This window comes from Sardina pilchardus, chromosome 11 (genome assembly GCF_963854185.1).
Source record: "Sardina pilchardus chromosome 11, fSarPil1.1, whole genome shotgun sequence".
In the NCBI taxonomy this organism is placed as follows: domain Eukaryota; kingdom Metazoa; phylum Chordata; class Actinopteri; order Clupeiformes; family Clupeidae; genus Sardina; species Sardina pilchardus.
Window position 1 is genome coordinate 28826378 of NC_085004.1, and position 144179 is coordinate 28970556.

Below are 144179 nucleotides of genomic sequence, written 5' to 3' on the forward strand. Positions count from 1 at the left end.
ATTTGCATGTTGCCGCAGAACGAGGACATCTCAGTATTTTCCGCCGGTGGATTATTTTTGTGGAGACATTCCAGTTTCTTGTTATGTAACATACAATGAATTGTTAATGTTGTGAGGCTTGAAGATTTTTCCCTTTTAATCTCAGATGGAGAACCCAGATGTAAGGTCTGAATTAACTGCCTGGAAAGAAGTGGATGAATCCCTTTCCCCCAACGTTATGGATCATTACAGCCAAAAGTGCATACTTACAAAAGAAGAGAAATGTGGTTGGCATTCTGCGTGTGTGAGAGTGTGAGTGTTAATGTTAGTGTGTGTGTGTGTGTGTGTGTGTGTGTGTGTGTGTGTGTGTGTGTGTGTGTGTGTGTGTGTGTGTGTATGTACGTGTGTGTGTGTGTGTGTGTGTGTGTGTGTGTGTGTGTACGTGTGTGTGTCCAAAGTTAGTCGTGTCCAAAAAGTGCATGAACTACATTGACGTAAAGAGGACCATCAACGGCTGCGTCAAGACAAAAGGCTCCTATGTTTCCATTTCTCTCTCCGTCAGCTCTTTTTGCACCATAAATTCTGACTGCAATAGTTCTCCTAAAAAGCGAACAATAGACACACTTGTGGTATTGTACAAGTGCCCTAAAATGTTATTGAGCACTAAATCTCAAATTACCTCTCGATCAGCTTTCATCACCGTGGTTGCACCGGCCTGTGTACTGACAAACATTATTGTGAAAGCATGGGAACACAGCCTGTTCAATTAGGAGTCATCCAGTGCGATTAGTGCAAATTAACCAACTGTGTTTGCATTAGTTAAGAGGACAAGCACCAATTTGCCAGGAATAGAGAGACAGGGAAAGGAGGAGGGGGGGGGGGGGGTGGGGATAATAATGATTAAATAAATAAAATAAAAAACCCGGCAAAGCCGCAGAAATGAAAAGAAACAAACAATGAAAGGAGAGATGAGAGGATAGAGAGGGAGAGGCGAAGGAGCGGAGACAAAAGACAAAACACAAAACAGGCTGTTTGCAACGGTTGGGCTCACTGAGGAGGGCCGTGCTGGTGCTCACTGGCGTCTATGGAGGTACGCTTGACCAATCTGACATGTCCTCCACTGAGGCCCGATCCACTCCCATTGGTCTCAGTGTTTGGCCCATGCACGTTTTAATAGAGGGATGCTGTGGCTCTTGATGAGGCATTATCATGCAAAAGAGGGCAAATTGCCTCCATTCACACGACTGGACCTGGCTACCCTTCATTACGCGCTCATCAACGGTCCCTCGAAGACCCCCGTCCATTTTACCCCTTTTTTCTTCCCTTTGGCCCAAAGCAGCTCCTTCTCTCCAGACGCCCTCTGTCCTTTCTATCGTTTGGAGTGCCTTTATCAGCGCGCTTGACCCCGGCCCTCTGCTGGTGAGCTTTAATTAGACAAACTCATCAGTATTCTCCTGCGCCCAAACCCACGGCTGTTTGCGAATGCATCTAGTTAGTGCTTGTGTTTGACAGATGCAGCCCTTTGGCTGGAACTTTTGGTTCACTTGTCTGACAAACAATCCTCCAAACAAGTACCCTCTGCTGTGTAGACATTGGGCGTCTATTTGACCTGTCTGTGTTGCCCTATCCAGAGTTTTGTCTATAGTTGTTGAAGACCATGTGGCCAAAAAAAAAAAGCTTTGTGTGCTTTAGTGTGGACAGAACTGTTCTTTGTTTCTTGCATTAGACACCAATAAATCCAAAATAGAGTGTGTGATTCAGGTGAAACACAGATAGATAATTTAGCTCAACAGTTAATCAGGTTACACATCACAAGGAATTTGCTGATTATAACAAACAATTAGCTGAATGTAGCAAACAGCTTAGTGAATTAGAATGCTGAACTCAATTGATAGGATAGAATAGGATTTCAGATCACTGACACTGCCTTGTAGTCTCTCATAGTTTTCCTTTCCATTGTCAGCACCACCATATAGAATGTGCTTACATTCCAGGACGGATACTGTCAAACCATGTAGACAGCAGAAAATGTAACCCAGTGCTGACTTCTAAGGGTGCACACATCTAGGACACTTCCAAGGGTGCATACTTCTAGCACACTTCTAAGGGTGTTGATACCCGCATGCGGAAAGTTGCCACCTGTCAGAGCATGGCACCGAGAGGGATCATCTCTGTGAGGACAACAGACTGTCAGGCTGTCAAGGGCAGGCACCGGGTCATTCTGCCCCTGGCGAGGGCAGTCAGTCCACTCCATATGCTCCCCAGCGGGGTAGAGGCGTCGGGGAACGCGGCACTCCGGCTCGCTGGACAGGATGTCCACCATGAGAGAGAGAGGTGAGAGCGGCCGGCAGCGATAATGAGCGAGGCAGCGAGACTTCCTCCACATCAGGAGCTGACCTCTGCTCTCACAGCTCAGCATGGAGTCTCATATTAGCCAGCCAACCGTCAACACATGACACGGCTCAGTGACTTCAGGTCTGATACTGGAGACAGGTGTTTGGAAAGCTTTCAGTGGGGGACTGGATCTGTAAGTCAGCGAAAATAACGTTGAAAGCAAATCCTACTGTTACAGCAGAACTACTGCTACAGGTAATGTACGATAAAGACATAAAACAAACTTCCATGGCTATGATATAAAATCACCACATGGTGTCTTTGTCACTAGACCTGCCTCCTTCTCGTAAACACACAAGCCCACAAGCTTGCTCGCATTTCCACCAACACACAGACACAGACGAACAGATCCGTCAACAAAAGCCCTCACAGTTCCCCAGAATACAGCAAACACACACATCAAAGCCGCCTCTCCTGAATGTTGATGTGATGCATGTTTTGATGTGATGCATCCTCTTGTTTACGTGCTGGCAGTCTGTTCCCTGGCGTCTGATGTGTGTTTGATGACGAGGCACAGACACATGTGGTGTCTCTCTGACTTCCAGCCCAGCAGAAAAAAGTGTGAGCGGGTGTCCCTTTCGCTCCGTGCTATGCTTCCTGGCCAATTAGGAGACCCCCTGCCTGGGAAACTACAAGGGCTTGGGTGCAATGTGTCCTTGGTATTCAAATGAGAACTCAGAGATGTGTAGTCATTATTCGGATTTGGATTTTGAGGTCATAGGATGGAGGGCTTATTGTACTTTTATTTTGTTGTTCCAGTTTTTACTTTCCCAGCAACTTTGTTTTAAAAATAGAGCACAACAATGACTTTTTTCGTTCTTTATTTTGGAGTACATGATGCATGTGCATCCATCGCTGTCAGCCATGGCCTCTCACGGCAAGCTACATGAGAAAAAAAAACGTCTCTCTGCTCGAATCAAGAACATGAACACATACTTCCTCTCATCTTCTGTTCTCATGCAGACTTTCAGTTCGACTTTTTCTCACTGGCGCCTGCGTTATGAGGTTCACTTCTTTATCGCTGGTCGTATACCTGTGCCACTGTCCAGGGTCCACGCAACCTGCGGTGTGAAGTGGCTTTCCCACGAGCACAGTTGGCTAAAACAAAAGCAGACAGGAAGTCACACTTCCCGTTAGCACTATCCAACTATTAATTGTCCATTAAAAAAGGAGAAATGGAAATGTTCATCACTCACACTCTCTCTCTCTCTCTCTCTCTCTCTCTCTCTCTCTCTCTCACACACACACACACACACACACACACAAACTAATTGCAATGTCTAAATATTTAATATAGACAAGATATATTGGCACATAGTAAATTCACCACTAATCACAAACTGTAATCCACTTAGCGGTTTAAATCAAGTCCTTGCCAAAGCCTTCGCCATGCATTTGAAAGCCATAAATAAAAAGGTAAACAGAAGATTTCAAATGAAATGGGCTCCTAGCTCTACTCACAACATTAGTAATGTCTTACATAGCACATTTCTACACATGTTTTGGGAATGTTCCACAACTGCAGAACTATAGACAGTTGTAGTGGAGGAATTGTCAGAGCTTCTCAAAAGAAAATGTAGATGGTAGGTTTCATCTAAAGTTGTTTTACAGTTATGGATCAACCCTTGTATACCATTCAAACGTTTTTGGACAGAGGTGGAACTACTTCAGTGAGTAAAGATCATGTTGGTTCTACCTGTGCACTTACAGTAGCACAGAAGATCTCATCATTTAGCTGCTCTACATAGCTGAAGAGTTGTGCTAATTAGAATCAGATGGTTTAAATCAATGGTTGGCACAGATGTGTGATAGGACTTTTACTCGTCTTTCCCGTGGCCAGGCATTCTCTCTAGATTTATGTTCAGCAATATGCTATTGCATCATGAGTCATGACCCTGGCATTTAAATCATGGAGGTAGGCTATTATAAGAACTGGAAAAAGTGAACAAGTCCCGCCCCCATTCATTTGTGGGATGCTAGGTTAGTGAAAAATGCCAAAATTGAACGTTTTTTTTTCAGGCTTCAACATGGCGTTTTAAGGGGCTTGTTTCCGGTGCCATTTTACTTAGCCAATTAAGTGCCAGATTACTGATTGACGTAAGGTAGGCCTACACATGAGGTATTATAAGAACTGGAGAAAGTGAACAAGTCCAGCCCCCATTCTTTTCAATAGGAATGCTAGGCTAGTGAAAATTGCCAAAATTGAACGATTTTTTCAGGCTTCAACATGGCGTTTCAAGGGGCTTGTTTCCGGTGCCGTTTTACTTAGCCAATTAAGTGGCAGGTTACTGATTGATGTAAGGTACAGAAGGAGAGCACGTGCCCACACTAAGCTTGTGCATGAGCTGACAGTGGAACAACCACCAATCAGCATGAGGAGAAATGGCACCGGACATGATGCATTTCTGGAAAATGGCGACGAGGAAGTGCCTTGCTAATTGGCGAAGCTAATCAGTCAAATCCTGACCCCCTGATTTAAATGCTACCGCCACATGGACGCACAAAAGAAACGTCATCGACATCCACACGCCCTCTCTCGAGGTGTGACTTTTAACCGGAGGAATCTTCGCTTAGTTCACACATAGCTCATTAACATCATAACCGGAGAGCCGGGTAAGTTCGGGGTTCCGGTTAAGCAATACACATATGCGGGCCATCCGTGTAACCTCCGGCTTTACACGTGTGTGAAAGCGCTTTCACTCTCTCTCTCTCTCTTTTCTGTAAATATCTTACATCTTTTCTTTTTTTTAGCATTTCTATATTTTGGTTTCCACTCTTTTACATGATCATATGCTTTTATAACTCACTTCATGTAACGGTGTTGCATAATTGCTTAAGCTGAAAATGAATATCTAACTAGTCCAAGAGAAGGATTGTAGCAGATATCTGAAGCCTCAAACATAGTACTGAGTGAGTCCATCCATGGTGACTTTTACATAAAAGCTTACAAAACAAAATCCCAGATGCAAACCACAACACGAAACAGAAGTACCAACACAGTGTGCTTTATTCGTACCGAAAGAAATGTGTAGTGCAGACATCAGGACATTGTTCATCTTAGTGTTGGACACAGTCTGTCAGTTTTTGATGTTTTTTTCCCCCCGAGTCAGATGGGATTCCCCCACATTTTGGGAGCGCTAATCCCCATGGGCTATTTAATAAAAATCACTTGACACGGATGATGTGGTGATCCTGCAATGATCCTGCATCTCTCCAAACGCTTGGTGATAGTATGGCCCTGAAGGTATCTGTTCAAGTACTCGCAACATTCAATGGCTCAACAAACATTTGGAGGAGCTACATTCATGCTGGGGATTTTCTATTAGCTTAATCCCATCAAGCCATTTTATTTGTGGGGGATGTTTATAAACGACAACTGAAATCACAAGACATCAAAAGCAACTGTTTATCCTCTGTTAAAACATTCCCTTCTCCATGCTGTAGGCCATATTTGTAAGCTCTGAGGGGCCAAACAAAGCAGAGTTATCTGAATGAAGGACGAAATGCAGAAACAGCAGTTCTTTATATCTGATGTCTATGCGCCACATCTGTGTTGTTTCTTGGATTTACATAACACAGTCATCTGGAGAACTGGTGAATCTTCCTTTTGTGAAATATACCCCCTTGTGTTTGTGGACGCTTGCCCCTCTGCGTGTACACACACACTGTCTAGCACATTACCCCCACATTGCGTGCAGACCAGGGGACTTTCTTTGTCTACAATAACACAAACTCTCTCTCACACACACACACACCCACACACACACACACACACACACACACACACAGACGCGCACACAAACACACACAAACTCACTCACCCACAAGCCTTGGCACCTGCAGAGCCTCCCAGCTCAGCTCAAAGAAGGGGTAGAGAAAAAACAGAACCGTTGAGAAAGAGAAACAGAGGTAGAGATCTAAAGAAAGCCATGGCAGGATGCAACACGCTCTAGAGCGAAGCAGCGCAGCACAGCACACAATCAAACACCTTGCTCTGCGCTTCGCCCGCTCACACACACACACACACACACACACACACACACACACACACACACACACACAGACACACACACACACACACACACACACACACACACACACACACACACACACACACACACACACACACACACACACACACACACACACACACACACACACGCACGCACGCACCTACCTCCCCGCACTGCGGGGCCTCTGGGAACGGCACAGCCCCAGCTTGCTGTGGGAGGAGGGGGGCATTGTTTTCCCTTTCTGAAGGATGGGGGAGGTAAGGGAAGGATTGCACCTACTCTACACAGCAGGGGTGCGCTGGGGTGGTAAGGAGACATCCATAATTTAACACACATTTGGGGTTAGCATGAGGATCCATACTGACTACCTCATTTTATTTTCCTGGAGTTAGAGCTCGCCCTGGTGTTCATTCAAGCTCTGTGTGATTTTTTTCTCACTCTCTTTCTCTCTCTTTCTCTTTGTCTCTCTGTCCCTCCTTCTCTTGCGTTCTCTTTTTCTCTCGCTCGCTCTCTCTCTCTCTCTCTCTCTCTCTCTATCTGACTGCCTCGCCCTCTCTCATGTCCACAGAGTTTCTCACTTTCTACAGCTGCTTGATGATTTATAGAAACACAACGGAAGGCTGGAAAGCTTTTACAGAAAAGTTGAAATTACCTGGAGAAAGCCTATCTGTCAGAATATCCCCATACAAATACATACAACTTCAACAAAACGTCAGTCATGAAAGACAGCCTGAGTCTGTTCAATCTCCACAAACATTAAAAATGATGAGAGAGAATGGACCTGGATTGTAGAAGCTGTACACAGTGGGAAGGCCCACAATAAACACACCTGCTCAACTATTCTGCTCTCTAGCCTGCAGTCCTGGGAGACAGACAGCCAAAAGCAAGCTTTCACACACAAGGCTTTGATGTTTCCACAATCTCTCTCTCTCTCTCTCTCTCTCTCTCTCTCTCTCTCTCTCTCTCTCTCCCACACACACACACTCATACTCACACACACTCACACTCACACATATACACAGACACACACACACACACACACAGACACATGCGCGCACGCACGCGCACACACACACACACACACACACACACACATTCACATTCACATTCTCTCTTCTCTTTCACACCCCACCCCTCTCTCTTTCTCTCTCCTCTGCTGAAGGGGTGTTTGGTATTTTATGAGAAGGCTTTAAACCTTTCTGCTCATAAACCTGTGCAGTGTGACAGTGGTCTGGCCGACTGCCAGACAGACACAGTGGGCAGGTCTCTCTCTGTGAATCAGATCCTGCTCTCGGGCACAATAGGCTTTTGTCGAGCCTTCAGTCAGGAATTCACCAAGAGCTGGATGAGACACTGAAATATTTTAGCATGTCAGTGTGTCACTCTCGCAGTGTGTCTCCTTACATCCATTCTCTGGGACTTACCACAAAAAAACTTGGAAAGGCTACCAGGACAGTTTCGACTGAAATGTACCAAATGAAACCCATACATAAATGTGTACAATCATCCCCCTGGCAGGAAAGGATTTTTTTTAATGGAGGATGTCATGCGTTACTCACTGTGATTCAGTGCTATTATCTTTGCTTTGATTGGCTGAGACATCACCAGCAAGTCAGAGGACTCTCTTTGTGAATAATTGTCAAGTAATTTGAAATCTGCCGGGGCAGAATAATGAGAAGGTACTACTGCTGACAGCTTATACAAACAGTCTGCGTATGTGCTTGGCAGGTTTTTCCCTGAGAGAAGCCATTTGTGTTTACTTTACATTGTTTTGGGATTCAGAGGAATTATTTCTTTTTGGAAGGATTTTTTTTGTGTGTGTTTCAGAGATATTTTCACCTTCTGGAAGAAAGCGATTTCTGCACAAGTGCATACGCACATGGCACTGAGTCAGTGTGCTTTGGCAGAGGGGTAGAAAACCATCTGTGGTTCCATGTCATATCGGTTCTTCACACGTCTACAGGAAATAAATAAATCAAAATGGGAATGTCTCAGTCCGACAGTGCAGCGCGTCTGTCACAGGAGGCCTGTACAAGAGCGTGTCTCTCCTCGCTTGAGGTTTTGTGCTGTCAGCTTTTCCCAATCCACACTGCCCTCCAGGGCCAGCTGATGTATTTATGGAATGATAATCTTGTGGAGACTGGAATGTGATATGTCACTCAGAACTATGAAACATTCGAAAGAGGAAACTGATTGTGTTTGTTTTGGCTTGTACACAACATACAGTATAGACTAAACACATGTAAAGTCATATAATGTATGTTTTGCACACAGAGATGTATATGTAAATACACGTGTGAGTCTTTCTATGTGTGTGTGTGTGTGTGTGTGTGTGTGTGTGTGTGTGTGTGTGTGTCTCATTGGAGCTCTCTTGGTTACAGTAAGAAGAAGTCTGCCATAGAGATGATACTTTTTTGCTTTTTTGTACTGGTGATTGACACACTGCATCAAGAGCAGCAGCCCCACATACACCATTAGAAGCCTCCTTTTTACACCTTCTCAGTCTCAATGTGTGTGTGTGTATGTGTGTGTGTGTGTGTGTGTGTGTTTGTCTGTGTCTGTGTCTGTGTGTGTGTGTGTCTGTGTCTGTGTCTGTGTGTGTGTGTGTGTGTGTGTGTGTGCGCGTACGGCCGTACGCACATGCATATAGGAGCACTTGCAAACAGACAATGGTAGAAAGATGTTGAGAATTCAGAAATTCCTGGGCAAGCATGTGTGGTTGAAAACAAAGACTAAAGGCTCTGTGAATGAATGAATGAATGAATGAATGAATGAATGAATGAATGAATGAATGTGGCCTATAAGACAGAGAGCTAACCCGTGAGACCAGCCCACTGAACGTCCTCCAGCAGCTCAGGGAAGGGTCACTGGTGGGTGGCTATAGTGTTGGTCTAATCTGAGGGCTCCTTGACCCCTCATCCCTCTAATTCTAACAAGACCCAAATCATTTCCTGCCTTCACTCCCCGTTTCCTTTGCAGCACAGTGGCTTGTGAATGTCTTGATTACACGGCCTATAAGAAAGGATTAAGCCCCCTATTAGTGAAATGGAGATCGCCCGAGTGCAGTGAATGTGCATTTATTGATATCATTTAAGATGTTTTACATTTTTAAACATAATCATTTTGTATTGGTAACAGGGTTGCATACATTCATACTGTACACAGCACATATTACATAAAACATATGAGGGGAAATAAGTACTTTTGATGCCTGAGCTGGGCAAATAATGTAATAAAATAATGTAATAATGTAATAAAATAATGTAATAATTTGTTATCTATGATAATTCAAAAGAAAATGTGTCTGCCTAAAAGAAGTGTGTCTACCTAAAATGTCCCCTGATCCTGGGATGTCACTGATCAATCAGTATTTTGAGCTACAATTCCACCATGAAGACAAAATAATGTTCCAAACAAGGTTATTGAGGCCTCCGGCCTCATGGCTACGGCCGAACAACACCCGTGGGTGGGAATATCCATTAACAACCCACTCTCGTGCTACAGTATATTGCTTAAGTATTAAGTGAGGGGATGAATACAAAAGAAAAATACACTTCCTGGAGTTAAGTGAAACCCATAATTAAGGAATGTAAGGTATTTTGACAAATGTGTAAATCTTCCTAAAGCAGGCGGTCACTAAAAACTGAGTGACTGTTCAAGAAGAATAGTGATGGGGAGGCCACCCAGGCACATATGGCAACTGCTGAGCTATTAAATCTAAACTAAACATTTGTAAAGGTAAAATTAAAATGATTTCAGTAAAATATATGAAAATCCTGGAGGACAAACTGATCCAGTCTGCAAGAGAACTACGACTTAGGAGAAGATTTACTCTCCAGCAAGACAATGGCCAAATTGTACAGCGAAAACTACACAGAAATAGTTTAAACACAACAAGATGAATATTCTGGAGTGGCAGTCAAAGCCTAAACCTTAATCCTATAGAAAATCTGTGGCTGGACTTGAAAAGGGCTGTTCACACCCAATCCCCTTCCAACCTGACAGAGCTTGAGCAGTTTTGCAAAGAAAATGGAGTAAAATTGCAATATGCAGATGTGTAAGCCTAATTGAGACTTCCCTGCTGAAAAAAACAGCAAGACACCAGCTTAGGCTGGTAGCTAGTTTTAGCTGGTTTTAGCTGGTCTTTGCCCAAAACACAGTTATTATTGCTGGTCTTTGCTGGTGTAGCTGGTTAGGCCACCAGCTAGACATGCTGGCGTGACCATCTGAGGAAGCTGGTCGTGCTGGTGTGACCAGCCTGTCGTTTGGGATACAGCTGGTTTAAGATGGTCATGCTGGTGACCAGCCTGTCAAGCTTGACAAAGATGGTCAAGCTGGTTTTCTAGAATAACCAACATAAGCTGGCGTGGCCAGTAAAAACCAGCAATGTAGACCAGCAACACCAACTAAAATGACCAGCTTAAGGTGGTACGACAATCAAAACCAGCTGAATTACCATCATAAGCTGGGTAAACCAGCTGAAGGTGTGTTTTCGCGAGAGTTTTGCTGGTCTAGCTGGTTAACCATCAAAGGGTGGTCAAACAAGCTGGTTAACAAGCTGGTCAACCAGCAAACCACCTTTAGCTGGTCAGGCTGTTTTTTTCAGCAGGGTTATCCAGCAGGCTCCATGCTGACTTGAAGGGGGTGAATATTTATGCAATTGCTTGTTTTGCAGTGTACATTTTGAATTAATTAACATTACTTTGTTGAAATTTGCTTTCACTTTGACATTAAAGAGGGTTGTCTGTAAATTGTTGAAAAGGGCTAAATTAGGAGTTAATACTTTTTAAATATATACTATACTGTAAATAAAGGAAATAAAATAATTCTGTGAGCTCGGCAGCTCGCTGTTGAAATAGTTTGAGCTGTGGTGGTGAATAACAATGGTTGTTTTTGTTATGAATTTATGTCAAACTGTAAATAACTTTCAGTGTGTTCAACAAACTTGTGTGATTTCCCGGCCAACAGAAGCATTCAACACAATGTCCAAATTGATTTAGCTTGACAAATTATGTGTCTGGAAAAGATTGTGGGAAAAAAAATAAACCACTGTCTCTTTCTCAATTTGGGACTTGTTCACTCCCGTTGTGTAAAATGTCTGTGCTAAATTTCATTATAGACAACTTGGCATCTGTCCACAGTCACAGTAATAGCCGTCTGCCACTAGAGGGAGGTGTTCACTAGTGTTTGTAAAGACACAAAGCTCTGTCCTCATATTAGTACCCTTATGTGTGCCAGAGGATGGAACTGTTAATTCAAATCATAATCATAAATTCTGTTCTGTGTGGGCCTAATCAGAGCCAGAGTCAGGGCCCTGGGCCTAATACCACATCAGACATTTGAACTGTTTTGCTCTGTTGATAGAAACTTTAGAATTCACAGTAATTATGACATGGCCATTCTGATGGCAGCTGTGGACATTCTGATGTAAGACCATGAAAGAGCTCCTTCAGTGAAACAACTCCATGACCGCTCCTCTGAAGAGCACAATTTCTTATAAAGGCAATCTTCCCTCCATCTCACTGTGAACCATGCAGTTATCCCATTCAAGTGGGGTGATACTAGTTTTCTCCATTTTGTTTACAGCAACTTTAGGAGCTCCTCTAGCTAATAGGTAAGATTGTTACATTTGCTAAATAGAATATCTAAATATTAATTGAATTTATTATGATAGTTTACTCCTGAAAATAATGTCACTAATTAAAATCTCATTTCAAAATATTCTGGTCTGGCAGAGGGGAAAAGGATGACTATCCACTGGAGTTACTATTCGACCCAGAACCATTCAAGAAGCATATCACCTTAGTGGATGGTACAGTATTGCTCCATTTCTTGACATGAGATATCTGCACAGCATATGCAGCACCCAGATCAGTTTTCTGTATTTATAAACTCTGGTAGAATGGATTGATTTTAATATTGCCCAAGGGCCAGGGTTATGTGCATATATAAGTAAGAGACCCTGTCTTTTCTGCTCTGTCACAGATTATGGAGTGAAACCAGTACCACCTAAAGTGCCGTCCTGCCTGCGATCTCAGAGGGAGGGAACCTATCGGCTGATGGAGGAGGAGGACTGGTAGTTGTCAGCAATGCTGCCTCTTCACTTCCAGGCAATGATAAATAAACTCACCATGAGTTAGAACTGTACAGGCAATGATAAACAAACTAAAATGAAATCATGAGTTAGTGCATTCATCTGTAAGTGTGTTTATGCACATCTCGCAGAAACATGATATACAGTACAGTGGCGCTTTGGGTTGCACTCAGTGCACGTGAAATGCGCTATATAAATAAAAGTACCTACCTACCAGTACAGTAGTTTTTCCATTAATTTCCATCAAATACTGTATATTGATAGATTAGGCCCAGATAGAGTGCTAACAGCTGATTCTTACCATCAGCAATGTTGATGAGTACAGATAGATGAAAAGAGCTGGGGGCATGGAAATAATGACAGGACACAGCGCACACTGCTCATTTCTTTTTAAATAAAGATTAATTCCACACTCCAAAACAAGGAAAAATGAAATAAAACGATTTCCACTACAGCTTGAATCTATACAGTATTCAGTTGTAGTTCACTTCTACAATATGTGTTGATATAGGGCATATTGTTACATCGTCTCCTGTTCCTCGCGGGTCATCTGAGGGAAAACATACCGAGGAGGAGGATGGTACGTAGGTCACAAAATAGAAAAACAAAGTACGTGTTCAGATATGGCCACTTGTTCTCTTCAAAGTTCTTTTTGGAACATCAAATGGAATAATAAAAAAAACAAACTGTATCACGTCATCTTTCTTGGATTCCAATATTTATTTTCAGTTGAGGGACTAGGCAGTTTGATGGGAACAGCAAATACTACAGTGTAGAGATATGCTCTTACAGCTCTGGTTCTGCACAAAACATGTTTTTTAATCTGATATTGCATTACAGTAACCCTGATGGGCCAGTGTCCAGACAGCCGCACGAATGGGTTCATTGGTTTGTCTGGTAGTAGCCACCGGTCATTTCATGGATGAGAACATTACAGGTGTACCCACAAAAGCCACTTCCTCATGGTCATTTGTGGTCGAGTATGAGTTGTGGGTGAGTGATGTTCCTTCATTCAGTTCGTTCACTCTTCGGCTCACTATATGTCTTCTGTACATTGGTATTCACATTAGAGTGTTAGTTAAAATGAAAATAAACATTTGAATCCAATGAAAATAGAAGTTCTGCACAAAATAAATAAAATCCTTTGAAAAAATCTTAATATTCTCATGAAATAAACAAGTCTTAAAAATATTAGCCTTTCATTGCATCCTTTAAAAAATCTCGGAACACTGAGGAAGATGGGCAATTGTATTTATAGCCAGAGATATCATTCCCATGGGGTGGGGGAAGATGCTATTTTAGAACAGATTCTTTTTCCATCGATAGCACAGACATCTGCTTAACTGACTCCCTGTCCTATCTCCCCCTGCTGAATAATGATGCTCTTTCACATGGAAAACTCATGAATGCCTGTTAAGATACTCGGTCGTGAATTCTTGAGAGGATTTTGTAAAAATGTATGCATGTATGTACGCAAAAAAATCTAATTCAAATTGAAATGCTGGACAGATGTTTCAGATGAACACTAATAATAGGGACCCTGGAAGGAAGCTCGCTCCCTTACTCTGATTTAGTGGATCAGAGAGAGAGATAGAGATAGATCCTGACCACCCATACTGAAACACTGTTCGTGAACGTGTTCATTCATCAACATGTTCACTCATTGAATTTATCGATAACAGCAGAACAATACTTTTTTTTGCCCCTGGAATGTGTTTGGTGGGACAAAATTAATGTAACATGAGGTGAGGTCGATCATTTCATGCTATGTGTCATTAATCAAGAAATGTATTTAACAAGGCCAAAAAGTAATAGTGTAGGTGTAGAAACTTAATTCACTTTTGCACTTTACCCTTCAAAGTATACTCAAGAGAGAAATCCAGAGATAACTTTCAAACAGTCACTCTGCGCTCGTAAAATTAGTGAACACACTGAATATTAAAAACAGAATGTAGCTGGAAAGGCTCTTTCTACAGCCTGCACTCCCTCCCTATCGCCACTGTTAGCTTTCCAGAAGCTGGTTAAGGATCCCCTCGCGTCCAAAAACATCTCAGTAGTAAAGCCAGCACCCAGTAAACAAAAGGGCTCTGTTAGGGCTTTTACTCTGCCGCTGTTAGCACATTTACAGTTCATAGAACAATACATTGTGTTACAGGTAAGATGTTACATTAACCATGTAATTCCTATGATAGAGGTCAAATAGGTCAATGGCACAGCATCGTCTAGCTGTCGACAACTCATTCACATACTCATGTGAGCCCCGCACTCGAGGAAGCTTGTGTAACTCCTGTAACCCCCCCCCCCCCCCCACCTCCACACACACTTCCACATGTCTCAGCACATCTAACGGAGTACTACACACCATGACTGAAATCATAACAGCGGCTGCATGAGTAATGGTAAAAAGAGGCACTACTTGTGATTCTTCTGAAAGACACGGAGGAGTCTGCGTTGTGCTTCCCAGGCAAGAGTGAGGCACCCCACTAGGGTTGCCGTCAGTCAGTATGCTAGCAGGGCAGATGCACACTTACCGCGTGTAAGAGGAGTTAGAGTTATCGCTATGGCTAATGCCACTCCACGACTGTGACAGCTGACAGTTGGCATTGTCACAACTGACAGTGACAGTTTGATATTTATATCTAGAGCAAAGTCACTGCAAAAGTCAAATAAGGAGTGACCAGACAGTGAGCTTTCTGGGGTGATGCAGCAAGGCAGAACTGGGATTACAACGCAGGTTGGCAAAATTATCCCTTTATACATGGTGTACAGTGAGCTAAGGCTTTCTTTCAGAGTTCTAATCTACTGTAGCTTGAGTTAACCCACTGATGTTTTGCAGAGGAGGATCAAATTAAATCCAAACCATTCTGACCAGCCCTGAAGCTGTAGGCCAGCCCTGCATCATCCCCATCAGTGTGGGTCCTCTACTCTGCCTGGAGGAGAGAGAGAGATAGAGAGAGAGAGAGAGAGAGAGAAAGAGAGAGAGAGAGAGAGAGAGAGAGAGAGAGCCCATCACTCTTCTCCATCCATTGCGCAAACACACGCATGTGCCACTCTCGTGCTTGCCTAATCAGAGCCTCTCTCTCCCCAGGTCGTCTCACACAAACCCAGACAAAAAGAATAAAAAAATAAACAACGACAACTCAAATAAATAAATAAATGTGTGGTCAACTTCTGGTCTCCATCACATCGTGACTGCACGCTCTAGCTCCACTTGCCGTTACAATCTACATCGAAGGTGTAGGTGCGTCCACCTACACACACACGCATGCCCCCTGGATGGTGTTGGCTGCCTTGTGCTTGCTTGAGGTGGATGGAGCGATGGTGAGGCCCCATACAGTACGGGTGGTGTGATGACTGCACAAAGACACCTGATAGCCTATGAGACTGTGCTAGGTAGAGGGCAAGTCCCTTTTTCGTTTTGTTTTTGTTTTTTTCTCGTTGTTGTCGTTCTTCTTCTGTTCATGTCTGTGTCCATCCGTCCTGCCTTGTCAAGTGTGTTAGTTCTTGCTTTTTGTCTTTGTTATTCTTTGTCCATCATGCAACTTGTTATAATACACATTGCTGTACAGGGCTGCTGGAGAAAGGTAGGCTGGGACTATTCTAGGTAGATATCTTCTGTGGGACACGTGAACTCCACAAACTCCTTATAATACAACTGGAAGGCTTTCCTGTAGGATAGAGAAGACACACAGGAATGTTATAAAGAGATGAGTACTGTTCAAAACATGAGGTGAGACTGAAGGCACCATTTATTATGGTGAAAAATCTATGTACGGTATGTAAAAATGACTTTACACAATATACTGTAAGTGATTTAATCATTAATCAGTGCAAATAAGGACTAACAAAAATGATTCATCTAATCTCAATTATGCATAAAGATGGAAAAGATAAGCATTTCTACAAACTCACCCCACTGACTCTGCCAGAGGCTTGGTGGAGTGTTCTGACACAAATACATGACAAGCAAATCTTTGATCTGCTGGGTGCTTGGTGATGAACCCAAAATATCTAGAGCAGGAAGAAACATACCCTCATTAACACAACACAAAACAAGAAAAACTCATTTCTACAAAGTTCCTTTCCTTTTTTCCCTCTTTTTCTCTCTTTTTACAATAACAAGCTGAAAGCGATTTCACCTACTTGTTGTTCTTGGGATGGTAACCGCAGAAGGAAATGTTCTTCAGATGGAAGAAGTGACTGCATTGACCATCCTGTAGGAGCACAAGCAAGCAACCACAATGTAAGAACCATTTGCACTGCCTGGCCCTTGCTGAGGTATACATCCTCTGACCTATGAGACCAAACATTATGTGGCCCCCCACACATCTGGTCACCAAACTAAACAGAATCTTTCATTTGTGACCACATAGTTTACATCACCACTCTGATCCGCTATGATGCTGACCTCTCTCTTCCACCCAGGAGAGTAAACAACAGCCCACATATGGATAGGCAAATCCAACAAGGCTGATGTGTATGACCTGCATATGATCCTCATTTACATGAAAGCAGTAGTTCTGAAGGATGAAGCAGCAGTAATTGTTTGTCATTATGCTATGGCACCCTAGAGCCACAAGGGGGACACGTAGATCAGTGGATGATTGTGCACATGCAATTTCTGTGCGAATGCAAATGACAGTTTCTTAAATTCAGCTCAATCAATCAAATATCCCAGTGAAACTCCTTAATTGTAGGATTTTACCGAATGTATCAGCTTGATTCTGATTTCATAAAATCAATCGATGTGGACTTTGGTAGTTTCATCCTTGTTCAATTAATACCATACATATAGCCTTCATTTGCCTAATAGGAATGTGGAATGAGATTCAATAGGCTAACTGACTGAGACGCCTCTGAGAAAATGTTTATGTAATGAACAGGCTATACTACAAATGGGCTTAATTTCTGTCATTACATTCCTGAGTGAGAAATCAATATGATGAGGGAGTGGAAAACACATGGGATAGTTGGACAAATGCACAAACACATTTACATTTGAGACAAATTCTCAAATTTTGGTTGCATCAGTTAGTCAGAGACAGATATTTTATGTTATCTTACACTATATGCTATAGTGCACTATATCCACATGGGGGAGACAGACTCATAAGAATAGTCATCCATTTATGATAGTCTTGCATAGACAGAATTGGTGTGATTGTATCACCATAACATTGCATTATTTTGCATGAACATCTATAACTAAACAGCTATGTTTCTTTACAGTAATCATACAATGTTTATTTATAAACATGGATTGCTTTACTGTAATGACGTCTGCGAGACGGAATTGACTAGATGCTTTACACTGTGTCCTGTAATCCATGCACCATTCTATGAAGTGCAAAAGGAATCCAATCACAACTCAGCTGACATTGTGTAGTTGTGACAGGGAACAAAGACACAAGGAAGATATCAAGGACCTGCTATTAATTAGTTATTTGATTGATTATACCCTAGGGTCACAGGATTACTCCTGTTAGAGCCTAACATAACAGCCCTACACCATAAATCTACTAACTTATACATTACATACATGTTGCTCTTCAGTATTGCTTTCCTGATTTTTCTACATATGTCTGTGTGTGTGTGTGCACCTGATATTTACATATAGTGTTGATTTATTATTGAGTGTGTGTATTATTGTATGCGTGTGTGTATTATGGAGTGTGTTTTTGCCTGTGGATGTGACAATTGTATTGTCATACTCACACTCTCATAGGCTCCGTAGTCTTCTTGTACCACAAGCTTTACTCCCTTCACATTGATCTCCAGGATGCAGGAGGAGGGTGGGTTATACTGCACTGTCATTCTCCTATTGGTGGCGATCTGGAGCCAATCAGAGAATCACACATCTGAGCTGGCTCACATGATTCGCTGACACTCGAGTGTACAATGTACATCAAGAATATACTGTATCCGTACGACTTTCCTTCAAAGCAGTAACAGCTTTTAACAAAAGCTGCCAACAGCAAAAACAAAATGGTATATACTGTAAATGAAGTTCAATTCTAAACTCTACATTCTAAAATGCAGTGGAATTTATGATGTTATGATATTATTGAATATATCGGCTAGATCTGTATGGGTACTATGGACTGGTCATGTCTCAGTGGCCCGAGACAGCTTTGAGAGAGAATGTGAGCGTGATGTCTGTGCTATACCTTCTGCATAGCTGCACACAGCACATCGTTGCCTTTATGATAGGGCACTTGGACTGAGCCCAGGAATTTCAGCCTGTGTCTCTCCACCCAATCACTGGTTTTCACTGAGAACACAGAGAGAGACAGAGAGAGAGAGAGAGAGAGAGAGAGAGAGAGAGAGAGAGAGAGAGAGAGAGAGAGAGAGAGAGAGAGAGAGAGAGGGAGGGAGGAAGAGACCCGGGTGTGGGATGGGGGAAAGAGTGATACAGAGAGGAGGAGAGAGGACAGAGAGCAAACACAAGCTTATTGAAAGAGCTCCTGAGTAAACTCAAATCCCGTCAAACACCTGCGTTGCTCTGCTCCTGCCGACGGGAAGAAACACAGAGCACAGCTGGACGCGAGAGCTAAAAATAACATCCCAGAGACGCGGAAATATGTGTCCTCAGCAAGTCCATTACTTTAAAGACAACCCTTCACAGCTGTGTTTGAGAGCCAAGTAAACGATAAATCGCTGAAAAAACCAGCACGCCCACAGTCCCCACTGGCTAACCCTGCGGCAGGCCATTTTTAATAAATAAATAACTAACTAAATAACTGGAGGAGGAAGGATCCTGTGTGCTGTAGCCTATACTGTACCTTTTATGTGCTCTTGTGAGTCTTTGGTGATCTCCGTGGCGTAGAAGGCGGGGAAGATGCCGCTGGCTCCCGAGCGCATGTTGTAGCCCTCGTACCAGTAGTCCTCTCCCTGCACCAGCACCAGCAGTGGGTCGTCCACCTCCAGCTCCAGCTCGTCGTCGTGGCGAGGGACGAACCTAGAGCGGCAACACATGATGAATGACCTCTGGTGAACCTGGCCAGGGCTTACTGTGCAGTGGGTAGCCATTTCCTGTCACCCTTACACCTCAACATGTCAATCTCTACAGTACATTAGAGCCAAAATACACAATACACAGCAATGTTGTGAGACTGACTGCTAGCTTTGTAACTCACAGGATGATATCACTGTAGCCACATGACTGAGTAATTCACAGACAAACCGTTGCAATCAACAGAGCTTTCTACAGGAATGTTGATTTGGCCATTGCATGGATGGTAGATTTGCCACATGTTATTATGGCTGCCAATACGTTGAGGGTGGTGCCCCTCTCCCAAAGTGCTGGGGCCAGTGCACATGGATAAAGGGGCTTTTGTACTGCTGTGAAGCCCCCATCCTCCCCCTAACCCTTCCCTCCCCATCCTCCCGTCCTCTCTCCTCCACATCTCCCTCTCCTCCCTCCTCAGATGCAGTGTAAACATCCTGGTAGTGGGGGAGAGGAGGCCCTGCTACATGGGACCTGTCCTCTGGAATTGTGCTCACTGAGGCTGAGTGGACATGTGGTAAATAACGGCCATGGAGATCTGAGTGTACGTTTATATAAAGGGGGGATTGCGGAGCATCAAAAATGGATTATGTTCCATTACATTTAAAAATAAACTCTCCAAAAGCAATAAGTCAAATGGAAGATAATTGTGTCACTATTATTATTTTTTTCCTGGGGAAGGACACCATGTCCCTCTCTAATCATGCCCACCCAACGCCCCGGGACAAATCTTTATCCATCCTCAAAATCACTGGCCAATTTCTCACCCCCTCCTCCTTTATCCGTAGGGCTGCTCATTTCAGTCACTCTCTCTCTCTCTCTCTAATCTCTCTTTCTGCCTGTCCTTCTCTGTCCCCCCCCCCCCCCCCCCATGTCTCCCCTGTCTCCCTGGCCTGAGGTGCAGTGCAATGTTCCAGCCGCTGCGCTGATGCTCAGCCAAGTCAAGTGGAGCGCTCAGGTGTTACTCCTTGTTCAGATTGAGGTCAGCTCAGCAAATAGGAGCGGAATGCCGAAAGGCTGCAGGCAGTGCGGAAATGTGTTTATTACCAGATCCTGGAGTAGGTTGTGAGACACGCGCGTGTGTGCATGTGTGCGTGTGTGCGTGTGTGCGTGTGTGTTTAGGCGTGCGTGCGTGCCCGTGCGCACACGTGTGTGTGTGTATTTTTACCTGTATACTGCTCTGTGAGTCTGGTCTTTTTCCTCTCCATTAATGATACACGAGTAGAGGCCAAAGGATTCTGCACCTACAAAGAAACACAGAAACACAAGATTAGGTGGTTTTATATGTGTGTGTGTGTGTGTGTGTGCGTGTGCGTGTGCGTGTGCGTGTGCGTGTGCGTGTGCGTGTGCGTGTGCGTGTGCGTGTGTGTGTGCGCGTGTGTGCACGCGCGTGTGTGTGTGAGTGTGTGTGTGTGACACAAGGGCTCCTACTACAGACTAGTGTGAATATCATTTGACATCAGCCAAGGACATGTCTAAATTCACCATAAGCATCTTGGTCAAAATGGCGATTCACAGGGCTCATTCCTGGCACCATCTAGAGTTAAATGATTAGGTGCCATCTTACAGATGGAGACAGCGTAGATTACAACAGCATGGCGTTGATGTGGATTGGTGGTTGAGCCTGCTGGGAGGATCAATCAATCCACACGGATGACATCATTTGTCGCCATCGGAAATGTGGGATCTGATTGGCTTGTCTGTGAAAATGGTGCCAGGAGTGAGCACATGTCGGACGCTATTTTAATAGATGGTGGCAACCAGCTGGGAAGCTGCCCCCCCCCCCCCCAAACCCTGACGCCCCTGGTCAGAGGGGATGCCAGCTGTTGGCCAAACTGCCTACGCATCTCTTCTCACAGGCTGCTCAAACGAGTGCCTACTCCTTGGACAGAGATCAGAGTGGAAGTGGCATGGGTAATTAACCATTCTGATGAAGAGTATAGATGACTGTTGTTTTAAGTGTGCAGTTAGCTTAGCAGTTGCGGCTTATTATCAGGTGACTTATTATATTGGTGGCCTGAGGAGGTAGCTGACAGATAATCAGTCTTGTTAAGCACTAAGGGAGAGCGTTCCTGAATCAATGCCATTGCCAACAATCATCCACTACATATTTTGGATTCAACTACTGACAAATGTTACTCCGTGTGCACATACGCAAAACCAAGCCAGCAATATGACGCATAGCTGTTTTGAATGAGGATGAAAAGGGCCTGGATTTACATGCGCAAAGGCTACATTTCCATTCTGCTCCAGAAACCTCAGGCTACAGATGATTGGTGTGACCAACGCAGCATAGGCAAATCACAAGACCTGATGTTAATGGAGCGACTCGGACAGAAAGGACAAGTTCTAATGAAGGGTGAAGTGAAATCACAGTCGTGTTTAAAGCCAAGATGTGTCCTCACAAACCAAGAGGAGGACATCTCATTTATCAGGGTCCATACTAGGGCTGGAGTTCTTTTCAAAACAACCACAAGAGTCACTTCAGATTTCAACATGACTTCCGAGAGCACGCTCCAGTTCCTAGGCTCCCAGTCTCCTTATAACTCGTCTGGGCACCCGTGTCTCTTACTGTGTGTTTGAAGACCACACTAGCACTAAGCAGCCCTGCTAATACTAGCACGCAGAGCAAGGGAATGATGGAGGGGGGCAGGGCTTTATTGAGGGGCGATTGCTGCTTTCTGGTGTGGTAAAGCAATCAGCACCCATGGGTGTAATCTGAGCTAAAATTACACCCGCTTGATCTTCACACAGAATGAGTGCAAATGAAAGCGTGAGGAAAAACAAGCAGGCCCCCCTCCCCACACACACACACACATATATACTGTACACACACACACACACACACACACACACACATGCACTAGGGAAATTGTGCATTCTATTGTGTGTGAACTTGACCAACACATTAAAAACTATTTTTTTTGCCATAGATGCTTCTAGAAGCTCTATGCTATACTCTCCTAGTTCAGACAGAGCAGAGCCATGACTCACTGGAAGAGCGTGATCGGCCATTCATGAAGACGTTGAGGAACTTCTTGGTGAAGGGCAGGTCAGCCTCGGGGGTGGAGTCTTCTGACAGGCGTGCGGTGGCCTCTCGTCGGACTCCTCCCACCCGCGCCCCCTCCTCCTCCTCCTCCTCCTCCTCGTCCTCCTCGTCCTCCTCCTCGTACTCCCCGAGAGCCGACTCGTAGGGCGAGGAGACGCAGTTGTCGTAGACGGTGGCCGAGTCGCTGTCGTCGCTGTAGCCGTGGTAGCACTGGCGCAGGCTGACCAGCTCCAGCTGCGCGTGCTCGTCCACCACCAACGTGTACTTGACCGAGTCGTACGACAGGCCGCTCGCCTCCGAGCTGCTCATGGAAGTCCGGGCGGCAGCGGCAGCGGTGACGACGGCGGGATTGTTCCGGAACGCCGCGGACAGACCGTCGTCCCGCGCCCGGGCCTCGCCGGCCCCGTCCACGCCGTCGTCGTCGTCGTCGTCGTCGTCCCCGTCGTCCACGTCCACGTAGCTGAGCTCGGCGGCCAGCCGCGCGTCCCTGGTGCTGAGGTCCAGCGCGGCGGTGGAGGCGATGCAGGACGTGTAGGAGGGCGGGAAGAGGTCCTCGTCCTGCTCGCAGATGGCCGGGTTGGGCTGCTCGTACAGCGGCGGCTGGTAGGGCGGCGGGCCCTCGTTGTCCGAGCTGATGGACATGCGGCCGTGCTCGGCCGTCTGGGACAGCATGGGCGCCCGCTGCTGCTGCTGCTGGGTGCCCTGCGGCGGGTCGGTCTCGGCGTCCGGCTCGGGCTGCTCCTGGTCCTGCTCCTGGTCCTGGTCCAGGGCCTCCAGGCTGCGCTGCACGGGCGTCAGGTAGATCTCCTCGGTGGGCTCCAGGCGCACGTCCGTGTGGTAGCGGATGCGCTCGCGGTGCGACTCGCCCGCCGCGGAGGCCTTGGCAGGGGGCGCGGGTGGAGCGGTCGGTGGAGGGGGCGCCGGAGCGTGGCTCTGCTTGGACGAGATGGCCTTCTTGTGCGGAGCGTCGGTCGAGGTGCCGCGGTCCTTCGTCTGTGTCCCTCCTCCTCCTCCTCCTCCTCCTCCTCCTCCTCGTCCTCCGTACTGCTGGACCTTGTCCTGGTCAGTCAGGCAGATGTGCTCGCGATGGGGAGATAGCTCGCCTGGGACAAACAAACAAACAAACAAACAAACAAACAAACAAACAAACACGTAAACAAAGCAGTCAGAGAGTGAAGTAACGCGTGTTAATCCGCTACATTTGCCATGCCCTTCGCTCGGCTTCTCAACTCCACACACAGTGTTACATCATAATCCAAAATTAAGAGCTGACCATGGTGACAGTGTCCGAGCACTTAGTGACCCCCTACCAGATGCTGACGGTCATCTGCTTGTACCTTTCTAACGAGCGAAGAGAGAGGTTGGGTAACACACACACAGCACAGCTAACTGGATTATAAATACCACTATGAAATGTAACTTTGTTTTTATTTAGAGCAAACGTTATTTAGCTGTCCTACCTCTGCCCGCTGTTATGGAATCATTAAAGGCAGCATCACAAAAGCACGGTGTAAAGCCCCTTTGAGCTGTGTTCTTCATGCGGGATTACTGGAGTATTTGTGCTCGCCCCCAAAAAAACATGTGGCGGTGCCAATTATGTCTCTGGGGCTGGCACTTTCTGACATGTTGGCTTTGGCGTTGGTGCACATGTGCCCAGTCGCTCTCTCAGATGGCCCCGTGCTGACTCATCCGGCTGCTGGCGGACCAACATGGCCGGCTGGCCATTGTCACTAAATCTACAGGCACGAACGCGGGCAGCGTAAAACTCTCTCAACAGCTTCTGTCTGTGTGCGCTGAATCTGATATTTACATTCACATCACAAGACTGTTGACACGTCTGAGCTCTAAAACAACAAACCAGCAGATGACACAGCGGGCACTGGAAAACCAAACAATTCTTTTGTAGTTCAAGAGTGAAGAGTGGTTCTCAAAACACTACCACGAAATGTGTATTTTACAAAAAAAACAAAAAGGTTGTTTAGTGTGAAGTCCTGTGGGGGAAGCGTGAACCCAACTCACCAGTTTTGAGAGGGGACGATGAGCGAGAGACCAGCTCCTGCCAACTGTATTTCTTCCCAAAGGAGTTGTTGTTGAGCGTGTCCTGTGTGTCAGATCCCAGAGACAGGGAGAGAGGAAGAGAGGAGAGAGAAGAGACACGGTTTGAGTAAGGGATCGGGGGATTCAAGGGAGTGTGGGAATGAGTGAGGGAGGGAGGGAGGGAGGGAGGGAGAGAGTGAATGAGAGTGAGAATTTGGTAGAGTGAGCCAATGAGAGGGAGAGCATAGGGGACAGTGAGAGAGTGGTGAAACAAGACTGAGAGAGAGATTAGGAGAGAGGGACACAGAGAGAGAGAGAGAGAGAGAGAGAGAGAGAGAGAGAGAAAGAGAGAGAGAGGAACTTTGCAAAAGATTTTGGCTGTCAACTCCACACACTCTCACACACTCACACGGAATACAGAAGCATACACCAAACCAGGCTTTTGTCTTGTTAAATGGGCAGCATTCCTTGGGAAGGGTCCATGTGTAGAATTTAAAGGGAACAGGGGTCTTTTCTCACATCAGATCAGATTACCCCCCCTCCCCCCTTTCCCAAAGCCATCACACATATGCACAAACACACATACACACAGACAGACACACACACATACAACCAAAGGCGGTACATACATATTCAAACACTAACGTGGATATACAAATGCATAAATTATCTCCGCAACAGTAGTCTCTCAGTCTCTAATTGTGTTTAATTTCAACAAGATCAATTTAAATCTCACAGTAACAAGAACAACCGAGTCCCTTACACCAAACTTCTGCTTTTATGAGTGTCACCCATGACATGGTAACAGGACATCTTCCAGAGGGTCAGGACATCACATGAGGGTCAATTTTACTAATTGAGTTGATTAACTGAGACTAACACAAATCCTCGCATGTGTCATTTCAGTACACATAGCAGTTACATGAGCAACGATTACGTATTCACAAGCTGTTTCCTGGAAATGGCGTCAGTCATCATAGAGATAATGGGAGGATTTTTACCATTTTAATCCTTAACATTCCCTTTGCTGGGGAAAAAAAATAATCCTGCCATTTGCGTTCTTTTTGTATTGGGATTGTAAATTCCCTTCACATTCTTTTCTTTGGAGATATTTTTCCAAAAGGACATTCATGAAATGAACAGACGTCTTGGCGTTACACACTAGCACATGTGTATGGTGTCTGTGTATTTGTGGCATTATTGATAGGCTGGGTGCCAGTCTCTGTTACACCTCACTGCACTGGCATTTGACTCACAAAAGAGGAAGGGAAGTTTGGCTCCTCGGCAGCAGCTGTGTGTGTGTGTGTGTGTGTGTGTGTGTGTGTGTGTGTGTGTGTGTGAATGTGTGTGTGTGTGTGTGTGTGTGTGTGTGTGACGTGGTTTCTATAGCCCAAACATGCCCCCCCCCCACCCATTCTGCCACCTCACCATCCTCATTTGTACCGTCCTCCGGGTTCCGAGTGACTCATTCTCATTGATGCTACCGCCTAAGACTGTGGTCCGTTTCCATGGCAACCGTGATGTGGTGAGGGGGATGATGGTGTGAATGGGGCGTGCGTCACGAGCTCCGGTGCGGAGCGCATCAGATGGGCCCGGATACAGAGACACACGACCCGTTGGGCTACTGGCCAACAATGTGCAACTAGAACCTCAGCCCGTTCAATTAGGGGGCCATGCTACTTCTGCTAGTTATGTAATGTAACGTTAATGAACAAATGAGGTTTGGCAAATAAGCAACCATGGTGCATTGAATGCCAATGTCTATCTCACTCTCTGTGTGTGTGTGTGTGCAATGTGCATGTGCGCCAACGCACGCGTGCGTGTGTGTGTGTGTGTGTGTGTGTGTGTGTGTGTGTGTGTGTGTGTGTGTGTGTGTGTGTGTGTGTGTGTGTGTGTGTGTGTGTGCGCGTGCGTGTGCGTGCGTGTGCGTGTGCGTGTGCGTGTGTGTGTGTGTGTGCGGTGTGTACTGTATGTGTGTGTAAGTGCGTGTGTGTGTGTGTGTGTGTGTGTCCGTATATATGTCCAGGAGTGTTGTGACACTGAGACGGGTGTCTTTGTCCTGCCCTCCTCTTTGTCTTGAGCGTGTGCCTGCACGTTCACCTCTCCCATTCCTGCACAGACCTTTGGCTTTAAATGGCTGCCCAGCTCCTTGGCCATGTGTCTGCTGACAGCGCTGATGAATGGTGATGATGATGGAGGTGACGGAGGAGGTGCTCTGTCCTTCCTCATACGGAGGTGCCACTCGGGGGGAGTTGCTGGGCAAAACTCCCGTTTACAGGAGCAGCTGAACACCAGCGGGAACTCGTGTGTGTGTCCTGCGCACTGACGGAGAGTGGAGTGAGGAGCGTGCCAGCTGTCTGCTCACCGTCGGCGTCAAGTGAGGCGCTGTGGAAAGTTCACCCAGGTGGCACTACGCTCTCCCCCGGGCCCGGGCCGAGGCCGAGGCGCACGTGTCCAGATTAGGGATTAAACTATCAGAGAGAGAATCCCAGGACAGGGGCAGCTGTTCAGCCGGACTGCACCTACTGACTCCGACTGCAACCTGCACCCCGATAAGGCCAGGCACATTGAACGGCCGGCGTGTATAGTGAAATTTAGGATTAAATAGGATTATTAAAGCGTTGTGTAGTAACATTCGTTAGCACCCTACTTATAGTGCTTCTTTATTATTATAATTTGTATTATCCTTTATGGTATTCATTTGCATTCTTATGGCCATGGAAAAAGCAAGAGTGTTAGACTAGCACTAGCAGTGCTCTGTGTCTGGTGGGGCTCCAGACCCACATTCTTCAGCCAGGACCAGTAGTCCCTGTGTAGTAAATCCACCTAGTCAAATCCACCTCAACACAAATACCACACTGTCACAACATGGAGTCTGACAGGGAATGGTCCAAGTAGGGTGTGGAGGCTTCAATTACTGTAAATACAACCATTTGGAAAACAAGTTCTCCATTAGAATAATCTGATTTCAAAATGTACTTTTTTAATTAGCTGGGAATTTAATGTTAACATAATTTACCTTGGCTGGGTTACACAACTTTCTATTTCTCAGGAAAGTGGCCTTTTATTAAACTAAACCACGTGCCGTCGGACATACATTTCCCCTTCTACCTTCTCATTAGGCAAGACTCCATCCATCTCAAAGCCAATCTGGACTTGTGTCTCACAAACACTCTTAAAATGTCAACACTCATTGCTCCCATGGAACAGAGAGGGGCAGATTACAGGACTGGTGATTCTATTGCCACCTTAAGAGAACTGAGGTTATCACAGCAGCTATTGAGTAAAGTCCACAATTCTTTCATTCAGATATTTAACCACTTTAATATTTTTAAAACGTAAAAAAAAAGTTTTCTTAAATTATAATTTGCTTTGTGATTTTAACTGGTTTCTGTGACCATCGTTACATAGTCAAGATCCAAACTGATCAGTGTTCTACCTCTGAGTTTGAATAGTATTTCTCTGATCTACCAACCTTCTGAACTAGAAGTACCAGCATGGGGGTCTAATCCCGTTAGTGCTCTGAAGCATTCCACAGAGAGACAGAATTATATAACCCATACAGTCAAACTTAATAGTACATCAAAACACGTCAGCGCCAGGGGTTGTCAAGTGACTTTGCATTCCCTGTCCCACACCATAACCGCCAACAATGAAATCGATTATGGGTGGTCGGAGAACGATGATCTCACTGAATATTTTTAAAGTTTAGTATTCATATGACTGCCCGTTCTTACAGTAGATCACAACATCATCACAAGGATGGAAAGGGAGGGATGTCTTGCTCATCAAGGAGCAGATGGACGCTTCATCGCTGGCCATTGCACAACCTCAAACCCCTGAGGACGGCCAGCCAGGCAATTATTCCAATGATGCGGCTGCAGATTCCTTCACATGACAGTCACTCACCAACACACAGTGGGACGCACACAGAGACACACACAGAGACACACACAGAGACACACACACACAGAGACACACAGAAAGACAGGAGCACACAACAAACAATCATGCACACACACAAACACACACACACTGACAAATCAAAGAAGGCACTGTCCAACTACTTTGAAAGACAAGATCACATAGTGCCAAATATAGCTCCTCTCTGACTGGTGCGATGACAGCTGAGGTGTGAGTCAAACAGGGTGTGTGTGCACATCTTCCTACAATGAGCTTTTAATACTGTCTGTTTGATCACTTGCCTTTAAAACGTAGTCATACAGCCACACACACACAGCCACACACAGGCATACAAAGACACACACACACACACACACAAAGACACATACACAAACAGACAAGCACAAACACACACACGCATGGAGACAGTTACACACACACACACACACACACACACACACACACGATAAGGACTGCTCAGACCCATGTCCAGCCCTATGGATAATCTACATGGCCGTGGCCATCCAAGTTCATTAAGCCAGGAGGTCAGTCAGCTCAGTGAGTCAGAAAAGCGGGGGAGACACACACACACACACACACACACACACACACACACACACACACACACACACACACACACACACACACACACACACACACACACACACACACACACACACACACACACACACACACACACACACACACACACACACACACACACACACACACACACACACACACACACACACACACACACACACACACACACACACAGCCCTGCCCGGTAGCGGGCACATATGCCCAAGTCCCCTACAGCCTCAGACCCTTAAACACAGTCACACGCGAGGCTGAATGCACAACACGACTCGCGAGGATACATCTCCAAAAGGCTTCACACAACCACAATCGCCTCCCTCAAAACAACGGATGAATACGCAGACACATACACACACATACACATTCAAACATATCCTTTTTCTTCCTCTGTATCTCCCAACCATCCACACAGAAACACACACACACACACACACACACACACACACACACACACACTTATTTATATGTAGTTATTACTTACATCTTAATGAAACATGTAAAACATTGAGCACAATGCATGCATAGCCGCAATAACAAGTGCACATATGGTCTGTACACACACATAGATACAGTACGCAAACACACACACACACTATTTTTAGCTCTGCATTTTGAACAACGTTGACAACAGCACCAGGGGCCGTACCTGTGTGCGAGGCACCTGTGGAAACAGGTTGAGTGTGGTGGGTCTCTTGGGCCGGTAGGTATCCATGGCAGCGGGAGCGGGGTTCTTGGCGGGCGCTTTGGTGGCGGCTGGACAGACTTCCTGCTCGCAGTTGCCGTCGGCAGCATCTATCAGGTCCAAGTGAAGGATCTCCGACTGGATGTGTCCCACTGCACCCGCCTCCACCATCCCCAGGCCGCTATTGGCTCCCCGCATCACGTGAGCCTGCGAACGATTGGCCGGAGCAGGCGTCAGTCACGCAGAGAGAGAGAGAGAGAGAGAGAGAGAGAGAGAGAGAGAGAGAGAGAGAGAGAGAGAGCGGGGAAAAGAGCAGGGAGCAAAGTCAGGGAGATGGAGAAGCAAGGAGAAGCAGAAGAGCATAGAGGGAGGGAGAGAGAGAGAGGGAGGGAGGGAGAGAGAGAGAGGGAGGGAGAGAGGGAGGGATGGAGGGATGAACGAGCCAATTAGAGAGAGCTCTGACATCAGGCGCTAACACTCTCACTACTGGCTAATCCAGACTCCTTACTCTAAACATGGCCGCGGCTGAACCAGACACACAGAGTGGGGAGAAACAGGGAGGGGGGTTAAGAGGAGGGGGGAGGAGGAGGAGGAGGAGGAGGAGGAGGAGGAGGAGGGAGGGGGGACACACTCCACACAAGATCTATTCACACAGGCTGTTTACCAACTCCACTGATTTGAGTGACGCGCTCATCACCATCCTCATCAACACTTTAAAATGGCCACTTCTACGCACAGAACCTCTACAAGCCTCGACAAGACAGGCAGTAGGAGTGAGCGAGTCAGAGCACTTCATGACGAGGAGAGGTAGAGACGAGAGGCTGCCTACATGACATCTAGAAGGCAGGCAGTATCTATAGCAACCAGTCAGCCTCGCTCTGTTTTAATGACAAGGGTAACCATGTGTTCATCAGCACACAGTATGTTTGAAGTCATCCGTGGCTAATTAGAATTCACGTTCAATCATGTTTTGAAGCATGCAGATTGCTGTGATATGGAATGTAAACATCTACTGAAACACTCATTTCATGGGTTGATTTCAGTACGGTGAACCAAACTGCAGGGTTTCGAAGGGCACTAGGTCACTGTGTATGTGTGCACTCGCCTAATTTGGAATGGATTTCCCCAAGCTATTCTCAGACGCAACAAGCTCTGACTCAAGCACACACACACACACACACACACACATATTCACACAAACACCTATTAGCTACGAGTATGCTTCTCCTCATTCAGAAAACTAAGACTGTGTTTCCCATGGAAAGTGTAGATGAGGCTTTAGGCATGAGGGAATACTATAATGAGGTGTGACACATGTCAGCTCTTATTGGCTAAGGAGCGGATCAGCTGACTTCAGGTCAGTGTCCATGTTAAGCTGTTAAGAGTCTTTCAAACACACAGATCATGCTTTTTCACTTCAGCCATGTGCTAGCCACTCAAACTGAACCTGGTGTACACAAACAAAAACAAACATGAACTGTCAACAACATGCATCACAGAGCCATCCATAGCAATGGCATAATGCAGGCCTAATGTACACACAAATCATTATCCAGAATAGCCAGACTTCAATTTGTACATTCTTGGCACTCGTTATGGATATACTGTCATCTAAAACGGCCATTAAAAACCTCCTGAAACCTCCTGAAAACGGATGTACAACAATACAAAAAAGTCTATACAATAAATATACAAAAAAACCAAACACATGGCTTACTTCAATTCATGGCTTCTTTAACGAAACAAATCTATTTGCAAACCAATTAAGATAAAGCTGTGTTTGAATCTAGGTGAATTTCCCACATTGTAGCCAGCTGCGATTACGCTGGCTAACGCATATCCTCTGAATGTGATGATGGTTAATCCGATTCTATGGTGCGATTGTGTCTGGAGTCCTACATTTGTATGCAGTTCACAACAATCACACAGAGAACTGCAAACACTACAGCCAAGGCTTTCCCCTCAAGCTAGACCAAATACCTAAGATATTATGAGCCCACTACAAATCTGCACTTGATATCATTCCAGATTACAACTAGATTAACGACACGCAAACAACAAACAAACTACAGCCACACTCATTTCCATCACACAAGCCTAAAAATAGCCCTGTTACTGCCTGGTCAGATAGGTAGAGGCTTTTTGAAACATGACAGGAGCAGAGACAAGGGAGACATGTCCTGCACTGGGCCATTTCATTGCTTTCATCGCCCTCCTCGACCCCATAAACCTCCACTGACTGCATCTTCATCATGGGAGGGTGCTAGACTGGATCAGCTGAGCACGAGGGGGGTTAATCGATGGAGTTGTCCCGGTCTGTGGCAGTGGGGGGTGGACTAGAGCCTTCCTCTGCTTTTTATGGGTGTTTTCATGCGTGGTCCCTTTAAGAGCCCTGGCCTGTTGCTAGGCAACAAGCTGGAGACAGGGCAGGGAGACACAGCACTGCCTGAGGATTCTGATACTTGTCCAAGCCCCCCCCCCCCCCCCCCCCCACACACACACACACACACACACACACACCATACCCCCCAATCATCTCCATTATGCTGCATACTACATACCCCTGGGGAGGTGGAGGGAGAGGGAGGGGACAACAGGTCCCTGTAGCCTTACAACTCAAACCACCCACCATTCACTGTATTTTTCAGTACTGGGCAGCTCTATAGAGCCACTGTGTCTGGAACAATACAGGAAACCAGATCACGTGCAGTTGAGTAGCAGTGTGTGTGTGTGTGCGTGTGTGTGTGTGTGCTAGAGGCACTGAGAGCTGTTCCAGCACATGGTGTGAGCAAGAGTCACTGTCAACAACACCAGGAGATCCAGAGAGGATGAGCCTGGAGGAGTGAGTTTACAGGTGTAAACATATGCATCATGTGACCCAACTAACAAACACATCAAGACCAAAACAATGAGACAGAGAGAGAGAGACAGAGAGAGAGAGAGAGAGAGAAAGAGAGAGAGAAAGAGAGAGAGGGAGAGAAAGAAAGAAAGAGAGAGTGCTACACAGAGTCTGAACATTCTCTAACAACAAGTCACTCTTTCCTCCACCAGTCACACATATTGAAAGGGTTTTCTTCCCCACAAGGCCATCTTGAATATGGCATCATTTATCCAATGCAGAAAACGGATAAATCAATGATAAAACTGCCTCCACTCAAGCCTACGTTCTTAATTTTCAGTTGTCATCATGCAAGGCAAGCAAATGGATGCAACAGGATATTATGGATGAATAGACAACAGTATACAGTATGTCAATAAACATCCACTGAGGCTGATCAAGCTGCACTCCAGATGCATGGCAGGATATGCTTTGTCTTTGGCAGTGATATATTTCTGACCCACTGACCCGGAGCACTCCCAATAACAGCATTACAAATGGCCTTCACACCTGCTGTCACATGACCAGCTGACCCCAGTGAGCATTACAGTCACTAATGCATCCCAACGTCTCCTGGGACGCCATTCATTCATTCATTCATTCATTCATTCAACCTCTCCTCTCCTCTACTCTCTTTTCTTCTCCTCTCCTCTCCTCTCCTCTCCTCTCCCCTCCCCTCCTCTCCCCTCCGCTCCCCTCCTCTCCTCTCCCCTCCTCTCCTTTCCTCCCCTCTCCTCTCAACCAAGATAGCTCTCCCTGGAGCACGCCACCTGTGTCTGCTAAAGTCTGTCCCAAACACACACACATACACACACACACACACACACACACACACACACACAAACACACACACTGCCCACGCCCACACAGAGGAAGATGACCTCATTTCTGAGCTCATCATCCTAGGGGAGACACAGAAGAGGGTAGGTAAGAGGAAGAGGGAGAGGAGAGGGAGGGGAGGGGAGGGGGGGTGGGCTTTCCTCATCAATTATACAGGAACACACATTGGGACACAGTGGTAGAGGACACACACCACACCAGCACACGGTACAGAAGCGCTGTCTGCTACCCCAAGGGGGGGCAAAGAGCCCTCGGGTGGGGTAATAATGGGGTTGCGGTGGAAGCAGCCATCCTGGGGGTAACTATCACTAATTCACTAATGACCCAGCAGCAGCGGCGGCCCTCACTGAGATGGGTCTGAAGAACACACGCTACACTGGGCCCCATAGCGTGCCTGCGTGGGTGCAGGAGAGAGACACAGCAGCAGCACAGGGTGTGTGTGTGTGGGGGACGGACGGAGGAGACGTATTGTATTGATCAGAGGTGAGTGTGGGGGGTTGATATGCAGGGCAGAAGACCTGCTGATCAGCATTAACATGCCTCTGCATGCGTGACCTGCATGTGCCAGAGGAGCAGGAAACAGAAGAGGGGGGAGGGGGGGGGGGGATTCAGATGAGGAGTGAAGGCGTTCTTCTCCAAGCGGACCAGAACACTATGAATACACACTTGGACGTTTGGACACTTAGACGTGCGGCACATTTCAGCTGCACTGTTACTGTCGCTGCTCTCTTCATGTCAGGGCGTAATGAAATGCTAGAAATGGTTTCATGTATAATGGTGTGCGCTGTCACCGTGTCTCCTCATCACACACACACACACACACACACACACACACACACACACACACACACACACACACACACACAGAGACACACACAGACACACACACACACACACACACACACGCACACAACTAGCGAGCTCCCTGCCTCTACGTGATCACAATCAGCCACATTGTTATCTCTCAAATACAATCCTCTTTGTCTGCCATCAGGGACCGAGAGATGAGAAGCAGAGGGAAGAGGAGAGGAGAGGAGGAAGAGGAGGAGGAGGATAAAAGGAGGGGGTGGGCATGAGTCAACCAAAACATGGACGGAGGAAGAGGATATTTCCATGGCAACTGCAATGGGGTTTTTTTCTCTCCTCTTTTCACACCTGCAGTGTACGTCACAATTGAAAACACACACAGGGCATCACCAGAACTGGTCAGAAGGAGGATGGAGAACACACACACACGCTCTATTCTTAACATGGTGGCAGACAGCACTGCATCCAATCCCTCACAACCTTATCCTGCAGCAGTATCGAATATTCATTCATCAGAGAAGGTTGAAATACAGACTTATTGTCTCTGATTAAAAACAGTAATAAAAGATTACCGTTTACCATAGAGATCAGAGTTTTGCCTTAAGTAGCCATGAGGAGCCCTCTACAGCACACACATAACACATCTCTACCGTGGAGAACAGAGTGCAGCTTAGTGTGTACAGAAACACAGAGTAAAACCATAGAGTATGTGTGATTGCCCGTATTAGATATACTGTAGTGTAAGCAGCATCAGCCTTCCTCTCTCCCGGTCCCTTAGCTATCCAAATGGCCTATTCCACTCCTTACAGCACATGCACATCTGAATCCGATACTCTACTGGGAAGCTTTCTGATTGGCTCACACAGTTTAGTTAGGTTCTGAATGCAGAGCCCTAGAGACACCTACAGACAGAAGAATGCTTATTGTCAAAGGCCTGAACATCCCAAATATAAGACATACCTTTAACATTTGGTGATTTCACACTGCAAAACCTTATTTATTAACATTCCTCAATGGAAAAGACAGTATTTTCCATGGCTGCTAATCAGAGCCGAATATAAAAGCAGAGTAGCCACTCTGATCTCCGACACGTCTGTCATTAATAAATATATCAAGAGATCAAAGTGTGTGGCTCTGCTTTGAAACTGATAACCTCCTGGCCAGCACCTCTATTTGGGTGTGCAATCCTTTCCCACACTTTTTAAATGAGAGCCGGATAGCCACTATATAACTGGAGCACACACTGTCCTGAGGCTCTTTACCACTAATAAGATATGCACAAACTTTTATTTGATTTCTCTCCCTCTTCCACACATAAAACGGGGAACAGTAGATGTTTTTAGTGCAACATCCATTATAACCACTCTTGTTATGAACAACATTTTCCGTCTGTGTGCCTTCAACACATAGTGAGAGACACAAAAAGTCCATAATGAGATCCTTGTAGCCTCCTGGAGGCTTCAAATGGAATCGCATTATGAGGAGCACAAAGACCTGTCGGCCCTGAAGCCACCGCACCCTCAATGTGCTCTCCCTCAGAAAATAAGCAAGCGACCTTTTACTTTTACTCACCAAGGTGATTGGCCTGTAGTGAATGGTGGGGCGATAAGCCATGAATCATCGCACAGGGCCAGGCTTAGAATAGAGGAAATATATCACCTTTCCCTGTCTTAAAGACAGGGCGGCGTATTTTATTCACACAGAATATTAATAGCCTTCCACTTGCCCCTCTATGAGCAAGGGCTCTTTGGTTTTCGCTTTTGGTTCTTCACTCATGCAACACATTGAAATATGGACTAAAATATGCTGTACTTCATCTGTCCAACAGAGAAAAAATAATTAACCTAAAAAATAGTCATAATGTTAGCTTGTTCACTGGGGGGGAAAAAAACAAGACTACCGATGACTCTTTGATAACTTTGAATGCAGTTATATCTATTGTGACAAACCACATTACATTCGGAATCATGACAAGAATGAATAGACTATACAATATTGTCTATGTGTAAAAAAGATAGAAAATCATCAAACCAATGAGAGCAATTAACAATCCTCATGTGATTTGCAGAATATTTTCTCATTTATTATTGAATGCTGCACCTCTTGGGGCTATCTACCTCCACAATATGGTACTGTAGATACCATTATGCATATTATATGAAAGATGCGAAAATAAGACACTGAGCAAAACACTCTGGGATGGAAGGACTTCTGGCAAAAAGTGCTTCATTCAGAATATCCTGATTTTAATACTGTTTACCTCAAATATTCTTTGATGTTCTGACAGACTTTGAAACTTTGAAATAAGCCAGCATTCTCCCCTCCATCTTAAAAAGGGACATCAAACACTCACCAGTTGGCAAATGCACTCAAATTCAAAGGGAACATTTAAATAAAAACGACATAAATGAGCTTTCTACAGCTAATTAAATCTTCATGTGTTCTATTAATCAATAATGTCTGCTATTAATATTTTCCAACTGTATTTTCTGAAAATTGCACAGTCATGCAGACCAGATGCAGCAGCAGCAGCAGACGCAGAAGTGTTAGGGTCACTTCAGGCCTCTCCTCACCTTGATGTCCAGTTGGCTATTGCAGTTGAGGCTCATGCCTCTCTCGTCGGTGATCTCCGTGATCTCGGAGAGGTCCTCGTCCTCAAACTCATCCAGACTGATGTCGTGGGTCAGCCTGAGGAAAAAGACCACATGGACGGACCACTAATTAGTCTGTGCGCAGTCAGCGCACTACAAATCCCCCCCTGATCCATATTCTTAATACTGCTGAATTTCAGCTCTATATCTGGAACATTATGCTCCTTCAAAAATCCTTTGTTATGCTCCTTCTGCTTCTTGAAAAAAAGCACTCTAAGCCAAATCTCACAAATTCTGAAGATTGCTACTAACAGTTTAGTAAAGCAAGGTGTTTATAACAGCTGTTACCAATTAAGTCACACAAAACAGAAATGTAGCTTTAGTAGTCTCCTCTGAGCAAATCTCCGTTCAATGCAATGTCCATTTGGTTGGACAGTCTCACACTACCTATGCTAAGCTGATCTACAGAAGGGAGAGATAGCATTCATGTGGGGGCCCGGGGGACAGTCAGAGGTAGTCAAGCTTAAATAACACTGACAGACCGTGGGGAGGGGAGCAGCCAGCTGAGTGGGCGGCAGGTTCCTCCGGACACGACTGACCCAGACCAACCCAACTGAGATCCTGCTCCAGACTGCTAGAGGCCCGGAAGAGACTGACAGACTGGTGGAGAACCGCAGTCTGAGACCTCAGCCAGACAAATGAATATAACCACTGCAGGCTAACACCACTTCATACAGTAGGCATATGATAATGCATGCCTATGGTTAGGGGACTGTGCAGTCTGTAGCGTTAGCATAGCAACGTATAAGGGCTGTATAGGATATCAGTTGTCTAATGCACAATTTTGTTCACGACAGTACAGAGCTGATACAGCAACAGAGTATGGTTTGAACAGAGTCTAAAGTTAGCTATTTAGCATGACATCTTGGATATTTAGGCAACAAAGATCATAGGTGTTTTGATTTCAACAAAATGGTTTCTACACGTTCTGTTGCTATTTCTGGGCGATTCTTGAATGAAAAACTACACATACTGTAGCCCCATTCATGGGCCGTGGTTTACAGTTGGTGCTCTTGTGTTATTTGTTTCCTTCTGTACTAGAACAGCACAGCACGTGGCCTATAAAAAAAAGCCAGAGGAAACTGTTGCGTTCTGTAATGTCTAACAGGTGTAAGACTCAGACGGCCTTCGGAGAGATTGTGCAGCAATAGCTCACTGTCCTCATTGGATTAGATCAGGCTGCCAGGAACAAAGCCTTCATTTCCCAAATTTAATTAAGTCCATGTTATCAAGTAATGGCACCCTTGGAAATGTCAGTGTTCCAGAGAGAGAAAGCAGAGCACGGGCTGAAGCAGCCAACACAGTATCCATAGCAGCTGTCATAACTCCTTGGAGACATCTAGTCCAACAAAAGACTGACCACTGCTACAGAAAAAGACTGACCACTGTTTGTCTTCCCAGCTGGGGACTGTGTGAGTGAGTGTGTGTATGTGTGTGTGTGTGTGTGTGTGTGTGTGTGTGTGTGTGTGTGTGTGTGTGTGTGTGTGTGTGTGTGTGTGTGTGTGTGTGTGTGTGTGTGTGTGTGTGTCTGTGTCTGTGTCTGTGTCTGTGTCTCTCTGTATGTGTGTGTCTCAATTCAGGGGTATCTTAAGTTCAATCCCTGACCTTCAGGCCTGAGTGCACACACACACACACACACACACACACACAACCTCTTCAGCCACTCTGACTCTGCAGATATATTCTGTAGCAAGTCAGGGCTGAGGAAGGGCAGTGTGTAAAACGCATGCGACTGATTGGCTCATAAGACCCCTAATCTGGCCCGTTCAGTATCGTGCACTGTGACTGGGCAAAAGAGCAGCATTAGACACAGCAGTGAAGGGTAATAACATGGACATAAAGACACTGTCTATGGCATTCAGATGTGCAATTAAAGCTTGCAAGGACAAGTCCCAGGATGGCATATCGTCACACCACATAAAACATGCAGGGGTGACCCCCCTCAACAGCAGAGGATTCTGGGAAGTGGTCAGAGAATGAGAAAAGGTCCAGACAATAAATCTGGTCATATAAAACATTGGACGCTAATGGTCAAGGTCAATATGGCTTCTGTGTTGTTTATGCATACATGTATATATTTTTATCTCTAACTTGATTCGGTGCTGTTTTGATTCTAGCTGTTTGATTAGCAGTGCTTCTGGTAGCATCAAACGCACAATGCAGGCACACGCCAGACAGCTGCCAATTACTGCTCCTGACTCAGCAACTAAGTGTTTGGGTGCCCGCCAAGACCCAGGTCACTCTAGAAAATAAATGAAAACTTCTCACACAAACAGTGGGTGTTACTTTGTGTGTTTTGATAGGAGAGAACAGCTCTTCACAACTTGTTTGTGTGAACAGCAAAATGACCCCATTAAAATGACCTTCATTTATTTCAGCATTGCTCCACTTGTATCTGGTATCACTGACTCTCTAGAAAGGCAGTGCCTTTCAATGTATTTCATCAACAATCAGATCATGATTAGACTTTGTAACTGATCTGTCTTTGGTACAGAAATGAATGGAAACATTATTTGCAATCAGCTTCATATGTTTACCAATTTATGCATTTTCCTGAGGGTAACATTAAAGTAGGTTAATCACACACCAGCACACATTAATTAGCTTGCCAACATTTTCGTAAGTAACGTCAGCAATTTCTATACACTTCCTAATAAAAAATGCATTGCATTTCCCTATTTAAAATGAAGCACCCATATTCTCCCTTGACTGTAACATGCTCCTTCCCTGTATCCTAGTATCAGACTTATCCTGCCAGTTCTTGTCCCATCTCCAATACCTGTCCTTCCCCATTCCCCGCTCTCTCTATCCCAAACACAGACACACACACACACACAACCCCCCGCCCCCCCCCCCCACACACAAACACACACACACACACACACACACACACACACACACAACCACCCCATTTCAAGGACATCCCGGCAATTCTGCAACACCGAAAGAGAAGAGGCACGGAACAAGCACCGGTGCTCACCGGAGAGCTGCAGATAGTCGAGCATATAGCACACACATGCGCACTAACCGGCACAAGGTCAAACAGCCCTATTCCCCACTTCACACTGTAAACACACGGAGCGACGGACTGGGACCAGTTACCCCCCCCCCCCCCCCCGGCCCCCCCGTCCCTACCATTTCTCCCACTGGTCCTCCATCCAGCCCTCTCCTCCATCCCTGTTGGGCTCCATGCTGTGGCTACGCGCGCGGAGCGGAGGCAGCGTGGGATTTGTTTGGTGGCGGTTGATCAGAGCACCGTCGGAGTTCTGTGCGATGCCATCCGTACTCCACCGCACCGTACGCTCCTCTGCCGGCAGGAAGGCGAGTGGGATTTAAAAAAAAATAAAAAAAGGTGATAAAGAGCCGTCCGTGTCTTATGAATTAATCTCTCAGCTCTCCTCCTCTCCTCTCCGCTACGCTCCTGCTTCACCAGCTCCCCGTCCTTGTCTCCTCCTCCTCCTCCTCCTCCTCTGTTTCCTTCCTTCCCTCCTCTTCTCTTTACATTCACTTCCTGGGCGGGTGCGAGCGGTGCACCCCTGGTCGGTGAGCGAGCGCTTAAAGTGCTGTCCTGGACACAAAACAGCAGAAGCGTTCGGGAGTAAAAGGGCTCAGCTGGAGCCCACCGCTGAAGAGGCTGCTGCTGCTGATGCTGAGGCTGCTGCTCTCCTCTCCTCTCTTACGGACCCCCTCCTCCTCCTCCTCCTCCTCCTCCTCCTCTATAATTAATGACGTGGATCAATCCAACTCAGGTTGCCCCCTCTGCTGCCACCCGCTTGCTCCTGCTCCTGCTGCTCCTGCCTGCGTGGGATGCTCTGCTCTGCAGCAGGATGAGTGGAGACGAGAGCTGTTGCTGAGACTGGGGAATCTTGCTCGTCTCCTGAAGGAGAGATGGGGGGGGGGGGGAGGTCACAGTCACACCAGCCGTCGTGGGTGTAACGTCAGAAGTGTGTGTGTGTGTGTGTGTGTCAGTGCGAGTGCAAGTAGCCTGCTTTAGACACCATCAAACACACACACACACACACACACACACGTACAGACCCAAAACCCTGTAATGACCTATACAGATTTTCCTCAAGGACATGCACAGAATGGGTGACACAGTGTGAGGGAGTGAGTGAGTGAGTGTGTGTGTGTGTGTGTGCATGAGCATGAGCATGAGCGTGCGTGTGTGTGTGTGTGTGTGTGTGTGTGTGTGTGTGTGCGTGCGTGCGTGCGCACGTACGGGTGATTGTACCAGTGTGTGTGTGAGGAGGTGCAGTAATAGAGAAGTCTCTCCCTATTTATAGCTCTCTGCTGCCTCAAAGGGGAAGCAGCATGGAGAGGAGAGGAGAGGGGCTCTCTGCGTTTGTGTGTGTGCACGCAGCCGAGGACGCTTTTCAGCCCAGATAAGATGCACACTGACAGCAGCGTGGACGGCCACAGAGAGGACAGAGGGGACGTCTCACAAAAGAGAAGGACTTCGCCAGGAGGAGGTGTAGACTAGAGAGCTTAACACACAGGCAATTAAGAACATGGAATATCACATTAGACTGGGAACAGGACTTCCTGCTTGCACAATCATGTGACACTGATGAGATTAAATAAAGATTTGGTCATTTAGAGTCAACAAGCATCAAACAAGGGTTAATGAAGCCAGAGCTATCTTTATCTCCTGTTTGACACAATAATACAGTTATAACCGCAGTGCGTATTCATCAAGCCAGAATTGAACGGGACAGTTACACATTCTGGTGTAATGATGTTATTCATAGTCAGATAAGGTTTTTGTCACATAGAATACTTTCTAAATTTTAAATACTATTAGGTTCACTCTCTTCATGTGTATGAAGGAACCCTTTATTTTGATACGGAGTACATTTGTTGGCCAATACAGTGAATTCACACACAGTGCACCATTGACATAAAAGCTTTTTTTTTCTTGTCCCCTCCCTTTCTGTTCTACAGTATGAATTCCACTACAGTATAAATGCCTGGCTCGTTTGAGGTGGCCATGTTTCACTCCACAGAACCCCCTGTTGACCGGCCCTCTGGTCAGGCCCTGGGATGGCAGCTCCGACTGGACTAGGAAGACGTGTGCCTCTCTTGCAACCTCAGCGGGCATATGGCTCCCATCCAGCACCATATGTCCCCCAGTGGCTCTGAGCCAATCGCTAGTGCCGCTACGCTACATACACAACGTAGCCTGTCGTATCAGTCAAAGTGGCAGATTTAGCATCGGAGAAGGCGCGACCCTGGCAGCCTCGTAACACTGTGTCTGTCATTAGAACGGGTTCAAAGCTGAAGAGTGAGAGACATTTATTACTGGACTGACTGGATCTTTTCGGCAGCAACTTGTCAGATCCGTTCAGGAGCTGGAATAAGGGGGGGGGAAGCTGTGCATCCAAGCGGAATGTCACTCCAGCATTGGAGGGGCTTTCATCTTCAAACAGCCCTGCAACACACACTCCGTTCCCAAAGCCTTTTAAAATACACTACTCCTACAACAGAGACCATGAGAGCTGTAGAAAGCATAAATAGTAATAGAGAAAATATAAAAAATGATTTAAACGCTTTACCAATACAATATCTTGAAAGGAAAGGCAATGAAGGAGTTAGGCATAAGTGTATTAACTGTAAAATCATCTTTGCCCTTATCTACCCTACATATTATCCTAATCCTTAAAAGATTAGTATGCCTTTTAGGGACAATGGAAATGTGACATCACTGTGACATCACATAGACATGGATTTCCTTGAGAAAACTGTTTCGTATCGGTGTGTGCGTGTATGGAGAGAGAGGGAGAGAGAGAAAGAGAGAGAGAAAGAGAGAGGAGAGAGAGAGTCCTAGAGAGAGGGAGAGGAGAGAGAGAGGGATGCTGGAACGAGTGGGGGAGGCTGGCGTTTGGATCAGCTGACAGTGCAGCTCTGCTCTGACAGGGCGGGCTGGGCAGGCACAGGCGCAGGCAAAGGGGAGAAGCGAGAATATCTAATAAGCTCTCAGCACAAGCCCTGCAGAGCACTCCCACCACCACACACCACCACACATCAGCACACATCCTCATTCTACTGACATGTTGCAGGCACTTCAAACCACTCCGCACTACCAAACATACCAAAACACAGCCCACACACACACACACACACACACACACACACACCAAACACCATACCCAACATAACAAAACACAGTACACACACACACCAAACACCATACACCATACCAAACACAACAAAACAGTGCACCCACTCACAAATGCACAAGCCTTTGATCCATTCTTTCCCACATTATTATTATATATTCTGTATAGGTGGAAGTACATGGCAAATCCTACATTGTGGGACAATAAAGTGTATCTTGATTCTTGAATTATACTATTAACAAATTAAGAGTTCAGATTTAAAACTCTCTAAATCTGACTGGCCACCTTTCTTTTAAATGAGCATTTCTATACAGTTTTGCCTAAAAATCTATATTTCAGACCAGGAAGAGAAATAGGTAAAAGGTATTTAGCAGGTTCCGAAATAAAATCATTTGACTGATGTATACTATGAGTAGAGAGCATTCACTTACCATCATTATCTAATTTTTGACAGAAGTGGTGTTTAGAGTCTTTTGCATCTGAACTCTTCAAATGCTGTATTACTCAACACACATTCTTTTTTTCTTTTGTGATCACATTTTTTACTCAACATACATTTATGGTTATTTTGAGATCAATGGTTATGGTTTGTTATCAATGAAATAATGAAACCTGCTAACGATGGGGGACTACGGTAGTGTAGCCTTCAAGAGTCTGAGGGGGCGAAGATGCGGGAGTCGGGGACCCAGTTAAAAGGTGGCGTTGTTGAGGTTGCAGGTGGCAGTAAATCGTCAGAGTGCTATTCCTGTCTGGCAGCCCACTCTGATGAATGTCTTCAATACGCCTGGCTCTCCTCAACAGAGTTTATCAACCTGACAGTGAGTATCTCAGGCCCCCCTCTCCATCACAAGCCAATAGCGTTTCCCCACATCATCACATCAGAGGCCAGTAAATAGGAAAGGTGGAGGGAGCTACTGTAGGTTTGGGCTTGCTGACTTGAGAGATTAAGGCACACCACCAAGCCCCCCCTTTGGAAGGCATTCTCTTAACCCACTATATCATTCTCTCCCTCCCTCTCATTCTTGCTTCTTTCCCTTCCTCTCCCCACCTCTCTTCTCTCTTGCTCTCCTGAATTCTCACCCTCACTTTTCCTCCTCTCTCTCTATCCCCCTCTCTCCCATGGTGCATCCATATGGTGAAAATGGAACATGTCAAGTTGACTGGCTGCTGACTGATGTAATGTAAAAACACTGTTAAAAGCAATGGTGGGGGCCATAGCAAGAGGAGTCCCTTGGGGGTTCTGTGCAAGTGGAGCTTGCACATTTAAGGAAGGTGTTTCATTTACAGTGTAACCCTATATCTGCCTGTGCTATCTGTTTCACCACACTATCACAGATGGGTCTTTGTAATGTGCTCTGTACATCTGCTTACTAAGTACATCGTCTTGTTAAGAAGCCACAGTTAAAAAAAATTGACTTTACTCTTTTCTTTTCAAACACAAATACTCCCATAAATACTCAATGATAGCTGTATGTGTAACTTTAGACACATTAGGAAGGAAAGAGATTTAGTACGTTGACTAGCACTCTTACAGCACAAACCCTAGGCATCTGGCACTGATGCTGCTTAGGGTAACAGGTGAATAACAATGAAGGAATTCCCAGTGCTCACAATATGAATGGCTAATGAATGTAGCTTCAGTCATTCAGTCTGGTACCCTTCTAAGCTCCGCCTGGGACTGTCAATAAGGCGAGACCATGTGAACACAGACTCTTACATCTATCACAGCGCTGAAAACAGACGCTTTGTGTGCACAAACAAACAGCACTCCAGCACCTATGGGTCTCAACACAGCAGATAAATACAGGGAATGTGTCAGCGGACTAGAAAAAGTGAAAAGCTACTTTCAATCTTACATTCTGCTCTGTCTGTGTGCTGCTAAAAGATAAACAAAACAAAACAGGACATAAACATAAACATAAACAAAAACATAAACAAAAACATGTATCTTTGCTTCAGCAGCGTTCCCTCCTAAATGGCTGGTTTATCCTCCTGGGGATGGATGACTCTGAGAGAGTTCAATGAGATATCCAAACAGACAGAGCGTCACACCTGAACTGCCATGATAGGAGGCAGCTCAGACGAGACAGACTGGAATTTACATTTCCACAGCACAGCACAGCAACATCCATCGCCACACGCACGCACAGTCGCACACAGACACAGACAATAATCCTGCACACATAGACACAGGAACAACACACACACAGACACACAGGGCTCACACAAAAGAAGACAGTAGCACCAGAAGAAAAATGTATCTACAGTATATACAGAGAGAGTCTCTCAACGAATCATATCATTCATTGTATGCAGCTAAAACAGAGTGACCTATGCTAGATATACTGTAAGGCCACAAGAGGCAACTTAATCGTTAATGCTTTATCTTAAGACCAGGAGAAAATCTTCTTATGAGACCATATAAGATATACCACTATTTTTATACCTTTAATATCAGGCCACGCTGCGGTAGCTCTATGATTCACAGATGTGCACGATTGTCTCAGCTCAGATATAAAAGCCTCACATGTTCTCTCTGCTGGTGGCTTTCTGCAAATAATGGCTCCAGGGATTTGGACCTCCAAACACAAACAATACACGCCATCTCATCTGGGGCACCAGCACCATTCATGCCATTGGTTACTAAAATCCCTGGCTTCTGACACATCAACAACACCCACAGTAAATGTTTGTCCAGTCTCTTTATCAGAGGTACATGAGGCATTCATTATCATGTGATGAGTGATTCATTCTGGTCAATACTAGTCACACTGATGTCAAACTAATATTGGATGCACAGAGTTAAGTGTACTGATGATGTATCCTTAAAGGTTAACCTCCATATATGGATTCTCTTTACTTACTGCTTTTTATGTCTACAGTCTCTGTCTGAAGTCGCAATCTCATTAGGCTATAGCGAGCTCCATCCCAAAATCAACTCCACTTTAGGGGTCGATGTTACCGATCGTTAAAACTATTTAAAAGTGATTTGACCCACCAGTTTTAAAGCACTGGCTGAAATTGAAAAGAAAATGGCTATAACAAAGAAGAGCAAGGAACTTATAAAGTAAATGTGGAAAATGGGAGCTCGCAGGGTTGGAGAGCAAGATTACAAAAATAATATGTTTTGGATATAGCAGATACATTCATCATCTATCATCAAATCCATCACTACAGCTTCAAACTGCTCTCAATCAATAGTTTAAACCTTAAAACAACATCCCATGTGCTTTTCAAAATGTTTTTACAGAACTATGATTTATGAAATAAATATGAGAAAACCCACACATAAAAACACTTCAGCGAGTTCATTCAAATATAGACCATGGCCTTCAGCAAGTACTACAAAAGAGGTCAACTTTAAAACACTTTGGAAAGTGACTGGTGGTAACCCAGTGGCATGATACAATTCTAATCCTGCAGGATGTTTAGCATGCAATAGCTTCATCTGGAGCCGTATGTGATTACAGCAGCTCCTCACACAACATGGGACAGAGCTCCGCACAGCAGAGGCCTTTAGATCTATCAGAGATCCAGAAAAGCAGACAGATGTGGGGACTGTGGCTGAGAGATATGTTTTAAGCCTTGAAGATATCTGCACGGCTCAGAGTAAGAGTGATTCCAAATTTGTTATCATTGGCCGTGTCAGAGAACCTGAACTTTAGCTTATATGATTACAAGTAAAATGCAGAGAGAATTAATCAATATAGTACATTTTAAAGTGTATATTCAATTATTTTGACATACGACATATGTGCTGATCAAATTGACAACAGAGACACTATTCTGCTCGGTTGTATAAGAGTTTGTGGGGAATGCCAGTTAAAATTCTCCACCACTGACACTCTAAAACAAGCCTATAGGCCTGTAGGGCTCAGTGGCTTCAAAGGAATATAATGAGGAAGTTCAAAGTGCCTAGTTCTCAATGGGATAACCTCCTCTCAAGACATATTCAGGATAGATCTTCAATCTGGAAAGTAACCTTTAAGGCATCTCCAGGATAGATCTCCAATCTGGATAATAACCTCTCTCTCGCAGGCCAATCCCTGGAGACTGAGGAGAGCATCAACCGAGACAAATCTCTTTTGGAGGGTAAATAACACAACACCGCCCTTAACTGAAAGACCAACAAACAACATTCTATGTGTTCACTTTGTGTGGTTGTTGGGTGTCAAATGACACCTGGCACAAAAAAATGAAAATAAATTCAGTCATCAGTAATGATGGTGTCAAATCCACAGAGAGGTGCGGATGTATTGTGACTGCAACACCACCGTTATGCTATAGAACAAAAGTGCACATGCAGCTCTCGTGTGGACACAGCAGGTAGGCTATATAGGAGGTCAAAAACAACACAGCACTTTGCCATATAACCATGCAGATTTGGGAAAATCAGGACAGATGCTGACACAGAAAGGGCTCTGCAAAACCCAGAAATCGGGCTCAAATCATGCTGTGTATTACCCATCATACACAAACTAAACGAACACACTCTGCCATCCATGAGTGCATCCCAATCTACATCGCCCTTTTCTGGTGCTGCTCCACAGAGCATTTGGGCATTTCTGAAGACAGCAGTCGCCATGAAAAGCAAAGACAGACGTTCCGACTCTGAGATGATCAAAGCACTCAGGGTGGAGTGGTGACAAGCTTGCTCTTGATTGCCTCTGAAAAGAAACAGAGTGAGCGAGTCAGTTGAGGATTTCAGCATGGCTGACCCTGCAGAAGGTTATAAATAAAAGGACCTCAACAGATGCACTACTCTGGGAGACAGCCAAACCCTGGAGTGCAGAGAGGGAGCTTTATTACAGAGGGGCTGGAGGGCATCGCGTATGGGGGATGACAATTAGAATCTGATAGCAGCAGCAAACATTACGGTTGGGAGGGGGTGTTTTCTGAAGAAATTAGATTTTAAAATTCAATTTACTATGTTGTTGGTTGTCTTCACTGGTGGCAAGTGACAGTCTGTTGTTTTTACAGGGACAATGCACAGCTACAAAGGCTTTGTTACTGTGGTCTCCAAAAGCTGCCAGATGAAATGTAGCTTTTCTGTGAAGTCCTCTGGGACTGGGGAACAGATACTGTACCACGGCTTCTTTATCTGGTCTGCTGTGCCCCATGAAATAATATCCCCTATGCACCAAAGAAACTGACCAAGACCATCTTGAAGGTCAGCATGCTGTCAAGTCTGTTTTAGTCCTATAATTTCAGTTTTCAAAGAAAAGAAAGTGGTTTTCATTTACTGCAAAGGGTAAATTGTAGTTTAATATAATTGTAAAGTATTTACGAGTTAATAAACATGCCTTCATGCTTTTCCACTCAATGTAAACAAAACAATATGACCAGACGAACATACAAAATCAGAGAGCAACGACTTGGCCCGTCTGCAACAAATAAGTTGTTGTCACTCAGGTCTGATATCAAGAGAGGAGACAACGCCCTATCTATCCGAATAACGCAAATAGTCTAACAAACCAGATACACTGTAGCCTAACAGCGAGGAACACACATGAATTCAATGACACCAAAACAGCTCATGCTGCTGCTAGCAACAAGCATCAGCCTCCTCTGCAGTGCAAAGCCAGCGGTGTAGGCAGCTTTTAGCTGACTGAAGCCCCCAGTCCACTCCACACTGAGTGGTGCAAGGCAAGCCCCACATGAACTAATAAAAAAGTATCGCAGACATTCGGCGCAATGGCTTACCTGAAATTGGCGGGAGATTCTACCTGTAAACCACGGGAAGCAGGATCAGGTGGCGATGGTTTTCTTTTCTGTCGGTCCGACATACCGATCCCCTATTCATTCATTCGCTACGGCACCTCCGGGTGAAAAGTGCTACACCGATACTGCGATATGAAATCCAAACAAGGGGAGGGACCGGCAAGGGAGGAGGGAGCTGTTCAAGGTAAAGCTCAAATCTCAGCTCAAAAACCCTGTCATCCCACATCACCCAGCCCATGTCAGAATGCAAAATGAAATGCACTTTAAAATTCTGCTAGAAGAGAAAAAAAACAACTGCTACCCCCAACCTCCCCTGTATGATCACTTCCCTGAAAAGATGTAGGCTACTTTTGCGCGCTCCGTTATGTACTTCACCTTACTGTATATTCAAAAATAAAATAAAATGCAGTTGAAATCCGAGAGATATGTCAATAGCCTATTAACTAGGAAAATTGATAGAAACTGGATATCCTATTAAATATCAGATATCAGACTTTTCTGTTTAGGTGTGACAAAAAGTGGGAACAAAGATAGTCCACATTAACCCACTAAGCATTGCATTAGTTGTTAGGCTAGAAAGAAATTGACATTACACTATAGATATTTCTTTTGCCATATTAGTTACCTCTATCTATCTATCTATCTATCTAACTATCTATCTTTGAGGTTGTGTAGCTGAGAGTAAGCCAATGATTGATCCACTTCCTTTAGAGAACTTAAATTAAGCACACATCCATACACCCCAAACATTTTGTCAAATGCTTTCATACAACCATATATCCTGATTCAAGATCTGGGAAATACATTGTGGGATGTACCATTGGCCTATAACTATGGCCATGTAATATTGTACTGATTTGTTAATTAGTTGTGTTGATAAGCCAAACTATCAGGTAAGTAATATGGCAAAAATAATTATTGCAGGTAATGCATGTGTTTCTGATGAGATTGACATTTTAAAATCACAAGTAGGCAACTGAGATGTATGATATGTATAAGTGTGTGCAGGTGTGTGTACCATCTTCTTACATCCTGTTAAGAAAACACTCACATCGCAGCCATAATTGATTTCCCCTGATTATGATGAGGTAATGAAAAGACTTTGTTGACTGAACACCCATTAGTGCATGTGACCACACCCAGTCACTGTACTGTATGAGCAGCTGGGGTGAGTCAGTGCACCTGTCCTGCAGACAGTGATGACTACTGTACTTGGCAAGCATGGCTGCCTTCAAACGCACCGCACGCCTCTCAGAGCTGTTTTATGGTAGGCGATGATTTGGCAGAAATGGTCTTGACTTGACCATCCGATCCGTTCAAATGCACTGCTGTTAGAAATGTCTTGCAGTGAGAGTTTATGCGGCCTGCTGTGTGCATGCCAGTATTCTGATGGGCTCCATTAGCCCTCTGTGGCCTTTTTTCAGATCATGTGTCCAAAACATTTTCATTATATCACCCAGTGTTTCCCCTACAATGCATTCAGCAGTGGCGCAGCACCACGGCTGGATTTTCAGCACCACTGCAACATCTTCACTTGATCAGTAATGTCCCCACAATTAGGCCTACTTCCACATTCTAAAAGCACAACATTCAACATCAACGTTGAAATTGGGGTACTTGACAGACCCTGGCACCACTGCTGGAAAAAATTCTAAGGGAAACACTGTATCACCATTTCACTTATTTCACCCAAATAGACTTAATGGGGCGGGGAAACTTTGTTCCGTTATGAGTGTCTGTGCATTAAAGGGGAAAATGCACATCTCACTTTAAATGTCTCATTTCCCGATATGTGGGTCAGTTTGAAGGTTTTCAAGGTGTGCAGCAACTTGATGACATTGTAATATGATAACAAATGCATTTCAAAAAAATTGAGTGGACTGATATATTTAATTGTAATATTATAATTATTAATGATCAATATTATACTTTATATTGTATAGTTCGGAAGCATGGTCAAACTTTACAGAGTTGTGTGTTCATATGCCTGTAATGAAATGCATCTTCTGAAATGAGCTCAATAATCAGCTTAATCTGTATTTCTAAAAAAGTGCTGTAATGAGTAATGTATTAGGTAGGCCAACTGATCTATAATTTAAAATGTGCCTTAGAATTCATTTTAGGAGTCACAAGAGACTACAATATTAGAAAGCCATTTCCTAATAACTAGGCAGGTGGGCATTATTAATGACTAGCTGCATGGGAGGCAAATGTAACATGATTTGTGTTAATGTTAGAGGTCTCCATGGAAATTATTCTACTTACAGTAACTGATTTCATAATAAAAGGCAAACTCAGGCCACTAGTGCCCTCTTGTGGCCAACCCCAATCAAAACAATTTTGTGTGGATGTGCATTTGAGACCATTGATTTTCTGTCTGGTTGAACCCAAATAAACCTGTTAACAAAATTGACATTTCTCTGCAGGTTTGTCTGGGATAACCCAGACTACATTTTCTTCAAAATAACCTACAAGGTTTACAGTAAAAGATAGAACACATATAACAACAGGTGGCTTTGGAGGAAATTTAATTAGAGAGGAAAATATTTAACATTTTAACAAATGAAGTAGAAATGAAAACAAAATTATTATACATCATTACAAAATGAATGACCCAAACACAATGCAGTTAAGCATCTGGTTGACTTCATACAAAAAAGAAACATCTGATCTGAGAACAAATTCTGTTGAATTCATCTTGTTGTTTCAGTACCTCTTGGGTTACAATGTCATCATATGAGAACAAGTATTTAAAAAGACTTGCATATTCGTGCAGCGATTCACTTTCTGCTTATAAGATTTATTTCCTTGCCACTTTGTTAACAAGGAGCAATTGCAATTTGATACTAAAGGCAGAGAGAGGCCATAGCAACATTTTCTTTGACCAACAATGGAGTCTCTGAAGGGTCATGCTACCTCATCTCGAATGATGAGCACTACGCTGTTATAACCATGCTGGCTCTAAGTACGCCAAGACAAACCAGATAAAATATTCATGGCCACCCCACACCTCTCAGGGATACATATTAGGTTTGCATGCTGATGCAAGAATGTAGAGAGGGTTTTTTTTCAATAACAAATGTGTGCTACAGGTGAAAGCAGCCTAATCAGGCCCTCCTCAGACTGTACTGCTTACAAAGGGCAAGACGAAACCAAACACAAAGCAATGTGCACTGTGCTGGAGGCCTCGGCCTCACATACACTGGAATACAAAAACCTGAAATGATTCACCTTTAAATAGTTACTATTTACAAACATATTCTAGAGTCTACTTTCATAGAGCGTACTCTAGGAGTACAAATAAAAAGCTCTCCCTCACATATATTTTAGCTTAAAACACTCACACACACACACACACGCACACCACACACACACACACACCACACACACACACACACTGAATGAAACAATGATGTGCTGACGTTACTTCACAGTCAGTATTCCAAAGCTGCCATTCAACTGAAAACTAAAGCTGAAACCAGACACAATGCCAACCAGACAAGAGGCCTCGGAAATATCTCTGGGAAGGGCTACTGTTCCACTGTGGCTCAGTGTGATTTGCTGTGCAAAAAGCAGTTTTAGATTGGGGGGGGGGAGGGGGGGGGTGGTGTCAGTAAGACAAATCCTACATTCAGCAGGATCAACTAAAGTCTTTATCCTTAATTACAGAAGGTGAAAACCTCCATCGTATTTTTTTCCAGACAACTCTACACATGAAGATGAATAACTCTGGAAACTGGAACCCACACACGTGTCTGCTCCAACATTCGATGGCATCCATGTGAACAGGATGCATCAAAGTCCATCCAATTCCATCCATCAATATCTTTGGATTCTGGATTTGGAGACCTGCCTATTTCATGTCTAGTGTTAAGTGTATACATATGGACTTAAATCACTAATTGCCTGCCGAAGCATACAACTTTAATTGTAGCACATACACACACACACACGTACATGTAAAGTTGTGCCATGACGAACTGAGCCTCCCCAGAATGTTTTTAAGCATGACTTGGACATGGATGTTGAACTGCCTTAACATCACACATCTTTCCATATATCTGTATTGCTTACACATGCATTGACCTAAATGGACATTAGCTTGGGGGTCAAACAATGCGCAAACACTATAGCTACACCTGAGCACACACAATAATACACACACACATACACACACTTCATAAATTGAAAGGGACCCTTCCTTTGGCCTCTAAAGCATATAGCGGGAATCTGGAGTGTGAATGGACACACACACCAAGCAAATGATACTAAAATAGAATTACGAGCGCTCATCTGTTGCATTTTTTTTATCTGACAGTTCCTCATCGTTTAGGTAGGTTACACTTTTATAATTTAGCAGGCTATAATGTTCTTAACTGTAGGGGGTACAGACCAGTGGTTTTACATTGTATGTATTAAACATATTCATGCATATAATATCCAGCAGAGAGCCTTTAAAATATGACATTACTAAACAAAATAGGATCTCCTCACGAAAGCCGCTTGGAAAATAATAGATGGATTCATTCGTTGTACTTGTATTACTGTACTTAATAAAAATATAGGGAACATCCTAGTCAAACAAAGTAAACTGCATTACAATGGGTTTTTAAATGTCAGCATGCAACACCACCTCAAGAAATCCCCCTGCAGAGTACTCACTATGAGCTAGGTGATACACATGAACACAATTACGTAAACAACAGACAGTCCACGAAAAACAAAAACAGAAAACAAACACACTCTCTCTCTCTCTCGCTCTCTCTCGCTCTCTCTCGCTCTCTCACGCATGCTCTCTTGTTTTATGGCCCTTCTCCATGAGTGTGCAAAGACTGTTGTAAGGCACGGGTCTGGAGCTAAGAACGTGTCGGAAAGGTCGGGAAAGGTCAACCTAAGCTTAGTTTGGTTCTCATCATTCTCACCGCATACTTAAAGTAATCTGACATGCAAAAAGCTTCACACTATTACGTATGTACCTTCACTATAACGTTTGGCTTGCCCTTCCACCAGTCTCTACATCTGTGCAGTGCTGCATATAGTGTTTTTTTCTGCCTTTAGTTTATTACTTGAGATTTAAATATGACTTTTTTTTGTCCTTTTTCTCTGTGCTGATGTGTATTGGATATACCCTGGCCCCCCACCCTTATACATTCAGAGTGCAAAAGCCACAACTAACTTGGTCAACACCATCTGAAGTGGCTGTTAAGATGCATGGAATATGCGTCTGTGCAACGTACTGTCTAGGACTCTCTGTCGTTATCTCTCTAACATATAATAAAGAATGAGTACTAAAAAAAAAGTTTTCTAACTGATTCAGAAAACAACATATACAAGATTATCACAACACTCTAAGCCGAAGACTATAGAATACATATGTTGATACATATGTTAATACATATGTTTCTACAGCGATTGCTCTGAGCAATGGCTAACACAACAAAGTGAGTTAATCTGAATGACCAGCAGCAACCCATTGGATTGCAGAGTAAATACAATGGTGCAGATACCACACATTAAAAGTTAAAAGAAGTTATGGAAGGCTGCTTTTTGACAGGTAAGGTGCATCTTAACAAAATGTATCTCCCTTCATCTTGGGGAGCAGGAGAGCGTGACACTCCACCGCTCCAGTGATGAGCAGGGTGTACGAGGCCAGCATCTACAGCTCCTCCAAAGCAACTGGAAACACACAAGTTATCTTGGTTAAATTAGTCCGTTATCTTCTATTTGTTAGTGATGATGTACACAGCTAAATACTAATACATGTACGCATACAGTATTAGATTCAGAAGATGGTAGAGCAGTAAAATGTTTGGATTGTTTTTTTGTTTTTTTTGGTATGGTTTGTGAGGTAGGTGCAATAGGAAGGAGTACTGTACCTGTTAGTGTGTCACGGTTCTGTGGGGGTCTTTGTCCAGACTGCTGCATTGAAGCTTGGGCTCGACGCACCCCTGGGAACCCTGCAAGTCAAAGGGGCGTTCCCTCTTCCTGCGAGATGAAGCTGAACCGATTGAGCCATCTGCAAAACGTAAATGACCACTTAGATGCTGGTTCTTTCTGGACAAACCACCCTGTCTCCAAATAATACTCATGCAAACAGTACTTCAATTCATCTTCTCACTAACTTAGATTTTTTAAGTACATTTAATGTAAATCAACTCTGCATACAAAACTATAAAGACACCAACAGAGCTAAACACTAAGGCCAGCTTCCATTGAGCACGTGCAAGAATGTCTCCTGACGTAAAACTCTTTCATAAGGGGATGGTTATATATATAATGCACTTCATGCTCATGGCCACTAGATGGAGCTCTGTGCACGTTGTGCAGGATTATGTTGCCATGAGAAACCCTGTATGGCGCAGTTACAGCCTGAAAATGATCTGACCGGTAAATCTGGTTAGCTGGCAGCCCAGAGGGGAGCCAGAGCACACAACTTGCTTGTTTGTGTCTGAACAATGAACCCACCATTGGAGCCGGTGTGCGCTGTGGAGCCCGTGAGCACGGATGACTCAGCCTCCTCTGGTATAGGAGGGACCAGCGCTAGCAAACCTGAAGGAGAGAGACAACATCAGACAAACAGATGAGAAAAACAGAGAGAAAAAGACTCAGCTTCTCACTTCTACATGTCTGTATGAGAGATGCGAGAGCATATGTTTTTCAGACCGCAGCATGCAATAATGAATAAGCTGAAATATACATTTTATACATATCATTCCCAGTGCAATTCAGTTTAAAGGAGGCCAATGCGATTCCATGTGGATAGTTTACTACTGCAAGTGGACAGCTCTGTAAGTGTGCACTGGTCCAGAGGACATCAGACACCTGAAATGGATTATCCATTTCTAGGTCTTGGGCTCCTTGTTTCAAAAAGACAGAAAGCCTGCAGCAGCAGTAGCTGTCCCTCCTCCCCATTTCTAGAGAAGAGCTGGGTTGGTGGTGGTGGTGCTGGTGGTGTGTGTGTGTGGTGGGGCGGGGGGGGGGGGGTCAGGGTTGGAACAGCCTGACATGGTGAGCAGAGTAGCACCATCCTCTGGTGCCTTTGTTCTCCCGAGAGGCTCAGGTGGGTGAGGGACAGAAAGGGAGTGCCTCTTAAGGGAGGCTAAAGCTGGCCTATGGGAGTGTTAGGTAAGGGGAGCTTTCATAACCGCTCGGCACCGCCACCGCCACAGCCACAGCCACAGCCGGCTAAGCTGGGACAGGGGTGACACTAGAGCACTTAAGTGCCTGCCTGCCTGCCTCCCTCCATGGCCGGCGCTCAGCGAATGAAATGCACCCAGGTTTCCATTCCAAGATGGATCATGTCTCACCACCATTCTTGCAAGGGAATATGACATTCAGGGTGATTACTATTTCTGGTAGATTTCATTCCTCCCTGATGGGGACTGACAGTCAGGGGGGCATGCTGCTTTCACAGGACAGTTCAGGAGTTTTAAGACATCCCGGTTTGCCACTGGGTTTTACTTTAGCTTTATGAATATCAAATCCTAAACCATTTGATCATCCATCAAAATAAAGACTCATTAAACCTAAAACGTAAACCCTATTTACCTGTTTTGACAATATATTTTTGCAATGGTCACTTATAAACCACAAGCAATATTTAACTGTACATTTCACATTTATTTCATGCTCCTTGTCTAGCTGTTCCCAGTACAAAGGTTATCTCAGCACATGCAAATATGAAAATTCATGTTTCCTCAATTCTAATTAGCTGAGTGCACATGTTTTTTGTATTTTCCAGTTTGTAATATGAGACAATCCGACAGGGCCAGGGTCAAGGGTCGCTATATGCAAATCATGCCTCACACAAACATATTAGTGTGATACAGCTCTTGCCCTCGCTCAGTGTTTCAGGTTTCATGGATAAACCTCAAACTCAGACTTTGCATGCTCTGTGTGTGGAATGGCCAGGGTGTGCCTGGCTAAGGCTTCTACCAGAGAGGGTTAAAGCGGAGCGAGAGGCGCAAACGTTCGAACATTTCCGCTTTCTGTTTTCACAAAGGGGAGGGGGGCGAAATCCCCCTTTAAGCAGACCTAGAAAGTGACGTTACATTCTACATTACAACTAAACTGCTTGCCAATCTGACAGATCGATATCCCACTATGACGACTTTGTGACACGCCTCTTTAAGCAGACAGGAACTGTTCGAATTTTGCTTCCATAGAGATACATTATGTTGCTCTATCTTGTCAGTAATGAAGGATCTTTGCTTCTACTCACTCAGCCCCTTGTACTGCGAGAACTGCTGGTAGACCTGCTTCATCCTCTCGATGTTGAGGCGGCTGGTCTCTGCGTGTCTGACCATGGGTCTGGGGTAGTCCACCCCCACCACACACTTGCATTCCTTCTGCAGGCTCACGGGGGCGTTCCACGGCTCGTGGATGTAGCGGTTGGGATAGTCCTTCAGTATGGGGATGTATTTCCTTTATAGACACACAAATGCAAATATAGTGCAGTCAGAAAAAGAGTAAAATTCAAATCATTTAGATTCTTTTTTGGTACCTGCACCAGCTAGGACATAGCACATCAAAATAGCAGGAATTGGGTTACTTCAAAGAGGGCATAAATGCATGTTTGTGAATGTTTGCATACTATGCAACATATTGCATTGAAACATTACAACAAAATGCCTAGCCTGTTATTTTCCCTTCATGTTTTTCCCTGTTTTATAGTGCACAGTACTACTTACTGACTGCTTGAAATAGTTTATAGCTTTATTTTTCACTTTCTTCAGGTCATTTATCTTGACCTCAGTTTGACAAAAAAAAAAAAAAAAAACCCAAGCCGGAGATCAACATTTGTTTTGGACGCACACGGAGTGCAAATCACTTGTGCACAAAAGGAGCACAAACCATGACTCATATGAAGGTAGTCATTTCATACAGAGGACCCACAACACATTTACTGTCCTCGGTCTCTTTTTAGGTTTCAAAACACAAAACATCTAAACCGACAATGCACCCCTCTTGATAGCCTACCAAGATCATTTCACAAGAGCATGGCAAATTGTTTGTGTGTGTGTGTGTGTGTATGTGTGTGTGTGTGTATGCGCATGTGTCCATCTGTCAGTGTCTGTGTGTGTGTGTCCATGTGTGTGTGCATGTGTGCGTGGGAGACAGAGAGAGAGAGAGAGAGAGAGAGAGAGAGAGAGAGAGAGTGCAGGGAAGTCTGTATCTACCTGATGTAGTCTCCAGAGGGGTCTATTCTCCTGGCGAAGCCCACGGGGCAGTAGCAGTGGAAGAACTGCTGGAAGAAGGAGCTGCAGGAGAGCCACATCCAGCTGCCCGCGTTCACACTCCAGTCAGCGTCCAGCAGCATCTCCTCAAACACCTGCTCAGGGGAGGACAGCACACAACACAACACGTGACAGGGGGAAACAAAAGCAAAACCATGAGACCACAAGATATTGAATTGCAGCATTTTCCTATAACAATTTGTGAAGAGGAGACAGTTTAGGACAGTTAGTACAATTACACACACACACGTGACAGAAAGAAATTAAACTAAAACATTGAGTCCTCAGGACATTGAAGAGCTGCTAAAATGACATGACATGAACCTACAGTAAGAGATTAAAAAAGATCCTCCGAACAAACTCAATTATTGCTACAGTACATCAGGGTAATCCAAGCCAAGGTGAAATGAGTCGCTCTACTCTACTCTGCTCCAGGATGGAAAAATGAGTCACAAAATACCAATTTCTCAACGTCTCCATCTCCACCTTTGTCAGCACATGAAACATGGTGACGTTGAATGAAACCCTCCTCATTTATGTCACTTTGACACAGCAATCTGACTCTGGTACATTCAGAACGTACAGTATTCCAGTGGGTACATCCATTGCGGGCTCTTTTAATGCCACACTGTGATAAGTTCCTGCTTCCTGTCGAGGACTTTGTGCTCCTGCAGGGCTATAATACTGTGTGTTGCTGTTTTGGGGCCTGCACAGTGAATGCATTCAGAATGCATTCAAATTTAAAACTTGGGTTTACAATGGGTCTGTTTCACAGTCGTACGCATTTTTGTATTCAACCACAGAGAGATCAATCATTTGTTCTAAACCATGTGATACACATTTTGGCAGTCTTCTGAGTTAATTAGTAGCTCAACACTCACTTGTTAAAACTGGCAGTGATTTAATTTAGGAAATTAAAAGTCTGTTCGCTAGTCTACTTCTTTCCTTAAACATGGAAACCAGTCCATCAGCCATTACTTAATAAGCACTTCCATTGTTAGAATATAAGGCTGTCTTGTTACTTCAGTGGCTACCCCTGAAGTTTTCATAAAGTAATGGGTCCAAAATGGCAGTCCTTAGGTGGATCTAATGTGACCAAAGTGGGTTATTATTATCCCCACGTGTACCAAATGCCTTATACCATATCAATATCTACTATTCTCTCAAGGTCACTGAATGTAGTGTATTAGTGTATTAGCTGTAAAACGCAAACAACCTAAGAAAAATGTTGAATATCCTGACCTCCTCTCCGTCTCCTTTTTGATGCTTAACATTTCTGACATCTGTATTAGCCTCTAGTAGTGTTAAGATACCTTACAGCACAAAAGTAAGCCAAAGCAAATTCACATCTCAACACTATTTCTGGATATGTGTGATATGTAATAGGAGTATACCATTTCAAGGTTAACTTTTAAACATATTAACAATGCAATTTACAGTAAAACCTGTTGTGCCCAAAAAACATTGTGGCAAGGTTCTACAACTTTGCAACAGAGCTTCGGAAAAATGTAGCATTTATTTACTTCAGCAAAATAGGAAAGTCATATCAGTAAATGCTCTGTAGCTTCACTATCTGGTATGAGTTCACTGCAGTCACCTTACCTTTGTTTGTTAACTACAGTAGCCATAGCAGAGCTACAACTGACTGCATCAAAAGGACAGCTAACCAAGCTGTTCAAGACTAAACTACAGTATATATTTTAACACAATTTAATACAAAAAATGCTGTGAGATACAACTATTCTGCAACACTTTATTTGAAGGTATCTACATACGATTGACATGAGAGTCATGAACAGATGACACAACCCTAACCCTAACTCTAAATCTAACCCTAACCCTGACCTAGCCCTAACTTTAAAGAAGAACTATGCATGTTTGTTAGATTAATTTACATTAATTGATCAGCTTCGGAGTCATTGGAATGGTTATTTGACTTATTTCGGATTGAATGATGGCTGTCTCGCTTCCCTAGCGCCTGTGAGCGGAAGTTTTTGCCAAAGGCAAAATGACAGATTGAGGAGTGTTGTAAAATATACACGCTAAAGCTGTATGGGAAGCTCGCCAAAAAGAAGAAAGTAGAAATCGCCAAACCTGCATAGTTCCTCTTTAACTTGTCATAACAAACAAGACACTTAATGACAGAAGCATTATGTCAAACTTTTATGACTTGTTTATAATGTTTATGACACATTCATGACAGTATCATATCATTCTTCCGTAGATAGATACCTTCAAGAAAGTGTAACCAAATATTCACATTTTGATACGTTATTTTATCAACTTCATATTTCAACACTGATTGTCACTGTGCTTGTTTTATTTGAGTATCGTTTATGTCTGTGTTATAATCCTCTGGTTGCTTTATTGGACTGCTTTTTATTGCGCATCTTTTATTTATTGTACTTGTTATCCACTCCACATCATTGTAAATGAGGGCTTGCCATCATTGGCTTCTCAAGTTGAGATATAAATAATACATTATATAAATCGAAAATACCAAACGACAGATCCACAGATAACATGCTGTGCACTCACCTTCATGCCACTCTCCCAGCTGATCCAGAGGTCACCTCTGGTCAGAAAGCAGGCCACGGCGTGCCGGGCCAGGTGGTGGATCCAGCCCTCCTGCCGCAGTTGGGTCATGACGGCGTCGATCCACGGGAATCCCGTCCGTCCCTCGGCCCACTTGGCCAGCGCTTCCGGGTTCTTGTCCCAGGGGATCTGGATGCAGATGGGATTGCCCGTCATGCGGTCGAACGCAGGGTTGCGCGTGGCTACCGTGTAGAAGAACTCCCGCCACAGCAGCTGGGTGTAGAGGGACAGGGGGGGTTGGACCCGCCGGTGTGCCTGGTGGAGAGAAGAAGAACACAAACACATTTTGATTAGTTTGTTTGTTTGCTTTTTAATAGCTTACTTATGAGCTTATAGAACACTTTGTGTCCCCGTTAACTACAGTACATCCATGCTGCCATCTCAGGGAAGGCCAAATCCCCCCTCTTTAAACAAGCTTCTCTCTGTGCCCTTGAAGGCAACAAACAATCCACCAGGAATAAACATTCCAGCTCAATCAATTACTTTTCAAACTCAGCGATGTGCTGTAATGCAATGAACTGCTAAGTATCACAAAACCATGTCTTTTCCTTTGATCTTTTTACACAGAGGTTCTCTTACCACAGGCTTTCTCACCTTCATGTAGAGATCTCGGAGTTTGTAGTAGAGCGTTCGACAGGACAGACAGCCAAAGCGGAGGTAAGGACTCAAGCCTGAGGGACTTGCCATCAGGGAGCACAAAGTTATGCGAGGCCTCTCGTAGCTCGTCATCCATTCCTTCACGGAAACCAGAAACATACATTGATATATAGATTAAACAGTATAGCACAACATTTTTTTTCCCTCAGGGGTCATTGTGATCATGCCATGTCCATTACTTCTCTTACATAAATTACAGTTATGAGATCACATTATGAGACAAAGGTACTCAGTCAGAGGCTAAATGTGAGATGTATCTGCTGTTCTCTCTTTAACCAGACACCCATTTATTCATATATTCCAATTATATCGGTGAGCAGGTGCTGCTAGCTCTCTGAGTCTCCCTAACTGGCACGTGGGCTGCACATGCCTGTTATGAGCGCTGCTGCTGACTCACACAGCCCCTGTCTGTCACAGACACACTGGACTTTGCAGCTTAATGTGAGACATGAGCTGAGCACTCTGCTGCCTCTCGGCCGCTCCCTTTGACCCCTAACACACCTTCTCCGTGTGCCCGTTCAGCCGCTGCAGAGCCTCCGTCTCGCCTCCCTTCCACACTGCTTGGCTCTTGTCAGCCGTCTTGAAGCCTGTACAGAATCCATGGGGGAAAAGGGAAAGTCACTCAGAGTGCCAAAACAGTGACTGCAGAGCCACAACAACAGCAAGATTAAAATGCATGTCCTCGATATGCAGGACGGCACAGATTCTTGACATAGTTAGGATCGAAAAGGCTATGAAGATCTGAGTCCTGAGATAGGAAAGAAGGGTTGGAATACAGTTTAACTGCCAGTAGCCAGAGGTTTGTGAGAGGAGCAGATAGACAGAGAGCCGTAATCTCCCAGGTTCTCACCCAGCTCCTCCAGCGAGGGAACGCTGTAAAACTCGTCGTGGTTATCTGCAACCGGCGTCGTACAGCTGTCCATCTGGCTGGCAGATACAGTCGGCAGGGGTCTCTTGGGCAGCTCAAGCCGTTGAACAAGGGCCTGAAACCGTTTGAAGGACAGTGGGGGACTGTTGTTGTTCAGCTCGATGATCCTAGAGACAAATAAAAAAACCCGAAAAGATAAGCGCTAACTCAGTTCAGCAGGTCTGGTTATGGGGACAGGCCGATCTCTTGAAGAGCCAAGGTTATTTTCAAAGCATTTGGTTACTGCTGATGTGTTCAGTTAACTTGGCTCACTCCAGAAGATCTACCAAAACTCTCCGGACATGTACAGGGGACACAATAAACAGCTTACATTTGAGAACACACACAAGTAGCTGTAGAGAGCAGACAATGTTTTCATAGTTATATCACCATACTCAGAGAGGTTATAGTTGTATAACAATAGACAACTCATTCCTCTCAATTCATTTATATAATACTATAAATAAACAAATAAGTACAATACATAATATACATTAGTTAAATTCAGAAAATATTATTAGCATTAATTGCATTTCTTTATTTAGAGACATTGCTGAATATTCCCCTTTATTCTATCTTGCATTATTAACAGTGTGGTCACCCACAGCAACAGAAAAATGAAAACAATAACACTGCAAAAAATACTTGTCTATCTAAATAATATAAAATGATTAACACTTGGTTAGACATCAGTTTTGCAGTGAAGGTCTGGCCACTAGTCTATAATGTAGATTATCACTAATGCTGACTGTCTTTGTGTCTAAATGTCTAAACAATCCAGCTTAAAATGCTTAAACAATCCAGTTTAACTTTATAATGTTAAAATGTGCACTAGTACAATATACTATCACAAGCCTTCATCTACAATAGGCTTGCTAACATAGCCTGTAGACTGGAGAAAAAAGGGTGTGTGCGCCTATTCGACGTGCGTATGTGTTTACATAAATTCCGACAGGACAAGCAGCACATTCTCCCACACACACTCAGTCTGACTCGGCGAGCCCAGCACATGTCTACTACAGTGGAGTCGCCCAGCACATGTTCAGTAGTGTGACTGAGAGATGGCTGACACGGCCAGCAGGGGGCAGTGTGTCATGTGACGTCGACAGAGAACCTCGAGAGGCAGGATAGGACGAGGTGTTATCATGTGAGGCCTGGATGCAGACCATGGTTATCCGAGGGAGAACACCAGCGCGTCATCCTTGCATAGTCTTCAGCTCACATGCAGAGCATTACTAGCCTCAATGATATTTATATAACTGAAGGAAACTACACTATTATTTCTCACTACCCCTATAGGATTACATAAAGGAAGCTCGGAGGTGATCAGAAGGCTTTACACACAACAATGGCTTCAGAAATGGCTAACATAAGGTATTGAACATAAGCCTCTCGACTCCTCTAGAGACAGAATGACCTTCATCCGGCCAGGTAATTTTAGCTGGCAGCAGAAAATGGGATATGGCAGGTTGGTTTTGTGCAAGCATAATTGCAGAAACCGACAACAAAAAAGCTGTTTGAATGACAACCCATAACAAACTGTGCTGAACTGGGATGAGATAAGGATATGGCACACTCTCTCTGCGAGTCTAGTTTGGTTACAACCAAAGTTCTGAGCCTGACACTTTCTAGAAAGGAAATTGTTTGATGGAATCATGATACATACCCTGCAAGACACCTTGGATGTCACATTTATGCTAACCACCACCACAGCGGTCTATGAAGGACAACAAACATACATACAGCCTCTTGCAACACACTGATCATGACTTGAACATGTCTCATATACTGTATACAGCTCTGTTGCCAGACTGGCATCACTATTTTAAATCTTGACTGATGTGAGGGGCAAAGGTTGTTTAGCTTAAAATGTTCACCTAGACTCAAAGTGTTTTCTTCAAGAATTCACACATTACACTACCGAGGCATTTCCTGATCACTATGCAAAATGAAGGCACCAACAGGAATATTCATCCATTAAGCCAGTGGAAAAACACAGAACTGCCCTTATCAAGTGACCTTTCGCTGCCCGTCACCTCCAAATTGTTTAGCTTACAAACCGATCCCTCTGTACCTATGATGTCATTAAACACGATACCAGTGCTGTTGAAATCTGGCCCACGTGCGGAAACACACTATCTCACATCTGTATGCCCACACACATCACAACCAAACCATTTCCAAAGTCTTTCAGTGACATGCTGATAGCTGCCATTGCTATGAACTCCTGTAGTTCATGTTCAAGTTTATCTAGTGCACCTGACTAGGCAATGTGTCTAAAACCGGGCTAAACACATACTGACAAAGACCACCCCTGGAATGCACTTCTAAGTATCACTCAAGTAGGTCAAACTTGACATTCCTATCACCCTCTATTCTCTAATTCAACACAACAGGACAGGGGAAAGGTTTAAAAAGAATAAACATCAGCAGATATTGGATGTACAGTATATCTGACCTGTCCAAGTTGTAGAGGGTGTGTGAGTTTTTCACTCTGGTCTCCACTCCAAAATTCCGAGCCATCTTGATGATAGCAGCATCCCGTTCCTTCCCATAAGGCTCGGAGTCGTACTCAAAGGTCAGACGGTTGACGTTCCACTCCTAGAGGTCACATTTTGGATTCAGAAAAAAGGATAATGAGGCACTAAGTCACATGGTTCAGTAATATCCACTTCAATACCGTTACTCTCCAAATGGGGGTTAGGGTCAAGGATCAGCAGTCTGCTGATTCCAATCCTAGACACCCCACTCAGTAATCTATAGCAGATTTTGGACGGCATCAACAGCTTCAATGAAAACTGGGTCAAATTCAAGCAACATCACAGGACCATCATCTAATATGCAGAACACCTCTCCAATACATAACAGCATATCCTGTCAGGAAGTTTATTATCAGAAATGTGCATGTATGTGAAACGTCAGATTGTGTGTGAATTGAAATGAAACAAATAAGCACCTTGAATAGACGTGGGAATACATCTGTTGGCTGTCCCCGGACCACAAAAAGCCTTGAATTCAATTGTCGAAGACTAGCGTCCAGATTCTCCAAAGACTCAAGTAAAAACCTATGGGGTGGAAAAGAAATGAGATTTCACCATTATTTTGATAGAAAGTATCGTGATGTTAATTAACACTTAAATTAATTGTTCATTAAAATATGCGGCCAAACAGACAGTGTTTTCATCAGTAAGCCAGCAGTCTAATGAGAAACCATTCCATAATTTAAATTACTATTCAATTAGAGTAGAAACATGACACAGTTGCTGATAATGGGAAACAGACATGAAACCTTTATTTTGATGCAAACCCTATGTTCATGTGCTGTTACGAAATGCAAGTCATAGCGTGCACTTTTGCCCTACGCTCACGTGCTAACTGCCAAGCGGTTGTTGTCTACAATGCGGATTTGGCAAAATATGGCTGATTTCACTATGTAGAACTCTGAGACGCTTCTATGCAGCCCGTGTAATAGCCTACACAATTGCCTACTGCCTTCTGCACATAAGAGCAAGTTTCTAGGGAAGACTTTACGCGAAGCAATGACAGTAGATTCAGTAGGCTAGCCTACTTTGGGCGTTTGCATAGCATAGCTTTTCTGTAGGCTACTCTTTTGGTACATGCTATGTAGGTAGGGGCTATTCATAAATGTAGCCTACAAATAGGAATATTATTACTTTCACAAATAGCAACAGTTGGCGGCTTGCTGACATAGGCTATTACAAAACCTGATCGTCGGCTGCATAATGCTCAGGTCCTTGAAACAAATGTTAAGCTACAGTTTGAACTGTATTTAACTGACAAATGTTCAAAGAATTTGAAGACAAACCTCCATCTGTTAAATCCCACGTTAGCCGACCCAGCAAACCAAGGATCCAGCACATAAACGCAACGTACAGTGTCCGCACCATCCAACGCCTCTTGGAGAGCCGGATTATCGTGAAGCCTCAAGCCTTTCCGAAACCAATGCACTGAATTGACAACCATGATTGTTAAAAACTCGAATTAAAAACGGAGCAAATTATACAAACTTCTGTCAAAAGTATTGTCATGTCTGTTATGCGGCCAGTCTTGCACGTCCCGCCTTCGTAGTGTGCATGACACATTCGTCGACACTGGACATGTTCTAGTTCATTGGCTAGAGGAAAGGGTCAGACCGCGCCCATCTTCACGCGGATTGGTTATTTTGCACGTGTAGACAACGCCCCGTCACGTTTTCGTGGTGTGTTTTCAATACCGATATGTGACTACAAGCGTGGAATAGCCTACTTGAAGTTATTCCTCAATACATTAGGTCTAGTTTTCTGTCCGTCGTTTATTCTGACTTGCTTTGATGGGAAGGCATTGCTGTAGATTAAGATCCCCTTATTCCTTATCCGTTTTAAAAACATGTAGTTAGGCCTATTATTATTTGGCAATTATCGTAGCCTTTCCAAAACTACTAAGGAAAACTTGCTATTTCCGATGATTTTCTGCTCTCTGGTTCAATTTCAAGACGCTGCTTAGTTATCTAAGTTTGATGTTGCAATCGGGCGTAGAGAGGCGTACTGTGGGAAAAAAAACCTATCTCGTGCTGTGACACCGGATATTTTATATAAGAGCAGCTACATCATCGTTGTTTTATAAGCCATTAAAGCCAGCCAGGTCCAAGGACCTGAATGAACGGCACAACACGAGATAATTAAAACATTAAATAGATTTTAGCATATCTAAGATGCATACTGTTATTTAGACCTGTGTTATTGATTAGTGTATGAAAAGGCGGGGGGCAATGTAGTCGAGTCTAGTCTTTATTTATTTATTTATTTATTTGTTTTAAAGTGATTTAGGCTACTTGGATTTAATAATTGATAACAAAAAAAGTTCTATGGATGTTTTGAGTTGCCGAGGTATGTTGTCCATAATTCTGAGCAATTCCAAAACACGTCATGTAATACTGACCCTAGCCAAGAACTAACTTCAAGGGTACCAGGCTAAAACTAGAAAAGCCTATGTAATAGGCGTACATGCCCATTGCATAGAAATAGTTTTGAGTGTTGTGTTGTGTTGTGTTTTTTTTTTTTTACTAGAAACATCTTGAAACAACCTACAGGGAATTTATCAGGGACGTACGTATCTCAAAGCTGCTCTGGGCTAATCCACTGGCACCATCTAGCGGTTTTGGGTTGAACTGTTCGGTGACGTACTTTAGATTGGGTCAGTTGTACAGTACATAACCACACCACACATATCCAAATCTTGTACAAGGCTATAAAATAGTAGGTTTAACTCAGATTACAATCAAATAATAGTCCAACCTGGGCTGTCATGGGTAGATGATTAGATGACACATTATGACAATTTACAAGATACAACTTTAAATTGACTCAATGATAAAGACAACAAACGATAGGCTTATTTTTACAGTGCCTATAGCCTTGAAAATCATCATACCCCTTTGAAATAGTTACTTTATTTGTCTTGAAATCCTGAAATCCATTTTAAAAACTGAGTTTAAAAACCCTGTGTTCCAATTGTATTTACAAATTCAGCTGAACAACATCAAAATAATGAAGAAAAAAAGGCAACAGTTCAATCTTCGCCTCCAAAAAGTTCAATCTTAGTCTCATCTGACCATAAAACATTTCCACATGGTAGCAGAATATTAAAGATGTGTTTTTGCACTGAACTCCAAGCGCTATGTTTGGCGAAAACCAAACACAGTACACCACACAAAACACACCATACTATGAAGCATGGTGGGGGCAACATTATGTTGTAGGGATGTTTCTCTTCAGCGGGGACTGGGCAATTGGTCAGGATAGAAGGGAAAATTATGGAAGCATAAGAGTTCCAAAATTCAAATGAGAATGCATTCTGCAATATGCAATTCTAAAAGACATTACATTATGCAATTGCTAATTCATTATGCAATTTAATATTACAATTTGCAATACTTTCTTTCAAAATGCATTTTAATATACGAAGTGGCAATGCAATCATCAAATCAATTTGATGTATTTTGGTTAAACATTTTAAAAGACATGGATTGAATTGCATTCCATTTTGCCATGGTACTTTAGTCTCAAAATTCAAATGGCAATTCATTTTGCATTTCAATTTTCAATATTCAGTTTCATCATTTAATTGTCAATTACTTTTGCAATTTAATGTTCAAAATTCAATGTAGAATTTAATTATTTTTTATTTTTTAAATTTTTTTAATTGTTTTTTGAAAAAGTTTTTAAAAAAAATATTGAAAACATTTTGAATATTTTTTGGCAAAAAGTTTTGCCCGGTTTGCAGAAATAGCGCCCCCGTTATTGCATAGCACTTTGTCACGCTCTTTGTGTCTCAAAATTCAAATGGCAATGGCAAACGCGATTCCAAAACACATTGCAGTCAGTCTCCCATCACCCATGGCGGGAACTACGTCACGTCCGTGTTTATCTCGCATTGGTCAGTCTTCTCTTTAAGGCGGGTCTTGGGCAGGGCGGGTGACGGTCTCCAGGTAGAGAGGAGAACGCGAAAGAGAAATTGGCGCTGACAGTAGCCTACTGTTGGAGGTGATGGACAAAAACAGTCGCTCAGCTACTGAGGGAGGCAGGCGTGTGTGTTTGTGCGTGCGGAGACCTTGATCCGACCGTACGCCACCCCCTCCAGGAGCGTGTATCAGGGTGAAGCGTGAAAAATAGCACACAGGTAGCCAGGGGGGGAGCTGAGGGAGCTGGCAGCCCAGGGCCTTGGAGCTCATATCTGGGTGGAGCGTTTGCTCCTCTCAGCCGGAGGACTGCTCCAGATTAACGACCATAGACAGTAAGATAGGCTACTGACAGGGCTAACACAGGGCTACTAACAGGGCAGGGCTGTTAATGATGACAGGGCTACATCGTTTCATTCACACTCACAGGCACCTGGTCTGACCACGACCGTCCAGCTGCAGCCTGCACTGTCAGACCGGTCAGACCCCGTGCACAAAGCCTTCGAGGCTTTGCCCCTGCACGGTCAGATGTCACGTCCTGAGATATCGATGGCTTTGCCCCAAACGAGGAACGTGCATCGTTCTTTTCACAAATACACCATATTTTTAAGCAAATAAAGTTGTTTACTTAAGATTACTCAGCGATTTATCAACGTTTGGTCCGCGAAAATATTCTCGCTGCACCGGTAGGGACTCGGTTGCGAGACTCGGTGAGACGTGATCCCATCCCACTTGTTGTTTGTACTAACATCCAAAACTATAACTGAAAAACGTCGACATTGACGAATGTAATACATTTGTGCTACGTTATAAAAATAAAACGTAGACACTGATTAAAAGATGCACGTAGTTCCCGCCATGGGTGATGGGAGACTGACAGATTGCAATGTGTTTTGGAATCGCGTTTGCCATTGCCATTTGAATTTTGAGACACAAAGAGCGTGACAAAGTGCTATGCAATAACGGGGGCGCTATTTCTGCAAACCGGGCAAAACTTTTTGCCAAAAAATATTCAAAATGTTTTCAATATTTTTTTAAAAAACTTTTTCAAAAAACAATTAATTTTTTTTTAAAAATAAAAAATAATTAAATTCTACATTGAATTTTGAACATTAAATTGCAAAAGTAATTGACAATTAAATGATGAAACTGAATATTGAAAATTGAAATGCAAAATGAATTGCCATTTGAATTTTGAGACTAAAGTACCATGGCAAAATGGAATGCAATTCAATCCATGTCTTTTAAAATGTTTAACCAAAATACATCAAATTGATTTGATGATTGCATTGCCACTTTGCATATTAAAATGCATTTTGAAAGAAAGTATTGTAAATTGTAATATTAAATTGCATAATGAATTAGCAATTGCATAATGTAATGTCTTTTAGAATTGCATATTGCAGAATGCATTCTCATTTGAATTTTGGAATTCATATGCTTCCATAGAAAATGGATGCTGCTAAGTACACCCAAATTCTTGAGGAAAACCTGCGTCCCTCTGCTAGACAGCTGAAGATGGGCAGGTCATTCACCTTCCAACACGACAATGATCCTAAACATACTGCCAAAAGAAGAAAGCAGTGGCCTAAGGATAGGAAGGTGAATGTCACTGAGTGGCCAAGTCAGAGCCCTGACTTAAATCCTATAGAATTCTGTGGATTGACTTGGAGAGAGCAGTCCATCGCCGTTCCCCACAGAATTTGACTGAATTCAAACAATTCTGCAAGGAAGATTGGGCAAGTATACCCATAGGTGTGCAAAGCTAATAGAGACATATATCCAAACAGATTGATGGCTGTATTTAAAGCAAAATGAAGCTCTACAAAGTATATTAAGTCTGGGGTATGATGACTTTCCAACCCTGTTATTCTATTTTTAAATTAATTTTCAGAACTGTTGCCTTTTTCCATTATTTTGATGTTGTGCAGCTAAATTTGTAAATAAAAAGTCTTTGGTTTTGATTTCACCCCTCTATTTCAGAGGGGTATGATGTGATCAAACAAAGATAGTGTTCCACTTCAAGACTGACGGGTGTCTGCAGCCTATGATCACATGAAGATATTTTGGTAACACATTGATTTAACAATTATACAATCATGACTGTATGTACACAGATGTATGTCAAATATGATATAGTTTAAGTCATTATAGCTTGAAATACAGGATTATACAGCTTCTTTTAGGACGATAACGTGTCACTGTTGTCATCATTGGCAACATAATTAAGTGGTGAATGAAGCTTTATGCATGGTGATATATTTCTAAGCTGTAAGGACTTATGCTACAACATCATATGCAGTCATAGCTACACTATATTGGCAAAGGTTTTGGGTCACCTGCCTTGACTCGCATATGAATTAATTCAAGTGACATCCCATTCTCAATCCAGGGTTTAATATGATGTCGGTCCACCCTTTGCAGTTAACTTAAACTCTTCTTTCAAGGCTTTCCACAAGATTTAGGAGTATGTTAATGGGAATTTTGGACCATTCTTCCAGAAGTGCATTTGTGAGGTCACACACTGATGTTGAATGAGGAGGCCGGCTCTCAGTCTCCGCTCTAATTCATCCCAAAGGTGTTCTATTGGGTTGAGGTCAGGACTTTGTGTGCAGGCCAGTCAAATTCATCTACACCAATCTCTGTCATGTCTTTATGGACCTCACCTTGCATTGTACACTGGTGCAGTCATGTTGGAACAGGAAGGGGCCATCCCTGAGCGGGGCTTGGCCCCTTACTTCCAGTGACAGGAACTCTAAATGCTTCAGCATCAATCAAGAGACTTTGGACAATTCCATGCTTCCAACTTTGTGGGAACAGTTTGGGGATGGCCACTTCCTGTTCCAACATGACTGTGCACCAGTGTACACAGCAAGATCTGTAAAGACATGGATGAGAGAATTTGGTATGGATGAACTTGACTGGCCTGCACAGTCCTGACCTCAACCCTCAGCCAGTCTCCTCGTCCAACATCAGTAGCCTACTGTATGTGACCTCACAAATGCGCTTCTGGAGGAATGGTCGAAAAATCCCATAACACTCTTAAACCTTGTGGAAAACCTTTCTCGAAGAGTTGAAGTTGTTAGCTGCAAAGGGTGGACCAACATCATATTACACCATATGGATTACGAATGGGAAGTCACTTAAGTTCATGTGTGAAAATATGTTTAAACTCCGGTGTATTAGCCTAGAAATCTAGACACTGAAGTTTAAATTAGTGCATGGGGTAAAAAACACATCCTTGAGAAAATAAAAAGCATATCATCTGTGTCATTTTATTACCTTATACTTCATCAATCAGTCATGACTGACTATAGGGTGTTTCAATTGCTTCATTAAAGTGTTCAACATGTCCTCAAAGTGAGATGTTTACATGGGTTTAGTTAATCCCATGAATATAACTGTCTAGGCAACAGAGAAAAAAAGTCATAACAACAGGCTTACATAAGTTTGGAGACAGATGGAGAGAAAGAAAGTACAAAAAGAATGGAAAAAGGTTCGCACACTTGAAATCCTTCTTGTTAGTTTTATTTTCTCTTTAGCACAGAGTGACGTTTCGACCATGTGGTCTTCTTCAGATTACAATCTTCAAGTGTGCGAACCTTTTTCCATTTTTTATGATTTACCCTTTTTCTGCACCTTGACCTGGGATGTGCACACACTTTTTCACTATAAGAGAAAGAAAGTACAAACAGATATATAACAGCAAAACATAAAAGATATAACAAATCTGTGTTGCTAACAAAAAAATAACAAACAAGCACTCTTCAGACATGATTAAACCAATCACCAGTTAAATAGATGATATACAAAACTCAGCTTTACAGAAGTAAAGCAATATGCCATCATTTACACAGTATAATTTCATTGTGATTTTAATGTTTCCCAAGATTCTAAGTAATTGTATGTATAAAAACAATCAGTAGTTTCTGGCATCTTTTAAGGTTAAACTGACAAAAAAAGGACACGTAACCCAAAATGCATTATTTTCTTGCCTACAAATGATGACCTGATGACAAAATAGATGTGCAAATTTTTTACATCGTCTGATGTTACGGTTTTCCACAAAAATAAAATATAATATAACAATTGGTCTTTATTTCATTGGTCTTCTACTGGGCAGTAATGTGCCCAAAGCCCTATACCTCTGGATGATCTTTGGGTTGAAGATCCTTTGTTACAGTTACTTGAGGAATCGCAGCTGGAGCCTTCTTCATCTCCATGCCCTTAACCCATGTGTAGCCAGAGGAGCCCCCGAGCACCATCATATTGCTGGTCCACCATAAGCCAGACTTGCTAGAGTGATTGTACATCACTGCCAGTAGTGTCTGTGCGCAGGCCTTGGCAGTGCCAGACACGTTGTGAGTCAGAGGGCTAGTGAATTTAATCTGCAGGCCAGTGACGTAGCCAATGGCAAAGCCAAACACTCCTCCGATGCCCATCATAGTCCAGAACTGTGGGTCACCCAACCGGTTAAAGCTCAGGATACTTCCCAGTTCACCAAATATGATAATGAGCGGTAAAAAGAGAACACATGCATTCAGGTTGTTGTAATAGGATAGTTTCCAGATGCTGCCATCTACTGCTGGCATAACCTTCTTGGTATAGATGGCATTGAGAGAAACACAAGCGCTGGCCAAGACTCCAAAGATGACTCCTGTCCAGGACAGTGAACCAGCAACACCCTCTTGATCAACACCAAGCCAGAATCCCCCTGAAAAGGAGAGATGATTGACATTTTTAAAATTTAAGACACTTTTATTGCAAGAAGTAGAATAAGAATAAAAAGGAAAACCTTCATTAAATCAATTACACATCATGCTGGCTACACAAGACTTACAGTATAAAGGGGTCAGCAGGTAATTTGCCACCGGTTTTAGGTTACAGGAAAGAGCATTAATGTACAATGGAAACATGTAGGCTACACACTAGCATAAGGGCAGCTTCCACAAGTCTGAAGCATGACATGCTTGGCTAAGGTTTCACTCTATCAAAGTGCTCTCACATGTCACAAACGTTGGTTTGGATAAACCTGCTAAATCAATGGACACAGGTTATCACAATAATCCATTTAAAATGTGATAGTGATACTTACCTAATATAACCCCACAACACAAGAGGGCGTTTAGAGATGTGGTTTGCTTAATAATTGTGTATGAGAAAATAACGTTGAAAACTGTGCTGAGCGAGCGTCCAACGGTGTAGAAGGCGACTCCAACATATTTCAAGCAAAGGTTGTTGAAAGTAATCATCCCAATGAACACAATGGAGAGAGGTAGGACTTCTCGGGACACTTTGAGGTCAAACCTCATAGAGGGAAAGTCAATTTTGCCGGGGAACAGTGTAGATAAGAAATACATAAGTCGACAGAGTCCCACGCTCACCAGGCACTGGAAGAATGTGATGAATAGTGGTGCATCCAGATCTTTGTTTTCGAGCAGGTAGTTATTTAGGAAAACCATCGTGATGGAAATAAACCAGTAAAGTGTCACCACAAGAGCTATTTTGATGGACCTCATAATAAAACTCTCGCCCGTCCCACCGTTGTCCATGGAATCCGTTGAACCAACAAGCGCCATCCTTAATATTTTCGAGCGCTTCAATTGAGACCTGTTCATATTTGCAAAACAGCAACACAACCATAAGTTACAATAGACGAGTGTACATTACATTGTAACCGTACACTCCACCGTTACATCAACCTATCAGATACATGTAGTGCATTAGAAACAACAAAGCAAACTCTCTTCCTTTTCACATGACCACTTCCTGGTCGAAACAGACAACTCTTAAAGGACCAGCACGTTTAATGAAACATGTCAGACGAGTCCGTTTGCAACTTCCAATGTGGTGTACACTGCATTCGCTTATCTATGGATAATGTTAGGCAATTTAAAAAACAAATTATGGGGAGAAATCATAGGCCTACATTAGCCTACAAAATCTCTCATAGCCTAGGCTACAGGTTAGGCTATAGGCTACACCTTGTTATTGCTATGCTTCATTTAATCTCGCAATACGCAACATTTTAGGCTGTTGATCAGTTTAAAGACAAGCTTTAAAAGCGTCAAACAGATAACAAATGTCAAAAAAACCTACAGCCTGTTGCACCACGTAGGCAATCCTACTGAAACAAGAGAAAGAGTAAGAGTAGTCAGCCTACTAAAACCTTTTATCTTTTGACAGGCAAGTTGAAAGACGGCAGCTTCTTCTTCCTGTTATTACTTTCAATTTATATTTTTCTGAACACACATTATGCAAATAGTGTAGCCTAGTCCTAAGCTTGGTGTCGGTGTTTTATTTAGATATGCGTAATAGCAATGTTTTACCTTGATGTTCAGACGCTGTCTTCAACTTGTCATTACAGTTTTGCACGCGCTGATGTTCACGCCTGGTTTGAAAACCTGTTGGTGAGGTGGATCTTGCTTTTCCTGACAAGTCTCTTGACTGCAGTCACACAGCCATTGGCTATCTTTGAAGGTATGCCTATTATCTGAAACACCTGACATTAAAACAATTTTATTACATTTGATTGGCTCATAGAACTGGCGACGCTGTATAGGCCTAAATCACTCGTCTTTTTGGCTGTGAAGTGTTTTTTTTTTTTTTTTTTAACATTTTCTGTTCGGGTATAGCTCATGATGGGCTATCCATCATTTATTTTCGGTGGGAATGGTAGTTGAAGATTGTACACTTGCATACTTTTAGACTGAAGCTATTTAAAGATTAAATGTGTTTGTGGGTAATCAGGACACTCTCTGAAAATGTGACTCAGAGTGCTGTGTGTGTTTGTCTTACATGTAGCCTATGGGATAATGTGTAGGTCTAAACCTGTTGATCTGTGGTATGGTATCTCGTCTTGCAGATCCATTAATATTAGAGATTCACCATCACAATGAACCACAATGAGTTTGATTCTTAAGATGGGCTCTGTGGGCATTCTTACCGGTATACGCTGTGCGAATACGCCGCTCTGTCTGGCACCTGGCTATTTTGTGTCAGTTTAATTATTTGCTTTTTGTATCTTTTTCTTATTATTGTTTTATTATTTTGATTATTGTTGTTATATGTTTTGTGACTCAGGGCATTGCAGTAAAAGAGCTTGATGCTCAGTCAATTTTCCCTGAATAAAAACGGTTGATGATGATACTCTCAACATGCAGGCAAAACAACAACATACTTAAGGACAGACCTTTTTTGCCTAGTGTGTGTGTGTGTGTGTGTGTGTGTGTGTGTGTGTGTGTGTGTGTGTGTGTGTGTGTGTGTGTGTGTGTGTGTGTGTGTGTGTAAGAGAGAGAGAGAGAGAGAGAGAGAGAGAGAGAGAGAACTTCTTCTTCTTCTTTGTCTTTGACTATCTCTGCACTTGAAGATCAGGGAACCATTGGTGCTAGGGTGGATGGACGAGGCCATTGCCTCTCACTATCATTCTCAGTCTTCTTGATAGTAATTTTCAAGTAATCTCATGTTGAAGGACACATAACAGTAACAAAAGGACATAAACCATATACAAATCATAAGGTCCTATTCCAATGCTCTCACTCTTTACAACAACAGGAGACAAGCCTTTAGCCTTGCTTGCCACTCATCGTTTGGCCTTCCACTTTTACACTCCAGTTCCAGTGCATGCAGGGAGCAAGAGAGAGAGTGGAAGAGATAAGACGTTTTAATGTGCTAAACTTACAGCTGCTTATACATATCTGTTTGACAGTTTTGATTTCAGACATACAGGAAAGGTGTTGAATTCCTTCTGCTGTAGGGGACAGCAGATTTCAGCAGAAATCAGTCTGAAAAATATTTATAAACAGAAGTGGCAGAAAGTTATATGGAATTGATTTCTGAAATGGATGGAATCACCTCACCATCAATGAAATGAGTCTTTAATGAGTATTAAAGAAGCATGTGTGTGTTCATGGTCCACTGTCTTGGGTGAATGCTGTCTCATTAATTGCCACTGAATGGAATACCTGGTATTATTGCACAGTATGTGGTGGGGCAGGCTGTGAAGTTACTTTTTTGTCATACCCCTTTAGTGCAATTTTATCATTAGCGAAACGTTCATTGAAACATTGAAAAGTCATTTCCTGTCATTGTAGACTGCACACAGTGTGTGTTTACAGCAGGTGGTGCCTCAGGGGTGAGCCTGGTCTTGGACCAGACTGGCAGTAGAAGGGGAGGTGTTTTCCCTTGTGTCAACATTATTTTCATGAGTCATTGATTGGCCATTGCTGCTTATAAGAAGGTGAGGTATTAGAAGCAGGAAAGTCTTGTTTGCCAAGTCTGCTAAATTATAGTCACACATAGAATACAAAGATAATGCCTCAAGCCCATCCTCATCATAATTGGCCAGTGTTGTAAAGAGATCTTCTCCATCATAATTGGCCAGTGTTGTACAGAGATCTTCTCCACCAACATTCTTCTGTGTGCACAAATGAGTCTGATTAACAGCAGTCAGAAAACAGAAGTACACTCTTAAAATGAATGTGTTGAAAATGACACGACACAGCATTGTTTTAACGGCTCTGTGTACAGATAGAGACACCACAGTTTGTGTTGTTCCCTTTTTTTTAAATTTGTTACACAATATGTGTTGAAGATAACACAATGTGTGTTGAAGCTAACACAATGTGCATTGAAAATAACAGAACTTGCATTGTTTTTTTTTTATTTTTTTTTTTAACAACAACACATTTTAAGAGTGTACTGATTGCATTAGATATGCTTTAGAATTTCAGTGTCCTGAAAAATTGTTTAAAATCTTGACTGGTGTTATGACATTGTGTTTTTTTCACAGGATATTTTGTTGTCTCCTGTCAGCCCTCTTGACACAGACAAATCTGTCCTTGCTCATGTCTAATGGCAGACATGATTCTATTCCTATATTCCTATGATACAGTATCTCTGTTTTTAGAGACAGCAGACAGGCTACACCAGCTTAATAATACATTAAAGAAAAAAAGACCAATCTTCTAGTGCTTACAGTTTTAATATATGAAACATATATGTGCTCTCTCTCTCTCTCTCTCTCTCTCTCTCTCTCTCTATCTCCCTCTGTCTCTCCCCCCATCTCGCTCCTTCTGTCTGTCTCTCTGGACACATTAAATATTGGCAGGATATTAACATGAGTTACAGTAACTGCCCCCCCACCACCTACCCTCCTCCCTGTTCAGGAAATGTTGTAATGTTCATGCCCAAAAGTAAAGAGTTGCACCATCACTTAATGCCAGTAGATGGCACTGTGCTGCTATTGCAAAGCATGTGGGTTCTACTCACTGACAATTGTGATTATAGTTGCCAAAATATCAGCACAACACTTTTTTTCCTCCCATCTTTCATAATTTGATGTGAAGGGTGTATGATTTCTTTATTTTAAGTATTTTTGGCCTTTTTGCCTTTATTATGATAGGATAGTGAAGATGTAGACAGGAAGCAAGTGGGAGAGAGAGATGGGGTGCTCAGGACATGACCGCAGATCGGAATCAAACCTGGGTCCCCGTGGGCATTCGGACCCGTATATGGCACGAACGCTGTAGCCTGTTGCGCCACAACTAAATGTTTTCTCACAAATTTGTTAAAACCTCTGTCAACCTGTGAGCATTTCACCTTTGACCATATAATCAGCTGGGATGCCAGAAAGCTGAAGCACGTTACACAATTGGTGAATGGAATTTAAAGGCATGAAACGTCCTCAACACCATGCATTAAGTACTTTTTCGTGTGTAGCAGTAGTCTTTTTCTTTTAATCAAAATACAGACCCTACATGAGCTACTGTACACTTGCTCTTGCTTGGTGGAGAGTTATGGGTATATCGATAGCAAACTTTAGTCTGTCAGTTGAATTTTTAATCTGTGCAAAATGTTACCTGTAGCCTATTTGAAATCAGAGTTGACACAACATGGACGTAAAACAACAAAAACATTATGCAAACGTGCTTTCAGAGAAAAAAAATGGATGATCCATTATCTATTTTACTATGGCTATAATGTAACCAGATGAAGCACCATTACTGATGTCTTGACAGCATTAAAGCCTTGATCTTCCTGTGCAATAACTTCCACCTGCTCCAATTGAACATACAGATGGTGCTTAGAATGCCACATGACATGCAATGGCCATAAAAATAACTGCCACAGTATGAAATAGATATGAATAGAAAACCGAACAGCTTCAATGTATGACGCCCTTATGCTCCGTGTGCCTGAACATGTATGTGGATGATATACTTGTGTTGTCCACTAGAGTGCGGTCTGATTCCATAGTAAAGGTGTCTGGTCATTTCTCCAAATGGTTGTCTGTCGCTAGTGGTGCTATAACCTCATGTTGAATCACACATCCAGATGTTGCACTTTTATTGACATAACACTAGATAGAATAGAATAGAATTATGCATCACATATGTATGATCATCATATAAATAGCATACCATGTTGTAACAACCCATGTGAATGTCTATGAATAGATCATAGCCATAGCCATTTGGACAGATGTTTTAAGCTTGAGCACATGCATGCATTCATATCGGCCGTGTTCTGCATAGTTAATGTTTATTTAATAGCTTGGCTCAGCCATTCATGTTTCATAACCTTAGGTCTATGGGACCTGTGTGGGGAAAGAGGAACTTGGCAGAGGAGGCCAGAGTGTTTTGGAGTTTTCGGCGCAGGCCAGAGGATTGTGTTTTCAATTAAAAACCTTTCATAATACATACGGGCTCCGAGGGATGGCTGGGCTCGTGCTGATTGATTTCATGAAATTCATTATGGCCGCCTTCATACTTCCAGTGTAGGAGAGGCAAAGTGTTGGTGATATTGTCTCCATAGTGTTGATCCCAGGCTAGTTGTTGTCCCCTTCATCACTGCCCAGAAGCCCCGGTAGAATCCAAGCTTCATTATTCATTTCTCCCCATTAGAGGGCAGATAGATTCCTCATCGGCAGTGGAACGTATTGCATGGCAGCCTCGCCACCATGCTCACCCTTGTTAATACATATTCATGCAGCACTGATGGCTTTTATGCGTGCCTGCCACCATGGGCTGGCATATAGTTTTGGTAATTTGAAGATCATGACAGAGGACCATAAAATCTGATGAACTTAACTAAATTGCAGGCTGTGCTCTGAGTTAGTACAGTATAATCTGCCTCTCTCTCTCTCCACAGTTACATTTATTAATGTAGAAGATGTAGAAAAGAAGATTTTTAAAATGCAGAAAGGAACTCTATAGTAGGAACTGGCTTCATGCTCCTGATGTTGGTTGGACTGCATTCTGTCAGTCAGAAGAGTCGTGGCTGTAGCTGTTAATGCGTTGTTACTCATGTATTGTTACTTGTTTATTTTGGTGTAGGCTACTGATTAAATGTGCTGTATTTCCAGGGCTCAAAATGGGTAAGATAGGTATGCTTGGTGAACCGCCGATGACTCCCAGCATCCCTAACCTGATCTGAAATCAAAATCATACTCAGCCTGTCTTTACTGTCATGGGAGAGAAATGTGCATAACTGAAGGCTAAATAAATGTTCATGATTTTATTTTCATGGAAAAATACAAATATCTGCTCACACTGCCCTTGGTAGACCTGCAGTAATGCATATTAATTATAGATTGAACTGAATAGAGGCTGCATGCTGTTCTCCTCTCATATTAAGTGAAAAATCATCACTCGCAGTTAGTGCTCCTATATCAGAGGCACTTTAGATTAAAGTTGTGACTTTATAGACAAGAGTTCTTAGTTACAGTAGATTCCTGATTCTGAAAATTAAATCATCTTATCTCCCTCAACAATGGAATTCTCTTCTCTGATTGGCTGATGGGGTGGCCATTAACTTCGTATAACCTGCTACCTATGAAGTAGTTCCCGTATAACACTTGAATATTAATTCGCCAAACTCGTTGCGAAGTTTAAATGAACTGTCACGTTGCATCCAAGCTGAAATACAGACGTGCAGAACCATAGTAACATTGTAGCATATGACGGAGGTGGATTGTAGCTAGTTTGATGCCATGTAGGCTATAAAAGTAGCGATCTTTCAAAGTCAAAGTTAATCAGAATCCTGGGATATGGCCGCTTGACAACGGGAGAGATAGAACTAACGACTGGCTTTTGGCCGTAGCAACCAGCCATTTAGAACTAACGACTGGCCTTTGGCCATAGCAACCATCCACTTTAGAACTAGTAACGGCAGTTTTGTCCTGCAAGTAGAAAGTTGATATGTGGCGGAAAGTAGTCCCACAGTCAAGACAGTTTTAGCGATGTTAACGGACGCAACGGTGGAATAAAACTATGTTCTAAATATACAGGTTATGAATACAAACGGGAGATAAGCGGGATAACGGCCTTCGAGGTCGACCGGTTCGATGGAAATAATGGCACGGCGGAGGTCCACCTAGCCATTATTTCCATCGAACCGGTCACCTCGTCGGCCGTTATCCCTTACTTATTCCACTGCTCGGTTGAGTTCCCCATTGTTCTGCGTTCTATAAGGGTGTGCATTAAGTACGGGATAATGGACGACACGCCGTGCGGTTATTCAAAGTTAATGCACGTTCTAGACGGTGATACGGCCCGACGCGAAGCGGAGGGACGTTCCGTCTAGAAAAGTGCATTAACTTTGAATAACCGCACGGCGTGAAGTCCATTATCCCGCTTATTCCACTGTTGCCACTGTGTTGTGTTCGTTTCCGGTGCCAATTTAAATGTTTTAATCGCTTCGCGTCGGGCCGTATCACCGTCTAGAACGTGCATTAACTTTGAATAACCGCACGGCGTGTCGTCCATTATCCCGTACAAATTAGGCTCCTCTGATGCATTTGTTTATAAGTATTAAACATGAATTAAGACTCAGTAATTGAAATGCTGTATTCTTGTATATTGGGTCATATTTAAATGTGTCTAACAAAACTTTTGATTTGAAAACACTGGCATTGTGTATTGTCCAATCTATATTGGTCCCCTGGTTTATCTTTGGAGTGAATGAGGAAGGAGAAAAAACAAACCATGGCACCCCTGAGGATAGATGTCTCTGTCATGTCCTGGCTGGATTACTAAACAGCCATGTTGGGGAATGTGTGGCGCAGGTGGCAGCACCTGCACTATGTTCAGGTATACTGTAAGTGGCCTTGGGGTCCAAGGTTCGATTTCAACCCACGGCCATTTTCTGATCCCACCCCATCTCTCTCTCTCTCTCTCTCCCACTTGCTTCCTGTCACTCTCAACTGTACTATTAACATTATGGCAAGAGCCCCATGATGCAGCCATATTAAAAAATGCCCATGGGTAACAGGGTAATGGCTTGTTTCTTCTTTAGGGTATGGCCATATATTTGGGCATCGCTACTTTTGTGTTTAGCGATCTTTGAGCATAGTTCCCTTTGGAGTAACTAAGTTTGAGTCCCTCTGTAGCCATCCAGTAATGATGTAATTGAGCCAGATGGGAGATGCCTGCTTTGGCGCTCTTAAAACAGACTGAAGTGGGAGTAATTTGTTGATGCACGGAGGCATGTAATAATAACACCATCTCCACAAGAAAACAGACAATTGCTGCTTCAAATAGCAGGTAATCAAAATGTACCAATCTGCTCCTCTTCTCTCCTGCATCTGATGGAAAAAAAATACAGACTGTGCACATATGACCAGACATGGGCAGACACGGACACACACAACGCATGAAGCAGTATACAAACCGTCTAAATGCATCAAAAAGCAATGCAAGAGTGACAATGATAGCAGCAATAAACTGAATGTGACATGGCGTGTTCATTCTGTCTATATTAAAATAACCTTCGTCCTCCTCACTCCCATGTTCCCTTGGATTTTTCCGACAGAAAAGATCACCAGAGGTGACAGATGACTCATGTGTCCATCTGTCTGCCGGACGCCACAGAGAGATATAAAAATAAAACCCCCAGCGAATGGGACCTGGAGGTCCCGTGTGGCTCTTGTGCCGACTGCTGGCACAGTGAAATACTAATTCCACCCTAATTATTTCTGCTGAATTAATATGGACATCTCTAATTAGTGCGCGTTTTTTTCTCTGGACGAGGAGTTTTTGATCTTTGCCATATGCCTGTTCGCTGGATGCGTTCCGACTCAGGAGTTGTTGAGCACAAACTTCTTAGAGCAGCTCCTCCTCGCCTCTCTTCCTCATCCAGAGCTTTCTCTTGATGCAGCTCCCTGTCCTTGCTAACCAGAAATAATAACAGGGGGCCAACTAGGGTAGAGCGTCTTACTGTAGGCAGTAGGTATTTGCATATTCATTATTGCTTTCAGAGACGGACACGCAAGTGGCTGGGAGTGGATGAGGCTCTTTTAAGGTAATTGACTAAAGACATATAAACGAAAGCAAATTGTGAATATCACTCCTGCTGACTGACCAAGCGGCACAGCGATGCCTGTTGCAAGCAAGAAGTTCAGTGCACCTGCCATATTTTCCTGACAATTAATGTTTCCCGTCAGTGAGTTTGTGTCAGGGCCGTAAATAACCCTCATGTTGAGTACAAGTGTGACTGCAGCTGTAGAGGATTGCATATGTTCTTTATGGGTTTGATAATAAACCTCTTCGGGAGCCCCGATCATGATTGATGCCCTCATCAAACAACAATCTGTCGTGCTGTCAGCGTCCCATCAAACCAGCGGCGAGGCCAGCCCAGCAGACCATCTGACAGGCAGGACATTAGCGCTGGAATTTATGTTTTCATCTTTAATTGAATGAGACCTGGATCTTTAGAGACGGCAAACATCATGGCCCAAGGTTGTAAATACAGTACACATCCACATTCATTTCCGGCTCTGTGGGCAGTCCACCCACCCAACTCAGCACTCTTGTCCACTGCTGTTGCAGCTGGTCTTTTTGTGGCATTTCTCAGGCTGTTTACTCCTCAAGTGGCTGTCTATTTTCTGGTGACCTTGCAGATGATGTGCCACTGCTTGACGCGGTGTGACATTAGATGTGCTGCCGAAACACCCTGGGCTCATCAAGAGGAGAGGAGAGAAATGTCGTGGCATGCCTGGGCAAGGACGTGGCAGAGGTCACCACAACCACCACCACATGAAGAGGCTGGTGGCTTGGGCAGCAGAATGGTCAAGTTTGGCTGACCGAGGGCTCCTTGCCACATACAGTATAGGAGGTGGACAGGAGCTGGAGGTCAGGTCACTGTGGAGTAGAACAGTACCAGGCACGCTGCTGTGACTGGAATGGCTATAGAGAGTGACTACAAAGCTCCAGACACTAGCAGTGATCAGGGAGTGAATGGAGTGATGGTGTATGGAAGGAGCTACAGTTGCTGGAGAATACAGAATGGACACTAACGTTCGAGTGAGCCGCCTCTCTTGGTACTTAGCTGTATCTCTTTAGTGGTTTCTAAACAAACACTCCAATGTTCAGTTTTTCAAGTGGACAAATATAGTGGACAAACAAAGTAGCTTTGTAGAGGGGCAAAGTATGAAAGTCACAGGTTGTTTTGATTATTGAGAAGTACATGTTCCGGTGTGAAAGCCTCTAGCTAGATTAGGCATACAGTTTGCAGGTTCAATAGCCCAATTCCTCCTAGCAATATTGTTCTCTCTCCAATCATAACATGACTAGAGTGATTGTGTGGGCTTTATTGTAAATAATATTATTTATGAGTAAACCAAGACTGTCATAAAATCAGTGTGATGCTAGAAATCTGTTAATAATGACTAATGAAACTCATGAGACATCAGAATGCTGGACAGGCTTTTATTATGGAGAAACCTACTTTGCAGTTCACTGGAATATCATTGTAAACGTTGGGAGTTAACCTTACAGACACTTCCCTGGAATTCTGCCATTAGTAATGAGGGGGCCCTTAATTGCTAGTGGGTTTATATCACTTTGTTACAAGCCCATACATTATATGGACGTGGAACAGCACAATTAACATCTCACTGATATAGTCTAAAGGGAAAATAATGGTGTTATTCTGTATTTGATGTTGGTGATTCAAAGAAAGATATTTTCCGTTGACATCTTTTCTCCAGGCAGTGGCACACACATGACAAACACACACCAGGTAGCTACCATTTTTCTGTTGGTGACATGCGTTTGAAATGTACAATTCACTGAACCATCTGACAGGAAATGTTTTTGTGCTGTCAGATTGTATGATATGGAATATGTGAGATAAGGATCGTAAGTGACACGACGAGGTAATTCTGCTGTCTGCGTCTATGATCCCCTGGATCTCTGTCTCACCTCCCCATCCTGCCTGCCACCTTCTCTTCATGCACACACTCACTCACTCACACACATACACCCACCCACAGTCTCACACCCACACACTCACTCACACACATATACCCACCCACCCACAGTCCCACACCCACACACACACACACGGAGGGAGAAAGAGGAGGAACAAACCTAATAATTCTAACCTAACAGCCTAATGTCAGCTCAGCTGAGGAATTCCACCCTCTTATTTACCGAGGCCCAATGAATTGCATTATCTCCTTATTTATTTATTTGTCCGTATTAGCATATTGCTTACCAGCAAACAGAGGTGTTATGAAATGGAATGTGATTCTCATTTCCTGCAGCAGTGGCATTGATTAGCCTTCAGAGTGGTGCGGTAAAAAACGAGTACACACACACACACACACACACACACACACACACACACAAACACACATACGCACACATACGCACACACGCACGCACGCACGCACGCGCACACACACACACACACACACACACACACACACACACACACACACACACACACACAGACACACACACACACACACCCACAGAGAGCAGCCATGTCTGGCATGAGGGAGCATGCACCCCTGTCCCCACCCCTGACAGCCCTGCTGTTTAAATGACCTCTCTCCTCAGGAGGCAGGCCATCTCTCACAGCTCTCTCTGTTCAACGGCTCCGCAGAGCAGGCGGAGAACAAGCAGCAATGCGCTGAGAACACTGTGGCAGATAGTTCAAGAGTGCTCTAACGGCTGAGCTGAGGTAGATATGATCAGTAATCCTTAATGTATGTCCCTTAGGTAGCCTTCATCCCAAATGCCCTTATTTCATGGAGCATGCCTTCTCCTGATTACATTACATTTCTGCACTGAGCAGCCGGCTTATCCAAATGTGACTTATAGTGCAGGGAATAAATATGGTGTACCAGTAGGCTACATGTTCACTTGCAGTGAAATACATGACCTTGTTTATCACATAATGTGTATCAGCAGTGTGTACCAAAAAGTGACTAATTAAATCAATAAAAAAAACAGTATCAGTAAAACAACATTTGGACATTTTACATTTTACTCTAGGGGCTTCAGTGCAGCTCTGAGATTCATATGAAAACTCAGAAGGCAGTTCTACCTCTGGCCAGCCATCACGGCCGTTCCTTCATTAGAACGTGAACATCTGTAGTGTACTGTATGAATTAAACACTAACCTGCTGGTGAGCGGAGGCTGACTGTGAGGTGAATAATCCCCCTCACTGTCACTAATGGATGAGGCCAACCTGATTCCGAGGATGGGAGGAAAAGTCTTTCCAGTGAAATTAATTACCATGTAAGCAATCATTTAAAAGGGGATTTCACCAAGGGAGGTGTACTTGAGAGGTTATCACTACACGTGAAGTAATCCCTGTTCGCTGTAACCACAGAAACTAGCTTTCCGCTTCCCTGTGCGAAGTGCAAGGAGTGACTCAAGATCATCTGGTCTTGTGGGGGCCATTTAAACAAGTGAGGACTATAGGAGAGACAGACATGTAATTGTAAAGCAAGCCAGCTGAGCATTTACTCCAAAATTCTTGATATCAGGTGTCAATGTTGTGAATTAAGCTAGCATCTAGCGATTTGAGTGTTGAGCTTGGTTGAACTTTCAAACCGTTACGCGAGTGCAGACAGTTAGTGCAACTTACGAACAAGATAGAACTTTCTTTTTATCCATTATGATAAATATCAGAATAAATGCTCAAACGGCTTGCCATATGATAAAGACGGAGCCAGAGAGACAGGACAAGAAGGATAAGAAGAGAGAAGGAACACAGTCCGACCCAGATGGTGTTTTGAAAATTTACCAGCTGCCAAAGACTCTAGTGTGCCATTACAGACTAAGTGCAGTTATCAGTTTAAACCAAGCTGAGCAAAACACTTGATGCTCCACATCTACAGAAATCAAAATCTGGGTCTAGAGTCTGGAGTAATTTATGTTTAATGATATGAGCATGTAGAACCAAAATGTTCCGAGGTTGTTCACCTTCTGAAATTCTGTTTAACTATGGCTTTAATATCAGACTTGAGGACTGACAGAGGTAGTAAAAGGAGAGTTTCACATTAACTCAGTTTGATGCAAGACTCATTAAGGGAATGATTTCAGTAGGCTATGTTTTATGATGCTACAAAAACACATGGTTGTTCCTGTTTCGCGCACATACACACACACAAATTGTACAGCATGCTGATGAGCTTGGCTCTCTCCAGTAGAAACTGACTCTTGTTGTGAAATGGCTCTCCATAGCTCAAAAAGAAGTGGCCATGGAAGCAATGCGCTTCTGCTCTTGCTGATTATGGTTGAGTGGAGTCAACTCCTTCTGTGTGTTCTCAAGGACATGTGTGGAATCGTGGGTGGATGCATGAATAGATCTCTCTCTCAGTCCCCAGTTCAGCTTGACTCAATTTCCTTGTCATGGGGTTCCATTCAGATGATCTGTCGCATTGTGATTGTAATGCCAGTATGTGCCCGTCAGGTCGGACCTACCGTATGTGATGCAGAATCTCCTTGTCCTCGTTCTTCACCCGAACCTTCACTCTCCAGTGTCAGTTCAGGCAAAACTGTGAACTGCCGATTGATTTTCCAGAAGGTCTTTATAGATTGGTACTAAAGTGTTGGAACATTCATGCAACGCACATGCCAGGGTGAGCGGTCTGAATTGACCGTAAAGCATTACCCCGACTATGGCCGCTATGTGTTGTTGGCTGCTCCTTCTTTATCCAGATAATGCCTCTTCATCCATGGCTCCAGTTATCTCCTCTTTTTTTTACGATAATGTGTGTTGTAAGCTTGTGGAAGCAGTGCCATGGTTAATGATATGGGCTTTGTGGCGAGGCTTTGCCAACATTGTTGCCTTAACGTGATCCCACTATCTGAATTCCCTCCACCCCAAGCCCAGCATTAGTCAGACCAGGCAGGGTACACATCTAAGTTACATACACATTTGCGTTTGGTCTCTTTATGCCCTTTACACATCCAGAAGGTATTAGAGCTTATGCTAATGGCATTTGCATAATGGCTCGACAAAATCCTCTTTTGAGGTTAATTCTTACTTACATTTGCCCCCATCATTCCACCTCTGAGCTCAGTAAATAATTGCAATTAACACGTCACGTATGCATTCAACATCAGTCAATGCCGAATGCATGCAGTCATAACGAAAATAAATGACTAAGTAGGTTCCTAAAACTCTGGCTGCATGAAAACAACTAACTACAACTGTCTATAGACCACAGATACTGAAAATTCAGACACAGCTTTAGACGTTTGTTGATTCATTTCTTTTGAAATAGTGAAATATTAGCGACACGCCAACCCATTCATCTCTTTGCACAATTACAACAAGCTGGTGTTCAGTACAGAGGTTTATCCTTGCTTTCATGCGTTTGGGAAGATCCAGGGAAAATGCCATGAGATTTGCATTATAAAGAAATACCATAATCGGTGGGCTTAACCAAAGCTTCACACTGACACTCCAAGGCCTTTCCTTATATGATAAAGACTGACGACTCCGATACATTGTGCTGTTTAGGGATTCAAGCTCTGTCTTCAGGTCTCCTAATGCCACCCCAAAGTGTGAAGGACTTGCCTACTGTATAATTAACACAATTTAGTGGATGAGCAGACATTGTGTGTATAGACATTAATAAACCACAACAAATATGTATACATGAAGCAAACTTACTGCTGATGGCCTGTGATTATCCAGAGTGCATCTGTGATAAAAACAACTTGGTCTGGCAGTGAAGAACATCATTATGTTCATCTTCCATGTTTCTCCCAGGACCTGTTGTGTTTCCTGTGTGATAGACAGGCTAGCTAAGGACGGAATAAATCATTAAAGGGCATACCAACATTCGCACATTTAAACATATGACAGGTTTATTCAAGAACTATAAAATATACACAGCATAGCAGTTGATAGGTGCAGTAGCAAGCTAGCGGGAGTCTGTGCACTGGTTGGATATGGATGAATATGTCACCTTGTCAGACTCTAGGCATTAGGCTTAAATGTTTGATGACAAGGTCCTCATCAGAGTAGTCCACCCTCCCAGCTACAGAGGTATACATTTTTTATGAAGATAAAATAAAACTTTTATGAATGCCCTAAAAAAGGTATTTATTTTTTCTTGCTTTAAGTGAAGATCTGAGAATTCGCCGGCTTTGAATATGCACACAGCTACGGCTCCCATTAAATATTCAGAAAATTGGAATAATCTCTCGTCACCTCTGGGCGAAAGAACTTAAAAGGCCTCAACTGTACAGCTCACCTTTAGAATAACAGCACACCTAATATCAAATAAAAACGATTCAGTACGCTATTATGAGCTGTGATTTGTGTTGGCCCCCCGCAGGCCCACGTGTTAAAGAATGCCCTGCTTCTATAGACGTCACGGCAGGGGAAACTGGAAAGCCACAGTCAAGGATGTCAGCACAGCGGCTGTGTCCTTTCACTTCTGGGGGTAATGGGGACAATTGGGAATTATTATCACATCAGTGCAACCACCACACGCTGAAGCACCACAGGCCCCAACACAGTCCAGATACAGTATGTCATCACCATATCTCTGAAAAGAGCAATACTCCCAAGCATTCATTTTACTTTCCTTTCCTTTAAGGGAAGAGTGCAGGATCATATAACCTGCTTTATTACATCTTGTTTTAATCGTTACACTGGTGACTGGGAAATTATATTGCTGCCTTCTAGAGAATTCTTAGGGGGATCTGAAAACAAACCGCATATTAAGTGAATCATAGCCGTTTCTTGAATCTTCACAACAGTGCATAGACTGCAGAAGCTGTTGCAAAAGATAATCAATCATCCTAGATCCTGGAATAAGCAAGTTATTACTGTATACAGAAAATAGAGAGTACACATATATTGCATACAAACACGCATCCTCACCATGATCATTCTGAGTTCTTAAAACAGTATTGTTGCCCTCTTCAGAAAACATCTGACATTTTGCCTTTGAGTTATTTCTGGCCGCCACTCACTTCATTATGATTCACAGTCGTGTGCTTACTTTGACAGCTGGAGACAAACATGGTATGTGACAACAGGATATGAGAACTTATACAATATCTCATCATGTATATCCTTACATAGACACACACACACACACACACACACACACACACACACACACACACACACACACACACACACACACACACACACACACACACACACACACACACACACACACACACACACACACACACACACATACTTGAAATGGACTTACTCTATTTACATTTCCCCCCCTAATGAAACTCCCCCTGTTGGCAGGTTTATTAAGGCCCCCATTGCCTGTCTGTCAGCAACTACTGTCAGGGGAGGAATAAAAAGTGATTCAAGGGGCTGTAAACCTGATGGTGTGTGTGTGCGACAGTGCTCATGTCGTGTGTGTGTGTGTGTGTATGTTTACCTTCACGTAAGATTAAACATTGTTACACACGTTATAAAAATCTAAGGTAACCTAGAGTCCGGTACATGTCTGTGCGTCATCATCCTGTAGGGGCCTATACACCAGCACACACAGCCAATTGTATAAGCAGTATCTTTCCCATGGTGACAAATAAAATGAACTCAATTTATAGCTTGTGGGCTGGGTTGGTGATTTAAGTATAATGAAGATGCTTTGAAGAGTGACAGCCACTGTTTTGCCTCCTCTTGCCTCACCCAACACACACACACACACACACACACACACACACACATATCGTGAGCACACACAAACATACATGCACACATGAAGACGCACACACATTTGCTACCCTCTAGGGAGAGGTGGAAAGGATGCTGCATCTAGATGAGCTCAGCCAGTTGAGGAATGGATACCGGCTGAGAAATAAAATAACACCGTGGCAGTGACTATAGCTATGGTCAGGAGAATGCCTGCCTAATTAGCAATGACTGACTGTGTTACTTTGGCTTCCAAAACATAATGTAAGAAACTTTAATGCATGCCCCAGTTTATTGGCTTGAGCATTTGTATCCTCATGCAATATTCATGTCTTTAACATCTTTGTAATTTGTCTGACACAACCTAGTGAAACTCTGGAATACTCCGCTGGGTTGAAGAACAAAGAAAATGGTCTGTGACTACACAAATTAGATTTAAGGGTCACTGGATCGCTGTTCTATATCAGCCCAATGCCTTTTCTGAAGATGGCCATTCATCTGTCACAAGGTGACTGGAGGGAGGCTGAGGGTGACTCCCCACTGTCTAGCTCTGCTCTGGATAATAATTGCTCACCATCAGCTCGATTCACAGAGTGCCCATGCTATGGAGTTCTATTTATTCTCTACGCATACTGTATCATGCTGGAGCGAGACTAAGCCTCGGGACTGCTGAGATTTCAAAATGTACATCTGGAGATCGTTTGATGAATGGGAACACCTCAGTGCTCCGTCACAACTTTAGCGAGCTGGAAAACAGTGTTTTTCCCCACATTCACTTTCTCACACATAACAGCAGAGGATAGCCGAAGAGTCTTTTTTCCCTCCGACCGACTTCCATGGTTGCAGGTTCTTTAAATCATTAGGAATTCCGCCCACCAAGTACGAGTGCGAGGAGATGCCACACTAAGGGCCACAATCAGTTAATTGGGCAGGAGTGGCTATCCACCCACACACACTTCCCTGCCTGAATACGCAAACAGCTCTTGGCCAGGAGGAGCTCTGACAGGAGGGGTGTTTTTTTTATTTTTTTACTGCTAAGTAGATACAATTACAATTTTTTGTTTTACCTTTTGGCTAAACAGTGTTAACGTGGGAAAAATCACCATCAACCTTTTCCTGACCAGAGTCTAATGTAAGACATTTTGTTCAAGATTTATAGGAACCTTACCCCCTAATGGTTCGATTTGACAGCATTAACGGGCAACATTATTTCCAGAAGAAATTATTCAGCAGAATAATGAAATGAAGACAATCCATTTGACCTACCAATCCATTTGAACGCTAATAGATGTTCTGAATGGATCTGGACATACTGCACCTCTGTCTCACAATCCATGCCATTATTTGCACTGTATGTCTAATATGGCAAGTCCTTTTTCTCAGTAATTACTGCCATTTAATCTCAGTAATACCTGCAAAACCACCACATGTAAGTTAGCTTGCTGACCTTTTCCATTTGCTGTCAGTTATTATTGTACAGTGTCTGACAGAGAACTACATCCTGGATGTGCAAACTCATTCAGTTTATTCTTTTAATTCACTGAAAGTCAAGGTTTGATTGATTTGGACTATTGTCTGACTCAGTCAGCAAGAGTCAGCATGCTGTTGACTTTTGCCTTTGGTTGGTTTTCATCAACAAGCCAGTGCAGAAAGAAACAACCAAAACAGCAGTGTTCATTCTATGACACTTTGTAGATGACCTTTAACACATACTGTATCCTTCCACACATCCTTCACAATGTATACAGTAGGCCTATGTGCAATGGAGCAATAACAGGGACTAAACCTCCCCACAAACACCTCCAGAGATGTGCTAAAATCCATTGGTTTGGGCTCTCTTATACCAGCAAGCTTCATCTCAGGGAGTAGGTTTAAGTTCAGTGCAGGGCAATGCTTCTCACAGTGCAGGTTGTGTGTGGTCATTGTGTTAGGTTATAGGGTTATTTTCATTTTAGGTCCCTTATCTCCCACACCAACCTATTTTGCTGCAAACCAATTAGAGATCTCTAAATTACTTTTATTGATGGCAGACCGAGGGTTATCTCAAGAGAGTAAACCTATAGTTAATCTCAATATAAAATTGGCAGGATATTCAGGGGTACCTGTAACATTTCAGTAAAATGCTTCTTTTTTTTTTTAAAGTTCTAATCATAATCATAATCTAATCGTAATCTGAGGTAGACACAGGACACTGGTCTGTCTCCAGTTATCACTGGCTGTAATTTAATGATCAATGTTGATATCTATAGAGTAACTGACCGGTGGAGCTGAAAATGACCCCTGGGTGGGCTAGTTCAGCACATGATAGCACAGGCATGTTTTTTTTTTTTATTATTGGCTGCAATCTATAGCATAACACACGCACTGATCTTCTTAACTGATCACCTTAACACAACACAATTTCCCTAAAGAAAGAGTCTCCTTGCAGCACTGAAATGACAGAGCCATTAGATGAGGGCAAAGTCAATGTCATTCAGTGCTGGCTTATAGACGGCATCCTTTATCTGGGTGAGATCTTTACACTATAGATTCATTTTCAAGAGAGCTACAATGTTGCCAGTAATCAGTGTAAGAAAACTGGTGTTGAAGCCACCCATTCTTCAATGTGAATCTCATTGAGAATTAATTAATCCTACAAAGTCACACCAAAGTGACAAATGTTGCTTCTTAGTTTGTTTGTTGGCTTTGGTCCTTGGTTGTTGAACTGATCGGAATCTAAATATTTTGTCTGCATGTAAATGTACTATTGTATTTGTATCGTAGCATAGCAAATATGTGCTCAATAACTGCATACCATTGGCAAGTCTTGATTTCTAAACTTTGTGCCTGGGATATACAGTAGGATACAATACAATGGTATAGTCAGCATATATTTTGTCAGTGCTATCAAATAACACCATTTGCATAGTAAATTACATTTGCATCACCTAATGTCTGATTAAATTAGTAAATAGATAAATATAACAAGCCAGCAGTAATGATACAGAAAATCTAGTAAAATCAGCAAAATCTCAGATTGGTGCTGGCCTATCCACTTGAATGGTATTTGTAGATTTCCGCATTACATAAAAAATCTTGAGTCCTTCAACCCGAGTTTGACTCCAGAGCCACAGTTAAAAGCTTATCTCTCTTCACAGTACAAATCTCATGGAGTTAATTAAATGAAAATGACTTTCCCTTGAACCATTACCTTTGTTATCTAACATGAGGAGAATGTCTAATTGAATATATTCTTTTTTAAAAACTTTGCTTGTGTGGCTAAAGAGGCTTTTCAATCTATTTTATACAGTACATATGATAAAGCAGCAGTGCTATCAATACGAAAGTTATTCATTCTAATACAATGGCATTTTCAATATCAAACTCCACCTGGGATGAATTGACCAAAAGAAAATACTTTAGCCTACATGAATCTACCTTGACTGCAGTATGCTATGGATATAATTTTGCTGTTGTAAAACCAGTACCAGTAAGTTTTGAGAAATGATTATCCCACCTGATAGTTAGTTAAGGGGATATTAACAAAAGTGGCATGCAGTAAAAGTCTACAGTATGTGCAAGGTCCAAAAATCCCTACTATTTTTTTTTTTATTTTTAAATTGACGGAGCAGTCAGTTTATAGAATTGTTCTGGTGCGCGCAAGGCCAGGGAGAGTGTGCTAGCACATACTGAGGATACATTAGTGCAAGAAGAAAAGGTTGCCTCAGCGGTCATCTGTCTACAAAGCTAAAAGAATCTTTCTCTGTCTGTCTGTTCCTTGCATATCTGTTGAACTGTTCAACTTGGTGGGTGTATTGCTGTTGACCCAAATGTGAACAGTGTCAAAGTCTGAGGTTGTCTTGATTTGAAACAGTAAAGACATTGTTAAAAGACAATATTTTGCAGCTCTTGACCTCAACAATATGGTGACTAATGTCAGATGTGCTATTGCTGCAGCCACATAAACAAGCCCATGCAGTGTGTGACCGCATTATGTATGAACACTGGACTAGTCGCATTTAAATATATGACAATGAAGTCAGGTAGAAAATGGGACCAATTGGTAGCTTACCCTGGTATGTCCTGGTATTTTTTTTTTTTAATTTATTCTCTCAATTGGGAAATATTTCTAATTCTAGCATTGTATACTTAGCGTCACTTTGACATCATTTGGTCCAGTGATTTCCAGGTATTCCTAACATTATTTCCTACTTTGCCTGATTAATAAACCGCATTGGCTGTCAGAAAAGAATGTATTATTTACCTTTGCAATATAAATGTACTCATTCCTCCGACTGTAATGTTGTAACTAATATTGAAAACGATCTTCTCTCATCACCGATTGGCCTGCCATTGTGACAACTGAGGGAAACATAAGCAAATTGAGATGAGCCAGACTACCAGCTCAGTGAGATGAAAATGAGCTGAGATACAGGTGGACACAGCCAGGTAAACCTATTAGAAAGATAATAAGTTATAGGAAGAGCGAAGAGGGCACTGTGACATTTATCTGCATCTGTTCAACCAACAACTTGATCTGTATCTGTATTTGGAGAAGGTACCGATTGTTGTTGCATGTATGTTACGTTGTTTAATTGCCCAGATATTGTATTTTGGAACCTTGGGAAAGTTGAGACTTATTTTATTAATTAAAATGCTGTTGAGATGCTTTATTGGTAATGTTTTTTGGTAGAACTACACTTAAGGGTCAATGAAAAAACAGTTTGGACTGAGAGACAAAAGAGATAAGAGAAAAGCAGCTTTTTTCAAAACATTGAAAATAGTACTGTTAAGAGGTCATTTTCATTATTGCTTCAACTCTCTTTTTTCTGGCATGTCAAGTAAAGTCAAGTAAAGTCAGTTCATATAGTGCCCAGAGTGCAACCCAAAGCGCTCCACACACAAGGCATTGACACCTAACACAAAAGATGGCGGACGGAGCGACGAGCTGCCCACTGTCTTGCTGAAGTGTGGGGGGTATGCTGGCAGTTCACACATACTGCACCAGATGCGGCTGCCAAGGTGCATTTACTGACGGGCTACAAGGGGCTGTGCTCATGCCCTCCCTCACAAGCCACAGCGGTCACCAAGTTTTAAATTGTGACTGATTAAGCGTGGCTGTCACTCGAACAGCTGCTGTCTGTTTACCATCAGATAGGCTACTGTCAGCACGTTACATCGGAAGAATATCAACTGAAATGTGAGGGAAAATGTTGCTGTTTTGTTTTTAATGCTTGAAGTTGAAAAAAAAAGGTTTAAAGCAGTGTTAAAATGCATAGCCGGTCTCCCCCCCCCCCCCCCCCCCCCAAAAAAAAATAAAAATAAAATAAAAATAAATAAATAAATAATAACACATATGACACATAAGGTAGCATTATGTGTGCTTACTCTCATAACATATTCAGATTTTGGTGCACATCCAGAGGGTGGTTTATGTTGTAAGTTTAGAGGTAAAATTAAAACATTTAGGCGTAATTGTAAATAATAAATAATAATACATTTCAATACCCATGTTCTACCATACAGTAAGTCTGCAGATGGCTTATCCACTGAATGATAATTGCAGAAAATACTGTACAATTTCTACATTTTATTTATTTTGCACTCTCCAAATGGTGGACAGCCTACACTAATATCGACAGCCTCCTGTCACTACTAGATTTGCGCTACTCAAGAATTAATGACCTCCCCTTTCTTGTGCTTTCTCCCATCTCCACCCAAATTACATGACAAAATTAGCTGTGCTGATCTCAGCAGAAGCAATTATTCACTCCCCCTGGAAACAAACCAGGATGTGGAGCTTGTCACAATAAGCAAGGGTCATTTGTATTCCTCTGGCTCAGAAAAGGAAAAAAACAATGCAATTTCTTTCTGTGATGTCCAATTTAGCCTAACAAGTAATTTATCTCCTGTGGAAAAAGGTGTGAGTGTCCTTGGTTCCAATAGCACCACACAATTAAGAGTGATTATTGAAGAGGGAAAGTACACGAGGGAAGTAATTGTCTTAAAAAGGATTTTAAAGTTGTTTTAGTCAGAGAAGGTAACTGGAATTCACAACCCTGGAAAGTCTTTTTTAGTAGCACACGGGTGCATCAGATATTATACCAAAGCTAACGGAATCACAAGATGACCTAACACAAGGGAGCTGTGACATAGGCCTTCACAGGCCCTGCATGTGACAGACAGTCTTTTTCCTTCACTTCCACGTGTTTCCTCCAAGTTACCACATTTCTTTCCAATAATATAAAAACACTTCCTGTGAGGTCTTCTTTCTGCCATTCTACAAGCTAAAGAATCAGGGGGCACTCTTGACTGTAGACCTGATATGGGAGTCATAGATCCAGCAGCAGATGTACTGTAGCCTCGGCGTGCACAACAAAGACACAGCCCGCTACTCCTCTGCCTGCTTGAGAGGATTGTTATCTATCTGCTGGCAGCAGAAGCTCTAGTCCCAACCTCCCTTAACTCTAACGGTCTCACCATGCGCTCATCTTACAGTCAATCCTCCAACTGCCATCTCTCCAGACAAAACTCAGACTTCTCCTTCCTCAATAATACATCGGCAAATAGCAAGGGTCTCTGGAGACTTATGCTCATTCTTTCAGGGAAATGTCAGGTGACCAGCAAGAACCACCAGACTTACGGATAAAGAAACAGATGTATATATCAGAATAATTTGGCACTGTTTTGCCTGTACACACAAGCTCAATGCAAGGTGCTGCTGATGTGCCATCTTTTTAAATGTTTGTCAGAGGGAACAGGGTCATTGTGGCTTCTGTCGCACTAGCTAAGGTGTAACAGGCAGTTACAGTATATCCAGTAGGTGAATATACAGTATCTGTGCACCCAACCACTGTTTTGTAGTCTAAAGGTATAATCATTTTTTGAATATGGGTACCATAATCTCATTCAAACAAATTTTAGGGAGTTTGTGCCATCTGTAAGACACGGAAGACATTTTTGAAAACGGAACCCTGTGTTGAGGAAGGAATGAAATCAATCAGTCAACCAACCAAGAAACCAACCAACTGTCCAATTACTTAGCCAGTCAGTCGGTCAGACAATTAATGCAAGGAACGTCTTGTCTGTGTGCCACTCTGTGTCACTCTGTCTGTCTGTTCCACGCATAACTCTCAAACCACTCATCCGACAGACCTAAAATTTGACACAGGTCTCGTTAATGGCATGCGTGAGTGCAGTGCAGTTTTTGTATTTGAAATCACATGCTACATGTCATATTGACACCCATATTTTATGCAAGGAAATGTCTGTCATTTGACTAAAACATGAATGCAGAAAATGGTTCATGAATACATGAGGGAGGTTTTGAGAATGTGTTCTAATTCTACCGTGATTAAAAAAATTAAAAACTATTTTGTCAACTTTCTCATAATACAAAAATCTTGTAATAGTTTCATGTGGAACCAATGTAGTATGCACACTTTTACCTGAAGTGAGATCTTATTCATGCCCTGCTTAGTGATAAGTTCTCCTGCTTTCCTCCCTTAGACATAAATAATGTAGTAGAGGGAAGGGGGAAGGTTGCTGCTTCGCAATTTGGCAAAGACCAAAATATGGCATTTACGATTCAGCATACTCCGAGATGGAGAAAGTACATTATGGAAAATGCCACGGGCAGAACTGATCTTTGCATGAGGCTGCATATCTTGTAGTCTACACTGAGCCTACTGCCTTCTTAAACGAGTCTTTCCAGTGACCGAGATCCTCAACATTTAAGAAGTCATTGATAATTCAAATTCAATTAGAGCGCCAGCAATAAATCTAGCCAGCCCTGTGGGCAATGTGTTCAGGACCAGTCCCACCTGCTGACTGGAGTGAAATGACTTTTTCAGCGCTTAAAAAAAAGTGGTGTGAATTCCAATGAGGTTTTGCCAGGAGACCTGGGGGGCGAGGGGGTAGTGAGGGGAATAGGCATAGCAGTCATAGGAAGTGATTCACAGGCTTGCTTGAGCTAATGTCATGAAACCTGGATTAAATGTGGGTGTGATAGAAAAAGCCAGCCGTGGCTGTTATTCAAGATTTTTCACTGTGGCATTTGTAGGGGTGCATGCTGTCCCACTCAGAATGCATTTCTCAGAGTTATTAAATCTAAGGACATTATTCAGGTAATTGAGGCCTCGGGTCTCAGCATATCCAACAGGTGGAATAAATTACTTCCCATACTGGTATATGAACACACTAAAGTAGCCACACAATCTTGTTATTTTTGAATCATTCAACTTTCAACAACACCTTGTTTATCCGGGGTAAATGGAAGCGTGTCCCAAATGGAACCACCACAAGATTGTTATCTTGGTGGACGTGACCTGCACCATTTTCAGTTTGCTGTTTATGAGGTCAGTTCGCACCAGTCGGGCTGTCATCTATTGTATATGGGCTGTGAGTCACCAGGAGGGGAATCTTGTGATGTAAAAAAAAAAAAGAAAATCTGTGTAAAAGAACAGCCTTGTGCCACTTTGCCGGTGAGCTTATAACCAAACCACTATCCTGCTCTTCAGGAAAAACTCGATGCCATTATTTTCCTCTCTAGCAATCAGCGCCAATCAGCCTCCATCAGTCTGTAATAATGTAATTAGTTAGGGAACTACAGTATGATGACGGCTTCTCTGAAGGAGCCCTACATGGTATTGATTGTGAGGCCAGTTTAAATCCCCTGGGGCCATGTGACAAGCTGGCAGGCCAACAAGTCAACACTGTACTAGAAATACAGTAATTAAAACAAAAAAATGCATAATTGCAAGGACCTTCAGATGAATTTCCTCTAAGTCACTTAGAATCCAGCTTAGCAGTTCTAAAAAAACGATGACTGCATTCAATATAACCCAGTCATCTGCATTAGCCATAAACCTGACAGTACACATTCACATATGTTCATACAGAGTTCTCGAGAATGTGACAGCTGTGGTGGGGCACACATGAATAGTGCTGCTTTGCATGCACAATATCTGTCCAATAGCCACACATTTTTGGACTGATAGACTGATGGACACGTGCACGTGCAAACATATACAGTACACACAAGCACATCAGGACAAAAGATGATATGACAGCTTAATCATGCTTGCAAACATCTCCTTCATAGGACACAAGCAGAGCTCTTGAATATCTGAGTGTGTTGTTTTCTCCTTCTCTGTGGCAGGTAGATTTAATGGCAAAGAAATGCTGCTGCCAACACCAGGCCTATATTTATTTGGCTCCTGGAGTAATTATCCAGGTGAATTTCTGAACCACATAGATGTCCTCGGAGTGGTCGTTTAGCATTCTGTTGAAACCCTCACTGAGGTCCTTATTTGATTCTACTAAGTTAGTGTGAAGGTGTGGTGTTGATTCAAATCAATTAATTTTATTTTGTTTATGTAACGCCTTAACATAATAGTAGATATCAAGATTCTTTACAGAGCCCAACTCACTCCCTGTGATATGAGCAAGCATTAAGGCAACTGGGGAAAGACAAAAAAAACTTTCTTGTGGGAGGAAACATTGAGCAAATTCACAACTCATAAAGAAAGACTGAAACTTTCAATGCAGGAGTTATTGACATTATTTCAAGGTGAGCGGAGTGCTCATATTAATATCTTGAAGGATATGATACACTGATGCTGGAATTCAGTTAAACTCTTGAACCCAACCACAAGCCTCTCTTCTTGGCTTTAGGTCCCTGCACTCGCCAGCTGTCAGCATATATGCATAAGCATGCTGAATGGACACATCCATCCATCTATCCATTTATCCAGTATATGATGACAGTTATGGGGTGGACAAGGAATATGCAGATACGTTTTTCATGCATACAGTAGCTCAAATGAATCTTGAACGTATTACCTGGACAGAAACAGGCCAATGGTACCAGCTGTTTGACAGTGACCTATTTTCACCGCAATGTTGACTTTTGCCCCGTCGCCACTTGGAGTGGAGCTAGAGCAGCTGGTGAGCACATTTACACCTGCTGATGCTGATGCTGATGCTGCGCACAGTGCTGTGGAGGTGCCAGAGAGGGAGAGAGAGATTAAAATGACACAGAACCCCAGGCACCTGGAAGACGAGCTAGAAAGGACAAAGGAGACAAAAAAAACTCTTGAATAAGGTCATGAACTACAGAGCTTTGAAAAGCAAACTACATTTTTTGTAAAAAAAATTATATATGTATATATATAAGCTGCAATTATAAGATATTTATGGACATGTAAGAGGTTTTTTGGAGAAAGTATAGATAGTGCATGAAGCATCTTTGCCGTAAAAAGCAAAATAATGTTGTCATTCACCATTGGCAATTACATGTGAACAATAGCTTTCAAAGTTGCATAATGAACAGGGATGCAAAACTTATGGGGGTACTGTACATGCAGCCAGAGGCCACCCTCAATCAATGCCTTACTACATATTCATAGGCCTCCAGGAAATTACAGGCTGGGGTTGCTTATTTTAATTTATGGTGTGGGATGTTTTCAAAATGTGCTTCTTTTATCATTTTGTATGAAGAAATGCTACGAGGACAAACTGTCTGAGTAAATTATATCTCCATTTCTAAAGGTCAGATATGCCCCCGCTTTGAATAAAGGACACAGATTGAGCCGCATACACAGCATCTATCTAACCAATTCCCTAGAGGTCAACTTAGTGCATCATCCATCCACTGGTGAAACCAAGTGACTGATGAAACCAACAGAGTTCTTGAATACAGACTCAGCAGGACTCTCCAGGGTGCTTATTTATGGCCTGTCAGACCTAGCCATATTCCCGATGTGAATATTCAGCGCCATGAACCAATCATAATAAAAGAATGTCCCGGGCAGTGGGTTCCAAATGTTTGTTTTTTTTAGCTTGTTTGTTTGTTTCCAGACAGTTTAATTTCTGCTTTGAGTAACTAGATAACTTTAATGGACATGTGTGAAAAATGGGAGATATCAGGGCAATTAACTTCCCAAACAACAAACAGCCTTGTTAGACAGTCAAGCAAATGAAAGTCTCATTTCAGCTGTTTCACATGGTCGGGGAAACAGCTTAATAAGCAGTCGTAAAATGGCTTAAACCGTAGACCTGTACCCCAAATGTGTATTCTACTTTGCATTTCAGCCCAGTAGGGAAATAAGCAGTGTTTTAATTTAAAGTTGCAAAATACAAATCACATTCACCTGCCTTACATTTTCATACACTTTTTTTCAGGTCTATTAGCTTGAGCTCAACCTTCAGAGCCAATACATGAGGAAACAAGCAGAAATGAAGCAGGGTACCACTGATCGAGATAACAACCAGAGAAAACAGCAGGTTTGTGTTTCTAAAGGGAGGATATAATTGCCTTTCCCGGCGTTGGCAGAGCTCATTTGTGGACTAATCTCAGTCCTAAGTGGATGAATCAGTTCCTGATATCTCCATAATGACTTTAACCTTGGGCAGATTGCCTCTGGTGTTTGGACATCATCTCTACAAAACTGCTGTCAGACATCCATAGCTCCTCACTGTGCCGAGACCCCACACTGAATCAGCAAAAGTACCAAATCCAGACACTTCAAAGCACCAAAGAGTTTCAAATATAGACATGCCATGTAATGCTGTGTTGCTAGTGTTCTATTTCAGTCTGGTTGTCAGACAAGTGTGTGTGTGTGACAATAACTTTGATCATATATAAAAGGCCCACACTATAGCACCAGACAAGTCCATGCATCATCATCAGGGGCAGTCAGTCAGACTTCATTGACTGAATATTCAGCTTTGATGACTCAAATAATCATATACTTTGAAAGTAAATCCTATAAACATAAGCGTTGCATTTACAGTAAAAGCAACCGAATAGTCAACCATTAGCACTGATGACAACAGTGTAAACAATGTGCATTTCAGATATCAAAGCCTGGCTGGTGCAACATGCAAATGATGTGGTTCAGGAGGAGTATCAAGGGGACTGAGCTTGCAATTGTGTACCAACACCAGCAGCAGCCATCTCACGATGCATATTCACACACGGACCGCAGGGCACGGGGCTACCTGCTTCTCTTTGGTGGGCAGATCCCATGGTGGTGAGATCGTGGAGCGTGAAGTTAATTCATCATTTCACATTTCACAATAATGGCTTACAGACAGACAACAGTGAAACTCAAGGGATTTGTAATGTTATTTACCAAGCTCGTGCATTTATTATGTTGCTGTTAATGGGAATAAATGTCACGCATCAAATTATTCAAATCCAAATATTCAAATTCATATGTATGCATACTGTATGTTTCATGAAAAATTTCATTCTATGTTGGTATGCTGAGTTCATACAAAAGTACAACCAAATAAGATTAGTATACATGTTTTTAAAATGTAATTCCATACGTTTATATATCATTTTAATTATGTAATCAGTGCAGCAATCACACACATACATACTGAGTATGTCTACTATTATCTGAATTGAGAGTATAGTTTTGCTTGCAAAATATTGGCTATTGGTATCCTGTCTTTATATCGTGAAAATATTCCCTTTCTTCTATTAGGGTTGTTGTTGTTGCTGTTGTTGTTGTTGTTGTTGTATTGCATGTTTCCCTCTGCGCCTTCTCCCCCACTTTCCTAGAGGATCAATCCAAACCCAGTCTATCAACAGCCTATTTTCATCTCTGCGTGTTTATGTTCTGTTGGATTGCCTATTGAGGTGCCACCAATCCCTGATCTCCCCATCAGTTCTATTCAGATTATATTTGTCCCCACTTGTGAAGAAGGTAATGAGTCTGACAAGCTGTGCAAGATGAACGTGATGCAGTTCATTTCCTTATGTCCTGAATGGAGCCCTATCCTATTCGGTGAAGTAGAACTAGGTGGAATCACACAGCCACATCTGAAGCCGATATTCGGTAGATCCACTGATGAGGTGGGAGATGTAACACAGTCAGGATGGTTGCTGGCACTTCCATCAGCCTGTCAGTAGGATTTCAGAAAGTTGTGATTGGATTGCACGATCAGGCTATTTGTTCCCAAGAAGGAATACGTCTTTCCCCATATTATTTGATGTATAAAAAAACATTCACATTCACATACAGTAGCTTCCTTTAGCAGATATTTTGCACACCAATTTCAGTGCTCATTTTGGATGTAAGTATATTGGACACACACACACACACACACACACACACACACACACACACACACACACACACACACACACACACACACACACACACACACACACACACACACACACACACACACACACACACACACACACACATACACACACACACACACACACACACACACACACACACACACACACACACACACACACAGTCATCTAATACAGTATATAATCCTACAGAGATGTTTGGATACAACCCCCAACCTTGCCTTCACCTCAAGGTATGACGTTCTTGACAAAATCTTGCAGTGTTGACAAATTAGGCAATATTTTCACCAAACCCATGTCTCAAAAATGACTGATGTATCAAATCCAAGCACATGAATCATTATATTATAGACTCTTATTACACAGCTCTTCATAATTCTGCAGAATGCTCCACTCACTTCAATGGGCCATCCCAACGTTTGGAGGTCTGATATTTCTCGATAAGAGAGTGTCGCTAAGTACAACAGACTGCTGTCAAGGAAAATGGGTTTTGAGCTTTTTCTGGAAAATATATCGGGGAAAATAAGTCCCTTCAGGATGAAGCAAAACCCATTCGCCCTGTCAGGACTTACTTTCCCGATAATGACCGGCGTTCTATACATCATCCCTTACATAGACAGCATTCTTTAGGTCCATCTCTTCTCGCCCTTTTTTTGGTCTCTGTCTCCTAATATTCTTTTTCTGCTCTAAGTCGACTGTAGAACAGGACAACACATGCGATGAGTGTCAAGAGGAATGCATGACAGACATGGCAGCACTCTATAAACTGCTGCTTGTCTGTCACACGGACAAGTCATCCTCAGCCCGTCACTCAAAAGGCCTCCTGAGACGGTTAGCAATTTGACAGAAAAGGTCAGCGGAGTGCTCCGGCAGCTCTCAGCGTCCCGCCATGAAAATAGCTCCTTTTTTTCCAGCTTTTAAGAGAATCAAATGGAATCATTACAAGTAGCCCCATGTGAGATCCATTTGCGACTTTTTGTAATAAAACAAAATCAATCACCTCTTGTGATGACAGTTCTCCACCTGCTACTGGGCACAGCATCCCAACCCCCATGAGCCAAAATGGGTTGTCCAGGCAGAGAAAAAGGAAGCAGAATGCATTACAAGAACCAACAAATACATGAAAAACATGATGTCTACCTACAGTGCATACACATTAGGATGACCTGTCATTCAAGGAGTGCCATTGGCTACCAATCCTCAAGCTACATGCAGCACATGTACTAGGCTTACACGTCCATGCCTATTCCTTAAGGATTTGGTGATTCTGAACACTTCACACTAATATTGTCAAGAAATCACTGCATCACAGGTCTAGCTGCATGTTTATGCACCTTGTATCATAGTCTTTTAAAATCCTTCCTGAACCCATCACTGAAGAATATTGAACTAAAGGAGTTCTCAGGAGGGGTTCCCTGTGAGATCCCTGTGATTTTAAAGTAAATAAATACTGTGTTGATTTCACGCAGCCAACTAAAACAGCACCGTGGCTCGCACTGAATTGGTTTTAATATTTCATTATAGACAAACCTGCGTAATCTCAAGAGAGGGCTGTGATTCGCTTCAAAGGGGATTACAGAGCAGATCAATGGCTTCTTAATCTGCTCAAACATATGCACCATCGATTCCAACTAAATCTGCTGTCCAAATTCAATACTACACCACCACTGCTCCTTTTTGCTGAACTACGCAAGACTGTGGCTCAAATATGGTACGGAATCATAAAAGATTCAACATGATATACAAGAGGATATATTTTCTGACACTTACAATTATTCTTGTATATGCAAGTAAGCCTGCTTTACTAATGCTGAGTCCCGGAGAATACTGGAAGCATGAGCTATTCGGGGCAGCCAATAGAGTGCATACTGTCTGGGTTGAAATAGCAGCCAGTGCTATTGAAACTCCAAACACTATAGGATGTAACAGATGAAGAGGCGAGTGCCAAGCTTACAGAGAAAGCATTTTATATATATAATAATAATAATAATAATAATACATTTTATTTCAAAGCGCCTTTCAAAACACTCAAGGACACTGTACAACATTAAAACAGGAGAAACAACAGTAAAACAATAAGCCAAGGCATACACACACACACACACACAAACTAAAATAAAAAAGAAAAATATGTGCATATAAATCAATCAATCAGTCTAAACAGTATGCAAGCTGGAAGAGATAAGTTTTCAGTCGGGATTTAAACAGGGGGAGAGAGTCTATGTTGCGGATGTCGGGGGGGAGAGAATTCCAGAGTTGAGGAGCAGAGCGACTGAAAGCTCTGCTCCCCATGGTACTGAGGCGGGCAGAGGGGATAGTGAGGAGGGTGGAGGAGGAAGAACGGAGGGAGCGGGAGGGAGTGGGAATGTGGAGGAGATTGGACAGATAGGGAGGGGCGAGGTTGTGGATGGCCTTAAAAGTAAAAAGAAGGATTTTGAAATTAATTCTGAATTTAACCGGGAGCCAGTGGAGATGCTGTAGTACAGGGGTAATGTGGTGGTGAGAAGGGGTTTTGGTGATAGTGCGAGCAGCTGAGTTCTGGAGAAGTTGTAGCTTATGGAGGGATTTCTGAGGAAGGCCGAACAGAAGAGAGTTGCAGTAGTCTAGGCGGGAGGTGACAAGACTATGGACAAGGATGGAGGTGGAGTGGGAGCTGAGGGAGGGGCGGAGACGATTGATGTTGCGTAGGTGAAAATATGCAGAGCGTGTGATGTTATTGATGTGAGAGTGGAAAGATAAAGAGCTGTCGAGGATGACACCCAAGCTTTTGACCTGAGGGGAGGGGGAGACTAGGGAACTGTCAATAGAGAGGGAGAAACTGTCAGCTTTGGATAAGGTGGATTTGGTGCCTATAAGGAGGACTTCAGTTTTATCACTGTTAAGTTTGAGGAAGTTAGAGGTGAGCCAGGATTTTATTTCAGAAAGGCAGGAGGTAAGGGAGGGGGGAGGGAGGGTGGTGGATGGTTTGCCAGATAGGTAGAGCTGGGTGTCATCCGCATAGCAGTGGAAATGGATATTGAATTTACGGAAGATATTGCCAAGGGGAAGGAGGTAGGTGATAAAGAGGAGGGGCCCCAGGACAGAGCCCTGGGGCACACCAGAAGAGACGGGGGATGGACCGGAGCTGAAGGACTTGAGTTGAATGAACTGAGTGCGGCCAGAGAGATAAGAGTGAAACCAGTTAAGGGTGGTGTGAGTGATGCCGATGGAGGAAAGTCTATGGAGGAGGATGGTGTGAGAGATGGTGTCAAAGGCTGCACTGAGATCAAGGAGGATGAGGATGGAGAGTAAACCAGAATCAGCTGCCATGAGGAGGTCATTGGTGATTTTTATGAGGGCGGTTTCTGTGCTATGGAGGGGGCGGAAACCAGACTGAAAGTGCTCATAGAGAGAGTTGTGGGATAGGTGGGAGTGAAGTTGGGTGGCAACAACTTTTTCAAGAATTTTTGAGATGAAGGGAAGGTTCGAGATAGGCCGTAGGTTATTGAAATTGCTAGGGTCTAAACCAGGTTTTTTCAGTATTGGAGTGACTGCAGCGACTTTGAAAGGTGCAGGGACGGTCCCAGTGGTGAGAGATGAGTGGATGATGGCAGATATGAGGGGGAGGAGAGAGGGGAGGCAGGACTTGGCAAGGGAAGTGGGGAGAGGGTCGAGCTGACAGGTAGAAGGCTTGGAATTGTGGATGAGAGCGGATATGTCAGAAGCATCAGGAAGCTTGAAACTTGAAAATGAATGGTGATGGGGGAAGAGGTCAGCAGAGGGGGGAGAAGAAGAATTGGAGTGGAGACTCTGGTGGATTTTGTGGATTTTCTCATTAAAGAAGTCCAGTAGTGAGTCGCAGGTGTCAGCTGAATACAGATGGGCGGGTAGAGAATCAGGAGGTTGGAGAATTTTGTTAAACAGGGTGAACAGAGTTTTGGAATTACCCTCATTGGAGTGGATAAGGGCAGAATAATAATCAGATTTAGTTTGAGTGATGGAGTCCTTATAATGACGGATGTGAGCAATGTGCATTTCTTTATGGATGGTGAGACCAGTTTTCTTATAGAGACGTTCAAGTTGGCGACCTTTTGCTTTCAGTGACCGGAGTTCAGGAGTAAACCAGGGGGCAGATTGTGAGAAGGTAACAGATCGAGTTTTAAGAGGAGCAACACAGTTCAGGATGCTGTGAAGACCGGTGTTATAGAGATTGACCAGGTCATCAGGGGAGGGGAGATGGTCAGGAAGCAAGATATTGCTGATGTGGGAAGAGAGTGTATCAATGTTAATGTCCTTAATATTCCTGAAAGAGATGAGGCGGGGAGTCTTGATGATAGAGAGGCAGAGGGTGACGTTGAAGGAGACAAAGAAGTGGTCAGATAAGTGGACATCATCAGCTGAGCAGTTGGAAGGGGAGAGGCCAGAACAGCAGATTAAGTCCAGAGAGTGACCTTTAGTATGGGTGGGGAAATCAACAAATTGAAGAAAACCAAAACTATCCAGACATGATGCAAAGTCACGTGTTAGAAGGAGATTGAGATTATCCATGTGGATGTTAAAATCTCCCAACAGTATTACGTTAGGTGAAAGAGTGGATACGTGAGTGAGTAAAGCAGTAAAATCATTTAAAAATTCCTTATGTGGCTTGGGGGGGCGATAGACAGTGACAATGATGGTGGGAATGGGGCCTGACAGTCGACAGGCAGTGCATATATATATATACTGTGTAAGCTGTGAGACTAGAAATATCCACTCCAAAGCAAGGCTTGTTTTGGAAAGAGTGAGAGTGAGAGAGTGAGAGAGAGAGAAAGAGAAAGAAAGAGAGAGAGAGAGAGAGAGAGAGAGAGAGAGAGAGAGAGAGAGAGAGAGAGAGAAAGGCGATCAGATGAATGTTGACCCCAAAGCGCTCCCATCTAACTGGCAAGATTGGATTGTCTGTTTGAAAATGTCAGCTATGTGGAACACACAGCAGTGCGTGAGCAAAATGCTTTACCTTTTAGTCTCCGAGTCGCCTCCACTTACAGCCAACAGAGTGGGGAACGCAGAGGAAAACAAGCCACCCCGAATCCCATTACAGGCAGACATAGCAGGGCTTATTTTCCCTTCCCTCCCCTGGGGGGTCATTTTCGCTCCCTCGTAGGGTCAACAAAACAACTTTTCACACATCAGGGATTTAGAGCTTAATCAGTCCTCTTGTGCTGAGTCTCGCAACAATTCCACTGAGGCCAGATGAATCCGGATTGAGACAGAAAATGAAAGTTTTTTTTTTTGGGGGGGGGGGGGCGGAGGGGTATCATGTGGAGAGCATGGAGGGAATGTTCGGTCCACTTTCAGACACGCCACGTGAGCACCTCCTCAGGGACACTTCCTGTGCACGGCTAGTAATCCCGCTCGTAATTTCAGCGGACGGTCAGATTCCGATTGAAACCCACGAGCCTATTAACACATCGGCGATGGCTAATTCAGGAAAGGATTTGCATATGCCCAACAGCACTGCGGAACAGCAGGAATATTGATTAAGTTCTCCGCAGCTTTTTGTCTCAATGAGCTACACACTCTCTTCAAAGGCACGAGGATAGTGTGCGCCGTGCCAACTTAGTCAATACTGTGTAACAATACTGACAACAACAACAGCACTACAAGACATTGCAGAACACAATATCTGGTACAGCCGATACAGTATTCTCACACAGTTCCACAGTTTTAACAGTGTGCACCAGAGGGAAATGTTGATTTCTCAGATGAGTATCAGGATTAACTAACCAGGGAATGATTGCCTTCTCTGCTTGGAATCATGTCTCTGAACTGAATTATAATAACATGATTATTATTTTGTTTGTTTATTTGTTTTAGAATTGAAATATGCAAATTCATGCTTTTGCACAATTTTCAGGAAAGGTTCATGAGAAGAGAAATGTTGCTTCAATCATATTATGTCTTTCTGTTTGGTTTTCCTGCGCACCATGAGAATCTTTAAACCTGTCTGCTTAATTTATTATTGTGAAATTCCTCTATTCAAAAACACCCCCCCTATACGCATTACAGCAATACGATTTATCCTATATGCACCCAGGCATAATTGCAAGGTAAGCTTCATATTTTTCCTCGACTTGGTTTGTCGCTTGTGTCCCGTTCCTCCCTCTGATTAATACAGCAAAGACAACAGGTTGTGTTTTTCGGAGGCACAAGGTTCCTCTCATTACGCCATTGTATCTGCAGAATTAATGATCCGCAGCGGCGTGCCGCATGTTTAAACAACCTCAGAGAGCAGACGCAGTCAACTGTGCTGTGCAGTTATTTACTTAATTATGCAAATGAAGGGTGGAACGGAAAGACCTGCAGTTTCCTAACTTGGCTAAAAAAATGTGCCCCAGCAATTAACTATATTTCAAAACACAGCAGAGGCCAGTGGTGTCAGCCCCAGGTCATCTCAGGTGAAGGTAAAAATCCGCTTTCCTTACAGTGTTTTCTAACTGCTAATTATTTCTGGCCATGAGCTATTTTAAATTCAGCATGAGGTGACCTTATCTCACACAGTGTTTACCAGATTATTCCCTCAGGCCCTGCCTCTTCACAAGTTACTTCACAGGTATCACCAAGGCCATTCACAAAGACCTACTGATTATCATCAAACCAGAACTATAAATAAAGATATACATTAATCCAAAATGTATTTTAAACTTATAATTTATTCATTTTTGCATTCAAAGTACCAGGGGTTCTCATGTAACTTCAACTTTAACTCTTTTAAGAGGATTTTCCAAGGCTCTCATCTAAGTCAATTTGCATAATCCACGGCACCTTCTTGCATTTACAGAGAGGTAATGGAGACATCACCAGCAGAAACGAAAAATGAAAGCAGCCTCATTACCGAGCTGCAAGCCGGAACAAAAATTCTGCAGTGGCGATTAGGGCACACCAAGGTCGAAGAGAGTTTGTTAAGATGCCAGTGTCAGGGTTAAAATGGCAGTAAATCATAATGTGTGAGCATGTGCTTGTTAGCTATATTTGATCAAATAATACCATACAGACTCCAACCTTGTCCTCACCTCAGCACTGAGCTGTTTTCATGAACTGAATTATGGTGGTAAGGCCCCCAATTCACTTCGGAGAGCAAAAAAGCAATTTCCTTCCAGTCTTTCCATTTGCATTGCCGGGCACCTCTTCAGTTGCTAGTCGCATTTAGCAGACGTAAGATCTTGTAATCGTGTAGAAAGCATCTTGCATGCTTATTGTGTGGCACTAATGCTCATGTTATGGTGTGGATAAAAACCAGAGGAATCTGCAAAATCTGCATTCCGTGTCTAGAAATTATAACCCTGAACTAGAAATGCAATTCCAAGGAATTACCAGTGCATGAAATGCAAAAATAGATAGATAATGTAGATATGGTTACTAAGGTGTAGCTAGGGTAACATGGTGGTTGCATAGTTTACAGAGAATTGATAGTGTGAAGGTAGACAGTTTAAAGCTGAAACATTCCAGTTCTAACTTAACTAATGATTTCTATTCATGTTAAAATGTTAACTATGGTAACAATGATAACCAGGTTGATTGGTTAACTTAGCTACTGATTTGATGCAGTAATGGTAATAATGTTAACTATGCTAACTATGCTCACAGTGCTAACCAGGTTGATTCGCTAACTTAGCTAATGATTTCTAGCAGTTGTGCTAAAATTGCTAACTATGCTAGCAATGCTAACTATGGTAACAATGCTAACTTAAACTAACAATGCTAACCAGGTTGATTAGCTAACTTAACTGATGATTTCTAGCAAGAATGCTAAAAATGCTAACAATGCTAAAATTGCTAACAATGCTAACCAGGTTGATTAGCTAACTTAGTTGATGTTTTTTGCAGTTATGCTAAAAATGCTAACTATGCTAACCATGCTAACTAGCTAACTTGCTAGTGAGGACTTTTATTTTGAAACATTTGTTGCTAGGGTATCCATGGTGGCCACTATCAATAAACAAGAAGTTACTGCAGTATAATCATGTTGGTTGCTATGGAAACGGTCATTAACACTTAATTTTAATGGTTGCTATGTTGGTTGCTAGGTACATGGAGGTTTCGTGTAGTTGACTGGAGGCATAGTGGATGATAACTGACAGTTGGAATGGTTGAACAGTTCAATAGTTGAGTAGTTTCAATGGTTAAATGATTTAATAGTGTATTGTTGCAGTGAGGACCTTTACTTTGAAAAAGTTGTGGACAGAGGAAGTAGTGAAACAGGATCTGTAGTCTTAATGAGATTGTATGCTTAAAGCCTGAGACAGAAGGTGCCTCTCATAGCGTTTACGCGTCCTCTCTCGCTCCTCGCTGATCTACTTAAAGAATGATGGAGCGGCAACAATGGGATAGTCTAGCCCTTCTTTTATCTTTCTTTATGTAGATCATTGAGGATCGAGGAGCGAGGGAGGACATATAAACGCTGCTTGAGAGGGACCCACAGTAAATACTTTAAAAGTTGTATGTAGATAGTCTAATTAATGTTGATAGACAGAATGTTTAATGGATGTTGATAGGCAGATTGTTTAATAGATATTGATTGACAGTTTAATGGGTGGATGAGTGAATGGTCTGAAGAAGATGAATGGATAGAAGGTTGGATGGAATGTGCCTTATATTCTTGTTAAGAGAGACACTGATACAGCTCTCTGAGAGTAGTTGACACAGGTGTAATCAATTTAACTGGCTAGTCTTAAGAGAGCCAGAGTACTCTTAAAGCCTGAGACAGAGTAAATAATTTAAAAGTTGAATGTAGATAGTCTAATTAATGTTGATAGACAGAGAGTTTAATGGATGTTGATAGACAGATTGTTTAATAGATGTTGATAGACAGTTTAATGGGTGGATGAGTGAATGGTCTGAAGAAGATGAATGGATAGAATGTTGGATGGAATGTGCCTTATATTCTTGTAGAATGGAGAGACACAGCTCTCTACTGAGAGTAGTGGATACAGATACAGGTGTAATCAATTTAACTGGCTAGTCTTAAGAGAGCCAGCCTGAGACAGAGTAGATTGTTTAAAAGTTCAATGTAGAGCGTCTAATTGATGTTGATAGGCAGACTGTTTAGAATGGGTGGATGAGTGAATGGTTTGAAGAAGATGAATGGATATAAAGTTGGATGGAATTAGGAGGACTTATTTTGATACTGTTGTGCGCAGAGGATACAGGGGAACAGAATATGTAGTCTTCAGAGAGGAGCCTGAGAGAAACTGACAGTTGGTGCCCAGGTGGCCGGCCACCTGGCTTAAGATTCTAATTGCTGCCGTGATGTCATAATGAGCAATGTTAAGTCTATGGGGGAAATTGTAATAGTTTTTAACTAATAGTTTAAAAAGTATAAAAGTTACAAAGTTGAAAAATACAAAGCACACATGGCATAAGCAAGACCTACGCAACAACGTTTGAATGAAGTTTCTATGTTAAACGGTTCAAGCTGAATTGCGTGCGTTAGAAGAAGAACTAGAAATGCAATTCCAAGGAATTACCAGTGCATGAAAATGCAAAAATAGATAGATAATGTAGATATGGTTACTAAGGTGTAGATAGGGTAAACATGGTGGTTGCATAGTTTACAGAGAGTTGATAGTGTGAAGGTAGACAGTTTAAAGCTGAAACATTCCAGTTCTAACTTAACTAATGATTTCTATTCATGTTAAAATGTAAACTATGGTAACAATGATAACCAGGTTGATTGGTTAACTTAGCTTCTGATTTCATGCAGTTATGGTAAAAATGTTAACTATGCTAACTATGCTCACAGTTCTAACCAGGTTGATTAGCTAACTTAGCTAATGATTTCTAGCAGTTATGTTAAAAATGCTAACTATGCTAGCAATGTTAAAAATGCTAACAATGCTAACCAGGTTGATTAGCTAACTTAGCCAATCATTTCTAGCAGTTATGTTAAAAATGCTAACTATGCTAACCATGCTAACTAGCTATCTTGCTAGTGAGGACTTTTATTTTTAAACATTTGTTGCAAGGGTATCCATTGTGGCCACTATCAGGAAACAAGACGTTACTGCAGTATAATCGTGTTGGTTGCTATGGAAACAGTCATAAACGCTTAATTTTAATGGTTGCTATGTTGGTTGCTAGGTACATGGAGGTTTCATGTAGTTGACTGGAGGCATAGTTGATGATAACTGACAGTTGGAATGGTTGAACAGTTAAATAGTTGATTAGTTTCAATGGTTAAATGATTTAATGGTGTATTATTGCAGTGAGGACTTTTATTTTGAAACAGTTGTGGACAGAGGAAACAGTTAACAGGATATGTAGTCTTCAGAGAGATTGTATGCTTATAGCCAGAGAAACTGACAGTTGATACAGGTGTAATCAATTTAACTGGCTAGTCTTAAGGCTGGCTTACATTGCACGATTTTGGTCTGTTTTAACAGTCGGCGATTACATTTCCAAAATCGGGCGGAAATCTTGAGAGTTGTGCTAGAATCGCAGCGCGCTCCCGTCATCTAAATCGTTTAGTGTAAAGCCTACCTTACATTGCCAGACTTTGCAAAGATTTGGAAAAGATTTTTGAAAGACTACAGTCTCAGACCCTCTCACATCTAAAGACAATTCGTTGAGTTTTTAGTCACAGTCTAGTCACAGGCCAGTCTCAGATTAGGATTTTGCAAAGACTGTGGTCACTATTTACAAGACTGCTGCTAGATTCCTTCAAATTATTTCCATCGTGCACTAGGCTATACGTCATCATCAACAGGAACTCACGTGATAGGCTACTCATATCAAAGTAATTTTTTCGCGTTTCTGCAGCATTGTTTGATAGTTTGACATCACTAATGTTACACCCCTGAAACAGGGGTAGAAATAATCACAGAGTGATTTTAGTGCGGTTTCCTCAATATCAGAGTTTAATAGAATCCTTTTCTTAAACAAATGCTCACATTACCAGAACATACAGGCTGCTAACGTTGTTCAACTTACATGTTAGCACTGCCTAGCTTAAATGTATGGAGATAGATTTGTTTCAATATTATTTGTATACACATGCACCATGATCCACACGAATGATATTATTTGCAAGCGCAAAGACAAAATTTGCAAGCGCAAAGACAACATTTGTGACTTGTAAATCGGGATTTGCTCAAAGGTGTATTGATTTGTTCAAATGTTTGGAAACTTGCAAGTTAAATCATACCAAATTTGTAAACATATCTCACGTTTTGCATGCGCATCTGTTTGGAAATGTCACTTGCGACTCCTACGTTCCTTGAGTGAAGTGTTGAATCTGCATTTGCAGATCACTCAACACGCGCATGAATCCCTGCTTCCGCTTACGTAATTTTGAGACATTCGTTCCGCTTTTTCCAACCCGATTCGTATCCGCAAAGGGCTGGATTCGCAAAGGGCTGGATTCGCAAGAGCTACCCACCTCCCCCCCCACCCCAGTAGTTGGCGGTGCAACGCTCTTTTTGGCCACTATGTGCAAATATACCCGATGTGTCGCTATTGAGCACAGTACGTGAACCGCAATTTGAAGAAGAAGAAGATTGAGCACAGTCAGGAGCTCCATGGACGCTTTTCCTCGTTTTTCCTAATTTTCTTCATTTTTCCTCAACATTCATTAACCAAAGGTAAGAAGTGTTATCTCGGATACATTCAACAGGTAATGAATCAGTTTACATTATGATTACGTTTGTCGTAGCCTTTTGCTCACCAACAGTTAGCTGTTAGCTAATACACTGTGTTTGGAGAAATGCCACCGGCTTTTCTCTTTTAGACCAGTTTTGGCTGTCGTGAGTGGCAACCATAGACTGTAAAAAGGTGGCAACTAGAATGGATATCAACATGTCTGTAGTTGATGGGTCTTACTTTTCACGTTTATGTGGGACGTTATGGCGTAGTTGTTACAATACTGACGCTGGTTTTAAGGTATCAGATGGCTATCTTAGCATCGTAGGTTTGTCCAGCTACAAACGAGGCTTTTGGTGAAATGTCGCAGTAAATGATGAATTCATACCATGTATTTATTTGTTCAGAAGTATATTGTTAATAACCTCGCGTTATATAAGCTCATGTGTCTGATTATGTCATGAAATATCGGTATGTTGTCAACGGTAGTGTGTCTATGATAATAGCCTATGAGCCTGCGGTCAGTTCATCAATGGCCCTGGCGATCTCTGGAAGTCCACTCTTTGTGAACGTTGGGAGACCATAGTCTTAGTGAGAGTATTGGTTCATTTGCCGGAGGAAGACCCAAGGGCCGAAACGTTACTTTTTATAAACACAGGAGCTCAAGCAGTGTTAGCGACGTACGTCTTCTGTTACATCTCCCTAGGAATTGTTAACAGTTCAGGTCTATAAGCACTGTGATCAGCTCTGTCTTTTGATTAGTACATGTCATTTGACTTTTGCTTGTGCTTGTGTGTTTGTGCAGAACAACTCATCATGATGGAGCACCTGTACTCCCTGATACAGCAGGATCTGAGGGGATTCCTCAGACAGGATGTGATTGACAACATGCAGTTTGACCTGTTCAACCGACCTCTTCTCTGTCCCATACACACCACACAGTCTTTGGTCAACCTCTGCTTCATTGCCATCACAACCATCGGTCCCTGTTTCATCTGCAGCACAACACAGCACAGCTGACGGCCTCTTCTCCATCTGCAGCACAGCACCACACACCAGACAGAGTCCGCTGCGTCTTTCACACACCTGGTGGATCCTATTGTGTGCCTCACATACCTGAGAGACTCTGCTCCACAGTAGGCTACCTGCGGCACACCAGACGAGCTCTGCCCTGCCCCGCCCCACCCCTCGCACACCGTTTGGAACTAGCTGTGTCCCTCCCATACACAATGCGCTGTACCCCATCCCTCACACACCCAACAGACCCTATTGTGTCTCTAACACACACAGCAGGCTTTGCCCAGCCCCTCAGGGTGGCTCTGAGATCTGTGGCTTTCACACTCCCAACAGACGCTGCTCTCTCCCTCACACACCCGGCTGGCTCTGTCCGGTCCGTTGCACACCTGCAGACTCTTCCAGCCGCCACAAACCCAGCTCACCCTTCTCCTGCTGTGCCCTTTACAAACCAAACAAACGCAGCTATGCTCCGCACATGGCTAGCTGACTCTGCCTGGTCCCTCGCACACCCAGTGGACGTGGACACTGTTGTGACTGTTGTTGTTGATATACATAGGTTTCTCGTTAACCAACTATACTGAAACTATACAGAAAATGCCAAGCTACATTAGAAAGTTACCAAGTAGTTGGATGTTAAGAATGGTAAGCTTATATGCTATGATTAATTAAGCAATGAAAAAGTGATGTTACCTTCCAAAAAAATGTATTTATTCAGTCAGAGTTCCCAAAAGTACAGCTTGATGATGTTATTGACAAACATAGCACATCAGTTATGAAACCATGCTGTGTGATGGATGTATATCAGGTTAATTTAACAACAGGCCACATTTAATTTTATGTGTTTGACTTCATGGCGGGCCACATGAAACAGAGCAGAGGGCCACATGTGGCCCCTGGGCCTTAGTTTGCCCACCCCTGTTGTAGTAGCATGTCAATAAATTAGTTTATCCAATCATATGAAAGGACTTTTGACAAGGCCCTGCCTTCTGAAATACATTTCCAATGGAGTAGTTCCAGATGAATGTGAGGAGCTAGGTGGAACGAAATTCAAGTGGTGAGTCAGGTTAACATACATGTACAGTAGTATGTAAAATAATTCAATTATTGTCCTTTATTCAAAACAACACTTATTCTAAGTTAAACTGCAGGATGTTGTCAATCCACTTCTGCGTCCTGTCTGAGGAATCCCCTCAGATCCTGCTGTATCAGGGAGTACAGGTGCTCCATCACGATGAGTTGTTCTGCACAAACACACAAGCACAAGCAAAAGTCAAATGACATGTACTAATCAAAAGACAGAGCTGATCACAGTGCTTATAGACCTGAACTGTTAACAATTCCTAGGGAGATGTAACAGAAGACGTACGTCGCTAACACTGCTTGAGCTCCTGTGTTTATAAAAAGTAACGTTTCGGCCCTTGGGTCTTCCTCCGGCAAATGAACCAATACTCTCACTAAGACTATGGTCTCCCAACGTTCACAAAGAGTGGACTTCCAGAGATCGCCAGGGCCATTGATGAACTGACCGCAGGCTCATAGGCTACTATGCTAGACTCACTACCGTTGACAACATACCGTTATTTCATGACATAATCAGACACATGAGCTTATATAACGCGAGGTCATTAACAATATACTTCTGAACAAATAAATACATGGTATGAATTCATCATTTACTGCGACATTTCACCAAAAGCCTCGTTTGTAGCTGGACAAACCTACGATGCTAAGATAGCCATCTGATACCTTAAAACCAACGTCAGTATTGTAACAACTACGCCATAACGTCCCACATAAACGTGAAAAGTAAGACCCATCAACTAAAGACATGTTGATATTCATTCTAGTAGCCACCTTTTTACAGTCTATGGTTGCCACTCACGACAGCCAAAACCGGTCTAAAACAGAAAAGCCGGTGGCATTTCTCCAAACACAGTGTATTAGCTAACAGCTAACTGTTGGTGAGCAAAAGGCTACGACAAACGTAATCATAATGTAAACTGATTCATTACCTGTTGAATGTATCCGAGATAACACTTCTTACCTTTGGTTAATGAATGTTGAGGAAAAACGAGGAAAACGCTGGTTACAAATGTAACCGTGGTTCTATGAATAGTGGAAGACCGCCAGAGGCGATAAACATAGTGGAAGAGATCATGCGCTCGCGCATGGTTACGAGAACTTATTGATTGGTTGTCATCTCGTGACATCATGACGCTTCAATGTACAGTATATAAGCCAACAGGTTCGTCATGATCTGTCTCCAAGGTCATTCTCGCAATCCGAGTGACCAAGGACTCTGGCGGTCTTCCACTATTCATAGAACCACGGTTACATTTGTAACCAGCGTTCTATTTCATAGTTACAGACCGCCAGAGGCGATAAACATAGTGGAAGACTTATACCACCAAGTCACAAGGAAAAACTCCAGACACCATAGTTAAAGTTCAACAACTTTATTGAAAGCACACAGGTAAACACAACAATCCTAGCTCTCACTAGGAAGTACTGCTGCAGAGACCGGAGGAAGCGGAACCACGTTCAACCGGTAAAACCTTGAAAAAGTGCAGGGCGTAGACCAGGTAGCCGCAGAACAGATGTCGGCAAGAGTTATACCCTTCAAAGCCGCCCAAGAGGTTGCAACAGCCCGTGTCGAGTGGCACCTCACAGAAGCGGGAGCTGCTTTGCCAGCAGAATGATGTGCAGAAACGATAGCATCTGAGACCCAGTGCGCCAACCTCTGCCTCGAGAGGGGCGCTCCTTTCTGACAGACCCCGAAGCGCACAAAGAGTTGGTCCGTTGTGCGCCACTGTGCGGTCGCTGAAAGATACAGCCGCAATGCACGCACTGGACATAATGGCAAGCGTGATTCGTCATCAGGTTGAAAAGCAGCCAAAGTAATAGACTGATTGGCAAACTGCGGGGACAGCACCTTAGGCAAAAAAGCAGGGTTAGGCCACAGAGTAACCTGGTTGTCCTCAGGTCCCCATCGCATGCACGGAGCACTCACCGAGAGGGCGTGAAGTTCTCCAACCCTTTTGGCAGATGTGATAGCCAATAAAAATGCCGTTTTCAACGAGATCCACTTAATTTCAGCATGTTCTAGAGGCTCAAACGGTGGTAAGCATAGGCCGTCGAGAACAGTGTGCAAGTCCCAGGAGGCAACGGCAACTCTCGGCCGTGGGTGTAACCGTCGTGCGCCTTTCAAGAAGGCCACCACTAATTTGTGAGCGCCCAAGGAAGCCCCGTCCATAGGAGCCCTATTGGCTGACAATGCAGCGACATACACTTTCAGCGTGGCTGGAGTGCGTCCTTCATCCAGGAGGTGTTGTAAGAACTCAAGCACTGCTGTCACAGAACACTCAGTAGGGCTTAGACTGTGAGCAACGCACCAAGCACTGAACAGTTTCCACCTGCTAGCATACATTACCCTTGTGGACTCAGCACGAGCATTTAGAACAGTGTTTTTAACCCCCTCTGAACAATCCATGATGCCCTGGTTCCCCCTAGTGGCCAGACCCAAAGCTTTAGCCTGTCTGGACAGGGGTGCCACAGGGAGCCCTCCATCTGAGACAACAAGTCCCTCCTCAAAGGTAGAGGACTCGGTGGCCCCATTGTTAACCTTTGCAACAGATGAAACCATGGCATGCTCGGCCACCTGGGAGCTATCAAAAGTACCCTGTGGCCCGTTTCCTGAACCCGACTTAGCACTGCCCAGATCAGTGGTATCGGAGGAAAGGCATAAAGCAGAAGGTTCGGCCACTCGTGGGCCAGAGCATCCCTGCCCAGAGACTCCAACTGTTCCCCAAACCACAGGGGACAGTGTGTGGTCTGTGTCGAGGCGAACAGGTCCACTGCTGCTGCACCGTAAGTGTTCCAGATCATTATCACCACCTCTTTGTGTAAACACCAATCTGCTGGCCTCGGACCCCCCCGGGACAGAGTGTCTGCCACTGTGTTGAGGCGACCAGGAACGTGTCTCGCACGCAGAGAAAGAAATCGAGTCTCTGTCCAAGTCAGAAGCGCCTGTGTCAGCTGGAGGGAGGAAAGAGACCTTGTGCCTCCCTGATGATTGATGTGAAATACCACCGAGGTGTTGTCGGTCCTGACCAACACATGTTTTCCCACCAGAACATGCTCGAAATGTTTCAGAGTCAGGAATACTGCCTGCAATTCCAGAAAGTTGATATGACATCGTGTCATGTGAGGGCTCCAGTGGCCGCTCACCCCTCGATGCTGCCACACACCGCCCCAGCCCATGAGGGAGGCGTCCGTTGTGATTACCTCCCTGCGTGCAGGAGGTGGGCCCATAGGCACTCCGGACAGCAGGAAGACCTCCTGACGCCAGCGAAGTAGACATGAGCTGCAACTTTCTGTCACCCGTACCAGGGTCTGCTTGTTGTGCACTGCAGACAGGTGTAGCGCAATCAGCCACCGCTGAAAAGGGCGTAAGTGCAGTAGTCCTAGCTGAACAACTGTGGATGCTGCCGTGAGCAGTCCTGCCAGCCTCAGCAGACGAAGGTAAGGGATCCTGCACCCCGTGCGGATTCCTGCGAGTGCACGTTGAATTGATTCCAATCTGGTCCTGGTGAGTGTAGCCCGCATAGTCTTGGAATCCAGATGCATGCCTACAAAATTCACCGATTGGGAAGGAACAAGGCGACTTTTCTCCCAATTGACCCTGAGACCTAGGGCTGTGACATGGCGTATAAGGCGATTCGCATTGGCTGTCGCCTGCCCTGAGGTTGCTGCACACAGCAGCCAGTCGTCCAGGTACGGCAGCACTAATATGCCCTCCTGTTGTAAGGGTTCTAGCGCCACCTGGATGAACTTTGTAAAGACACGGGGCGCGAGAGAAAGTCCAAAGGGGAGTACCCTGAACTGATATGTTTTGTGCAGGAAGCTGAACCGAAGAAACTGCCTGTGCTCCACTGCGATGGGCACATGAAAATAGGCCTCCTCTAAATCTATTGTGATGAACCATGCACCTGGTTCTATGGCTCGGATCACATCTGCTGTTCGCAACATGCGGAACGGCAGGCACTTGAGGAACTTGTTCAAGCGCCTTAAGTCCAGGATTGGTCTGAACCCACCATCCTTCTTTGGAACCAAAAAATAATGGGAGTAGAACCCCTCCACATGAACATGAGGGTCTACCTCCTCTATAGCGCCCTTCTGTAACAGCTGCTGAACCTCCGCTGTCAGGGCAAGAACTTGACGAGGGTCTTTCACTGTGGTGGGATGAACATGAAAAGATGTTGCAGGTCGGCGGCGAAACTGCAGGCGGTAGCCTTTCTCCAGTGTGTTTAGAAGCCAGCTGTTTGTTGTTATTGCCCTCCAGCGTTGAAGCTGGAGTGCTGAAAAACAACCCACCACCGACCTCAGGCCGTCAGTAGCGTCTGCCTGCTGATTCATTGGCCTTGGGGGGGCGCTGAAATGGCGGCTGCCTTGCAGGCGGTGGTCGTGGCCGTGCGCCCATAGCAGGGCGGGGTGGCGGCGGGCCGGGTTTGCGGTACTGGCCATGGGGGTGCCTGCCATGACTGTGCATCGGTGCACGGCGCTTAGCAGGCATCTGGTGGGGTGCAGACATGCCTACCTGAGGCTCCTTGAAGGGCGGGCGCTGTGGAACATGTTGGGAACGAGACTCAGTCACACGCGTCCGTCTTTCCAATGCCTCCTGTGCAGCTGGCCCAAACAGGTGGCCAGGCAACAGCGGTAACTGTCGCAAGTTGTTCCGACACACTTCTGGCAGGGGTGACTGTGCTAACCACACCTGTCGTCTAGCATGGACGAGGAGACCCAGAGCTCTCCCGCATTCACTCGCCATTGCACCAAGTGCCTGAAGAGACGCATCAAGCAGACCAGACGTAGCCATATCTGGAGCGGCTGCGTCCAAAGTGGAATGTAAGGCCAAGAGAAAATGCCCCATTGAGTTGCCTACACGTCCAAGTCGCGCAACCGTGTTGTAGGTTTTAACCAGCATGCCATCAGTGCGCCTGCATTCCTTATTGGGGCATCGCACATCCTGGCGTAGGGCTTCATCAGGCGACACGATGAGAGAGGCTACACAGGGCTCCAGTGTCGGCATAGACCCAAGACCGATGGCATCCGGCATGCTCATGGCTGCCAACGTGCGAGCAGCACGATCTGGCCGGAAATTCAAGGCTGACTGAAATGCTGAAGATACAACTTCAGTAAAGTCCTTGCAGTGAGGCACGTTCACGTCTTTTGTCCCTGGCACCGAACGGCACAGGAGGTTGGTAGGGCCCACTGGGGCCTGAGGCAAGTCCAGTTTCAGCCTGGCAAGTGCCATCTTGATGTTGTCACGGAGTGTCAAGTTAACAGCAGAGGTGTCGCTCTCACACTCACTGCCACTCACTGAGTGCAATGAAGACCGCTGTGACGGTGTTAGCAGTGTTTCAGTTGGTGGCTGACCGTCGGGATCTATAAAGAGAGATTCTGAGGCTGTCACCGACATAACATCCACCTCTTGTGGCTGCCTGTAAGGGGAATCACTAAATGGGAGAGCGTGGGCACTACGCTGTGCTACACCGTCCGCCTGATCAGTGTGGTCTGTTTCAGCAGCTTTGATAACAGGATCCGACAGGAGTGCCTGCAGTTTTTGAACAGTTGTTGTAAGTTCATCCATTCGCTTTGCCAGACTAGAAGATGAAGATTTGCGCTTGGATTTAGGTTGCTCCAAGTTCTCACAACGTTTACGTTTGGCACCATGCATACTGCCTGCAGCTTTAAACGAAGGCTCGGGTGCGTTCGGGTAAGCAACGGACAACCGGATTTGTCGTTGTTCAAACGGCATCATGCTACACTCAGGGCAAGGGTTAGATAGTGCCTCCATAAGGTGCTCCACGCCCAAGCAGGATGGACAGCGGTCATGGCCATCTAACATGTCCATTCCGGCCAGGCATTGTGTGCAAAAAGCAGAATGCTCCATGCCACGGAGGTCCAACGCCGACACTGTCGAGCTAATATCCACAGCTAGGCGAGGCTAGCATGAACAGATATAGCCAGCTGAGAGTGATTATCTACACCAAACGAAGGAACCCTGGAAACCGAGGGTATTCGTCGGGAATAGAAGAGAAGTACCAAGCGAGGGGACCCTGGAAGCCAATAGGTAGGCTCGCTGGACGAACGTTTGTTTAGGCTTACTTGCCCGATAGCTCACTCACCGTTGCTGCAGCTAGCACTGGTCACAAGTTTAGCTATTGTCAACAACGAAGTGACCCTGGAAACCAAGGGTGTTCGTTGGAATAGCAGTGAAACACCTAACGAGGGAACCCTGGAAAACCAATAGGTACTCGCTAGTAATAGCGTACTCACCAGAGAAGAGTAGGTCCGCTAGCTGACGTCTCCAACGAAGGGTCCCTGGACGAGGGAAATCGTCGGAAGCCGCAATACAATCCAAGTGTTGATAACAACAATTAATGGGGGAGCTTATGCTCAGCCCAACTTAGCTAAAATAGTTCTCTACCAGGCGAGAATGAAAAAGAGACAGATCATGACGAACCTGTTGGCTTATATACTGTACATTGAAGCGTCATGATGTCACGAGATGACAACCAATCAATAAGTTCTCGTAACCATGCGCGAGCGCATGATCTCTTCCACTATGTTTATCGCCTCTGGCGGTCTGTAACTATGAAATAGAAGCGTCCATGGAACTCCTGACTGTGCTCAATCTTCTTCTTCTTCAAATTGCGGTTCACGTACTGTGCTCAATAGCGACACATCGGGTATATTTGCACATAGTGGCCAAAAAGAGCGTTGCACCGCCACCTACTGGGGTGGGGGGGGAGGTGGGTAGCTCTTGCGAATCCAGCCCTTTGCGAATCCAGCCCTTTGCGGATACGAATCGGGTTGGAAAAAGCGGAACGAATGTCTCAAAATTACGTAAGCGGAAGCAGGGATTCATGCGCGTGTTGAGTGATCTGCAAATGCAGATTCAACACTTCACACAAGGAACATAGGAGTCGCAAGTGACATTTCCAAACAGATGCGCATGCAAAACGTGAGATATGTTTACAAATTTGGTATGATTTAACTTGCACGTTTCCAAACATTTGAACAAATCAATACACCTTTGAGCAAATCCCGATTTACAAGTCACAAATGTTGTCTTTGCGCTTGCAAATTTTGTCTTTGCGCTTGCAAATAATATCATTCGTGTGGATCATGGTGCATGTGTATACAAATAATATTGAAACAAATCTATCTCCATATAAATGGGCTTTATACCCAAAATGCACATTAATATTGAGCAGAGAAATATACAAATGATGTCTAAACATACATGAACAAATACGTCTTAACAAGTGGTCAAAATGGTGCAGGCACGCTGTATCAGGCAGCATGGTCGAGAACGTTTCCACACTTACGCACGTTGGCTACATTACACTGCATACAAAAGTTCTCTATTTTCATAGTCAACACTCGATTTTAAACTAAGCAACGGTTACACAAATGTATTTAGTACAATATCAAAAGAGGGTATGACTGTACCTGAAACAGGGGTAGAAATAATCACAGAGTGATTTTAGTGCGGTTTCCTCAATATCAGAGTTTAATAGAATGAGGAAAATACCGCGATCTCCCCTAGTTAAGTGGGTGGAGACAAAAGCAATCGAGCCTAGCTCGCGTCTCAAGGCAAATTGTAGATCACTGATATAAAGCATGTAATTATTAAATCAATGAAATCCTCAACACATCATGTACAACACAAATGATTTTTGTTTTTAACAATGTTTAACCGTTTGTTGTGAATTATTCATTGTGATAGTAATATCCTCAATTCCATTACAACAAATACTATTATCTAAATCTGTAACAAACCATGAATTAATCCAAAGTTTCCAACTTGTTACACACTCCCCCACAAAATAAATGTCGTCCCGACATCAAACACATTTTACATTTTTTTTTTGTTTGTTTGTTTTTTTTTTACAATATTTTTTCAACCAGGTGCTGACGATCTCCTGTAAGTCAGGCCTCGAATAGAGGCCAAGGGTCATCGTGTGATGACAATCAACAGTCTTTAATAAAAAGTTCACTGCTTGTGACTTCCTGAACAGTCAATAGAAACAGTCCATAACTGTATTTTAACAGTAGTCATGGTGGGAGATCATGAGAGGTCATTACTGTGTCAAGAGTCCATGGGTGGTGACTGACCACTGTGTGTAAACAGTCCATCAATTGTTCATGTTGTCAGTCACAATGCTGTAGTGTTTGTGTGTGTCAGTCTGTGTGTCTGTAATGTTGTGATGGGTGTCAGTCAAGCATGTTGTGTTGCATGTGCTCCTGCTTGCTGGAGTCCATACAAAAAGGGGGGCTGGAAGTAGTATGGCTGTAGGGGTGCCAGCCATGCTGCCAGTCCAGGTGCAGGGTAGACAGGGAACATCTGAGGTGCCGGCTGGATACTGTAGCATGATGGTATGCCGAGCTGATCGTAGGTCATGCGTCTCGGGGGACGCCTTTCCCTTTGTGGCAGCTGGTAAAGTGGATCCACCGGCTCGGCTGTGCCATGTGAAGAGGGGGAGGCAGGCGGTGTGTGCTCCTCTGGTAGATTTCCCATAGGTAAGTTTACCTCCTCATCAGCAGGTGCATTGAACTCCCCCAGCGGATCTCCCTCAGGAACTGGTACTAGTGGTGGTGTAGCAGGGGCTGGCATCTCCATGTCGGTTGTCTCTCCATGTCGGTGTTCAGGCGTGACCACTGATCCACCCCACATATCGTTCCTTTCAGCTGGCTCTGTGGTGACCTGGGTCGGTTCATAGTGAAGATCATACTCATCTTCACTGTCCTCATCAGACATCTGAGGTTGAGCTACTGGATGACGTTGTTCTTTGTGATTCCTTTTGTCTCTTTTGTCTGTCTCTGCATGCACTTCAAATGGTAGGTAGTCACAGGGCATGAGTAGATTCCTGTGTAAAACTCTGGAGCGTCCCTTCCCTCTTTCTGGTTTCACTTCATATATTGGAAGGTCAGACCCCATTTGCCTTAATACTATGTGGATTGTATCCTCCCAGTAATTACGGAGTTTTCCTGGACCTCCCCTGGGTGTTAGATTTTTAATCAAGACCCGTTCACCCGGTTGTAGGATTGGGCCCCTCACTTTAGCATCATAATATCGCTTGCCCCTCTCTGCCGATTTCTTTGCATTTTGTGCAGCAATAGCATAGGCCTCCTCCATGCCTTGTTTCCACCTGTCCACATAGTCTCGTTGGTTACTAGAACCCACCTCTGTGTGCAGCCCAAACAATATGTCAACTGGCAACCTCGGTGATCTACCGTACAAAAGGTAGAACGGTGAATATCCAGTTACATCAGACCTTGTACAGTTATAGGCACACATCAACTTGTTCAAAGACTCTTTCCAGTTTGATTTTTGTCTTTCTGTCAGTGTCTTGAGCATTTGTAACAGTGTTCTGTTCATACGCTCCACCTGACCGTTCCCCATCGGATGATAGGGCGTTGTTCTGGACCCAGCCACTCCGCTGAGTCTTTTTAACTGGCTGAACAGCTGGTTCTCAAATTCTCCCCCTTGGTCATGGTGGATGCGAGAGGGAAAACCAAATTTCAGGGCGAAGTCATTGAAAAGCAGGTTTGCAGCAGTTTTTCCTGACTTTGATGTTGTAGCGTATGCTTGTGCAAAACGCGTGAAATGATCCACAATCACCAGGATATACTCATACCCGCCTTTACATCTGTCAAGATGAAGAAAGTCAAGGCATACCAGTTCAAATGGCTGTGTGGTCACAATATTTGTTAAGGGGGCCCTCGCGTCATGACAGGGTTTTTTCTGCTTGAGACATGTGCAGGCTTTAGTCACATAGTGTTCTATATCTGATTGCATATATGGCCAAAAGAAGCGGTCCCGTACTAGAGATACTGTGCGGTCAGTGCCCTGATGCCCCATGTTATTGTGCAGCTCTTCCAATACCCTTCTCTTGTATCTCTCTGGCAGGACTAGCTGCTTACGGGCAGTGGTGGCTCTATACAGGATGCCATCCTCTACTGTAAGTTTGTCCCATTCTCTAAACAGGCATTTTACCTTTGGACTGACCGCTTTCAGCTTCTTAGCTGGAGGTCTGGAGCCTGACAGTCTACACTCCAGCACAGGGCATATGACTTGGTCAGCCTTTTGCGCCTCCCTTAGTTGTTCTTTTGGTATGGGACTGATTGATGCTGTGGCTAACTCACTTTCAGCTGAGACTGACATGGACGCGGCGGTGAAAGACCATGTTGGAGGGGACTTTTCCTGTACCTCTACAGCTTGAACAGCAGCCGCAATGGTGTTAGGCGGCAGTTCCTCAGAGCATTCTCTCATTAGCGACTCCACATCCAATGGCATCCTTGACAAGGCGTCAGCATCACTGTTATCCTTCCCTGGTCTGTATTTTATATTAAAGTGAAAATCAGCTAACTCTGCAACCCACCTAGAAGTGGTTGCATTCAGTTTTGCAGTCGACAGGATGTAAGTGAGCGGGTTGTTGTCACTAAACACTGTAAAAGACGGTGCGTAGTACAGGTAGTCTCTGAATCTATCCGTGATTGCCCATTTTAAAGCTAGAAATTCTAGTTTGCCAGCATGGAGGTGATAGTTCTTTTCAGCTGTTGTTAATGTGCGAGAGCCATAAGCAATAACTCTGAGTTTGCCATTCTGCTTTTGATACAGGACTGCTCCTAAGCCTTGGTGTGACGCATCAGTGTGTACAACGAATGACTGAGTGAAATCAGGAAAGCCTAAAACTGGTGGATTGAGTAGACAGTCAATCAGCTGTTCAAGTACCTGCTGGTGCTGGTCTGTCCACATAATGGACTTTGTTGAGGGGACAACATGGCTTGCTTTCTTTAATCCTCGTTTTCTGTTTTTGTCTGTTGTTTTCTTATTTGAGTTTGCCATCAGAGCTTGATTGGGGTCCGCTTTCAGGAGCTCATATAAACAACACCCTTTCTTGGCAAAGTCCTTGATGTACTGCCTATAGTACGTGAGTAGACCAAGCATTTTTCTGAGTTGGCCAACTGTCTGAGGTCGGATGTCTTTCAATGCTCTAACAGCTTCAAAATCAGCTGGGTCAACTTTACTGCCCTCAGCAGAGACAATCCTGCCAAGATAGCGGACCTCAGGTTTGAACAGGTCACACTTACTTGGCTTGAGTTTGATGCCATATTCTCTGAGCTTTCGCAGTACACGGCGCACATCATTCACATGATTTTCAAAGTTTTTACTAAACACAAGGGTGTCATCCAAATAAGGAATGCAGATGTCATCCCGTAGCCCTTCCAAACATTCTTCCATACAGCGTTGAAAGGCCGCAGGGGCGTTCATCAATCCAAATGGGATACGGATCCACTCGTAAAGTCCCCATGGGGTGACAAAGGCAGTGAGTGGCCTGCTCTCTTCTGACATGAACCCCTGATGGTAAGCTTTCCCTTGGTCTAAGAGCGAAAACCAGGACTGACCACCTAAATTATCCATAATGTCTTGGACCCTGGGGATAGGCTGGCGATCAGGCAGTGTCTTTCTGTTCAAGTCTCTGTAATCTATGCACAGTCTAAGCGTGCCATCCTTTTTCCGAACGCACACAACAGGTGACGAATATGGTGAGTTTGACTTCCGGACCCAGCCCTGTGCTATCAAGTCATGGAGGTAGCTCTTCATCTCCTGGTACAGGGGGCTAGGCACTGATATATATGTGCGTTTCACAGGTTCAGTGTCTTTAAGGGAAATGGTCATGCGCAAACTGTCAATGCACCCAATATCGTTATCTGATTTTGAGAAAGAATGACATTCTTCTTTAAGCATCTGTTTCACTATCAATCTCTGATCCTCACTAAGGTGACTTACATTGACAGGTGGATCCCACTGCTCACTTGTATCTCTTGTTGGCCCCACACTGGTGTTACTCACTGTAGCTGATGTTCCATTTTTTTCAAAGACCTGGGCTGGCAGTACTGTCATAATGGTCTGAACTGTGCCAATCAAAGTGCGACCTGGCAACACAATGTCATGGTCAGTTAGGTTAGATACGTCAATGTTGATGGCGGGGCATTCACTTTTCTTGACTCGGACTAGTGTGTCATGAAACTCAAGACCATCAGGCCACTGCGGGTTCAGGTCAGGCTGGAATAGCATAGTCATGTCCTCCTTACAAGGCTGTGTGATTACACGACAGTTAACGTGAATGTCACTATGCTTTGGCACTACAATCCACTCTTTTTTTGTTTTTACTGCATATTCATTGGCGTTGTCTGCACTCACAGCCTGTATAAAAGCTCTAACCTTGTTTCTCTTAAGACTTGGGAAGGCTTTTCTCACTGCATGATACTGTCTATTCTTTTCAGTCTTTGTCAATATGTGCTCGATGACATTAAAGCCTACAATGGGATGGGACAGGTGCCAGCCTTTCATTACAAGCACTGGAATGATCAGTTCTTCTGCTTGATTGGATTCATTGGCCAGCCGAAAATTCATTTCAATCCAGCCCAAATATGGCATTTCAGTTCCATTTGCAGCAGTCAATGTCAAGTCATCAGGTGAGTCAAGAATTTCTGAAACATCTCTCAGTCTGACAGTTGGTAAGTATTCCTGTTTAAAATGTTCATCAACAATTGACACCTGAGAACCTGTGTCCCACAACGCCTGCACTTGGTGGTGATTCAGATAACATTCCACAAGACACTTCCTGCCGACTAACGAGGTGACCTTGTGAGGGTGGGCAACTTGAACTAGAGGGGGCAGTACATTGATATCTTTCTCATTGCCATTTAACAGGTAAGTGCATTTTTTCTTATGTTCAGTCCAATTTTGTTTTTGACATGTCTTTGAACAATACAGTGTCTTTTTACAGGATGAGCATTGTTTTAATTTGTCAGATGAGTCCCTACTTCCACAATTTGAACACTGCTGGGACTCTTTACTACTTATGGTTAACACCTGTCCCGTGGTGATAACCCTTCCCTGTTTAAAGGAGTCTCTCTTGATGTTCCTCTTTTGCATCCAGCTTGAAAATGTTCTCCACTTCCACATCGGTAGCAGTGCATGCAGCGTTCATTCGCTCCTAACTGTTGGCAGGCAAAGCACCTCCGAGGGGCACGAGCGGGGTAATTGTTATACTGGCTATATCCATATTGCATTGGGACATGAGCTTGAGGTTGACTGTAGGTGCTGTAGGGCGGCTGGGGGAAAGTAGAGGGCTGCGGAGGGTTCCTGTCTGGCCTTTCTGGAAGTGGCACACCAGGCAGCGGTGACGGAAACCTTGTTTGCTGCAGGGTCTCCTTTATCTGAGCTATCTCTGCACTGAGGCCCTTTAGAGAGGCTACTCCAGTCTTAAGTTCTTGTATTTCTGTTAACAATTCAGGGGAAACGCTTGTTTTGGACTCCTTCATTGGATACTTAGCAGGTGGTTTGTCTTCTGACTGCACTGCGCTAACACTCATGGCTGGCTGTGGTGGGCTAATTTTCTTCTTGTTTCTCCTTTCGGTCTCTGTGGCACAGGCAACGTTTAACCTTTCCAACAGGACCTCATCTGAGGTCTCCATATCTAGTAGCAGAGGCTGCATGTCTATCCTGATACTGTCATTCAGTAGCCCAGTGAGTAGTGTGTGTAGACACATGCGCTGGACCAAAACTGGATCATACTTAAACCCTGACTCTGACTCTTGGGAAGCAAACAACACTTTTTGTTTCAAATCTAAAACTCGCATGAGGAAGCTCTGAGGGGTTTCTTTGCTGTTTTGCGCCTCTGCAGCTAACTGTTTGAAAAGCTCTGTGGCGCTCTTTTCTTGAAAGTGGGAACGCAAGATACGTCGGAGAGTGGGGAGAGTCAGGTGGGATTTTCCTTCCAAATAGCTGCGTAGCTGTAAGCCTGGAATGATAGCTCTAATTACAGCATCTACAATTTCTATTTCCGGGTAATGCCTGTTCAGTCCGTTCTCAATCTGATGAGCAAGGCTAGAGAATGTTAATTTGTCTTTCTGACCTGGTTCACCTATTTGACCTGAGATTTTAAAGTCTTTGCGCCAGCATGGGCTAGGCTGCTGCGGCGGCGGCTGCGGAACATTGGGTAGTGGCGGCGGTGGAACATTGGGTGGTGGCGGCGGTGGAACATTGGGTGATGGTGTTGGCGACTGTGGGGCACTGGGTGACGGTGCTGGCGACTGTGGGTCACTGGGTGCCTGTGGTGCACTGGGTGTGTGGTTATCTGGACTAGTGGCAGCCAGTTCTGTGATTTTATCTTTCAGAGCTAATAATTCAGACATGCCATCATCTTCTAGCTCAGCCAGCTCCTCTCTTTCAAGATGCTTCATTACATGAGTTAGTAGTGACATGCGGGTTTTTTGTTCAACATCTATTCTGTTCTCGCCTGATATGTCCAGAAAATCACAAACGTCCAGCAAACGGTCTTTAGTCAGTGTCTGTAGCCCTCTTACTACCTCCTCCTGTAAGTTTTCCAAAGCTGTCATGATGTTGGCAAGGCTGGAGAAATATTTACGGTGCAGGAGACTAAACTAGGTGATTATTAGCCAACTCCTGATGATCTATTTAAGTCTCAGGTGATGTGCTCTTAAATACCAGCTTTCAGCCCTCCTCACGGCAACGTCCTCCTCCTTGTAGCCTGCCTGGGTTATGTTGTGGGGGATGTAGCTACCTCAGAATTCAGCCGCCAGGATGTGGACACTGGACATCTGAAGAGCAATCCCAGCGGTGCCTCCAAAATGTTACACCCCTGAAACAGGGGTAGAAATAATCACAGAGTGATTTTAGTGCGGTTTCCTCAATATCAGAGTTTAATAGAATCCTTTTCTTAAACAAATGCTCACATTACCAGAACATACAGGCTGCTAACGTTGTTCAACTTACATGTTAGCACTGCCTAGCTTAAATGGGCTTTATACCCAAAATGCACATTAATATTGAGCAGAGAAATATACAAATGATGTCTAAACATACATGAACAAATACGTCTTAACAAGTGGTCAAAATGGTGCAGGCACGCTGTATCAGGCAGCATGGTCGAGAACGTTTCCACACTTACGCACGTTGGCTACATTACACTGCATACAAAAGTTCTCTATTTTCATAGTCAACACTCGATTTTAAACTAAGCAACGGTTACACAAATGTATTTAGTACAATATCAAAAGAGGGTATGACTGTAACTGAAACAGGGGTAGAAATAATCACAGAGTGATTTTAGTGCGGTTTCCTCAATATCAGAGTTTAATAGAATGAGGAAAATACCGCGATCTCCCCTAGTTAAGTGGGTGGAGACAAAAGCAATCGAGCCTAGCTCGCGTCTCAAGGCAAATTGTAGATCACTGATATAAAGCATGTAATTATTAAATCAATGAAATCCTCAACACATCATGTACAACACAAATGATTTTTGTTTTTAACAATGTTTAACCGTTTGTTGTGAATTATTCATTGTGATAGTAATATCCTCAATTCCATTACAACAAATACTATTATCTAAATCTGTAACAAACCATGAATTAATCCAAAGTTTCCAACTTGTTACACTAACAGATATAGAGTTGTTCTGTCACGTAGAATAGCCGACTAATAAATTATAAGAAATGAAATAACAAATAATCATACAGGCTACAGCTGTCGCCTATTTTGCCCCTTCCGTTCTCGTGTTCGTCGACCGAGGTCACTATTGGTTTTTAATGTTCACGTCACTATTTGCATGAGCCACGACTGAAAAGACTTACGATAATATCAAACATGTTTGATATTGTCGTAGCGGCAAAACTAGAAAAAGACTGAGTCCGACGGACTTAAAACCGCTAAGATTGGCACCTTACACTAAACGATTTAGATGACGGGAGCGCGCCGAGATTCTAGTACAACTGGCAAGATTTCCGTCCGATTTTGGAAAAGTAGTCGCCGACTGTTAAAACAGACCAAAATCGTGCAATGTAAGCCAGCCTTTAGGTGCCAATCTTAGCGGTTTTAAGTCCGTCGGAGGCAGTCTTTCTCTAGTTTTGCCGTTACGACAATATCAAACATGTTTGATATTATCGGAAGTCTTTTCAGTCGTGGCTCATGCAAATAGTGACGTGAACATTAAAAACCAATAGTAACCTCTCGCGAACACGAAAACGGAAGGGGCAAAATAGGTGACAGCTGTAGCCTGTATGATTACTTGTTATTTCATTTCTTATAATTTATTAGTCGGCTATTCTACGTGACAGAACAACTGTATGTCTGTTAGTGATGTCACACTATCAAACAATGCTGCAAAAACGCGAAAGAAATACTTTGATATGAGTATAGCCTATCATGTGAGTTCCTGTTGATGATGACGTATAGCCTAGTGCACGATGGAAATAATTTGAAGGAATCTAGCAGCAGTCTTGTAAATAGTGACCACAGTCTTTGCAAAATCCTAATCTGAGACTGGCTTGTGACTAGTCTGTGACTAAAAACTCAATGAATTGTCTTTAGATGTGAGAGGGTCTGAGACTGTAGTTTTTCAAAAATCTTTTCCAAATCTTTGCAAAGTCTGGCAATGTAAGGTAGGCTTTAAGAGAGCCAGAGTGTACTGTATATGCTTGAAGCCTGAGACAGAGTAAATAATTTAAAAGTTGAATGTAGTCTAATTAATGTTGATAGACAGAGAGTTTAATGGATGTTGATAGACAGTTTAATGGGTGGATGAGTGAATGGTCTGAAGAAGATGAATGGATAGAAAGTTGGATGGAATGTGCCTTATATTCTTGTAGAATGGAGAGACACAGCTCTCTACTGAGAGTAGTGGATACAGATACAGGTGTAATCAATTTAACTGGCTAGTCTTAAGAGAGCCTGAGACAGAGTAGATTGTTTAAAAGTTGAATGTAGATCGTCTAATTGATGTTGATAGGCAGACTGTTTAGAATGGGTGGAGGAGTGAATGGTTTGAAGAAGATGAATGGATAGAAAGTTGGATGGAATTAGGAATACTTAAGTTGATACAGTTGATACAGAACAGAAAATGTAGTCTCAAGAGAGCCAGTGTATGTTAAAGCCTGAGAGAGAGAGAGAGCTGCTGCACCTGGACTGGCCACCTGGCGTACGATTCTAATTGCTGCCGTGATGTCATAAAGGGTAATGTTAAGTCTATGGGGAAATAGCTCAATGTTAAATCTATGGGGAAATCGTTTTTTAATTAATAGTTTAAAAAGTATAAAAGTTACAAAGTTGAAAAGTCATAGCACACATGTCATAAGTAAGACCTACGTAACGCAGTTTGAATGAAGTTTCTACGTTAAACGGTTCAAGCTGATTTGCGTGCGTTAGAAGAATAACTAGAAATGCAATTCCAAGGAATTACCAGTGCATGAAAATGCAGAAATAGATAGATAATGTAGATATGGTTACTAAGGTGTAGCTAGGGTAAACATGGTGGTTGCATAGTTTACAGAGAGTTGATAGAGTGAACGTAGACTGTTTAAAGATGAAACATTCCAGTTCTAACTTAACTAATGATTTCTATTCATGTTAAAATGTTGATTAGCTAACTTAGCTAATGATTTCTAGCAGTTACGCTAAAAATGCTAATTATGCTAGCAATGCTAACTTTACTAACAATGCTAACCAGGTTGATTAGCTAACTTAGTTGATGATTTTTTGCAGTTATGCTAAAAATGCTAACTATGCTAACAATGCTAACTATGCTAACAATGCTAACTAGCTAACTTGCTAGTGAGGACTTTTATTTTGAAACATTTGTTGCTAGGGTATCCATGGTGGCCACTATCAGGAAACAAGAAGTTACTGCAGTAAAATCATGTTGGTTGCTATGGAAACGGTCATAAACGCTTAATTTTAATGGTTGCTATGTTGGTTGCTAGGTACATGGAGGTTTCATGTAGTTGACTGGAGGCATAGTGGATGATAACTGACAGTTGGAATGGTTGAACAGTTCAATAGTTGAGTAGTTTCAATGGTTAAATGATTTAATAGTGTATTATTGCAGTGAGGACTTTTATTTTGAAACAGTTGTGGACAGAGGAAACAGTTAACAGGATATGTAGTCTTCTGAGAGACTGTATGCTTAAAGCCAGAGAAACTGACAGTTGGTGCCCAGGTGGCCGGCCACCTGGCCTAAGATTCTAATTGCTGCCGTGATGTCATAATGAGCAATGTTAAGTCTATGGGGGAAATTGTAATAGTTTTTAACTAATAGTTTAAAAAGTATAAAAGTTACAAAGTTGAAAAATACAAAGCAGGCATGGCATAAGCAAGACCTACGCAACAACGTTTGAATGAAGTTTCTACGTTAAACGGTTGAAGCTGAATTGGCTGCGTTAGAAGAAGAAGTTTAACTAGAAATGCAATTCCAAGGAATTACCAGTGCATGAAAATGCAAAAATAGATAAATAATGTAGATATGGTTACTAAGGTGTAGCTAGGGTAAACATGGTGGTTGCATAGTTTACAGAGAGTTGATAGTGTGAAGGTAGACTGTTTAAAGATGAAACATTCCAGTTCTAACTTAACTAATGATTTCTATTCATGTTAAAATGTTGATTAGCTAACTTAACTGATGATTTCTAGCAGTAATGCTAAAAATGCTAACTATGCTAACTAGCTAACTTGCTAGTGAGGACTTTTATTTTGAAATATTTGTTGCTAGGGTATCCATGGTGCCCACTATCAGGAAACAAGAAGTTACTGCAGTATAATCATGTTGGTTGCTATGGAAACGGTCATAAACACTTAATTTTAATGGTTGCTATGTTGGTTGCTAGGTACATGGAGGTTTCATGTAGTTGACTGGAGGCATAGTGGATGATAACTGACAGTTGGAATGGTTGAACAGTTCAATAGTTGAGTAGTTTCAATGGTTAAATGATTTAATAGTGTATTATTGCAGTGAGGACTTTTATTTTGAAATAGTTGTGGACAGAAACAGGATATGTAGTCTTCTGAGAGACTGTATGCTAAAGCCAGAGAAACTGACAGTTGGTGCCCAGGTGGCCGGCCACCTGGCCTAAGATTCTAATTGCTGCCGTGATGTCATAATGAGCAATGTTAAGTCTATGGGGGAAATTGTAATAGTTTTTAACTAATAGTTTAAAAAGTATAAAAGTTACAAAGTTGATATATACAAAGCCCACATCGCGTAAGTAAGATCTACGTAACACAGTTTGAATGAAGTTTCTACGTTAAACGGTTCAAGCTGAATTGCGTGCGTTAGAAGAAGAATAATAAGAAGATGAAGAAGTTGAAGACTAGGAAGAACAGTACAGTGCATTTTCATGCACTGTAATAATAAGAAGACTTGGAATAACAGTACAGTGCATTTTCATGCACTGTAATTACAGGCATGCAGGGAATGCAGGATACAATTGGGCAGACATTACTATTTATATGCACACATACATAAATACATATATGTGAACATATTATCTGCATGTCATCAAGTCAAGACAACAAATAGTGATAGATGATTTGGAAAATCCTCTGTATAGAATGGAGGGTTGCAGTCCGAACATGGCAACAAAAGTCCAAACATGTTTTGAACAGGGGACTACATTCAGTTAGAGTACACAAGGTGTGTTTTAAGTTGGGGGGGGCGGGGGGGGGGGGGCAGACAGAAAAGCAGGATGTTGTGCTAGAACTACTGGAGGTCTGTCAGATCTTAAGGCAATACAGTCTTTGATGTGGAACTACTGCAACTGTTGCAAGATTTGTGTTAAGTATTGCCAAGACCCAAATTTGTAAACACATGGTCTGAGTAAGGGAAATATTTGCCAAGCATGTTTTCTATGGAATGCACTATGGAGGACAATCATTAAAGTAGTGAATGTGTGAGATCTATTTAAGATGACTGGACAAAGAACATTTTTATCATGGACATTTCCATCAAGTATAGACATTTCAGCTAGCGATGGCAGTCTTGTTACTCTATCAGACATTATTTACCCAAAGAAATTCCCTAGGGCAACAAGCTCTTCAACCTTAACCTAACCCAAATAACCCCACTAAACTATTCATCTTCTGAAAACATCCTGAATCGTGGCATAGTCTAATACATTATTCATTTATATTTCACACCATTTCAAAATGAACTCTCTCTCTCTCGCTCATGTTTTGTTACTGAAACACTATTGATATACAGTAGATGGATGCAAAAATATCATGGTTGAACTGCAGTGAAGCCAAAACACCATGGCCTAGTTTCTAAGATAAGTCAGGGAATTAAAGTCACATCATTTTCCGTAAATGCAATAGCTAAAATGTAGCCGTAGACTAGCTGGTGCAACCCACTTCCAGTCAAGACAACACAGCTAGGCTAACAGTGTCAGAATGGGTTATTTCACACACTGAAAAAAAGGGCATATGGGGAATTCAATGCAAAGGTCATCCTCACCAGGGAAATAGAACTGTTGCTAAAATGTTCATTTAGGTCTATATTTTATTGTTCTTTACTACAGTATCTGATTGAATCTGATGGAAAAATACACTTTTTTTTACCTAAATATGATATGCAACCACACAGACACACTATTCATGAGTGTATGTGTGTGTGTGTGTGTGTGTGTGTGTGTGTGTGTGTGTGTGTGTGTACGTGCATTAGCACCTGCATGCATGCCTCTGTGTGTGTGTGTGTGTGTGTGTGTGTGTGTGTGTGTGTGTGTGTGTGTGTGTGTGTGTACAGTACATGCATGCATGCAAATCACAAATGAGTGGCCATGGCTTAGGTTGAGGCAGACTATTGATATTAACATACCTAAACATTTTGTCATCTTGGGTGCAACTGTAGTTAATTAGCGAAAAACTACATTTGTCTGGAGGGTCTAGCGTGATGGGTGAGTGGCCACCGAGTTTCATGCTCTCTGGTGTTTCTTTAACCTGGGAATCATTGACCAAAATTGATGACATCCATAACGGCAGTTTTATCTATAACGCTGATAAAAATGCCATGTATTCTTAGGATGTAAATGATTATAGGTACAGTATATTCAATGTGAGGATTTCTCAGTATTCAGAGGATGGAGGTTACATTAAAAGTTATGCAAATCAATTTACTGATACTAATTTTGTCCATGCTCTAAGGCATTTTGTTTACCAATATGAGACTAACTGCCACATCCATAACACTAAAGCTGTTCATATAAAGTCTTAGGGTTAGACTGCAAAGAAGTGAGTAGGCTACAGTCAGGAGAAACTCTTACAGAGTATATTAACTTATAAAGATTCTTGGCATGGTAGATTTGGTTCTGACGTCTTAAGCTGTGACCTATCTGCTGTGATGTAGACATAAACAACATGTGTTGATGCATATATTGATAGGGCAAAGACATATCACTGCTGCCAAAATCAAACAGATTCAAAATATTCAACCCTTGACCTGATATGAGAAGTTGGTGTGGGAGTGGAGGTAGATGGAAAATAGTGTCTTTTGAGTTTTAACGGATGATACATGGCAGTTTAACGCTAATGCTTTACTGCGGTTCAAGTTTAAGTTGACTGCTATTATTAGACATTTTTATCCTATACGGACTGGCTATATGCTCTACCTTGATCTTACTATACTATATCTCTCCACGCAGAGATGCAGAACATCTGAACTTTACCTAACCCACTTTAGTTAACTGAACACACAATGAATACATTTGAGTTCCTGATTTGAAAAAGCATACTAAATATAAAAACGTTAATTGTTTGCCTAATTTTAATTCTATAATATACAGCATTGTCATTTGCAAGGAATCACACTGGATTTCCTTTCACAGATCATACAGTAGTCATGGCAACAGCCCAAATTGAAAATTTAGTACTCGAATTTAATTTCAGTTTGGGATAAAACTGATAAAAATGGGACATAATGCAACTGGAAACAAATGGTCTCCATTGAAACAGACTTTCAATATAAGTGCATTAAAGTTGTTTCTTTCTACTAAAATCACCTCTGGACAGATAAAGAGTCGTTTCCAAGGAGTAGTGAGAAGTACTGTACATACTGTAGCAGCTGTATTAGCAAATCTTTAGTGTTTAATAATTAAGTGCTCTGCTTGTACCGAAAAATGCTGAGAGGCATGAGACTGTGCTGGTGATCTGTGTGTGAGCTCACTGGTGTGTGTTTTTCTGGAATAATCCTTACCCACAAAAAAATACCACCTAGAAATCTGAGAAAAAGGATGGTGGATATTGTTACCTGTGTACGCTTACCCAGATTAAAATCCTAAATCCCTCTTTGAAAGGATGAGGCTTTATCCTAGAATATAATAAAACGCATTGAAGACGGTGTAGTTCTAAAAGCATTTGTATGGGAGTTGGCAGCATGGGGTGCACTGCACACCGATATATAAAAAGAGCATACAGATACAATGCTGTGCTTATTCTATTATGCAATGCTAAAGCAGTTCAATCAGCGCCTGCTGTTGGTTTCTGCTGTCTGTTGTACTGTGTGTGACTGGATGCCACCCTATGGGGCGGATGATTCACTGCTGATGGATCCTTGGTGGTTCAAAATGTCTGGTGAAGTATGACGTAGGAATGACCTTATCTCGGTTTGACTGCCCACCACATACAGAGGCCTGGGGGTCATGGGTGGCTTACGTCTCACAATCAGTCCAAAACTCCATATCCGATCAGAATCCAATCCTCCTGAATCGACCGCGGTGTATGTTTGGAATGATCGGATCCAATCTGTGTGTCTATGTGCCAATAAGAATGTGTCTGCAAACAATTTCATGTGAATTTTGGCTGTTTGGATCGGCTACTGATATTGCTTCCACTGGATATGCACATAAATCAGACTTTTACTGACAATGTCAACATAGCCTTACATATTCAGAGAGAGACAGAGAGAGAGAGAACTATGTACTATGCCAAATGTATCCAATGCTTTTTGCTTAATTAATATGATGCTGTTATTGCTACTGTCAACTTGTACACCATTTTAACAGCTGTGATGAAACTGTAATGAACAATTATTACAGCACACTCTGACTCCAGGGAAAAACAATCAAGCAAAACATATAAAACAATATGGACAGGTGAATTATGAAGTTCTGTCTGTGCTCAAGCCCTCTTAATTACAGTAGCATGGTCCATGTTATAACAGCTCCATGTCTTTAATTGGGTCTAATTTCTACAATATTCTACTTGAAGAAATCCCACCAAACCTAGGGTCACTGTCTGGCTTCAAAGACTGCTGCTTAATTGGTTTTCAAAAAAGCTTTAACAATTAATAGCCCATGGAACAGCTCATTATGTTACCTCTAGTGAATGTCTGCAACTTAAATTTGTGAGACATCACTCAAAAAAATGACTCCGACAGGTATTATTGAAAACAGACATGCAAAATACCTACAAATACAGTATATATTTAAGGGATACATGAAACTTTTTCATTATATCAATTAGAGAGCTTTTTAATTTGCTGAATGCATTAATTCTAATGAAAAATTGACATGTCTTTGGATAACTGTCGTTCGTCATTTCATTACATTACATTCCAGAGCCAAGGAAAGGCATTCTGCTGTAATAAATGACAGCACTCGGACTATGATAGGACTATGATAGGATAGCAAGCCATGATGAGTGAGCCATCTTCTAGATGGCTGCGCAGTGTAATCACAACGCCTGCAACATCACAGCGGCTCACAGAAGGAACGCACTGCATTTGATCACTGTGTTCACGGTTATCATCTCATGATGGCCCTTTCAAAGACCTCTGTTCCAGACCAGAGGTCAACATCAAAAGTAACAGGCAGGAAATGGAAAGCCGTGAGAAGCATGATGGCGGGAAGTCTCCCATTTGCCCATCACCACACAAGTGTGGCAGCGGCAGCGACCTGTCGAGAGGCGCATCTATTCTCAGAGTGTGTGGCAAATAGACCAAATGAGCACACACAGGCTCCGAATAAACATCCCAGACACTTTTTTTCATGTGGAGATCCTTTTGATTTGATGGAAATGCCGTGTTGCAACATGCATTTCCTCATTCTCCCACAGAGCCAAATCCGACCACATCGGCAAGCCTTCTCTAAAACTGCTGTCATCTTGAATATACACTACGCCAGCAGAGGACAGAATGATATCATCATAAATATGCATATTCCTGACAACATAAAACGCTGATGTATGGAGGCTAAGTCTTAAAACCGGAAAAATAGAATGAATGTGCCCCATCGGAGAGGATGTGGGTATTTCTTGGCCACGTTTCACTTCCTAGCTTTGGAGTTTGCCGTTTACAGCTCATATAACTTAATCACTTGGTGCTGAGTGAAATGCAGAAGAGGAAAAAAATTAATGTCTTTATTTACGTGATTGTGTGTGTTCCGGTGGGTCTCTTTGGCAGTAAGTGAGAGAGTGCTTTGTGCTAAACTTAGCCAATATTATTCAAGGAAATCAGAACAGGACTCTCTCCACACCTCTTAATCCTCAGTGCTACTGTACATCCAGACTGGTTACCTGTTGCTTGGGAACTGATGAGGGCCACATCTACCAGGTACTGGCTTGCTGAGCTGAAATGCAGACCATAAAAGGCAAAGAGTCAAAGTGTATAGCAACAAATTGCATAAACGATGGAAAATACTCCGTCAGTAAAAATGCTCTCACAAGCAATCACTGCAGATAATTCTGCATATATAGAATTACAGTGTGCACCGGTTGGATATACTATTGTCCTCTTCACAAAAGAGAGTGTTGGCAAAAGAATACAAACACATCTATTTTTACAAGGCATCAGCGGTTTCTTATGTCCAGAGTTATCCATGTCTTCCGCAAGCTGATGGCACATTTGATATCCTCTGCCTGCCTTTACACAGGGAGTGAAATTAAATATATGGTAGTAATCGCACAGGTAGGGAACACATACAGTAAGAGGAACTGTCTAATCAGGGGAAAGCTCTGATGAACAGATGGTGTAGGGTTGTCTGGAAAAAAGAAAAATCTTAAATTAGGCTGAGACAGTAAGAGAGAGTGGGTGTGTGTCTATATATATATATATATATATATAAAGATAGACAGTGTCAGTGTGGGAGAGAGGAACGAGGGATGATTAAATAGTGATATATTTTTTAACTTCTTATGTAAGTTATTTTTATTTTTACCTTTCAATGTCCCCTGAGATTTTTTTTTTTTGCAAAGAGACCGGATGTGTAGAGACAATATTCCCTCAAGATTTCTCCCATTACAAAAGCCTGTGGCTGCAGCGCACTCCAAAAAATTCTAGTGAATGGCGAGACAATACACCTCAGTTCTTTTGAGACCGATTTGGCATTTCCCTTTACTTGAGAGGGCTTTTTGTGCCTTTTCTTAACCCATTCCTGGAATCATACCCTCATCTCTTAGAATTCAAACTTCGGTGAAAAAAAAAGAGACAAAAGCCCTCTCCTGTGCTCATGTTCGGGAGGAGAGGAGAAAGAAGCAGATCTGAATGGGGAAAAGGTGCTGTGAAGTGCTAAGACACACGCTGGCATAGCATTTCAAAGGACAGCATCTACACCAGATCACATCACCTCTGAATGACCAGTGTTATCCTGCCAAACAGAACTGACCTTTCTCTATGGCAACCTCTGACTAGGACCTCTCCGCCTCCCGACCACTTCTGTTCCTTGTAACCGTTTTCCCACCACTGTACTACTACAGCTACAGTACGATATCCAACCGTTTTTTGACTTTCAACTGAAAATAATATGGTAGGATTAATCCGCAAGTCCACTATTTATCTAACGAGGCACAGTTGAATAAATCATCAAACAACTATTTGAACTTTGGTTATGAGCCGATAGTCTTTTAGTCAAATCTGATCAAATCAAATTAAGTAATGCCACATAGAAGCAACTCCACAGCCTAAATATCTACTAAACTAAGTTAAAATGTATTCAGTCTTTAAGGGATGTGTAAAGAGTACAACAGAAAACACTAGTATCATAAAGTCACTAAAATAAATATGGTTTACAGTGCAAACTGTTGGCACAAAACGAAGCTCGGCGCCTTGGGTTTTATGTTTATCCAAAGTGTGCCTGTGTCCCCCGGTGAGTGTTTGATCGTATTATTACCTCTCCCTGCAGTGGCTGTTAGATCTCCCCACCGACTCCGGCAGTCTTCCTTTACATCTTCAAAGAAACAACACAATTAATATCAGCCAGACGCTTTGATGAGAAAACACAGATATGGCTCCCTCAAACAGCTGGACTGGACAGAGCAGATATGAAGCAGGCTCCAACACAATGAAAAGCCAAGTAAACACTGATGAAAAATATAGCCCAATCAAGATCCAATCAGGACAGTTTAGTCCAAACCTAAATACACAACAGAGGATTTGCTGACTTATCTTTGCATGGATGGATGGATACATTACATGAATAATGTATGTACTGTATATACCTGTATGTTGCAGGGATGGATACTTGAAAGATATTATGCATGAAACATATGTAATGTATCTAATGTATGCATACATGCATACAGCTTATACGTACAGATACACTGTAAGTGGATGTGTATATCGGCATGCATGAAAGAATATGTATATCAATAATCCTCCCTCTAGATGTGCTGTTACAGTAATCCTCAAGGTGCAACTGTGACTAAGTGACTAAGATGTTTGTGCTGTCATAACCACAAGTCTGTGATAATGCAGCATTCTATTCCTTAGAATATTACTAAATAAATGTTACATCTTTATGTAAGGAATGATGGCATAGGCAGAATATAATGGATGGTACTTTTCTTATATGGCATCAGTAGAACATGACAGCATGTACGAAAGCACTCTCATCATTTGTAAACATCCTGTATACCTTCTTCCTTAAATGTTACATGGTTGTTCATGTATTATCCCACGAAAGATGCAGTTGTGTTCACTGCTGTAAACGTTATAAAATGAATAAAAGCATTTATATCTTGACATGAGCAAAAACTTTATCTGTAGTGTCCTGAAGCTGAACCTGACG

General features: G+C 43.2%; 3 protein-coding genes and 2 long non-coding RNA genes across 8 annotated transcripts in view; 1 reads left to right on the plus strand and 4 right to left on the minus strand.

Moving 5' to 3' along the window:
* Positions 1 to 11866: 11866 nt before the first annotated feature.
* Positions 11867 to 12562, plus strand: LOC134095248 (uncharacterized). Its single transcript, XR_009940556.1, has 3 exons — positions 11867 to 12000; positions 12122 to 12198; positions 12372 to 12562. It is a non-coding gene; the product is annotated as an uncharacterized LOC134095248 (long non-coding RNA).
* Positions 12563 to 12865: 303 nt separating this feature from the next.
* mapk8ip1b (mitogen-activated protein kinase 8 interacting protein 1b) lies at positions 12866 to 48869 on the minus strand. 2 transcript variants are annotated; one of them, XM_062550010.1, is made up of 12 exons: positions 48756 to 48869; positions 36856 to 36970; positions 29722 to 29964; positions 24555 to 24636; positions 22481 to 23638; positions 20655 to 20730; positions 19263 to 19438; positions 18648 to 18751; positions 18196 to 18312; positions 16624 to 16694; positions 16393 to 16491; positions 12866 to 16148 (listed from the first exon to the last, which is right to left on the minus strand). In XM_062550010.1, the coding sequence occupies exons 1-12, from the start codon at positions 48836 to 48838 to the stop codon at positions 16076 to 16078; spliced, it is 2397 nt and encodes a 798-aa protein (XP_062405994.1). In that variant the 5' UTR covers positions 48839 to 48869; the 3' UTR covers positions 12866 to 16075. The 2 variants fall into 2 exon arrangements, with proteins under 2 accessions (XP_062405994.1, XP_062405995.1); XM_062550011.1 differs by lacking the exon at positions 48756 to 48869 and adding an exon at positions 40069 to 40143.
* Positions 48870 to 51284: 2415 nt separating this feature from the next.
* LOC134096249 (cryptochrome-2-like) lies at positions 51285 to 66277 on the minus strand. Of its 2 annotated transcripts, none has more exons than XM_062550012.1 (12): positions 65995 to 66277; positions 65125 to 65233; positions 64627 to 64769; positions 62112 to 62296; positions 61763 to 61848; positions 61184 to 61339; positions 60548 to 60859; positions 57953 to 58104; positions 56995 to 57197; positions 55239 to 55322; positions 54650 to 54789; positions 51285 to 54449 (listed from the first exon to the last, which is right to left on the minus strand). In XM_062550012.1, the coding sequence occupies exons 1-11, from the start codon at positions 66150 to 66152 to the stop codon at positions 54653 to 54655; spliced, it is 1725 nt and encodes a 574-aa protein (XP_062405996.1). In that variant the 5' UTR covers positions 66153 to 66277; the 3' UTR covers positions 51285 to 54449; positions 54650 to 54652. The 2 variants fall into 2 exon arrangements, with proteins under 2 accessions (XP_062405996.1, XP_062405997.1); XM_062550013.1 differs by having other exon boundaries at positions 61199 to 61339; positions 65995 to 66274.
* Positions 66278 to 71879: 5602 nt separating this feature from the next.
* Positions 71880 to 75053, minus strand: slc35c1 (solute carrier family 35 member C1). Of its 2 annotated transcripts, XM_062549640.1 has the most exons (3): positions 74955 to 75053; positions 73721 to 74235; positions 71880 to 73339 (listed from the first exon to the last, which is right to left on the minus strand). In XM_062549640.1, the coding sequence occupies exons 2-3, from the start codon at positions 74202 to 74204 to the stop codon at positions 72765 to 72767; spliced, it is 1059 nt and encodes a 352-aa protein (XP_062405624.1). In that variant the 5' UTR covers positions 74205 to 74235; positions 74955 to 75053; the 3' UTR covers positions 71880 to 72764. The 2 variants fall into 2 exon arrangements, with proteins under 2 accessions (XP_062405624.1, XP_062405623.1); XM_062549639.1 differs by lacking the exon at positions 74955 to 75053 and having other exon boundaries at positions 73721 to 74393.
* A 66600-nt stretch (positions 75054 to 141653) lies between these two features.
* LOC134095371 (uncharacterized) overlaps positions 141654 to 144179 on the minus strand; it is a 4458-nt gene continuing 1932 nt past the window's right edge. Inside the window, exons 2-3 of the long non-coding RNA XR_009940565.1 lie at positions 143283 to 143339; positions 141654 to 141743 (exon numbers count right to left, since the gene is read on the minus strand). This is a non-coding gene — a long non-coding RNA (uncharacterized LOC134095371). The remainder of the gene's footprint in view (positions 141744 to 143282; positions 143340 to 144179) is intronic.

Coding starts and splice junctions, on each gene's coding strand:
- mapk8ip1b (XM_062550010.1), bottom strand. CDS start 48,838: ATGTCGGACCGACAGAAAAGAAAACCATCGCCACCTGATCCTGCTTCC. Junction 29,965..36,855: donor ATAGCCAACTGGACATCAAG/GTGAGGAGAGGC, acceptor AATCGTTCGCAG/GCTCACGTGATGCGGGGAGC. Junction 16,492..16,623: donor TACCATCCCAAGAACAACAA/GTAGGTGAAATC, acceptor TTCCTGCTCTAG/ATATTTTGGGTTCATCACCA.
- LOC134096249 (XM_062550012.1), bottom strand. CDS start 66,152: ATGGTTGTCAATTCAGTGCATTGGTTTCGGAAAGGCTTGAGGCTTCAC. Junction 65,234..65,994: donor GTGGGATTTAACAGATGGAG/GTTTGTCTTCAA, acceptor TCCACCCCATAG/GTTTTTACTTGAGTCTTTGG. Junction 60,860..61,183: donor TGAAGGTGAGAAAGCCTGTG/GTAAGAGAACCT, acceptor TCTCTCCACCAG/GCACACCGGCGGGTCCAACC.
- slc35c1 (XM_062549639.1), bottom strand. CDS start 74,243: ATGAACAGGTCTCAATTGAAGCGCTCGAAAATATTAAGGATGGCGCTT. Junction 73,340..73,720: donor GTGTTGTGGGGTTATATTAG/GTAAGTATCACT, acceptor TCTCCTTTTCAG/GGGGATTCTGGCTTGGTGTT.